Source organism: Lutra lutra, chromosome 7, assembly GCF_902655055.1.
Source record: "Lutra lutra chromosome 7, mLutLut1.2, whole genome shotgun sequence".
NCBI classification, from domain to species: domain Eukaryota; kingdom Metazoa; phylum Chordata; class Mammalia; order Carnivora; family Mustelidae; genus Lutra; species Lutra lutra.
In genome coordinates, this window is record NC_062284.1 from 44015352 (window position 1) to 44159530 (window position 144179).

The window sequence follows — 144179 nt, forward strand, 5'->3', positions numbered from 1 at the left end:
TTGTACATATTCTTTTGTAGACTTGATCCCCCCCCACTACTTCTAATGAACATTGTTCCATGTTATTACGTATTTTCCTAGATTATGACTTTTAATGAGCACATAGAATTCATTCTATGAATATATATCCTTTCATCTGTACACTAAAGTGGACATTGGGTTTGGGTTTTTTAATATTTTGTATTTTAAATATGACAAAATATTAAATATTTTGACAAAATATTAAATATTTTGAAGATAAGTATATGGAATAATACAATAGTGTGTCAGAATAATGACCCCCCCCCAAGACTTCAATGGCCTAGTCCCCAAGACCTATAGTTACATGGCAACTGGAATTAGGGTTGTTAATTAGATAATTAGGAGTATTATCTGGGTAGGCCCAGATCACAAGGGTGATCTCAAAGTGATCAGAAGGGTCCTTAAAAGTGGAAGAGGAAGACAGAAAATGAAGACTCAGAGAAAGAGATGCAGTGATGAAAGAAAGGTCTGAGAGATGCTGTGTTGCTGGATGTGAAGATGGAAGAAGTGGGGCAAGAGCCACAGAACATGGGCAGCCTGTAGAAGCTAGAAACGGACTCTGCCCTGGAGTTTCCTGAAGAAACACCGTCCTTCCAGCCCCTCAGTTGTAACCCAGTGAGACCCAGGTCAGACTTTGAACTGTAGAACTGTGAGATGAGAAATTTATGTTGTTTTAAGCTGCTAAATTTGTGGTAATTTGTTACAGTTGGAAACAAATGCAATAATGAAAACCCATGTAGCCAGTCCCCAACTCTGTCAAGTCTGACCATTCAATACTGCCTCTCTCAAGGATTTGTCATTTTTAAAATACTACTGTAGTAAACACTCTTGTCAGTAAGTCTCTAGGCACACCCTTGATTATTTCCTAAGATAAATTCCTAGAGGGGGCTCAGTCGGTAAAGGGTCTGCCTTCCGCTCAGGTCATGATCCCAGGGTTCTGGGATTGAGTCCTGCATCAGGCACCCTGCTCAGTGGAGAGAATGCTTCTTCCTCTCCCACTGCCCCTCTCCTCTGCTTGTGCTAGCTCTCTCTCTCTCTCTCTCTCTCTCTCGCTCTTTAAAAAGAGATAAGTTCTCCCTCTAAAAAAAAAAAATCTTAAAAAAAGATAAATTCCTGAGTCAAAAGTTATATATATTTTAGGTTTTATAATATAAACTGCCAAATTACACTCCAGAAAAATCAAACCAATTTACATTCTAATTGTTGTTGTTGTTGTTTTAAATTGTATTTATTTGTCAGAGATGGGGCGGGAAGAGAGCAAGCACAAGCAGGGCTAGCAGCAGGCAAAGGGAGGACAAAAGCTCCCCTCTGAGCAAGAAGCCTGATGTGGGACTCCATTCAAGGAGTCCAGAATCACGACCGGGGAGGAAGGCACAAGCCCAATCGACTGAGCCACCCAGGCACTCTTATATTTCAGTTGTAAAGGTTTGAGAATGCCCTCTTTCTTTGTACCTTTGACAATACTGATATTATGTTGTTCCTGATGTCAGTCAATCCTGAAGAACTGTATGGTATTTTATCATATTTTACTGTTATTTTAATTAATATTTTTCATGAACTTATTAGCACCCAGCATATTTCTATTGAGATGATCATCCATTACTTCCTTATGTATCCTTGTTGGTTTTTTCTTAATTAGGTAGGCTCCACGCCCAATGTGGGGCTTGAAATCAGGACCCTAAGATTAAGAGTCACATACTCTACCGAATGAGCCAGCCAGGCACCAGCCCCCAGTTATGTATTCTTTCATATTAAGGCCATTAACCCATAATCACATATGCTGCAAATATTTTTCCCAACTTGTTATTTCCTATTAACTTATCCTATTAATTTATGGGGTGATTTTAAAACTATACAGAATTTTTAAATTTCGCATACGTATATTTCAGACCTATTGGTGTTTCCTTTTTTGCATTTGTGTTTTGACAAGCCTTTGCCACCTTAGCATCCGCTAAACTTTCTTCGCATTCTTTTGTTATGATATTTATTCTTTAACTTTTTGGTACTTGATGCGTAGTCTCAGAACACTTTCCAATGATCATGCTTAATTACTGCTTCACTTCCTTACTGATGCCCGGGGTGGTGTCGAAACGCTCAACTTCTAAGTCACTGTACCAGCAGAAGGAATAAAACTGAAGGTCAGGGAGACCTGGGCTCTATAACCCTGCCTCCTCCTCCAAAGCTCAGTGTCTCCTACAACGTCCCCGGGTCCTTGCAATGCTGGCAGAAAGAAAAAGGGACCTGGAGTCACTTTGCCTTGGCAGCCGGCTCTTAGGGATCTCGCGGAAGGATCTCGCGGAAGGATCCCCCACTGGGGTCCCCACGAACCATGAAGTGCCCGCTGGAGTTCTGTATGCTGCTGAGAACTTTCTCGCCGTTCTATCTGGTCACGTCTGAGAAGATACGTTGTTATCTCCAGTTGTGCACCAGCCGCCTTCACCTGAGAAGGAAACAGCCATCTCTGCTCCCTTCCGCCTTCGTCAACTTCAGACACTGGGAAAGCTCACAGGTGTTCCAGCTAAGCCAGGAGCTTAACTGGTGCTAAATTTCAGGCTAACCCAAACCTGTTCTAAATACCTCAGAGACCTATTTGCCCCTGGGCTGGAGTGCCTGCCTCAGGCTTGCGCCCTTCTTCTCCCAGAAAGGTGGTCGGAAATTTAGCTGTAAGAAATTCAGGGTGTGAGGTGGAGCCCCAAAGATGACTTTTCACACTCCTGCCTAAGTATTTTTCTGAGAGACTCAGAGAAATCTGTGTCATCAGCGAACTCTATAACAAGGCTGCATTCTCTCTTCCCTTGTGGTCTACCTGTTTGTTGTCAGGAATCAAAGCATGTGTGGCTTATTCTCAACACGTTCCTGAAATCAACAGCAACTGCTGAAAGCCCGCCTCTTCTCTGCTCACCAGTTCTCCACAGGGTCACAACCTTTGTCCCAAAAGCTGCGTTGTCAGGTTGAAATCCATCTGTCATTCATGAGGATGTCTGACACGCTCAGGTAAACTCCCATCTATAAGGGGTAAGAGTCTCAGGTGTAAACGCTGTTGTCCTGTTTTTTTCTTTTCCATGCCAACTTAATTTCTGACTGAAGCTGAGCCCACTGGGTTGGTACTTTAGGCTGAATGTTTGTGTCCCCCTGAAATCCATATGTTGACTCTTAACCCCCCAGGGTGATGGTATTGAGCAGTGAGGCTTTTGAGAGGTGGTTAGATCCTCAGGGTAGAGCCCTCATGAGTGGAATTAGTTCCATTATGGAAAAGGCCCCAGAGTGCTCCCTCCCTCCTTCTACCCTTTAAGGATACAGTGATAAGACTTCTGTCTGTGAGCTAGGAAGTGGGCTCCAAATGGACCCACACTATTGATCTTGGATTTGCCACTCTCCAGAACTGTGAGAAATAAATGTCTGTATTTAAGTCACTTGGTCTATAACGTTTAGTTACAATAGCCTGGACACACCAAGCAGGCTGGCCTAGTGGAACATGTCACCTCATTCTTGGAGACTGTGCTGGGTTTTCTCCAGGTGTCCCTCACCTGATCTGTTCTCCATCTGTCCTTCACCCTTCTCTGTGCCCAGGAGGCTGATCTTGACAGGCTGCATCTGCTGAGTTCTCTTGTCCTCTGGTTTCTAATTGAGTTGGCCCAATGAGGTGCATCAGTAGGAAATCACAAAGTGGGTGAGGAGAAATATTAAGGTACTTACTCCCCTGGTTCTATCCTTGGTGGGCCATTTTCTTCTATATGGCCGTGTTACTCTGAAGGAAACAGTTGCTTCTGGTGTCCCTTTCCTACAGCTCCTAAGGGATTCCAGTCAATACTTCCTCCCCTTTTTGGTTCTTTTGCTTGAGGGGTGGTATTGCATGATTTTTTTGTTGATTTCTGTTAACTGTGCTTAGCCTTGTAAATATACCTACGTGAAGCTATCTTCCGTCATCTCTTTTGAGTGGGCCGTTTGTGATCTGCCAGGACCCTGACATGGGGATCCCCTGCCAGAATGTGCCCTTCTTTAGCCTGCAAAGCTTTGTAGATTTGTAGATGGGCTCTGTCTGCCCTTCAGCCATCAACCCAACCAGGTCACTACAGGGATGTCCATTATCCCTGACTACAGAATCCTTCATGTGTAACTGGTTGTGGCTTGAGATGAAAATGGGACTCTTGAGACAGCCTAGAGTCCTAGCCATGAAGATCTTTTGCCACATTACGGACAGCATTGGGACCACCTAGGAACTTGTTGGAAATGCAGACTCAGGCCCCAACCCTAGACCTCCGGAGTCAGAATCTGCGTTTTAACAAGAGCCTCTGGCAATTGCATTCACATCCCAGTGTGACAAACACTGCCCTAGGGGCACCTGGGTGGCTCAGTCTGTTAAGCGTCTTCGGCTCAGGTCATGATCCCAGGGTCCTGGGACCAAATTCCACACCCGGCTCTTTGCTCAGCCAGGGAGCCTGCTTCTCCCTCTCCCTTCCCTCCCCATGCTGTGCTCTCTTCTGCTCTCTCTCACTCACTCTCTCAAATAAATAAATCTAAAAAAAACAAATAATGTTTTTTAAAAAATAGAAAGAAAGAAACACTGCCCTAGATTTACCATCCCAGCATTTGCAGCATTCTCTCTGGAGTCTTCTTACGTTTCTGTGTGACTATAAGGAAGCCAGAACCTAGATTCCATGACTCCAGGTAACAAACCAAGGATGTTTCTCTAGATTGAAACAGGGAAAACCACCCCCCACCCTCCTCCTTCTCCAGGATGTTTTGTCCATTTCAGCAAATCTTATTCTCTCTTACTATGTTGAGGAAACATTTAAGTCAAGATACTTAAACTTGGTTACACATTAGAATACCCAGAGGAGCATTCTAGGTTAGTTTTAAAGCATTTGGGGGTGGTACCAGGCGGTAGGGTTTTTTTTGTTTATAGGGGGAGTGGGGCAGGGAGGGGCAAAAGGAGAGAGAGAGAGAGAATCTTAAGCAGGCTCCACACTTACACGAAGCCCGATGTGGGGCTCAGTCTCACAACCCTGAGATCATGACCTGACTCCAAATCTAGAGTTGGATGCTCCACCTACTGAACCATCCAGGTGCCCCAAGCTGCAGTAGTTTCTAAAACTCCCCAGGTGATTCTATGAGAAGGCAAGATTGAGAGCTACTATTCTCAGTTCCTCAGAGGGCTCAACGGTTTCAAAAGCAAAGCCCAGGGGCACCTGGGTGGCTCAGTGGGTTAAGCCGCTGCCTTCAGCTCGGGTCATGATCTCAGGGTCCTGGGATGGAGCCCCGAGTAGGGCTCTCTGCTCAGCAGGGAGCCTGCTTCCCTCTGTCTCTCTGCCTGCCTCTCTGCCTACCTGTGATCTCTGTCAAATAAATAAATAAAATCTTAAAAAAAGAAAAAAAAAAAAAAAAAGCAAAGCCCAGAAGAACTATAGGCAACTCCTCCTGAAAGGTAGGGAGAGGGAAAAATACAGAGGGGGGGAAAAATCATTGCTGATCAGCTTGTCCAGAACAGGTTGCCAGATGGGGTGTCCCAGTACTGTGTTGCCTGCCTTGAGGATCAGGTGGCAGGTCTCCTGGTCTCTCCAGCTGCTGCTTCCTACAAACCCTCTCAGAGCCTGCCTGAGTCTCCAGGGAAGACAGTGAGCTATTGAGAGGCCAGAGGCCAGGTGCTCTCTCAAACTTTCTTGTCTCTCCACAGCATCCAGTGAAGACATTTTACAAAGATGCTGAGGTCAGCAAAAATGTATGCAAATGCAATCGCTCCCTTTACTGCAGCACTTAACGCCTACATTAATCCTTTCTCAATAACAATTGCTGTCTCCGGTGGTTTTTCTTTGCATGTTCTTGTACTACAAATTCATGATCCTTATGTCCATGTTTCTTTGTGTTCTTTTCCCTAAAAGTCCGTAGGCTTCTTAAAATCAGGATGTGCTCTCATTCCCCAACTTGCCTAAGTAGGAGAGCAGGTGCAGAAATCTGTCCCCTGAGTCCCATACTCAGTGTAACTGGTGTGATGGTCTTTCTTTGAGAACTAACTAGTCTGCCTCTGATTTATCCAGAACTTTGCTTTTCCTGTGAGAACTTTCTAAGTCCTTCTTGAGGCATGCCTTTTGTTTTCCCTCTGCCTCCAGTTAATGTGGTGGAAAGACTGAAGGACCACAGAATCCTGGCTAAGCCCCAGTTTACTTGTTTCTAAAACTGGAAAAATAAGTCTAAGTCATTATAGGGTTAATGGGATATTATAGTGAGCTCTTCCCTTGGAAAACATGTTCAAGCAAAATAAATGAAAATCATTCTGTTTTCCCATTAGATAAAAGCTGATTAAAAGGCTAGTGGGTCAGCAGGCTCAGAATATTTAGAAGAACGGTGCTCTATTTATTCACATTTTACAACATATTTACGATTTGTAGAATGTCTGCTATATACAAAGTGGAAAACAATGTAAGCCCTGTTACCTGGGAGCACAGAAACTTTTTAAGTCTAATAGCCACTTAAACTTTGTAAGCTCTTTCCCTATCTGTTAAATGAAAATAATGTGCATGTCTCTTTCATAAGGTTATATGAATGCATAATGAGATACTGCTTATAAAGGGCATAGTATCCTACAGATGTTCAGTAAGTGCCAGCTGTAATTCCTAGAGCTTGTTGATGATAAAAGAAAACAGTTGGCTCTGGGACTCTTGGGCTGCTGGTGATTTCCCTCGTGGTGACTTGTAAAATGCAAGTCTTATAGAATAGTTCTGACTTAGGGAAGATCATGAATTTGTTCCATCTGCAGAAAAGACTTGCTAGAGTCTTACCTCTTTTTTTTTTTTTTTAAGATTTTTTTATTTATTTGACAGAGAGACACAGCAAGAGAGGGAGCACAAGCAGGGGAAGTGGGAGAGGGAGAAGCAGGCTTCCCGCTAAGCAGGGAGCCCCATGAGGGGCTCTATCCCAGGACCCTGGGATCATCAGATGCTTATCAGCTGAGCCACCCAGGCACCCCTGGAATCTTACCTTTGAATCAAAAACCAAGAGATTGTTCTTTCAAAGTCCAATAGGTGGCACAAGGAGCCACTTGTCATGCAGGACAAGCACTGGCCAGTAGAGAGTATTATCTTCCCTTTTCCAGATGCCTTAGTCCTGGCTCTGTCCCCCTAGTCTGTTATTCAGTCACTCCCTAAGCAGCTGTGCATAATAGACTCCAAGTATACAGACAGGGGTTATTGTGAGTTTTTCTAAAGTAAAAATACATGTAAGACTGAGTCTAATCTCTATTTTCCCCTAAAAAATCCATTCTCCTGAAACTAGTTAACTATATTAAACTATTTAAGTTCCAAACTGCCACTAGGTGAAAGTTAAATACCATTGGCTCTACATATATTTTTCATAGAGATACTTAGTCCAGAAATCTAGTAGAATTGTGCCAGCTTTGTGGTCCTTTTGTAGCATAGACTCTAAAGCAGTGGGACACAAGGAGCTAGGGGAGAGTTGGATTGCTGATCTGTAGTGTTTGCTGACTTCATAAATGTTTGCACCATGGTCAATTTCAAGTACTAAATTGAAAGGACTTCATACACAGTGGAGAAGAGAGGGGCACAATCCTCTTGATCAGGTAATGCCAGAGTCTTATCTTAGGAATATTTCCAGTAATCAAAACTGCTAATAAAACCTCCATATTGACACTTTGGGGCATCCTTTTCTCTTACATCAAAAGCAGGAATGAAAAATGGTAGGGGCACCTGGGTGGCACAGTGGGTTAAGCGACCAACTCTTGGCTTCAGCTTAGATCACGATCTCGGGGTTGTGGGATTGAGCCCCAAGTCATGCTTGAGTTTCTCTCTCCCTTGCCCTCTGCCCCTCCCCCCTGCATGCTCTCTTTCTCTGTGAAATAAGTAAATAAATCTTTTTTTTTTTAAGATTTTATTTATTTATTTGACAGAGATCACAAGTAGGCAGAGAGGCAGGCAGAGAGAGAGAGAAAGGAAGGCAAGCAGGCTCCCCGCCAAGCAGAGAGCCCGACGTGGGGCTCGATCCCAGGACCCTGGGATCACGACCTGAGCTGAAGGCAGAGGCTTTAACCCACTGAGCCACCCAGGCGCCCCTAAATAAATCTTTTTTTAAAAAATGGGAGAAAGAATGGGCTATTAGACAAACCCACAAACTGGATGGTTGGCCTTGAATAAAGAAGAGTTGACCCACTAGATCGTTTTATCCACCCGAACACAGCCCATTACCCAGAACAAGAGCTCTACAAGCCATTGCTCTCAGACTTCTTAATAATGTAGTAATATATTAAATATGGAATTTCAGGTTAGGAAGGGACAACGCATTCCTCTTTTCAACAGCTTTAATTGTTCCTTCTATCATTCGAAGTCAGCATGCTTTTAAATTCACCTATTGAATTTCTGGCCTAAGAATGGGACATAAAAAACACATGTCATTCATTTCCCAACCAACAGCCTTAAGCTAATAGAGGACAGGGTTTCACCCCTTCTTAGAATTTACTTCTCTAGGATGCATATCATAGTATTCACAGTTTCTCATCACCCTTTTTACATTTCTTTGGACATGCTCCAATTTGCCCACATCCCTCTTAAAATAGGCCTGGTGACCAAACACATTGCCAGCTCTGAATCACCGGGAACTGGTACTTGCCTTGTTCTGATCATCACATGTGTATCAGTTCAGCCCCATATCCCATATGCTTTTTTGGCAATGTGATGGCATCCCACTGTTGATTTACATAACCTTGTAGCTGACTAACACCCTAAGTCTTTTCAAGTGTTACTAAACCTCATATTTCTCACGCTCTAATTGCATTTTAAGAAATCTACATCCAGTGAATATTCTAAAAACCAGTGAATTGCACTCTTTGTCAGTGGGTTGTATGATATGTGAATATCAATAAAGCTGTTAAAAAGTATAAGTGCAGGAAAGAAAAGCAGATGTGTTTTATCAAATAACCACGAAATCTTGCCAAACACAGAATTTCACATAATCATTGCAACAATCCTTTGGCGTTCTGGAGGAATTAAGATCCTTGTATAAGTGGGGGAGCAGGGATTTGAACCTAGGTCTCCTCAAGATACCCACGCTCCTTCCACCACACTGCTTCCCAGTCACCCTGCTACGTGCTAGGCACCGTGATCGGTGCCCAGTTGAAGTTAGAAGGAGGAGGTCTTCCAGGCAAGCAGAACCGCAGGACCATAGGGACCCGCAGAGTGCTAGCAGTTGACAGGGTGATTTAGAGAGATTCAGGCACGAAAAGGAAGGTGTCCCATAAGTGAAGCAAATATGATGATTGGTGAAAGTGGGGGTGGTAGAGCTGGGGGAGGTGTTGTGTGAGTAACCCAGAGTGGCAGTGTGGGTCACAGAGGACGGCTTGCGGGTAACAGGGTCTCAGCTTGGTCTGTGTTTCCAGTGGGTTACCAAGGAAGAATAGCTGTATGCACATGGGAGTACTGATTTTGAAGGGGCCAGGGTCCCGGCGGGGTTATGGAGGCAGAGACTGAAGCCTGGGGCATCCAGGAGTCCGGTCCTACGACCCAGAATCAAACTGACTCAATCCCGGGATGAGGCTGAAGCCCAGAGTCCAGAACCAGAGCATTTGATGAAGCAGGACAAGTCCCCGAGGGACCTGACATTGTCCCCTGAACTCCTTTACCAGGGCTCCTTGAAACCTTCAGCTAGAGGTAGGATTTGCCACTGAATCTGGGGCAGAGCCAAAGCTACGGGCAAATGTCCAGTGACCCAGAATGGGGATTGACAGAATGTTAAAACGATCAGTGCCTATCTGGTGTTTGTTTTGTTTTGTTTTGTTTTTTCCCTGCAACATGCATGACCAATGACAGCTGCAGTTACACAAACCCCTGCAGACGTATTCAGGGTTAAAACATTCTGGGTGGGCTTCTCGGATGTCACTTTCTTCCCTACTACACAAGAAAGTGTTTCAGGAAGTGACAAAAATGTATTTCAGGAGTAGCTGTGAATCTGTCCCATCCATTTCTGTCATCAGCAACATGGCTGGTGTGCGTGTCTGGTTTGGGCAGCCAGTGTGATGGGCTCTCCTGGGTGGGCAGCAGCAGGCAGACCCTGCCTGTGCAGCCAGAGTTCCTGACTTAGCCTCTCTCTCTCTGCCACCCACTCTGCAGCCAAGCCTCCTTGGGTTTCACGTAACAGATACATCTTAAGCTTGCCTGCGCTCAAATGGAAAGAGTGCTGGAGGTGGGCCAGGGCAGGAAGGGCAGCAGGGCCTCGGGGTGGGGGTGGGGGGCCAGAACAAAACCCTCAGAGGCCCCGGGAGTGGAGACAATTCTTATCTTGCCACCTCCCTTTTCCTCTTAGGGGCGACCTGGTTTCTCATCTCTGTCTCCCTGCCAGTCTTTTAACCTACTCTCCCAAACCCCAGTTTTTCTGCTTCTCAGGACACATAGTGACAGTGGCCATGCTAGCCCCTTGTTGTATGCTGTCCTCATCCCAGGGCCAATAGTGACCAACCAGAAGGCCTGGGTCCCAGTTCCAGATGCGTTGGCGAGGGAAGCTGGTTGTCTCAGCTTGGGTCAGGAGTGTGGGTTCCAGTAGTCTCTGGGCACTTGGAATGATAGTGACTCCTAGGGCCTACCCCAGTGGAAGAGAGTCGGGGGGAGCTCTTAGGAAAGGAGGCATAGGTTGGACAGAGACTCCATAAGATTGCCTACTCCCTCCAAACCATTGTCACTACTGCCTCTAGCAAGGCAGCTGGTGGTCTAAGTCCTCTCCTCAGGCTGCCTTGCTATTGCTCTGTCTTCTCCTTGAAGCATCAGGTTATTTGCTAGATGGGGTCTGTTGACTAAAAACACTTTTTCCACAAACTTCAGCATTCAAGTTTGTATTCAGCAATGAATACATTCATTGGTGATGAATATATGCAGTAACATTTTTTTTCATGTAGAATAATCAAATCTAGAGACCACATTTGAGGAGAGATACCATTTTTTTAAAAGATTTTATTTCTTTATTTGAGAGAGAGAGAGAGAGAGAAAGGGAGAGCACAGAGGGAGAATAAGAGGGAGATGCAGTCTCCCCACCAAGCAGAGAGCCTGAAGTGGGGCTTGATCCCAGGACCCTGAGATCACGACCCGAGCCAAAGTCAGATGCTCAACCGACTGAGCCACCCAGGTGCTCCGAGAGACACTATTTTTAAAAAGATATTTATTTTAGAGATAGAGAACAAAAACGTGGGGCAGAGCAAAGGAAAGAGACCAGCAGATTCCAGGCTGAGCATGGAGCCTGATGCAGGGCTTGATCCCATGATCCGAGATCATGACCTGAGCCAAAATCAAGAGTCAGATGCCCAACCAACTGAGCCACCCAGGCACGCCCCCCCCCCCCTTTTTAGAGAGAGAGATGGCAGCGAAGGGGCAGAGGGAGAGAGGAAGAGAGAATCTTAAGCAGGTTCCACCCTCAGGTTAACCAAATGAGCCACCCAGGCACCCCCAATGGGATACCATTTTAAAGACATCCCAAGTACATTGGAAATGAGCCCACTTATAAGGATCCACACTGCCTGGCAATGTATTTTTACAACCAGCCAAGTGCCTTTTAAAGAGTCCTCATGTTATGTCTGAATGAGAACTATCTTACCCATACTTCAAGTCTCTAAAGAATAAAATCTGTAAGCAGGGGCTAGGAGCAGAAGATTTTGTTTCTAACCTAAGCAGGTTCCTGCTTCATATTTCTAAGCCGGCATTGAGAGGAACTCTTGGGTAAGCGGTTAAATCTGATGGCTATCCTTTAAGACTCTGCTAGCAACCAAGACTTCTGACCCTATAATCTCCAGTGGTGTTGACAGTGATATTATCTGAACACTTATTTCATGTCAGGTACTGTGCTAAGCACTTTACATGGATTTACCTCAGATAATCTTTACAACATCTGTAGGAGATAAATAGTAGTGGTATTCCCATTTCATAGATAAGGAAACTAAGGCACAGAGCTTGTTAAGTACCATTCCCAAGACCTCATGAATGCTAACTTGCAGAACTAAGATGTAAACCTAGGTTTGGCTGAAGCTCAAGAATTTTGATCTTAACCAATATAATATACTTAGAGATTCAGATAAGAAATTAAAAAAAAATTATTTGAGGGTAGGGCACCTGAGTGGCTCAGTCACTTAAGCATCCAACTCTTGGTTTTGGCTCGGGTCATGGTCTTAAGGGGTCATGGGATTGAGCCCTGATTCTCCATCTCCCTCTCCCTTTACCCCTCTTCCCCCATCTCTCTTTCTAAAAAAAGTTATTTGAGGGGTGCCTGGCTGGCTCAGTCCATTAAGCACCTGACTCAATCTCAGCTCAGGTCTTGATCTCAGGGTCATGAGTTCAAGCCTCGTACTGGGCTCCATTTTGGCATGGAGCCTACTGAAAAAAAAAAATTATTTGAAAATGAAGCACCCTAAGAAAGAAAGAGGAAGGAAGGAAGGGAAGAAGGAAGGAAGGAGCCCCCTAGTTTCCCATCATTTTCATTACTCCTTAGGTCTTTTCATTTTTCACTGTATTTGATTAGTGTATTTTTGTGTCTCCTATAAAGAAGGCACTGATGTCAGGAGGGATGTAAAGATGACCCTCTTGGGATTTTCAAGGAGCTTAAGGTCATCTAATAATAAGGAAAGGGCTGTATAAACATAATTTCAATGTATGATACACCATCCTAGAAACATGAAGTCTAGAGGAGATTAAGGGAAGGAGCAATCATGTTTATTTACTGTATAAAAGTAGTGATTTAGGGCACCTGGGTGGCTCAATTTGTTGAGCGACTGCCTTCAACTCTGGTCATGATCCCAGAGTCCCAGGATTGAGTCCTGCATCGGGCTCCCTGCTCAGCGGGGAGTCTGCTTCTCCCTCTGACCCACTCCCTCTCATGCTCACTCTCACTCTCTCTCAAATAAATAAAATCTTTTTAAACAGTTATGATTTGTTGCACATGAATATTGTTAGATGAATTGTAGAAGAGAGACAGAATCCCATGTTAACCAAAGTAACCAAATTTAACCAAAGTAACAATTAACCATTTAACCAAAGTAACAATTCTGAAGCGTGCTGCTTAACAAGACTAGGGTGACTTCCGGTAAATCATGCAGTTAAGTCTTTAAGGGAACCATGGAATGTCACCCTTATAAATAAGACCATGACTTTAAAGGAAGAAATACATCCTCTATGGCTTGATCGTTGTTGCATATTTTCAGTAAACACCTCTAATGTGAGCTGTCAGCCAGCAAACCAAGGCAGGGAGAAGAGGAGGAGGGGCAGGGAAGATCTTTGGAAAGAGCTCTTTATTCAATGTGACCCTTTAGATCTCAAGAATCTTTCTAGAATGGTCCCAGAAATAAATGGATACACCCGTTTCTGGACTTTGATTGCAGAAACTGGTCTATCATCTGCCACCAGCTGGGCCCAGTGGGTCTTGGTGCTGCCTGCCATCCAGGAATCTGAGATGTGCACTGATTCTTTGCCCTGTGCTCCACTCCCATTGCCAACCCTGCTTTCTTTTCAGGTAATGCAAGCCCGGCTGCGCCTCTCTGTCCCCCTGAAGTGTGTAGCTTCACCATGGCAGTGGAAAGCAGGATGCACTCCAGACTTTGGAAAAAATAGCTATAGTGCTCCTTTTCATTTATGTACGACTTTACATTACAAAGCCCATCACAATCATCATTAATTAAACCTGCCACTCATGGCCCTCTGAGGTAGGACTGAGTTAGTCTGCTCATTTTACTCCTGACAAAAGAGACAGAAAGGCTTAGGGATTTGCTGAAGTGAAGTGGTTCAATCAAGGAAGCTTGGCCCAATTCTTTTTTCTAGTTTATTCCTTTTTGCCTGGAAAGAGGCCTTCACGGTGCCCAGCTCTTAATTCCAAGCAGCTTAAGGAAGTCAACTGGGAAGAGCTTCTTGGCAGGGAAGTGGCAGCACTCGAGAGCAGAGCAGAAGTGTGGGGCTTGAATTATTTGAAAACAGCCAAGTCATATTCTTCTGGTTCCCAATGGATGTTAGATACGTGAGTACATGCACACACACACACACGCACATGCACAATTTCTCCCATCAGGCCAGGGAGCCGGGCCAGGACACGGAGACATAGTTGGAACATTGCTTATGAGTAATGCTACATTTGACCTAATGACAAAGCAGCCCACCCACCACCCATGTTTGAAACCTCTGTTACCGATCCTTTGTATTATGATTTTAAACAAACTCAGAATCAAACCTATTCCAAGAGCAGGCCTAGTCCCATAATTTGTGGGGGTTGAGGTGAAAAAAGTGAAAACACAATAACAAGAAATAACAAAAACAAAACAGTTAAAATGGGGTGCCTGGGTGGCTCAGTCAGTTAAGGTCTGCCTTCAATTCTGGTCATGATCTCAGGGTCCTGGGATCGAGTCCTGTATCTGTCTCTCTGCTCAGTGGGGAGTCTGCTTTTCCCTCTGTCTCTGCTGCTCCCCCTGCTTGTGTTCTCTCTCTATCTCTCTGTCAAATAAATAAATAAAATCCTAAAAAAACAAACCAACAAACTGAAAAGCCCACATATCTTGTGTCTAAATATTTAAAAATTGTAAGTGAAGATAAATTTCCTACCTTGACAGATATATGTTTATAATGGCCTAAAAATGATAAGAAATTTAGAATATTTTGGTTCCACACAACTCCCTACCAGAATGTGGTGATCCTGGGAGAGCAGTCCCAGCCTGCACTGATGCCCTGCTTTCCCACCTCCAGTCAGGACATGGATCACTAAGGGCCTCATACACAAACAGTGAGGATGCCAGACCATGTGTTCAAGCTCTGGCCATGTTAGCACCCCCTCTTGGCCATTGCTTATGCCTGTGGGGCCACACCAATGGCACAGTGAGGAAAAGAGGCCACTACCATTCCTGGAAGCAGGGTCTTTGGCAGGGAATTCTGGGGTCTAGGTACCTAGAGTAGATTCTAGAAAAGGAGCATGGCTCTGAATGAATACATTCACCTGGCCTGTGGATTCTTCGCCCAGTGGGGATTAGTGACCAGAAGATGGCAAGAGTAGGGCTTTTTAAAGAACTGGCCTCAGGGGAGGGGCCCCTCTTGCTTAGACATAAGAGCAAGTGATATCTGGCTAAATAATAAAGAAGTGTGAGTTAATATTGTGAGTTAATATTGGAGTCTGCACAAATCTGGATACCATAAGAAATTGCTACCTCAACTATAAAACACACGGGCATGAACTGCTTCAAGTGTTTTGCTTGCTCTCCTCCCACAAATAATTTATTCTGGGCAGTAGGCATGGTCTGCAGTAGGTATAAGGGCCAGAAATCAAATGAATAAACTCCATAATCAAATATTTTACCACTGGAGAGGTTGTGCTCCCATGAGAACCCAGATACCAAAGCTCTAGGTGGTAATCCTGGCTTGGGTGACCTTTTTGTTGCCTCCCCAAAATGACCAAGTAGAAAGAAGAAGAGCAGTGACTCCCTGGGGCCCTGGGTGTGTGCTGCCCTGCTCTTGGGTCAGCCAAGGTTGCAAGGAGCTATGGGACAAAACCAATCCCTCCGTCTGCCTGATTTCCCTCAGAATCAGAGTCATGATCTCAGTCTTGGCTTGACATACAGAAAAGTTAAAATTATGAGTTTCTTTGTTAACTCATATTTCGATTTCATTTAATGATCTACAACATTTAATTAAAAGAAAACTGTCTACTCATAAAAAAGTATTTTTAGTCTTCAATTCTCAAGGCAAAAGAGGTAAATAGTGAAATGTATAAGATGTATACTATGATGATAGTTTGTTGTTGTTGTTGTGTATTTCAATGGTAAGAGCATTGGATTCTGGATTCTTGGCTCAGATAAAGGCTTTAGTTCAGCCTTCTCTGACATCATCGTTCCTAACGTGTGAGAGACCTATTTCCTTAATGATGTTTGGATGTTGGTTACATAAATAAATTCCTTAAAATTTTTTTAACGGAGGTAAAAACACAACCCCAGTCAGAAATAAGGAGTTAATTCAAACCATCAGGTGGTGGTCACTTCTGGGGTGTGGACAGACAGATTGTCCTCTGGCTCTCCCAGCCTTCTCCCCCACAGATACACTTTGTTCAGACAGAGCCACTCTGTGAGCCAGGGACAATTCATGGTGCTTATGTTGACCCCATTTCTGGTTGTCACTTGACAACTTGACCCATCTATTACTAGATGATCCAACTGTTATGACATTACCACCCGAAGTACCCACCTTCCTGCAGGGATTGCAGGCATGCCCTCAGCCTCCCCACCAGTTCGGACTCCCATGGCATTGTGATTGATCCTCCTTAACCAACCCGTTCAAGTGAATTATATGTCCAAGTAAGTGACCTAATGCCAGTCAAAAGATCTTGCTGGGATGGTGCTGTCTGGCTCTCTAATAAGAAGCATGGCTCTCAGATAATGCTGATGACCATAAAGCTTGATGTCCCAGATGCTCTTTATCTAGAATAATCCAGGAATGGGGCATTCTAATACACTGGGGAATCTGCTGACCTATAGAGTACCAGTTTTGAAAGAAAAATAAGCTAATTAGGAAACAACTACAAATTAACACAACAGTACATTACTGGCATATCATAATTTTACCCAGCATTGTAATTATGTTCACATGTGCCCCACCTCTCATGCAGGCTTTTTTTTTTTTTTTTGTAAGATTTTATTTATTTATTTGACAGAGATCACAAGCAGGCAGAGAGGCAGGCAGAGAGAGAGAAGGAAGCAGGCTCCCTGCTGAGCAGAGAGCCTGATGCGGGGCTCGATCCCAGGACCCTGAGATCATGACCTGAGCCAAAGGCAGTGGCTTAACCCACTGAGCCACCCAGGCACTCCCTCATGTAGGCTTCTTAAGGGATGGTCTATACCAATTTCATCTTTATTCCCCTTATAGTACCTATGGATCGCTTTATGTATTGTAGGTGCTAAAAAAAAGATTTTTATTAAGTGAATGAAAATATAGAACACAAATTATAGTTTGCCAACACTGACTTAATCCTTCTCTGATGACTCAGGCCCTCCAGAGTTCAGGCTTATTATTACATGTGTTATCTCTGGCAATATTTAATACAGGCCAAGTGGCTGACAGGGGAATTCGACAATAGCTGGAAGACAGGACTTGGTGTCTACTGATTTATTCCATTTCTAAGTCTATGTGCATGTATTTAAAAGTAAAACAGAAGTGATCCCCCTTATTATTCCCTGAAAGAAAAGAATAGAAGATTACAAATAAAGAGTGTTAACTAGCTTCTGCTTTTAAACCTTCACCACATCAAGGAATTTATCTTTGAGATTTTTGAAAAGGTAGGATGTCATTAGTACCATTAATGTATTGTAGCTGTTATTTTATTAAAGTCTAATCATCAGATTATAATTTACTAATGAATGCAAACATATTTATCGCTATGCACCTAGTATATGCCAAACCCTGTGTTAGTCATTAGGGACACAATATGAATATAATTCATACCCTCAAGAAATTTAAATAATTTATCTTTAAGAGCATTTTATTATACAGATCATTAAACAGAACTTTAGATGTCACTGTAGAAAATTAGCCTGGCGGGGTGCCTGGGTGGCTCAGTGGTTAAAGCCTCTGCCTTCGGCTCAGGTCATGATCCCAGGGTCCTGGGATCGAGTCCCGCATTTGGGCTCTCTGCTCAGCAGGGAGCCTGCCTCCTCCTCCTCTCTCTCTCTGCCTGCCTCTCTGCCTACTTGTGATCTGTCTGTCAAATAAATTTAAAAAAAAAAATCTTTAAAAAAAAAAAAAAAGAAAGAAAGAAAATTAGCCTGGCTGTGATGTGACCCTCTAACATGTCCCATAACTCACTCAAAATATAGAATAATACAAAAGAAAAAAAGCAAATGTTAGCTGAATTACTTGACAGTAGCCTTTTTTTTTTCCCTGAAAAAATTCAGCCTCCAGAATGTTCATTTAAGAATCTAGTTTTTTGCACTTTTTGAATGCTGGGTAAATTTGCTTCTGGACATAAGGTGATTTTCATTTCCATTCAGAACCGTGTCTGTCGCCCAGGACTTGGGGGCAAGGCAGCTGCCCCAGGGCGGGAGAAAGGAGCCATCACATCAGCCCTGCCCCCTGGCCAGTCTCTCTGTGGAGCCCTGCCCTGGGATTCAGGAGAAACCAGTCCAGTTTGTCAGCTTCCTGTAAACATACTGATTTTCATCATGACAGTAGGAATTTACTTTATTCACTCTTCATATCTGGTACTAAGGGTTTAGATGCAATCAGTTTCCCAGTGTATATTTTGCTAAACACAGGTCCCAGAAGGTGCTCCATCAAAAAGTGCCTCAGAGTACAAGTGTGAGGAAGGCCGCGCTTTGCACCCAGTTTGAAGAGTCTGTCACAGAGCACATCAGCATATTAGGAACTCAGAGAAACCATATCATCAAAACACTGTGAGAGCAGCATCTCTTGAAAGCATTTGGCCATGAAACCCATCCTTCTGACTTCACCCACTGATGAACACTGGGTACTCCGAGGTACAAACTTTGGAAACAATAAATGATGTCATATATTCATTGGTTTTATAGCATCTTAAAACAGAAAATAGTTTTAGAAATAGTCCGTCAGTGGCCAAATTAGGTCCCTTTCATTTGTCAATTTCTTACATTCCATATGCCAATAACCCCAGTGAATGAAATTCTACTGCGAGGAGGGCTCCAAAGAGCATCAGTAATTGAGATCTACAGATTTTCGCTAAGCTCCAGGGTTTCCACTTCGGGTTAAATTCTTGGTTGTGGTTATTCTTGATTAAGCAAAACTAATGGCGCATATCCATAGGCTAGGGAGATGTTACTGAGCAGAGAATTATCCACAATTCAAGAAACTAATGAGAAGGGGGAAAAGCGAAACAAACAGCACAGAGTCCAAAGCCCAAGTAATTATCTCTTGGGCAACTAAGAGTAAATTCCTTTTTTTTTTTTTTTTTTTGATACTGAGTTCAAGGCAATCCTTTGATTTTTTTCCCTTTTTTTTCTTTTTGCAAGTATTGAGTCATTTATTCCTTTGGTTTCAGGATTAAGAAAAGAGAACTGATATTTGCTATACCAGCCTCAAAGTCCAGTGTCCTAGATAGTGTCTCCTTAATGCTTACTTAAAAGTCTTACAATCACTTCAGAATGGACTTTGCCTTGAGTTTAAAGGACAAAGATAGTTTTAGGCTTTGCTTTCTTTTCCTGCTGTTTGGTTGTAAAGAATTCTGTAAATTGGTAGCTAAGTAAACAACTGTAGGCTCCTAGCGGTGAATTGGGTGTCCCACAGTCCCAACTATAGTGTAGCCTAACCCCAAAGCAATTAAAGAACCGAGCAATTTGCATTCTTTTTCTACAAAACTACTCTTGAGTAGCAGATGGCAAACACAAATGTTTTGCTCTAGAGACATATGGAAACCTCTCTGTTTCATAAAAGCCTCAATGAATATTAAACGCTGAATGATGCCATTCATTGTAGAAATAAGATGTTGTGATAATCTCCCAAACAGGCCTAATTAGGCCATATAGCTACTTGAGTTTCAGAGAGTAATACGTGGGAAATTACTATGTGATTAGGATTTCATTAGCAGTTTTTCTTAATCTGAATATTCATCCTGGCCCCAAAGAATCACCTATTCAGCCTTATTTCTAAAGCATTCTGTTGTGTTGCAGCCATCACTGATAATTGTAAATCTTAAAAATGAGTAATCAAAGACTTCTGCTTGATTTCATATTAACTGCTTCAGTTCTGTCTGAACAGTGAGAGCAAGGAATTTCAGGAGAGATCGGGTGTTCTGTCATAGGTTCTGGAGTGTTCGACATGTTCCCTAATTAACTTCATTTAAGAAGACTTGCTGCTGTTAAATTAGGGGGAAAAAAGGAAGTCTATGTGTAAGCTTATTCAGGAAATGATTATCCATATTAAGTAGGAATTGGAAGCAGGAATATGACTGGATATGGCTGAAAATACAAAGCAGAGTCTCATTTTTCTCTTAAACTTTTAGATTGGCACTGTCATAAATTGTTGTTGCCATCACAGAGAGGACTGAAACATGCACTCCTTGGAAAGAGAGAAGTACCGATAACTGAGTCATAGAGTGAACTAAATGCTCTTTGGAACAAGGAACTAGGTATCTTGGGCTCCTTTCCCAGCACCACGCCCTGCCTGGCCTCCAAGAGACCTGCTAGGCCTTGAGGCTGTTGATAAATCCCCTTGATTCCCCAGGGTGTTTGGTTGGCCTGGGAGGGTCACCTGTTATGGGGTTTGGATTCAAGAGCCAAAGTATTCCACAGACAGAAAGGGATTATCTAACCCAGCCTCGCCTCACTTTACAGATGAGGAAACTGAGGCATAGAAAGGTTGTTGTCCTTGTTAAGGTCACAGAGCAGAGCTAGTTAGTGGCAGAGCTGGGAACAGAACTCAGGTTACCTGGTGCTTAGTTCAATCCTCTTTCCATTACAAAACCCCAGAACTTAGAAAGTTCGAGCCTGGGATGCCTGGGTGGCTCAGTTGATTGAGTGTCTGACTCTTGATTTCAGCTCAGGTCGTGACTTCATGGTTGTGAGAGTGAGCCACTGTCAGGCTCCTTGCTCAACAGGGAGTTTGGTTGAGATTCTCTCTCTCCCTCTGTCCCTCCCCGCCAGTCTCTCTCTCTCAAATAAATACAATAATCTTTTAAAAAAAGAAAAAAGAAAGGTCAAGGCTGGCAAAATGGTTAACCTTTGCTGCTTGCTTTGAGTTGAGATATGATAGAGAGGAGCCAGGTGTCTAAGTGCCTATGTTAATCTAGATTTGGATCACCTATCCCCTCTTTAGGGAAACATTTATTTGCTTCTTGCCTCTTTTTTCCAGCTCAAAATGGACCCACCTGTTTAAGAGAACAAGTCAGAATTTTCCTGGATTTCACCTCCATTACTTCTCTAGAAATTCTAACATAACCAATCACTTCACAGTACTCAATGCACATATCAATGTGCACTTGACACTGAAACAGTTGGTAGTATTCATTTGTTTCTTCTGTAGTCTTGTCTCCTGTTTCCTCTATTTCTTACAGAGCCCATGACCTACGTTGAGCTTGACCCTCCGCTCAGCCCCACCCCAGGTGGTCTAGGTCAGTCTCTTGGACGCTATGATTGTTCCCTGGCGGGGCAGTCAGGTCCCAGGGAACTTGATTTTAGGGGATTTTTAAAAAACTTTTGAGGAAGAGGATTTTCTACATTCTGCTTTGTTGATTGTGGAAGCAAGGAGTTTGGGGAGTTTCAAGACGACATCTTGCAACCACATTGGGCTGGCCTGTTGAAATATGTGTTACTTTGAGGAAGCATTGCTAAGAAAATGAGAGAGAAAACCCAGGTCCCAGGCATGTCATTTGAGCTGCTGGATGACTCACCTGTCATTAGTTTTATATCTGATTATTTCAGTATGTGATTCAGTAACTATTTTCATTATTTAAGCCATGCAGTGTTCTATTATTTATTGCCATAAGCATCTCGGATCTGTCATGATACTGATTGTGAGTTTTAGTGTATCTTCATTTTGCCATTGAATCAGAGTCCATTTTAAAGTTGGTCCTAAAATACTTTTTTTAATTACTCAAGCTTATAAGGAACTCTACCCAAATGCATAAGATTTGTTGCATATGTCTTATTTGACACAAAATCTTGCATAGCAATGTCTAGATTAGTGAAAGGAATGGATTTTACTAAAATATTTATCAATTTTGTAAAATATTTTATTGCCAGACACTTTATATCAGAGAAAGAAATAAGAGGTATTTGAATGGATTCTTTAAAGCCCACCCTCTAGTTGAGTAAAATATTGATCCCAATTCTCCATGCAGGCTAAGCTTGACCTCCCCTTTCTGTCGGCTGGACCCTACCCAGAAATGGAACCACTCAGAATTGTAGCAACTCGGGCGGCTTCCTCTGCATTCTAGATCATTAGGTATTCACTCCTGACACTCAAGAAAGAGTTTTGCTTTCATCTGGGCATGGCCATGGTCCTCGCCCATATTCTAAGGCCTATGCCCTTAGAATATGGCCTCCCATTCAGTCATGTTCATTAACTCATCCCCCCTATACCTCTGTTATATACCTACTGACTCTGTTTAAGAAGCTAGGTTTGTTGAAATGTGTTAATCAAGCAGATACTGTACTTTCAGGCAGCAATTTTTGGTATTATATCATTTTTATCTAACTTTTGCATCTAGTCATGATATGCAAAATATTTAATAATCTATTTGGCATGAGCATTTGATCAATCAGGTTGGAAGCCTGACCAATCAGAATGTATGCCCAAATAATAAAAATGGACACCCAACCAATCAAAATGGATGCCTGACCAGTCTGAATTAAAAGCCAACCAATCAGAATGAATACTTGACCCATCTGGATAAATGAAGTGTATACAACCAAATACCTGAACTTTTCACTTGTGGATTCTCCTCTCAATTAACTACGAAGCAAACTGAGGGCAGGAACCACATGATAGATCACTTAGTATTTTCCAAGTGGCCTTGCTGAGCTGGTTTCATAGTGAGCTTAATGGATATTTGTTTGAGTGGACATTATTCATCCTGTGATTACTAAGGAAAGATCAGTGGGTGGGAAGAGTAGAGTTTGTCCCTCTCTGATGAAGATAATTATGGAGTTATCCCACTGGAATATCACTAAACAAATAGGATGTTTTTGGATAACACACAGGTGATGAGGTATTTTTGAGGGATTATCATTCAATATGATCTTGACAAGCTAGAGAAATAAGATATAATCACACTGACCTCTTAAACACAACAATGAATAGTATACTTACAGAATGAATAACATTAATACAATATAGCATACAACCAGAAAGGTATTTGTGAGGTCAAAAATACCTAGGTCTTACAGCGAATAATAAACTAAAGGTGTCCCAGCTAGTTAAAAAATTAGAAAACTGGCATGATAGTCAGATGTTTATTCATTTATTTGACAACTTAATTGAGTACCTGCTCAATTAAGGCATCATGCTAGGCATGCTGGGGGCACAGTGAGAAATTAGCAATGTCCTTTCCCTCAAAGAGCTCAAGTTTTAAGGGAGAAGACAAAGAAGTACACAAACTATTGGATAACAGAGAACTTATTCGATGGCTGAGTCATCAGTCAGTGAAAATAATCACCATAAAGGACATCTTTGTAGCCCACCGGGGCAGCTGTGCTCAACAGATGGCAGAGGACCAGAATGCAAGAGTATTTAGACAAAAGTGTCTACGCTGACGGGTGCAGGCTGATGACCAGAAGCTGCTTTGCCCCTAATTTTTCAGGACCATGTAAGCTCCCGATTCTTATACGGTGCAGTTAAGAGGAGGAAAAGCCCCAGTAATGATAGATACCAGTTTTGCCAGCCCTTGACAAGTAGGGGTCTCAGCCAAATTTAATTTCATGTAAGCAGTTAAGAAAGGTAACTTTCCTTACATGCAAGTTTTATAGAGCAATTTAAAACAGTTGAAGAATGCTTGAATTAATTTGAAAATTTTCCTAGAGAACACACTTGGCGGGGGCTGTCTTTGATCCCCAAATGAATAAACTGTAAGAAGTGGATAATCCCTTGGCATTGTGCAACATGGGCAAAGGCAAGCCAGCTCAAGGACAGAATAAATGTGCTGAGGAGGGCAAGGAGAGAAAAAACAGGAAAATGAACTAAATCTCTGATCAAAACCAGTCTGAAACTCACACAGACCTCCTACCATTCAGACCTCCTTTCAGCATCTTTACCCCACCTCATTAGAAGATTCACAGGAAGAACTCAGATTGAGCCAGCCTGGTCTTATGTCCATCTCTTTGGCTGGAGGAGTGAAGTACCATGATTCACAGCCATCAGAGGGAAAGGAGGAGCTTTCCAAAAGCAGGAAGAAAGCGTGCTGGCCTGACAAAAACCACAGAGGGTGAGCTCCTTGGACATCCAGATTTCTGTAAGTCAAGCTGCTATACCCACGTTAACCTTTTACAGTAATCATTTACAGAATCAGATGGAATGTGTTAGTCTTCCTAGTGCTCTGCAGTGATGTAGCATTTCAAAGATGGGTTTGGGCAACTGGCAAAAAAATATTGATGTGGTTTCCTCAGAGCACAGTAGCACGGATTTTTAGAAAGGGGGTCCTCCGATGCCATTTGGAGAAAGAAAGGAAGGTGGCAACCAGCAACTTGTTCCATGTGATACCCTCAGCTCTACAGATATACTTATTGTCCAACCCTTTGAGCAAAGTACCTTGACTTAGTAGTATTGTTACTACCACCAAATCTGTATTCTAAGAACATTGTTGTATAAATATAAAAATAATGCATAAAGGGAAAAATTTGGATTCTTTTTGAAATAGTGTCCATATATCAAAATTCTTAAATGGTTCAACTGTGATGCACCTAGAAAGTCCCAAAGTTATATTACACTTGGTAGCAAAGAAAAACCAGGGAAGTGAAAATAAGACAGAGTTGGTTTTTTTTTTTTTTTAAATTCCCATCAATTAACAAAATTCCCCTAAGGAAATTTAGGGACTTTAAAATTCCTAACTAACTTCTTTCTGAACTTAAGTTCTGTACCACATCAGTGTGTTCTTACTCATTCCGAAAACGAATGCCAACAGTTGCATGCAGATAGTGGGACTGAAATTTATTTTAATCAATACACATTTTAAATTTTTTTTTTTTTTTTGACAGACAGAGATCACAAGTAGGCAGAGAGGCAGGCAGAGAGAGAGAGGGAGAAGCAGGCTCTCTTCTGAGCAGAGAGCCTGATGCAGGGCTTGATCCCAGGACGCTGAGCCGAAGGCAGAGGCTTTAACCTAACACTGAGCCACCCAGGTGCCCCAATACACATTTTATAAAAGAAGCATTTCACTGGTCTTGGAAAATTTTTTCTCCCTTCTTTTCCAGAATGAAGGTGAAGGTATAGAACTGAACTGTTCATGGTTGTTCAGCCCCAGTTGAGGCCAAATTCACAGACTTGTCCAAGAATTGGCTGGGGCAAAGAGGCAGAGGAAGGGGCCCTTCTCTTGAGGGGACAGAAAATGACATTGACTTCCTTAGGAGCTTTGTTCCCATCTGTGGGCTTTAGGAATTAGATATTAGATAAGCAGCAACTCTCTGGGTACTGTGTTATCAATAAATGTGAGTAAATCACACATTTCATCTTCTTTCCACATAAAAGGTGAAGGCCAGTACTAAGACCAACTGAATATTCTGCCACAACAAGACCAAGAATGGAATATCACTGGCACCATACGTGAAGTCACAAGGCACTCAAGATGTGTTTCAGAAAGCTTGTCTTGTTTAACTAACTGTCCCAAGTTTTTTCCTTATTCCACTAATGGTTGAGTCCACTGCCTCCCTTAATACCCTCCTCCAACCTTTCAGAAAGTTTTTACTTAGATCTAAGGTAAATGCCTAGCCAGTGGTTCTCAAATATTTTGACTTCAGGACCCCTTTATCCTCTTAAAAATTATTGAGGACCCTGAAGAGCTTTTGTTCATGTGGGTCTTATCAATCAATATTTTGCATATTAAAAATTAAAACTGAGAAGGGAGAAGAGATGAGAGACAGAGCCATGACTGGATAGAGCTTCTGGTTCTAGACCTGTATGGCCATTCCTTGCCCTTTGGCTTTACTTGAACCAGGAAACCTCCCTTCTAAGAGAACTTGATCTGGATGGGTTTCTGTCACTAGCAAATGAAAGAGGGCTGACCACTATATCCACAAAACAAAGAATAGTCTAAACCAGTAAATAAAGGAGTAAAGTGAGTATAACAGAATGCACCTCCCCCCCCCCCCCCCCCCCGTTGTCATCCATTGAGAGCCTCCAGAGGGTTTAAGAAGGTAACCATCACCACTAACATTTCTACAATGCCTATGGATTTCGAAGTGCTTTCATATTAAGCATCTCATTTCATTTTCTCTACAGCCTTAGGAAATAGCTTGCTTTATACCCATTTTACAGATGAGAAAACTGGGTCGCAGAGAGGGAGCAGTTAAGCCGCTGAACCAAAATCCAGATCTTATTCTTTAGATTCCCACAGTCATAGTTCCTGCCTCACATAATGCTTGCCACTTTATAAGACACAGACCTGTAGCGCAAGCCTTAATATTTAAAAATCCCAGATTTTTATCCACCGTCTTGTTGGGGGGAGGGGAGTGGTCTGCATAGCAGATCCTCTAAAATACCAATCATATTTGCCTCTGGTCTGTATGGCGTGAAGAGAACATGACTGGGATTCAAGTTAGAACGGCACTCATTCTTTTCGAGATCTGTAACTGAGGGGCTGAGGAAGGGGGCACAGAGGTGGTGCCGGGCAGGAACTGCAGGCGAAGCCAGATAACGCACCCTGCAGATAATCCACAGGCTACGCCACAGCCGCGTGAAGCAAAGAAAGCATCTCTGCTCCGGGTCTGGGCGGAAGAGATGCGGTAGTCCTGGGACTCGGATTCAGAGGTCTGGAATTGAAAGGCGCCCACACACAAAGAAACCGTGAAGTTGAGTTCCGGCGGCACGACACGCAGAGTTCGAAATCGAGCCTTCCTTCCCGGCCGGGGTGGAAACGTCTAATCACCCACTCCCCCAGCACCCAGCGGATCTTCTTTTATCCCCTGGGGCTGCTCGGACAGCTGGCGCCGGGCACGCCCGAGGATCCTCCAAGGAACTACAAGTCCCATCTAACCCCGGGACGCGGGCGATGATGACGAAGCCCCAGCCGATTGGCCGCGCGGGGCGGGGCGCGCAGGCCTTCTTCAAGGGAAGGGGCGGGTCGCAGGGCGGGGCGAGCGGCGGTGGCGAGGCGGACACGCCCCCTCGTCCGCGGCCCCCTCCCCGCCTCTCTCCGCCGCTTCTCTCGCTCCCGGGTCAGAGGGCCGGAGCGAGAAGATGGCGAAGACGTACGATTATCTGTTCAAGCTGCTGCTGATCGGCGACTCGGGGGTAGGCAAGACTTGCCTCCTATTCCGCTTCTCCGAGGACGCCTTCAACACCACCTTCATCTCCACCATCGGTGAGGGAGGGGCCGCGGCCGGGGACGGGGAGTGAGAGATATGGGGGGCGGGTGCAAGCGGGCCGGGGAGAGGGCTGGAGGAGAGCTTGGGAGCCCCAGGGAGGGGACCCTGGGGACGGCAGGGTGGCGAGGGCAGTAGGAGAGAGTGAAGGAGTGAGGGAGAGGGGCGGGCGGGGACGTGAGGTTGGGGGGGCGGTGAAGAGGGAACTTGGGGGCAAAGGAAGGGGAAGGGGAACCAGAGCAACAAGGACTAGGGGTATTGGGGGAAGTGAGAGGGTTGGGGGAGTGACAGGGAAGGGTCTTAGCGGGACAGAGTGGGGGGGGGCGGGAGACACGAAATCTCATAGAGAAAGAGAAGGGGATAGTGGGTGTGAAATGGATTAAAAGACAGGAAAGAGGAAGGAAATGCGAAGGGGGAAATGAAGCTTCGGGAGGAATGGGAGGGACGTGAAGTAAAAGAACAGAGGACACAAGGGACAAGAAGCGAGAACCCAACAATCGGAAGGGAATTGAGAGGAATGAGCTATCAGGAGGTGAGGGATGAGGGGCACTGGCCACAAGAGGTCTGGATCTCTTGTCATGGAGGGGTGCAGAACAAATATTGCAGGATGGGGAGAAGAGTTCGGAGGATCAGAGGTCAGAGCGAGGACAGGTGGTGGAGAAAGTAAAGGAAAACTGGGTGTGAGATAGAAAGGAAAAGGAGAAGCAGAATATACAGTCCAGAGGTTAAGCAGAGAAGACAGAGAAAATGGGAAAGGGAGAGGAAGTGGAAAACGTGGGGCACCGGACTTTCTCCAGTAACTGGGAACCCTGGTTACCATTTTCTCTCTCCCTTTCCTTTGACTCAAGTGCAGGAAAAAGATCAAAACGTGACTAATGGTGGAATAATGTCTACAGAGTGTAAAGTGTTCTGTGAGCATTAACTGGTTTTAAGAGAATTGGCGACTCTTGGGAATGGTGTGATCAGGAAAATATGGTTCACTCCTTTACTACCATCTCCTGAGAAGCAACACTTGTCAACTTTGTAAATTCTTGGGCTTGAATGTTTAATAACTTCTCAGCAGAGGAATTGATCTTACATTCTGCCAGACTCCCTATGCATTTTGCCTTGGTTTTAAATATTGCTTGCTGAATGAATCACAACATAACAGTGTACCCCCCAATTACTTTGAATTGATTAATCGTTTTACCTGATATTGGCGGGGAGCTGTCCTTTCTACTTTTGTCCTGGCTGACTTTGTGTCCAGGTAAGGAGATAAGTAACTTAACATAAACTGAAGAGCAAATCAAGGCTGGTTTTAAACTGCCGATGCAAGTGACCTTAACATCATTTCCTTTGTTAAATAGCTGCAGTTAATTAAATACCGTAAGAATTTTATCTTTCAGTTGTCTGGGTGATGTTTGTAGTTTCTAATAGTAGCTCACTTAAGCACCTTTCACATGGTTCTTATAGCATATTTCACTGTGAATTTCTGGGATTATTATGGTGCTATGGTAACAATTGTATTTGAATACTGTGTGTTTTAAGGATAATTTACCATTTAAAAAAAATATTTGGGTATGGAGCGCTCTTAAAATTGAGAACTAGGGAAGTCTATGGTTGGTTTGTTTGTTCTGGCCTCTTTCTTACAGATTGAGTGCTCTGAAACCTTCCCGGTGTTATGCTGTCTGGGCTTAGGGAAGTTTGAGTTGCAAGTTCTTGGCAGTCATTCTTGAGTGGGACTTTTTCTTTTCTGAGGAAGCAGATTTTAAATGTCATGTCTCAAGTATATTCCTAAGAGATTTGGTGGGAGCTGTCACAGCAACTAAAGGACGTTAGTTTTGGATGCTGGTACTAATTTCAAAACCCCGAATAAACCTTTTACATTGTTGAATGCATAGGGTAGTCCAGATGGCAAAGAACAATTTCTAACAAGTTGAGTGGGTAGGTAGCCTTTTGTCCATTCTCTCCGTGTATGACCCTCCCAGAAGCATTCTTCTGTGTCAAAAGTGAGTGAATCTCAATGATGCGGTTTCTCTTAAGCTCCTTGGTTGACTTTCAGTCATTTGAAATAGCTTTATTGGCCCCCCCCCTTTTTTTTGCCTTAATTTTTGTCCCATATTTCCTGTAAGGGTATCTGCTTCCTTTTGTGATAGTAGCTTTTAACAATTACTTTTCTTGGGGCGCCTGGGTGGCTCAGTGGGTTGGGCCTCTGCCTTCAGCTCAGGTCATGGTCCCAGAGTTCTGGGATGGAGTCCTGCATCGGGCTCGCTGCTCAGCAGGGGGCCTGCTTCCCTCTCTCTCTCTCTTTCTCTCTCTCTGCCTGCCTCTCTGCCTACTTGTGATCTCTCTCTGTCAAATAAATAAATAAAATCTTAAAAAAATATACTTTTCTTGCAGTTGGCTTAGAATCTTTTTTGTGTGGATTTTTTTTTTTTTAATTGAAATTGGTTCTGTAAAGGGTTGCAGCTATGAAGGCAGGAAAACCAGTGTCCTGAAACTGTTGAACAGAAGGCAGACATTAGTTGGAATGAGTCTCAAATGTGATTTTGGTCTTCATATTTTCTGTGAGGTGGATGTGGTTAAAAGAGGCTATGAGCTGCATTTTCAGTTGACATGGAGGAGGGGAAATCCATGCCTCTTATTGAGCCACAGAGCCTGACAGGAAGTGGTATCACACTGTCTTCAAACAGCAGAAAATTTTTTTTACCTGAAACCTAATGCTTTGCATTTGAAATTAAGCTGGGAAAAGAAGGTGAATATTAACACCATACTCATGAAAAAAGTTCCACACATTCTTCACTAACCACACACGTAGGCATGGAGTGTCCACATCTTTAGCAGCAATATCCACTCCCTGCCCCCCTCTCCCGCATCCACTGGTCATCTGAAGTTGTTGAAGTAAGAGTTGGTGGTCCATCTCCTCCCAGTCATAATTATTTTTGAGATACCTAGGTGTATAAGTTCTGGGCTTTTCTGACTGGGTTTTGACAGGGTCTGCCACAGCCTTGCTGACTAAACTTGATAAGGTCAACATCACAGGAAAAAGCCATTTCTTAACACCTGAGGTTTGTGTGTGTGTGATTTGGTAGATATGCATGTGTGCTTGTGTCTTCCCACGCAGATACGTGTTTAGTTTTAATATTGCTTTGTCAAAGTTCAAGTCATTTTTTAAAAAGGCATCTGCCATCTTTAGATGGTCTTTGATAGTGGTTAGGCCATCATGAAAGGAAGGAGACAGTCATTTTGGTTACAGGTAATGGCTCTCCCACAAGTACTTTTTTCTCACTTCTTTAAGGTTCTGCTACCTTCTCTGAGATCCCAGCTCTCCTCATTCTCTTTCTGCTTTTGGGGGTGGTGGAAGGTGCATTGTCTTTCATCTGACCCATTGCGAATCTTTCAGTGTATCAGTGGGATAATACTCGTTAACTACTGAGTTGGGAGGGTATATCCATTTGAAATTATAGGCCCAGTGCCTACGACCAACCAACCTTCCAGTTCAGAGGTTTGAGAACTGAAAGAAGTTTTTCTGTTTCTTCTTTCTGTTAAGACTTATTTATCTATTTGAGAGAGAGAGAGACAGCAGAGTGAGAGAGAGCACCAGTGGGGTGGGCGTGGGGGGTAGTGGTGGGAGGGGCAGAGGGAGAGGGAGAAGCTGACTCCCCACTGAGCAGGGAGACTGATGCAGAGCTGGATCCCAGGGTCCTGGGATCATGATCTGAGCCTAAGGCAGAAGCTCAACCAACTGAGCCACCCAGGTGCCCCTGAAAAAAGTTTTTCGATGAGCTCCCCCAAGCCTCCTGCATAATCATAATTAATGTTTTAAATGTCTGTAAGATGTGATGTTAAGACAACTAGGAAACAGTAATGCCTGTGCATTATATTTCCTGTGGGACGTGGGTGCAGTTTACTATTGATAGGAGGCCATACCGACACCTTGGAATGGCCTGTACTGAGCAAGGTGGTCTAAAGAGAAAACCCAGCCCTGTCCTTTAACTGGACAGTTTGAGCGTCATTCCTTTGCTGTCTCTCCCCACCCCTCCCCCCCTCTTCCTGTCAGGGTATTTCCTGAGTGGTTTCATTATTTAGTATGGTCGTAGTTTGACAGTAGAAGAGTTGGAGATTATCGACTTTCTAGCCCTGCCCCAATTTTGTAAGTAGGAAAGCTAAGGTTGAATTGACAGTGTCAAGATCACACAGCTGGTTGTAGCCCCTAATTCAAGTCTGCGTGACTTCTCACTGCTGCTATTTCTGATCAGTCTGTCAGTCTGATCGTCTCCATAAATCCAAGTTGCCACCTTTCCTGGGGAGGAATTAGGTTTTGCACTTAAACTTTTCTGTGAGGATTTCTCCTGGGATAACTCTGCATATGATAGCCCTCTTTTGCCTGTTTCTTTTGTGTCCCTAGTTACAGGTTGGGAGATCAAAGTGCATCCTGTCATTAAAATTCCTTCCACGTGCAAAATAGCTAATGAAATCATGTTAATAGCAGTATGCTGGTTAATTGTTGCCGCCTGGTCTCATCAGAGCACTTTTAGATATTTTATTCTGTAATGTTGCATTTTTTTCTTGGATTCACTTTTCCTAAAATCAGGGATTGGCAAAGAATGGCGCTGGGGCCAAATGTGGCCTGTAGTTTTTGTGCCCATTGACAAGCAAAGAATGCTTGCTAACATTTCTAAATGATTATTAAAACATAAAACAAGGACTATGCAACAGAAACCATATGTGTCCTACAGAGCTTAAAAATATGTACTAACTGTTCCTTTACAGAAAAAGTTTGTCGACCCTAACCTAAAATTAAAAAACTTTTTTGGGTTGTTAACAATTCAAGGCTGTTATCAAGAATTACTGACTGAAAAACAAACTTCGTCATATTTACATTTTTATCCAAAATGTCATTGACATTTGACTAAGCATCAGCCAAATACGTAGAGTAAGTGGATTTTAATTTTCATAGTTGTTTTCCTTGGTTTCAGCCTCTCACACAGAAATATGCAAGGAACATGCAACTTCAAATTGAACATTTTGTACATAAAGCCTTATTTTAATATCATTGTGTTCTCTCGAAGCTGTCAGGAGATTTTCCATCCAAGCCATAGCTTTCCTGACAATACTGTTTCAGAAAAAGTAGAGCTTAATGCTTGACAATAAAGGGTTAAACCTAACCTCCTCAATTCCTGTTCTAGTGAGGGAGAAAAGCCATTCAGCAAATAGAGTGGGTGTGGGGAAACTGAGTCTTGGACACAATATGGATATGTTTTAAGACTAAGCGTACTTTACAAAAAAGAGTTTTGCCAGCTGTTCTGCCTGGCAGCAAATCAGGGAGAAGCTTTGTTTTGGACCCACTGAGAAAGCTGTGGGGAAATAGGTTTGGATATTGTCTTCAAGGGAAATAAGCCTAGCCTTTGAAGACCAGAAAAAAATTAGCAGTTGATTTTTGAGTTAAATCTGATAACTGCATCTGAAAAGAACCATGGAACCAGAAGCAGAAGACCTCCAGGGAGCTGCTGGCACGGCCCAAGGCTGGGTCTTGTTGAGGCCTGCCTGCCTGCCCGCACGTGGAGCCATTCTGGGGACCAGCTCTCTTGTGTGTATTAGAAGTGGGAGGATTCTGCAGGAAAGAGATTTCATGCAGAATGAGGAGAGGCTTGGAGTGGGGATGAGGAAGTGGATTTCAGGTGGTGATTAATACTGTGGAGCCTAACATAATAGGGAGCTTCTGAAATGTAAGTAGCCGTTGAAGTGGACTGTTTCACGTCTGGTGTTAGGGAGAGAGCATGGTGAATTAAGGGGAGCAGTGGGTCTGCAGTCAGTTTACGTCCTCGCATCTGCCATTACTAGTTTTCTGGCCTTGGTGAGTCACTTGTCCTTCTAGAGCCTTAGTTCCTTCATCTCTAATAGAGTCTAATATTATACCAACTTTTCAGGGTTGCTGTGAATTCCCTAGGGCAGAAATCAAGCCTTATTTACCTTTTAAGTCTCCAAGGCCCATGTTAAATGACTCATCAGCTGGATGAATGAATGGCTTGGTGGATAAATTGTGAAAGCCCTATATGAGCTATAAAGCATTGCTTGAATTTTGGTTATTATTCTCTTTCATAGTATTATAATTAGATTTATGTTTGAGATATGATCAAAAGTGCTTAATTGGAATTCTTACCACAAGAATGGTATTTTCCCCAGTATAAAGTGTTATATATCTTTCTATTATCTGTTTTAAAGGGATGTTTTAGAATAGGTAAGATATCACTTATCTTTCAGTCTCCATAATAAGCTGTTTGACACCCGGCTTCCAATCCCCCACTGACATAAATACCAAATAGAAAATGAGTGAAATCACTGGGTTTGCTTTAGAAGAGCCATTTCAGCTTTGTCTCTGCCCATTAGCTTCAAACAATGCAACAGATGCCTGTTAACAGTTTCATGCCCAGTTTTAATTAGCAGATGGAGCTCTGTTTGTGTCTGTATTCTGCCCAGTGCTTGTTTGAGTGACAGGGTAGTGAGTGGATTGGAACTGGGCTGGGCATTTGGGTTGAATAAAGCCAAATTCTGTTTTTAAAGAGATGAATATAAACATTTATTGTATAGAACTTCTTGTGTATCTCACTAGAATGGCACAGGGTCTGGAGTAAAATGAATGTTTCCAGTTATGTTTTCTGCTCTTATTACCGTTCTAAAATTACATAAGGTAGAAAAAAATGACCACCTTATGGCTTAGATGAAGGGCTTTACTGTCATGAAGTGGCTTTCTTTGAAGACCCATTTCAGTATTTCAATATTGGGCAGAGTATGTTGAGAAATATGCAAAGCTGGGATGAAACAGACTTCAGCATGAATGCCAGCATGGGCAGGAGTGGTGGCGGCCACCCTCAGCGCTGTGTGGCGTAGAGCACTGAGCTTGGGAGACCCTGGGGGAGACCAGGGGCTGACGGGTCCCTGACCTCTGCCGTGCTGAGGGAGGGAGAGGGCGGGAGAGGGCGGGTGGCTTTGCCCTACACATTGGCCATCTCTTCTTGCAAGGGAATAGGTTTTGCTGTCCATCATGTGAGGGCTAAATTTCAGTATTAAAAATACTGTCCGGGGATGATAATTGGATGTGTTGTATCTGGAGATGTGTCCTTATCCTCTGTTCATTTTGTGTTTGGGGTTTTTTTCTTATTTTGTGTTGAATTAATAGGAACTTTAAAGAAGGTAGGTACTTGATTGTCTTTAGAGGAAGAAATGTCCGCTTTTTTTTTTCCTTTAAAGTTACTAAGTTACTTGGGACTTCCTTTGAGAAGCCACATAAAGTGGTGGGGCGATTGGAAACTATTCTCTGCAGAGAGACCTGTTACAGCAGACCTGTTACTTGGCGGTGATGAAATACCTTATTTTCTTGTGGTCGTACCTGTAGCATTCTGCATCAGTGTGATTGGGTGCTTTGGTATGTACCTGTTGCTGAACCTTTGGACATTCTCCAAGTAGCTCTCATCTTCCTCAGCCCAGAATGTTAATTCTCCATTCCCAGGAAAAAATGCTAAATCTCTATGTCCTCACGTTCATCAAATTTAGGCTTGCTATCCCTAAGAGAGAGGCTAGGACAGCTCTAGTTGCAGCCCAGTGACAGCATTGCAGGACTTTAAAGCGCTTGCTTTACAAAAGTCGGGTTAGGGATGGAATCCCACCTCATCACGATTGAGGAAAACCAACTGCAAAGCAATTAAGCAATATGTCGTGTTGCATAGCTTTCTGCTGGCAGAGCTGGGACTGGCACGACTTCCCCACATCATGTTGTGATTTTGCATATTTTGGCAAAGAACTTGGCAGTGATTATTTTAATAACTTATAGATGTTTTCCTGATATACGAAGTAGAGGGACATTCTCTAAAATACCCAGTCATGTTTTGACATGAAATATCGGGTGATCTATTTAAAAGTTGAATTGCAAGAGTCTGTTTCTTATGGCCCTATGCAAAATTTATCTGGAATAGGTATTACAAAATATTCCAATCTCATACACAAAAATACGCAAGCTCCATCACAAAAAAATAAATAAAAGGGTTTGTATTGTAAGCAGTCAGTGACTAACCCTACTGTAATTTGTTTGTTGCCTATGAATTTGGATGGGGGTAACTGTTTATGGTTTTCAACAAGGAATTTTTTACTTTTTCTTTTCTAAAGGTCTCTGAATAAAATCTTGAGATGGCATGGAAAACAATTTTTTATTGAGAGTTAACTCCTTCAGTTTTGGAATGATTGAGACTACTGTCTCAGTTCAGACTCCACTAACACTTCACCCTTACCAGTTTTTGGGGGAGAGGGGTTGGATTGGGAAGAGGAAAAGAATGAAAATAACAGGGGCGCCTGGGTGGCTCATTGGGTTGAGACTCTGCCTTCAGCGTGGGTCGTGATCTTGGGGTCCTGGGATTGAGCCTCGAGCCGGGCTCTCTGCTTAGCGGGGGGCCTGCTTCCCCATCTCTCTCTGCCTGCCTCTCTGCCTACTTGTGATCTCTCTCTCTCCCTATCAAATAAATAAATAAAATCTTAAAAAAAAAAAGTTACCTAAGAATGAAAATAACATTCTACCCTCCACCCCTGTCCATTTCTTTGGCTACTCCTTCAGTCTCTTTTGGTTTTGTTAGTAGTTGGAGAAACTATTGGGAAAGGAGTTAGAAACCTCTGCCTGTGAGAGTGTGAGGACTGGGGCACCTGGTTGGCTCAGCCGATGGAGTGTGTAACTCTTGATCTCGGGGTTGTAAGTTTGAGCCCCACACTGGGTAGAGATTACTTAAAAAATCTTTAAGAAAAGAAATAAATAAAAGGGTGTGAGGATTAGTAGTGACTTTTGACTTCATTGCTATCTACGTTGTTTAGAACTAGTTAGTAAAAATTTAGTGCTTGTTTCAGTCACAGACAGTAACAAACAGTGTCAGATGAGGTTGTTGTCCACAAAAAAATAATTTGAGTGCATTTCCCATTTTGTCTACTTACTATTGTTTTGAAAATTTCCAATCTTACAGAAGCAGGGAAAATTGGTGGGACTGGCAAAATCTCTTTTACTTCCAGAAAATTCCATCATAATCAAATTTTAAAACATGCATACATAATATCAGTTGTGTCTCTATCTTTGCCCTTCAACCTTCAGCTTTGACAAATACTATTACATTTGAAATTTGTGTTGTGATCTAGAATATGATTTACCACAATTTTTTGTTCAAATCATCTTTTATTGCCAAATATGTAATACTGTGAAAAACAATTGGTGTGTTTTTGCAATCAGCCCTGCTTAAGCGCTTCCCAAGGAGTGAGACTGGGCCTGTTTTCTCATTGTGAAAGGCAGATACAGGCTTCGATGGTTTTCATACTCCCTTCTGGCTGCAGCATTCTATGAGTCTATGAAATCAAGTAGTGTGTGTAAAGAAAAAGGGTTTGTCCTTTCTTTCTTCAGTTAACGACTATGGGCAAGGGTTCTTTCTGCAGGTGAACACTAGTGTCTTGATGTCATGAAGTCAGAAGGAAGAAATAGTAGCCCTAGTTAATTCAAGCCAAGCCTGTGTTGATCTTGTAAATCAGTTAAATTTTTTGTAGTCCTAAAGAGATTGCTTAATGAATTTGAATCCTGTGCTCAAAAAAATGCTTTGGTTCAGGGTGCCAGGGTGACTCAGTCGATTAAGTGTCTGGCTCCTGGTTTCTGCTCAGGTTGTGACCTCAGGGTCATGAGATCGAGCCCCATCTCAGACTCCACACTGAGCCGGGACCCTGCTTAAGATTCTCTCTCACCCTCTCCCTCTGCCCCTCCCTTTTCTAAAAAATGCTTTGGTTTGAATAATAAAACTGAATGTCACCAAAAATATAACAACATGAGAAGTTGGAAAAAAATACTTCTTAGAGAAGAGATGCATAAAGTATTTTCAACTTATCTCATTTTCTTTACATAAAACATGGTGAGGTAGGTGAAAAATAATCTAAAAAGATAAGAAGCTTTTTGCTGCTTAGGTTTGCTGGTACTGAACTTCATTTGACAGATAAGGGACAGAGGCGTGGAGACAGGGAGATGGCTCCAGGTCACACAGAGCCAGATCTTAAGCAGCAGGTTTTGGATTTCAAGTCTCCTTTCTCTTACATCTCATCTGCCTTTACTTCTCTTGCTATGAAAATACAAAGAGCATAAAATCTGGACATAGTCAACATTCTGTAGAAAATTCAGGCATTGAACCAGAGATATAGGGTCCAAGCACATCTCTAGAGTCCTTGATTAACGGAATGCTTTTGGTCAAACCTTTTAGCTCCTTCTCATGATCTTTACTTTCTTACCAGTTAAAAGGAGAGGCTGGGGTGGGGTGAGGTTGCTTGTGAAGTGCAGGGTGGGAACTGCAGAGATTTTGTTAGTCATTTCCTAATGTAAGACACTAAGTCTTTTTCATTTTCTCTAAATTCACTCATCCAGCAACGTTGTTTCTTCCACAAAATTTTGAGAGGGGAAAGAGTAACAAGTATCCAGGCAATTTAACACAATGATGAAGAGGGCTCCAAAGGGGTTAAAAAAAAAAAAAAAAAAAGAGGTTGTGAAAGCTTGGAGGTGAGGTAGAGGAAAGTTTCTAGGAGGAAATGGCATTTAAGCTAAAATCAAAACCTGGAGGAGGACTTCGTTGGGTAGAATGAGAGAGTGTGGGGGGACGGAGGGCTCCTGCCGCACGTGCACCAGACAGCACAGCCCTCTGGAGGAACTCAAGACATCCTGTTTAGCTGAAGCCTCAAGTGAGATGGGAGGTGAAGTTGAAGGTAATTAAAGGGCAGGTTGTAATGGGCTTTTAGACCTGCTCAAGAGTCTGGACTCTGTCCTGAGAAGGGCAGGAGTCACTGAGAATTTTATGCAGGAGACCAGTTAGATCAGCCCACGGTATCTGTTGCCTTTTACCTCACTTGGACCCTTATGTTCACCAAGTGCTTTCACTTATATTTCAATTTAAACTCCTCAGTAATGAAATCTATGGATAGACATTGCTATCTCCCTGTTCTGGAAGCTCAGGTCCTGAGAGAGTAATTGACTTGATCAACAAGTAAATCTTAGAGGGGCCCCGACCACACTTTTGTCTACATCAACCTGTTCTTCCCAGAACAGGTTCTGGAGTTTTCCGTGGGAGGGACTGTACTGGCACTGAGGCTGGAGTAACAACCGTGTAAAGTGACTTGAGAAGTGTGTTGCATGGAAAGATGAAATCACCTTCTCCCCAGAGAAGCTCTTATACAGCTCATGCCAACATGCTTCACCTTGCCTGTTGACCCTGGGAGGTCAGTGGACCTGTGGCTTGGGGTTGTCTCCTGGCCTCTAACCCCGTCCCTTAGAAGGCAGTCAGATATGTGTACAGCAGAATGGAGGCAGGAAGGGACAGAGTTTAATTATGAATCCAACTCTCTCGTGAAAAGGGAACTAATTGTAATGGCAACGCAACGCTGCCTCTTCACATGGGGCCATTGGTTGTTACACTTGTACGTTGTTGGCCTTAGACTGTAATGTGCTAGGAATAGCTGCTTTAATTGTAAGCTTCTTTCCTTTGGCAAATTAAATTTAAACTTTGTGCTAGCCTGTCCTGTTCTTTTCTGCAGGGTGAAATCATCTCTCCTCTGGGTTTTGTTTGTAAAGCCCTGTTTGGCAGTTTTCCTCAGAATCGCAGGGCATTGTAGACTGAACTAACACCTGATTGGTTTGCTAGCCCTGAGTTTCCAGAATGCTGCTGTGAGCCAAAAAGCAGAAAGGCCGGAGCAGCTAAACCTGATAAAACAAAGTCCCATCTGCTAAAGCTCATGAAGTTGCCTGCTAGGGGAGCCCCTGGGTCTCTCATTTTAGCTTTGCATTCTGGATTTTTACAGTGGGCATTTGTTTCTCTGAGCCTTTAGGAGATTAGGAGCAGAGCTGAGGTTCTCCGAGAGGCAGGCCACCAACATCTAAGAGGAAAAAGTGGCAGTATGCCACTGCAGCAGGGATACTCATTATAGGAGTGTGGGCAGCTCAGTAGTAAACTTCCTTGGGCTTCCATTTCTTCAAAGCAAAAACAGAGTGTTGTGAGCAATACACTCTAAAGACCCTTCTAGAACTGATCCTGAGTGATAACCAAAGGATTCACTGACAAAATGGAAAAATAGACTTAGGAACACAAAATAACATGGTATGGATAAAAGAACTTGGGCTGCTGAGACAAGTTCAAGTTCAAGCCCTGTTTGAGAGCCTTGGGCAAATGATTTAAGCATTTTCCTTATTGATAAAGGAAGGATAGTAACTCCGTTTCAGGATTTTGGTTTCATTTTATTTTGAGAATCAAATGTACCATCATGTGTATGTTATCTTCGGCACATGGGACGCACACACGAAAAGGCATGTGCATGAGTGAACTCATTCCCAACTCACTGAGGTAGGCCCAGACAGCTGTGAGGGAGGACCTTGACAATCCCCTGGGACTTCATTGTTAGAGCACTTGCTTTTAATAAGAGCTAACGTTTATTGAGTGCTTACTATATATACTAGGTACAGTTCTGGGCATTTTACATGGTTTACCATTTTTCATGGATTGATCCATGTCATTCACAAAACAACCTCTTAGGTACATTCTGTTATTATTCCCATTTTCCAGAAGAGGTAATGGAGTCACAAAATGGTTGAACAACTTCTCAAGGGCACATAGCTGGCAAGTAGTGAAACCAACCCAGATCTGAATCCAGGTAGTCTTATTCCAGAGTCTGTTTTTAACCACTGTGCTTTTCTACACCACCAGTGACTCAGAAATATTTAAAAAAAAAAAAAAAATTAGTTATCTTCAAGGATGCAGTGTGGTGCCAGGTGTCCTGACCAGGTGGGCAGTATCACCAAGTCTTTTGACCTCCTTGGTATCAGTTTTCCTTTTGCCCAGAGGATGGCTGTGAGGTGCTGCAGAGACAGTGCTGTAGTACAGTGCTCAGCACAGGGGCTAGTGTGCAGCCCAGCTCAGTAGTTGGTGAGGGGTTTTGTTTTCTCCAGGTAATTTAAGAGGCACTTGTTAGAGTGAGTTCCATAAAAATTATGAATGGGAACATTTTGGTTACTTTGTGGGGTGTGCTTCGGTTTTCTAGAAAATTCATTCTGAAAGTTGTGGCCCACATGAATTTTACAAAGCCAGAATTAGAAATATTTGTCTTGAGCCTCCTTCTCAAAGTGAAGGGAATTGTCCCTGGCCTTGGCTGGCTTTAAGAAGGTGTCCAGGAGCAGCCCTTGATATCAGGGGCAACATCTCAGTGTAATTAATGTAAGGAGTAAATTTTGTGCAGCCTTCTGGCTACTGCAGACTCCCAGGGCATCTTGAATTCTTCCGTGGGGCGAGAACAAAAACAAAAACAAGACACAGTGCTCAGTACCCTGTCTAGGAGGGACAAATGTTTCAATTTAAATATTCCAGCTCAATGTCCTCTGTTAGGGCCCTGAATTTTAAGTACAGCGAGTTTCTGAGTGAAGTCTCCTGAATTTTAATGAGTTTGTTTGCATACATGAATTTGAACAATACATTAAATCTTGAAACACCGTAGCTGATTTTAATGGAGTAAATTACCCAGCTTGAAAGTTAGTTGATAGGCTTTTCTTTACCAAATAATCAAGATGATGATGCTTTAATCTCAAAAAAGTCATTAATCACATTTTTACAATATCGATACATGCCATTATTTTTTTTTAATCATTGAACTATCTCATCAAGAGAATTAAGGGAATAAATGTGTCACTATGAGTGTAAAGCATGATTTTTCCCCCTTGGGATAGTTAGTACTTAACAAATGATTACATGGACATGGTAGGCATAAATCTGAAATTGGGTTTGGTTTTGTACAGTACTTGCTTTGGAGCAGGAAGGTGAGGTGAGATTCTCTTCACTAGCTTAAAAGTGGGTTTTTTGTTTGTTTTTGAAGATTTTATTTACTTATTTGACAGAGAGAGATATCACAAGTAGGCAAAGAGGCCAGCAGGGAGAGAGGGGGAAGCAGGCTCCCCGCTGAGCAGAGAGCCCCATGCAGCACTCGATCCCAGGGCCCTGAGATCATGACTGAGCCGAAGGCAGAGGCTTAACCCATGAGCCACCCAGGCACCCCTTAAAAGTGTTTTCAAACATTAAAAATATACATATAAGGCTGGTACAGGAGGTGGCGGGGTCTGCATCATGAAGGGCCTCAAGGGCTAAAGTAAGGAGCATAGATTTTTTTTTTTTTAAGATTTTATTTATTTATTTGACAGACAGAGATCACAAGTAGGCAGAGAGACAGACAGAGAGAGAGGAGGAAGCAAGCTCCCTGCTGAGCAGAGAGCCCGATGAGGGGCTCGATCCCAGGACCCTGGGATCATGACCTGAGCCGAAGGCAGAGGCTTTAACCCACTGAGCCACCCAGGTACCCCAGGAGCATAGATTTTATTCTGACTCTAGTTGAAAGAACATAGGCAGGGTGATGTGCATATGGTTTGTAATTTTAAAAGCTGTCATGGTTTTTTTTTTTTTTTTTTTAAAGATTTTATTTATTTATTTGACAGAGAGAAATCACAAGTAGGCAGAGAGGCAGGCAGAGAGAGAGGAGGAAGCAGGCTCCCTGCCGAGCAGAAAGCCCGATGCGGGGCTTGAACCCAGGACCTGGGATCATGACCTGAGCCGAAGGCAGTGGCTTAACCCACTGAGCCACCCAGGCGCCCCAGCTGCCATGGTTTTAAGAAAGTTCATTTTGGGGGCACCTGGCTGGCTCAGTCAGTGGAACTCATGTGACTCTTGATCTTGGGGTTGTAAGTTCAAGCTCCTCCTTAGGTATAGAGATTACTTAAAAAGAAAATCCTTAAAAAAAAAAAAAGTTCATTTTGAGGCTTAATGGCACTGAAAAACCATGCTATTCCAGTCCATTCCATAATGTAATGTTGCATCCAGAAGAGTATCTTGTTAACAACCTTCAGATGGCCAGAGGCTTACCTTATAATAAAGCGTAAAGATTGTGATGGTGGGTTTGGCTAATGCTCCAGGCAATGAAATGTGCAAAATGGTGGAAAAAGCAGAAGCATTCAGATCATCACTTCTGATTGTGACCTTCTGGAGCACAGCAACTGTGATATGCCCCTTCAGAGCTCATTTTTCTGATGCTCAGGCACACAGGATTTGTTTGTGGAGTAAGTCAACTGACACCATCCATTTCCTTCTGAGGAATGGATCTTGGGCTCTGGCAATAGTGATGTCTCATCCATTAGCACATCATCAGCTTCAAAGGATGTGTAATTATCACCTGTTACTGCTGATGGTCTTTTTCTAGATGCAAGAGCGAGAAAATCGACCTATTTCTCTTTTACCCAGAGAGCAAATGCCTGCTAACTTCATTTATGATCAGGCATATGTACATACTCTCTTGCACATGGAAGCCCTCAGGGAATGTTTGCTGAGTGAATGTCCAATTGATGGCCGATGCCCTCTCCCCAAGTCCCAGCTGCCCATGGCTCCCTCACATCTCTTTTGTAGTTTCCAGGAAAGATCCCACCACCCCCAAACAGGAGTTTCCTCAACCTTTTTTCTTGCCATCTCTAATTTCTGGGTAACCTTCCCTTGCTTCCTTTCCCCTTCTCTCCAAAGAGGCAGTGTTGACCTGTTGGTTGATTTCTTGTAATACCTTCCCTCTCTCTTGGGACTGGGCCCCCCGCCATTATCACTTTCTCTCTAACATCCTGTTTTTTTTCTTTCTCTTCCTCTGTTGAAATTGTCCCTATTCTAATAAGGAGACCCTGTAAATGCATGACTTTCTCAAGTCACCCATCTATCTCTCTCCCTTCCATTATTGTTTGACTCCTTTAAAGAGACGTCTTGTGCGCTGGGGTTGGAGGGGGGTAGACACTGGGGACGGTATGTGCTATGGTGAGTGCTGTGAATTGTGTAAGACTGATGATTCACACACCTGTACCCCTGAAACAAATAATACATTATATGTTAATTTAAAAAGAGAGAGAGAAGTCTTGTCCCCTGCACTTTTTTCTGTATCCTCACGCATTAACCCCTTGAAATCTGCTCCACCAGCTTCAACACTGTGTCTAGGTCATCCTGTCGTCCTCATTGAACAGGCCAGTGGGCCTTTCTCCAAGCTTGACCCCCTTGGCTTCTCAGCAGCATTTGACACTGTTTATTACTTGCTCCTTGAAGCTCATTCTTCTACCAGCTTCCAGGAATTGTCTGCTCCAGTTTGCTTCCTACTCTTCTAACTGTGCCTTCTGTTTCCATTGGTAGCCTCATTTTGCCTTTTAGTTGAAGTCATTGAATCCAAGTGTCTGTTCCCGATTTTTTTCCCTTTTTCTCTTAGAAATTAGGCACTTTAATGTAATTTATAATTGTGCTCGTCTGTGTGATTACTGCATGAAGTTCTGTCTTCCTGCCACATTGACTCTCTGTGAGTGCAGGTAGCGGCTCTGTTGTTCTTCACCTGTCCCTACTGCCTAGTACAGTGCTTGGCTTGTAGAGTTAAAAAATCCCCAAGTGATGAAGGTGGTAGGCTTGCCCCCTTCTAAGTCTTCCAGGTAGGACTCCCCAGCTTCATATCTCATTACATCCCCAGCCTCTCCCAACCTGCTGCGCTGCCTGTTCCACCCCAAAATGAAGTCATTTCCTCTTCCTATCTCGTACCCTTTCATGAATTTTCATGTATCTGTTAACACTACCATCAGCTTTGTTTTATCTTGTTTTCATTTATCTAGGCTCAAAAATCTTGCATATAAGTTGTTTCCAACCCCTTTCCATTATTTCTTCTACCACCCTCATATAGGCCCTCCATGCCTGAACTTTGCAGTGTCCCCCAGGTGGCCTGGACACTTCCAGACTCGCTTGGGCAATACCCCTGCCTCCCATTCTACCTGTGCACTGTGATCAATTTCACTGTAGAGCATAGCTCTAGATATTAATCATACTAATCCCTTACTTCTCCTCTTAAAAGTCTTATTTTTCATTTTGCCTAATTGAATGCATCTTTCTCAGACTATCCTTCCACATTCCCTGTAGTGAGATGTCCGCTTGTATTTCCTTCTGTTTCTTATGGGAGTCCTACACTCAAACCCAGGGCCTCCTAAACTGGTGTACCAGCAGGCTGTGGCCAAGCTTTCACTTGACCAGTGTAGGTTTCCTAGCTGTCCTTTTGTGAGAAGGAACGCCATTTTCAGTTCCCGAGAAGACGTACATCCTACATTTTTGGAATTCAAATGTTCTTTTACTTGTAAAATGCTGGTGATAATAGACGGTCATTATTTATCTCATTATTATTTGCAAATTAAAAAGATAAATTGCAATGAAATTCTTGCAATTTTGTTTCTCTGAGGGAGAAAATGCTATTTCTAGCTCAGTTTTCTCCCCAAGCAAATTTTATGGGATAACAGTTCCTAGCTTAGTATAGCCCTTCTTTCAACTTTTTCCATTCCCCCTACCACCTTTCCTTCTTGATGTTCCTCAGGATGTTCCTTTCATGGGATACCATGTCAGAGCCTTGTCCCCGCCCTCCCCCCACTGGAAGATGCTTTCTCTTTCTTCAGAGGTACTTTGTACCCTGTAGCACTTTGGACTTTTGCATGACATCTTCCATGTTCTTCCTGTGTTCAAGTAGAACTGGCCTCCTTCTCTGCATCCCCACCTCCCCACTCCCACGATAACTTTTTTTAGGACAGAAGCTTACTTTTTGTCTGTGTTGTTTGCATTGCTAGACATTGTATTTGGCACATAATTGGTGCTCAAAAGAATTATCATGGAACTGGAGTCCTAGGATGATAGTGATGAAGGGATTAGGTAAAGCTCACATCTTCGGGGGGAAAGGATCTTTTAAAAAAGTTTTAGTTCAGACTTTTTTTTTTTGATGACTCTGAAATTAAAATTATAGTTGCTTACTAAAACATTTTGAGAATTATTGCCCATTTATCTTTACCAACCTAGGGTTGACCCCATGACCCTGAGATCAAGACCTGAGCTGAGAGCAAGAGTTGGATGCTCAACTGACTGAGACACCCAGGCACCCCTGCCCATTTATCTTTTAAAGACAAAACCATCTTAGACTGTAGCTCTAGCTATCTCAAGCTTTGGATCAAGGTCTCCTGTGGTTGTAGTGGTTAAAGTGAGAAATTACACATTTGACATCTTCTGTGAAACCTGTGAAATCTTTGTTGTAACGTTGATTTAGATTTCATTTCGACAGAAGAGGTCCTGAATATTTTCTTTCCCCTAGGTGATAGGCCAGCTTCTTGGCCTCTAGTTTTCTCTGGAGTTAAATCAGCACTCTGTGAACTCAGGCCTGATCTAGATAACGAGGCTTTTTCTGTGTCTGTGAGTAAGCCATCTATGAGCCATATACGAGCCTGCCACTTTCAGTTTTCGTTAAGACAATTTTTAAAAAGTGAATTAGGTTTTTTCTTCCCACTTTGTCTGCTTCTACCCCCCACTCCCCTCTCAAATCTTTGGTTACGGAGTTTGAATTATGCAAAAGCATACCTAGATGAGAAATAGGTAGGACAGCGGCCAGGCCTCCTTAGTATATGTTTGAGGCAACCTTCAGTGCAAAACACCTTCCACCTTTGGGTCCTTGATCTGGTGTAGTTGGAACCGTGTCTCACCATTTCCCACAGAGGCACTGAAATCATTTTTGACTTGGAGAAAATGGCAGGATTTCTGACATAGAGATACCTTGGCAGGAGAAGGAAGAGCTTGCCGCTACCTCTTTGGTCTCCCTGTTTTTACTGAAGAAAGGCTGGAGGAGGGTGGCCAGGGGCACTGGCAGTGGTGGCAGCCACAGCTGCGGGCACTGACCACTGGGCCAGATCGTGGCTGCCTTTTTTTAAGCTCTGTTGGTTTTCTATCATGAGTAACTGGTATGTAAATAAAAGATGAGAAATTGAATTGTCTCTTGGGGAGAATGAAAGCTTAACATCATACCACAGGCATTTTCTCGCAGCATACTAACAGTACTATGTGGTATGGTTCTAATTAACTCTGAAGGGCCAGGCCTTAACTCAACCTAAGGAAAGTTCTTTTGCCAAAAGATACTGCTGCGTGGTGACCCACTGGAGCCCTTGGAATATCAGAGGATAAAAGCAGAAACAGAGGTTGGGGAGGATTCTGTGGTTTGTTGGAGATGTGTGTCTTATCTGTAAAAACCCAAGTAAAAAACAATGATCAACTCTGCTTTCATTGGCTTAAGTGTTTTACTTTAAAATCTCTTTTGGCTTCTCCAGCCCACCTTTTCTTTTTTGACTGGGGACCAGTAATTCAATATCCTTTGTACATCAGAAGTATAGAAATTGCTGAGATTGTGGGGAAATAATGACACTACAGCAAAGCTCTTGCCCCTTTATGTGTTGAGAAGTTGGAAGATTATTGTCTCACCTACTGGAATATTATAACTGTGCTCTCTTCCAGGCTGTATACACTCACTCTATCTCTCATGGACTGGCTGATTTTACCCTGTTCTATCTTAACTATGTTGGCTATTTGAACAGGAAAGAATGTATAAGACCTTAGGGAGAGTCTTAATTTGAAATTTTCTTTATAAAACTTCTTGATACTGTGTTTGGCAAATACTTCCTTAAAATATATCTTTTTCTTTTAAATTTTATTTATTTATTTGACAGAGAGAGACACATCGAGAGAGGGAACACAAGCGAGGGAGTGGGAGAGGGAAAAGCAGGCTTTCTGCAGAGTGGGGAGCCTGATGTGGGACTTGATCCCAGGACCCCAGGATCATGACCTGAGCCGAAGGCAGATGCCCAGTGACTGAGCCACCTAGGTGCCCTATCTTTTTTTTTTTTTTCTTTTTAAGATTTATTTATTTGAGAGAGAGATAAAGCGAGAGAGCATGCAAGGAGGGGCGAGGGAGAGAAAAACTCAAGCAGACTTCCCCCTGAGTGCAGAGCCTGATGAGGGGCTCAGTCCCATGACCCCGAGATCATGACCTGATCTGAAGGCAGGAGTCAGACGCTCAACCAACTGTGCCCCCAGGTGCCCCTAAATATCTTCTTAAAAGTAAAAGTGAGAGTGAGAGTGGTAGAGTTCAAAATTAACCTCCACTTAAATCCAGTTATGGTTTTGGTGATTTTTTTTGCCAAGCACTACATTTTCCTTCGTATTACTTCATATTGACTGACCATATCCCTCATATATATCCTGTCCGGAGTTGAAATTCCCCTATTAATGGCATCCCTAGGAGCCCTGTCTTCCCAGCACAATACATTGTGGTCCTGCCTGAGTTGGTATAAAAGCATCCTTGGTGTGTAACAAGCGGAGCCTGCAGAAGTAGTTCACAGCAAAAAAACCCAGACAGCAACAAAAACTTGATACCCAGGTTGCTGTTGGATAGGTCACCATGTTTGTCATTTTTAAACCTCCGGGTTGTGAGATAAGTTAAGGGAGGGATTTCACCAGCCCCTTTTCTGTTTCAGTTCATGTTCATCTGTGACTCATATTTATTCTAGTCAAACCCCATTTTGCTTGGAAATTTTTTGTATTAGAAAATGTCACTTTCAACTAGGGGAGGGGAAATTCTGATTGAGCCTCAGAAGTGATTTGGCGTTACTTTTGACTCAAGGAAAAAAAATAGGGAATCCTTACAAAGAAAAGTGTTATAAAGTACAAAGTGATTCTTACAAATAGGGCAAAGAAAAGTCATCTCTGAGCTTTACTGGGTGAAGGAGGGAGTTGGGGTTCAGGGAAATTATTATAATTTTTTTGTTATTATTAAATTATTTCAAAATTTTTCTACATGGTGGGGAGATAGCCTTCCCCATGGACTTCCTCACATTTTCCTATTCTCTAAAACAGCTCTAGTGAATTGCCTCCCAAATGGTGTATGAATAGGAAGAAAGACACTAGAACTCTTAAACTTGATCTTGAAAGGCCCGTCTTCACATATAATCATCCACAGATGTCTGTATGTGATTATATATTCCCATAGAGAAGGAATGATAAATGTAAATGAGAACCATGATATAATTTTGCCTTGCTTGCTTGCACATTTTCAGAATATAATTAAAAGCACATGCCACTGTCAGTAGTTAACTATGAGGTTTGTGTTAGGTTTTTGTAAGATTCTGGCAGAAACCTAAAGCATGTTTTAGCATCTAAGTCTTCCCTCTCTCCTCTGTCCCTCCCTCCCCACTCTTCTTGCCTCCCTTCCTTCTTTTTCTTCCCTTTCTCCCCTTTGAAATCAAAAGGAAACTTTCTAGGTTCTAACTTACATCTCTTCAAAACTAGAGATCATTTAACCTTTAAGGCACAGATTTAAAAATTTTTCATTTTCTGCTTCTAGCGGTACCTGCCATTGTAACTAAGTTGTACTAGATAATTGCTTTCTGACTTCTTTCTTCAAGTAAAATCCGATGAGGATAAATGTCTTGTAGGCACTATTTCACTACCCAAAACAAGTGGCATGTGGGAAGGGAGGCAGAGGTGAAGTTATGGGAGCAATCATGATATGACTTAGATTGCTGGATTTAGTAAATCATGGTCCTCCAAATAATGCCAAATGCCCAGAAAAGCCACTGTACTACCTAAAGAATTTCTGGTTCATTTAGTCACTCAATTTATGCTTAAAACTATGACGTGTATCTCTTTTAAATTCAGTAGGTTGTGCATTTATGACTTTAGATGATGCAGCTTCCACTTTAAAAATAATGATAAAAGCTCAAGTTGTAAATTTAAATTGTAATATGGACACTAAAAAAAAAAAAAGAAAAGAAACCTATGAAAAAATAAAACAATCTTCCTCTGATTAAGGGCAATTCTTAGATGAATTCTTCTCAACTGCTTTTGTTTGTGAGTATGAAAACTTAAATGAGTAAATTTTGTCTTCCGAGTAACTTTCTACATTTTCCACTTATTCTTATCTCTATGTCTCATCTGCTCTTAAGAACAAAATAAAAAGTGGCTTCCTTTTCTGCACCAACTTTGTCAAATGTAGAAATTTCCAGTGCTTAAAAATTCAAACTGGTCATTCTTTCCACGGTGTTACAGCCTGGGAGGTAAAGGGTCTGTCTGACGTAACTCCCCAAGAGCTTAATTTCAGTTTGAAATAGGAATTCTGCAGTGGTGTTGAATTCCTTAGAAATGGGTGTGCTCAGTTTCTGACTCTTTCCAAAGCTTGTGCATCTGACAATGGATGTGGCCCTGGGCGGGATCTCCAGCCTCCAATTTCAGTTCAGCGGTTCATTTCTCTTTTCTTGTGTAACCCTTGTGATGTGAGTTCCTGCTTTTGAGAATTCACATTTCTGGTTTTTCCCTCCTAACTTAACAACTGTGTGTAGGGGTGAGTTGTTTTTTGTTTTTATTTTTTTCCTAAAGGAAAAATATTTTTAATGAAATACATAGTATTTATATGTATTTTTCTTGTTTAATAATTAAGTTCTTTCAAATTGAACAGGATATCTAAAGCTCTTCTGTCCTTGTAACTCGTGTCTCATTATCACAGAGTCAGGTGTCTGCATTTTCTACAGTTTCCCCATCCCAAACAGGGTAGATACCTGCCATTGCTGTTTACAACCAAATACAACCAAATGCCACGTTTGCCCCAAACCAGCATCTGGGTCTCAGGGAATCTGGAAGTTGAAGACTGGTGTCTGCATAATTCAGTTCCAGGGCCCTTCCTCTTGCATACACATCCCTCCTCCACGCCTTGATTTGGACATTTGCCTTCCTCCACCCAGAACTCATTTTCCTCTTGTGTAATATGGGCACATTAGCCCCCCGGGCAGGCTTGTTATGAGAGTAGTGATAAAATACAGTAAGTTTGCCTAGCACAGTGCCTGGCACTAAGTGGACTCTTGAGAAGTGATAGCTGTTTTTATTAGTGATGACCTATCTCATTATAGTTGTCAACATCATTATCTATTGAGGGGGTGAGGGGTCTCGGGAGAAATTCTTGAGGGGTATTAGTTGATTCCATTATACAGAGTTATCTGATCTGATGCTCATTTTGCTTGACATTTTGTTCTTTGGTACAATTTGTGCTGTAGCCATTCTGGACTGATTTAAACCGGAGTCCATGATTTTGTAGTCAATCATTTCCTCATTTAAAAGGTTCAGTCCCATTCCATTCAATTGGAATGAGGTCAATTACCAATCGGGATTGAACTCTTCTACTTTTTTGTGATGGGCCTTTCTCTCTTTCGCTTCTTGGCCTGAGGCCGATGGATTTAAGTATCTCAGGTGATGGAGGAAGCAAAACCTCTGGCAATGTTAGGCTCAAAAAATTGGGCATATGGCCCAGGCAGTATTTCCATTATTAGAATTCTCCTTTTTCTCCTTTAAGGTTTGCTTGGCTCCCTGCTGCTTTGTATGTTTGTTTAATCACAAAACAGAAAGAACAACACGCATATACTCTCTTTTTAATGGCTTCTTACATTTTTAACACATTTTTTAGTCCTTAGTGGGCCCTGAAGTTGTCTTTGTTTTTTTCTCTCTCTGTCATTAAAAAGTAAAGCTAGAGTGGCCTCTCCTTATCAGCAATGGATTTTTTTTAACAAGTAAGGAAGAGGGCACCTGGGTGGCTCAGTGGGTGGGGCCTCTGCCTTTGGCTCAGGTCATGATCTCAGGGTCCCAGGATGGAGCGCTGCATCCGGCTCTCTGCTCAGCCCTGCCTCTCTGCCTACTTGTGATCTCTCTCTCTCTCTCTGTCAAATAAATAAATAAAATCTTAAAAAAAAAAAAGAAAGAAAGAAAGAGCATGTGACCTTTGGTTGACTTCCAGAATGATCTTTAGGTCACCATTTTTCAGTATGGGTTGTAACCATTATTGGGTCATGAAGTCAGTTTAGTGTGTCCAGACCAACTTTTTTTATTTTTTAATGGAGGGGAAGAGGATAGACCAGAACACAAGAGAATAGAAAATACAAGAGTCCCTTGTATGCATAAAAATAACAAGGGATGAAAGTCAGCTGCCGTTTTTGAAACTTTTGTTTCAGTTATATAACATGTATAACATGCACACGTATGCATATATGTGTAACGTGCTGTGATGTAAAAAGTATTTCTCAAAAAAAAAAAAAAGTATTTCTCAATTGTGGGTCAAAAAGGCTAGAAATCTGGGGCGCCTGGTTGGCGCAGTTGGTTAAGGCAGCCAGCTCAGGATTCTGGCTTCGGTGGTGAGCTCAGTGCTGTGAGATCTAATACCACATAGGCTCTGGGCTCAGCATGGAGTGGGCTTGAGATTCTCTCCTCCTCCTTTCCCTCCGGCCCCCTCCTCTGGCCCCCCTTCCGCCCACACTCTCTGGAAAAAAAAAAAAGCTAGGAAGTCACTGTTCTGGTTGCATTTGTCACTGAAGAGTTAAAAAAACAAGATTTTTTTTTTTTTAAACAGCAATTATCTGGAGGCTGTTTAATTGGATAAAACCCCTTTTTCCCATGAAAGAAAACTGGGCCTTTTAACTGTCAAGGCTTTTATTGATGGAGGGCTTTGGCTGATGATTTGACTTGCTCTGTTTTTGTTAGGGTCTTTCGGGTAATGAGCCTATTGTCTCTCTCCTTTTTTGGTGTCCTGCTTTCCCTTCTCTAAGTGGCCCCTGGAAGCCATTCTGGCTGGTGGAGCAATGGCAGAAGTTCTTACACAGCAGACACTTCTGTGACATACGGTTTTCTGATTGTTGCCAGAGTTTGAAGAAAATTGTGGTTGGGGGAGAAAGTAAAACTCTCTAACCAAGATAAAATAGCCAATTCTTTCTTCCCCCTGGTGGTAGCACTTGTATTATTGTTCCTCCTGATTTAATTACAGAATTGGTTTTTATTTACTTGCGTGTGGATTTTTAAAAATCACCTATGCCCCTAAACCTATCTAAATTAACATATTACTTTAAGGATTAGAATTGAGACAATGGTAACAGAACTTTTAAATTTTTAAAAAAAGATTTATTTATTTATTTATTTAGTTATTTATTTATTTATTTATTTTTGTGTGTGTGTGTGTGAGAGAGAGAGAGAGAGAGAGTGTGAGTGAGCCCAGGCAGGCAGAGTGGCAGGCAGAGGCAGGGGAAGAAGCATGTTCCCTGCCAAGCAAGGAGCCGGAAGGGGGATTTAATCCCAGGATGCTGGGATCATGACCTGAGCCAAAGTCAGCCCCTTAACCTACTGAGCCACACAGTCATTCTGGTAACAGAACTTTTAATTCAATCCTGTATCTCTAGAAGAGACTGCCTTGTTGTCTTTTTTTCCCATTCTAAAATGAAAAGACATCTATATTATGTGTGCTCAGTACTGTGTTTTGTGATTTGTTTTTTTAACAATAATGAAAATATTTTAGTGTATGTGTGTGTGTTTGTCTTTTCTTTAGCACCTAAAATTATCCAAATATGTAACTTAATTTGTTGGTCATTAAGATGGCATTCCAAGAAGATTAGTTTGGAGATGAATACCTGATTGTATTCAGAAGTAATTAATCAATGTCAAGGAGTATTTTTTGAGTACCTGCAGTGTGCTTAGCAAACAAGAGGGAGGTTTCTAAAGAATTGCTGTAAGTAGAAGTTGAGGCTTCTGCCTCATAAGGACTTACCTTTCATTCATCCCAATAAACATCTTACTCTGCTGTATCACTGGGCTCGTTTGTCTGCCTAAATCTAATTGGGAAGGCGAATCGTGTTCTATGAAATAAGAAGAATAATTAAATGCCATCTCCAACGGTACTTATTCTAAATTCTCTAGGAATTTGGGGCAGAGAGTGAGCAGAGTCAGTTACGATAGCTGGAGGACAGAGGAAGTAGAGTTACTGAGTCTTGAGCCGTTGTCAGCATTCCAATGGGAGGATGGAGAATATTCCAGACAGTGGGGGAATCCAGACAAATGCTTAGAGGCGGGGAATATCAGAGTGGAGCATGAAGGAGGCACTTCTGAGCGTGTGTTCTGAGGAACTGTGAGAAGTAAGGCTGGGTATGTTGGGTGGGGACATGTATTTTAAGGTGCATGGATAATTATAGCATTTCGTAAGCTGAAAAGGTACCCCACATCCTGAGGGTGCTTACAGTCTACTTTGGGAGAAGAGAGGGATTATAAATAGAGATGAGGCTGCCCTGTAAGTACAGTGCTGGAAGCCAGTCCTGGGATGGAATTATTATAAGTAGAAAGCTTGGAGTCACCCTGTCCGAAGCCACCCTTGAGCTATATTGGGACTGCTTGGGCTTGGGGCTTGGCAACATCTCTGACTCAGTGACAGACTTCCTTTTTGGAACAGGCCTGGCTCCTGGCTTGCCAGCGTATGACACTCAGAGTTCCCCAGGTCATCCTATCCCCAACTGCCCAGTTGACTGTCTGCAAGATCGTAATAGCCAGGGCTGCCTCCCCCTCCAGCTGGAGGTCCTGCTGCATTCCTAGACGGGTTCCCTGAGGGCTTCTCCTTGAGCACCAGGGCATGGTTGCAGATCGATACGGGTGCTTGCCCTCTGCCCCAGGCCTACAAATTAATGGTGGCAATTTTTTCCTCAAAGCACTTATTGAAAATAATTAATAACATTATCTCATGGTAACGGGAAATCATGTTTGATTATCATTCAACTTTTGCTGTTACTCGGCTCTCAAGTCTCTGGCATGTACTAGTAACACACATTTCATTCATGCAGCTAAGGGTTAACCGTATCCTTGGTTAGCTTTCCTTCAGCTCTATTCCTCCCTCTTTGCCTGCCCAGGCTCCTCGGTTAGCTGGCTTCAGACTGGGTTTAGACAGAGACACTGTCAGAAGATGTGAGAGAAGGAAACAAGGAGACACCAGGGTATTTCTCCTTTTGCCTTTGTGCCTCGGGTAGCTTCTTCAGCAAAGGAAGCTACTGTTTCTCTGGGACTCCCGTTTTCACTGGACAGGCCCACCCTCTTATTGGGCAACACCTTCTCCTCCTTTTGCCTTTCCAGCTTAGCCCTGGTACTGGCTTCCTGCTGTTGCTAAACCCTTGACCATTTCCTCTGGTTCTCAGCAACTTCATGGCTTGTTGTCATCAATTCCCTGCATTAAATTCTTTATGTAGTAAATACTTGGAAGTGGTTTCTTTTTCCTGATTGGACTATAACGTATACAATGCTCCAAAAAGTAAGTTTTTCTTCTATCTTTTACAGTTGTTTTTTTTTCTCCTGTGGTTCAGCCTCAGAAATAGGTTTAAAACAACCCATTTCATTATCCAGCTGTCTCCTGATGAAGCAGTGTGATGTAGTGAAAAGAGCACTGAGCTTGGAGCTTCAGTGATGTCACAGAACTGTGACCATTAAAATTTTTATGAACACTTGTAGTTATTTCCATCATAGTTTCTTCCTCATTATAAACTCAGAGTTGGAAGATCCAAACACAATTAGATAGAGACGAGTTATGTAAAGCATTCATCTCATGTTGGAAGACATTAATGTGCATTTAAAAGTTATCCTCCAAGTGGCCAGGAAGTACATTTGACCACTGATAATACCTCAGGCATCCCAAACTTTTTTGGTTCTTCCTAGCTTTCCTGCAGAACCACGAGCACATTCCCTAGGGCAGCATACTTGTCACAGCCCCTGTCTTAGAGACTAACATGAGATGGATTTCAGTCATAAGAGCAGACAATTGCCTCTCTTTTCTTCTGAACTCCCCTTCAGAAGGGAGGTACCTTATTTGGTGCCTTGCCTTGGGGGAAATTTCAATTTGATTCAAAATAGACTTGCAGTGATCGAGTCTTTTCCAGTTTGGAAGATGCCAGGATGATCAGATCTATTTCAGATTAATCCAGAATAAGAATTTTTAATGCAGTGGCTGCACTGTGCATACTCCAAGGACTCAAAGAATGAATATCTGATGTTCAGGTCTCCTCAGAGTGGACCTGTTTTTCTTTCCTGATACAGAGAAGACCTGGAAATAGGTTCAGCTTTCAGTGCTCTGTTGGAAACTGGCTCCTCCCCAGTCCTTTGTAATCTGAGTTAGTAGCACGTGGTGGGGAGGGCCTCTGGAAGGTGAACCCCCTGTTCTCATCACTTGAGCCACAGAATTCTCATCCTTAGCATAATGGATGCCCCAATGAAGGGAGCTGGCCGGACCTAGCTCTGCCGCTCACCAGCTTGTCATCTTAGACAAGTTACTTGACCTCTTTGAGCCTCAGCTTCCTTCTGGGTGAAATGGAGGGAATGGTAGCTATTTCCTGGAGTTATACTTGGCACATAGTAAGTTCATAGTAAATGGTGGCTCTTTAATATGATCTCATGGTGCATATCAGACAAAGGACTTTGGAGTCAGGAACTCAAGATTACAGCAGAGCTGCAGAGGTTTGCTGAGCTCCTTAGCCTTTGCCAATGTAAGTTAAAACTGGCAGAGTTTTTAATATTACCATTTCTTGTGAATATTATGTTTGCTCATTGTGATTTTCAGCTCGTCTTTAAAGTTCTTAGAGTTCAGAGAAAATTTCAAACTTGACCAAGACGATAGTATCTATACTGGAGTATTGGCAGGGAATGTGAAGGTGATGGTATAGTGAATACCTTTTTTTCCCCTTTTAAAGTTTACTTATTTATTTATTTAAGTCATCTCTCTGCCCAGCGTGGGGTTCAGACTCACCACCCCGAGGTCAAGAGTCGCCCACTCTGCTGACCGAGCCAGCCAGGTGCCCCCTCCCTTTTCTTTTAAATTGTCTTGAAACCTTAAGTCAAATTGGTTTCTAAACAGTGAAAATTTGCTCTTACCGTGTTTGCCATTTGTGATAGACAAATGCCACTTGTTTACTTTCAGCCTTTGGGGAGATAATTACACGCTTGCTTATGGAAGTGACAGAATCGAAGCAGGCAGTTCCCTATCTTAGGAAATCGTGTATTCTGTGGGCTCATCATCTGTCGTTAGTTCCTGCTCCTGAGGAGCAGACCTTAGAATGTTACCTTTTACAAAAGACAGAAGTGAAGCCTAGGATTTTCCCGGTAAGAGAGTGTAATGACCAGTCATGGCCTAGGAACTCTTTCAGGCCGGTAACTTCATCTCTGTATTGCTCAGGGCCTGCAAAGAGTCAACCTCATGTCAGGCTCAAGACTTCTTATCAAATCACATATTGAAATTTGTCCTTTCATTAATTAACTTGATTTCCATACTAAGCTAAACCTCACTGTGTGTCATATGTGGTTGAACACTCCTTCGTGGATCTTTGTGTAGCCAATCAGTTTTCTGTTTTATAATTTGAGTAATAGACTGTATTCATACATGGAATTGGTTGTACGGTTGTAAAAGGGCCAAATCTGACATTTCTCTGCCCTTTGTATCGTAATGTCCAAACGTGGACTTTAGCCTTGAGGCCCATAAAGGCTTATCTGAAGTAGATTAAATATCAGTTTTTCTGAATGTATAGGGTTTTTTTGCTTTAATCTGTTATTTTCAGAAATTCATGCAAAGAATCGCACTCCAGTGGTTATGATCTCTTCTTTTCCCAAAATGGTCAGTGACATTTTCCCTCATGCTCCTCAATCTGCTGACAGACCGTTTGGGGTTAGAAATACATAGTCATTGTGTATCATGTTTCTTATTTCTTAAGACCTTTGTCGTACGCATTTCCTGACCTAATGGCAACGCTGCCCAAACTGGGCGTACTCACATTGTGACTACCAGATGTGGAAATCCTGCCCCAGGCTTGCCTGAGGACATCCTTGAAATGACAGTGTGTCTGTAAAGTGATCATGTGAGTGGGGAGTTCTGTTTTTGCTTTTCATAGTGATAACTGAGGGTCACAGTTAGGGTACTGCCAGGGTACTTTTGGCTCTGCCAAACACTGGGTAGATGAATTTAATGTTGGCAAATACCAACCCCTTTTCAATCGCAGAGGTAAAATTTCCACCTTAGTGGTCAAGTGGATTATGTTTAGCTTTTTCTCAACTTTTTATATGTGACCACAGTCTGGCTCAGTCTATCTGCCATATACCCAAAGGCCAGAATTCTCTATCCACTGTATCCCTGTATTTACTTTAAAATAATCCGTATACACCTGCCTTTCTTCTTTCTAAACCACACTGTAATGTGGGGCCTTATGAGTAGAAAGATGAGTTAAAAATATACAAAGCAGGGGTGCCTGGGTGGCTCAGTGGGTTAAAGCCTCTGCCTTCGGCTCAGGTCATGATCCCAGAGTCCTGGGATGGAGCCCCACATTGGGCTCTCTGCTCAGCAGGGAGCCTGCTTCCCCCCCTCTCTCTGCCTGCCTCTCTGCCTACTTGTGATCTCTGTCTGTCAAATAAATAAATAAAATCTTTTTAAAAAATATACAAAGCAGATTATTCACCAAGGCCACTTTTGCCCTTGTGTGTGTATGGGAATTTGCCTTGAGCCTCAGCTGAGCAGCTTTTAAAGTCCAATGGGCTCACTTTTATTAATGCTAGCTCTGTTGCCCTCTCCTGTTTCACAGCTGATTAGATTAATTGAATATGATTAATAAATTATAGTATGGCAGACTCAAAATTATCTGTGTTAATTAGGGACAAGGATAGCATGGAAAAATGAAATCTTCAGATGTCTTTCTTCTTGGCTTTGTTTCTGCAGATGCCACAAAGACACATCACGTGAAAGCAAGCTCACATTTCCTTATCCCTTTCTTTGTCTTCCCATACGTTCTTTTGCAGGTGACAGCAAATAAACTGGAACTGAAGAAATTAGGGAAAGAAGGACAGATTTGTCCAGTCTCCTTGGTAGATAATGGTTACAGTCTTTAGTCTCCATCTTTTAGATGGAGTATGTGAATTAGTTATTTGGTGTGTTTTTTTAAATACTTTTTCCCCCAGAGAAATGGCATATACTCATTTTACTTCTTTAGTCTAGAATTTGAAGTATAGTCGTAGTGAGTACTACTTCAGCTATAGCATGTGGAATTTTTTTTTTCAAAATTACTGAATGTTATAGACCTGGTTCATTTATATCTTGTTCCTTTTGTAATGTTATAACGTAACTGCCTTCCAAGTTTATATGTTCACAATGACCAAGGGTTACTTTTAATATATTAAAATATAGTACTCTTAATATATATCTGTATATACTTTAAAAATATTCCGTCATGGTGAAAAAGACTCAGCCTTCAGTGGCTACTCTAGCCTTGGGAAGTAGAGGGGAGGGATGTGGGAGGTGTGTGTGTTATTTTCAAGAAAGTGTACACTCAGTGGTGCCTGGGTGGTTCAGTGGATTGAGCCTCCATCTGACTCTTGATCTCAGCTCAGGTTTTGATCTCACATTCGTGAGTTTGAGTCCACACTGGGCTCGGTGCTGGGTGGGGAGCCTACTTAAAAAAAAGAAGAAGAAGAAGAAGAAAAAGAAGAAATCACTCACTCTTCGGTATTCTGTAGTGGGAAATAAGGGTCATTGCCCTCCAGGACCCAAGATCAGGCTGGAGACTGCCAACGGTCTTCTGTATCTTTCTTACATGCCTGTCATTTGGGGCACCCTCCTGCTTATGACCTGTTAAAAAACACATTTTGTATTGGTAACTTTGAAAAACTTGCCTGAGAAAGACAGGTGCTAACATTCAGTGATCCTTAATGCGTTCCTCCAGGATTGGGAAAAGAGTAGTCTATTTTGGAAGAAGTGGATAAAGACAAACATAAGTGAATAATTCTTTTATTCAAGATTGAGGGCTGCAGAGTAGAAACTCTGCAGTTAGTTTTCTTGCTCTGATGCCTGGGTCCTCTTTTTAGTTATTGGAAATGGGGTGGAGAGCCTTGAATGGGGTGTTCTGCTTTGAAATCGGTTTAATAAAAACAAGCTGATAAAATACAATTTGAAATGTTATTTCAAATTTTGTCAATTTTAGGAAATTTATTTTCTAAAATTTCTAAAATTTCCCAAAATTTGTCAGTTTTAGGAAAATTATTTTATGTGGTACTGGATGATTCTCTGAGCCATTCAGGTATCAGGACAGCTTTTTAGAAATGATCTCTTGTCCATATTGTTTAGATTTTCTTTCCTCCTAACCCCAAATACTGGGATTTGGAAATAGGGAGCATAATGATCAAATGGGAAGTCTGAGGGTAGCATATTTTGATAGCCAACTCATTTTATGCTTTGATAGAGTTATCATTCTTTGTCTTTTCAAAAAACGATTATTTATTTATTTATTTATTTGAGAAAGAGAGAAAGAGTATGAGCAGGAGGTAGAGGAGGAGGGAGAAAGAATCTGAAGCAGATGTTGTGCCGAGCCCAGAGCCTCCTGCACGTTTTGATTCCACAGCTGTGAGATCGTGACCTGAGCTGAAACCAAGAGTCAGACGGATGACTGACTGAGCCACCCAGGCGCCCCCTCATTCTTTTGTATTTGAAAGTTAAAGTGGCAATAGCTGGGGGAAGAGGGAATCAAAAGAAAATATGATGTATTCTGTCCTTCATTAGTTCAGACCGCATCCTGTAGATCTGAAACGTGAGTAAGAGAAGATCTGGATTTACCAACCCAGTTGGTACTGGGTGTTGGTATCATTGTATTCTGTTAAAAGCCAACCCAAAGAAGTAATAGGTGGCAGAATGTTTACCACTCTCTAAAGTAAGTAAAATGTCTTAAGTATGTAGAGGTGGATAGCCATTTATATATCTATATATAAAAGATAGCATAGTGGGCCCATGGAAGTCTTTACTTCCTTTGCATGTAAGGTTATAGTGCTGTGAACTTTAAACTTTGGTATTGTGAGGGAGTGTGTTTACAAATCCGGGTGATATAATCATTTGTAGAAGTTTTTCATTTTTGACTGGGAAAAACTATATTCTGTTCATTCCATTTTTATTGATCTTTGTGTTGTCCTTTTACTTGCATATATTCCCATCTGTTTTAACCTTACTCATTAGCAGTAGCTTATTATAATTACCCATCTGTCATCCTGGCTACAGTGAGCTGTAAATGCCGCTTAATTTTACTATACTTCTGTGGCATTGATGCTGGTTTTGATCAAGAAAAGGCTTTTTTGCTAACTAGACTCAGCACTACGAGTTTGCAGTTATGTTTTTTTACTTTATAATCTCTGATCACTTTCCTTTTATCTTGAGAACAATCAATGGGAGAAGAAGGTGGGAAGGGGTGAGGTAGGTATTGCAGGAAAGAGATTATGACTTTTGATGATTCTTCACCCTGCTGTGATTTGGTATAAACGCTTACCCATTTGCTCCCCCATTAAAAAAGAAAAGTTGGTTTGTATTAACTTGGTGAGGAAAATTACTAATTTTGTGTTTTGGACCAATATAAGATGAAATCTTTTGTAAATAAGGGTTTGGAAATTTTCCTGAAAAATAATAAAATTATAGCTAAAGTTTATTTCAGCCCTAGTTGTTAACTGATATATTACATTGATAAAATCTTTCTTTTCTTAAGAACTCATTCAAAAGGGAAAAAAATACATCATTTGTTTTTAGTTAGTTGCACCACATAATGTTACTTAGTTATATTATTTTTATGTATTATTTTCTTTTTAGCTTTCGTTTGCCTCCAAATGAATGGAAAATATTATACAGTCAATACTTGGAAAGATCCAAAGGATCAGTTTTACTGCATTTTTGGTGCAACATCATTGGAATGTAGTTGTAATTTTTTCCAGTGATAATTCCAGTGATTTGGCGGTAGAGTTTTCCCACAGCAACAGTGTGTCAAATCAGGGATTTGCTTTTCTGTTTTCATTTTCTGAATAACCACAGTATTCCCTCACCCTTAAATGAAACAGACCTGACCCTGAGTTGTCAGAGACAAACAAGGAAATTCCAGGTTTAGGAAAGTGATAGTGACTCAGACTGGTGGGGGTTGCCTGCTACAGAGGTATACTTTCTCAGAAACAGTGGCTGGAGCAGAGGAGATGTGTTTGCTTTCATTTGGGAGCAGTTTGGTTCTTGAGATGGTCATGAATTAATAATGGGGAAAGGAATGGAAATCTCCGAGGCATTCTGAACTTTTATTTTTCAAGAAAGCTTAATTCATGTATTAGGCTCTTTTTGAAAAGAGATTTTTTGAATGTAAAACATCTGTTCATTGAAAACCTCTAGAATCCACATTTTAACAACTTCAAGCACATTGCTACTTCCAGATTGAGTAACACTTAAAACACATTTCCTTTTGAAAATGCAAGATTTGCAAAAGGGACTTGTCATGCATTCATTTGGCCATTCTCAAGTGGTGAACTGAATGCTGGATAATCTCTGCTGGCCCCTTAATCGGATTTAAAGTTCTCATCCTTCCTAGGTGTTCCCGCATACTTCATCTGAGTTGTAGCTGTCTTTTTGCACCTCATTTGCTATTTTCCGGGTTGTTGTTGTTGTTTTTCCTCTTGATATTTTTGTAGTTTTAGCATTGAAAACTTTTTGTCATTCAACACATAGCTTATTTTAGCAGTTATCATTTGGTACATAATGAGTTGGTTTTTTTACCCTTTTACTTCCCAAAGACATTTTAAGGGTTAATTAGATCTTTATAATTTAATCTATAAAGCCCTTTGAGACCTTACTTAAAACTGTTCTTATCTGCACTGTTTTTGTATCTGCCACACGTACATTTATGGCTTAAAGAAGTAAATCCTTCCTAACTTCTAAAATTAGTTTATGAGTTTATCTGTTGTTGGTATGATTAGATTGTATAGGTACAGCTGTCTTAACGCCAAGAATGCCAAGAGGTGACTTTAATTCGGCAACAAGTAGAAACTTTTTTTTAATTTTAGATTTTATTTATTTGTCAGAGAGAAAGCATAAGCAGAGGGAGCAGCAGGCTCTCCACTGAGCAAGGAGGCTGATGAAGGCTGGGTCCCAGGGCTCTGGGATCATGACCTGAGCCAAAGGCATTAACCGATGCTTAACCAGCTGAGCCACCCAGGTGTCCTGACACGTAGAAACTTTTAAAACAATGTAGAGATGTGTAGCTTTTTCCGTAGGAAGGAGTACTATGTGTCACTATTGATATACACCATAAATGAGGTTTAAGTTACTGCTTCCTAGTCACAGAATAGAGGAACCAAAGAAATCTGAAAACTTCTTTCTTCTTTTTGGTATAGTAGGTGTCTTTTTAAAAGGGCAGATTATATTCACAGACCACTATGTTCATTTAAAACTGTTGTTAAATGCCTTCAGAGCTTACTTTTAATGTTTTTTCTGCTAAACTTTAAACTTTCTGATTTTCAAAAAGGAAACCACATTATAAATTTGAATATAAACAAAACAAAAAATTAAATGATTCTGAATATAGGCAGCAAAATTGGTACTTGGTGAACATGCTTTTATGAACTTACAGAACGTGTATTTACAAAAGAACAATGCCTTGAACTCCTCTCTTTCTTTCTTTCTTTCTTTTTTTTTTGGAGGTGGGGTGGGGGTGGGGGGTGGGGGGGGGTAGGGCCTGCAGTGGAAGATGGAAGAGAGAATCTTAAGCAGGCTCCACCCCCAGCACAAAGCCTGAAGCAGGCGATCTCAGGACCCAGAGATCATGACCTGAGCTGAAGTCAAGAGTCAGACACTTAACCGACTGAGCTACCCTGGGGCCCCAATCTAAGTTACATTCTTAACTTTATTTCTACTTCAACACATTTTCTCCAAGTCCTTTATTTTGGAAAAAAAAAAAAATATTTTGAGGCTTCAATCTGTGACTCTTATTTTTTCCCATTTCGGTACTCTGTTTTTCTAATTAGAGATTTTAGCTAATTGTCCTAAAGTCAGGTACTCTAAAACCCATGTTTAAAAGTCCACATTTAAAAGTCCACATTTAGGGACGCCTGGGTGGCTCAGTTGGTTAAGCAGTTGCCTTCGGCTCAGGTCATGATCCCAGCGTCCTGGGATCGAGTCCCACATCGGGCTCCTTGCTTGGCGGGGAGCCTGCTTCTCCCTCTGCCTCTGCCTGCCATTCTGTCTGCCTGTGCTTGCTCTCCCTCTCTCTCTGATAAATAAATAAAAAATCTTAAAAAAAAAAAATAAAATAAAAGTCCACATTTAAAAGTAAATCTTGGTGTTTAAAAGTCCACAAAAAAAAAAAAAAAAAAGCCTAAGCAAAATGAAGTTGTCAAAGTTGCAAAATAGCAGTATCCATCTATACTGCATCTTCATCATTAATAATAAAAATCTCAAGTAAGGAAGTGAAGGTAGCATTTCTCTAAAGTAGATTTCAATATTTAGGACAGTTTTTTCTATTTCTGGAATACCTCTGGCATGTAAATAGACCAACCACATAACCCATATTCTCATAGCTTGGGATCACAGATGTTTCTAAATGTACTTTTGAAGCAAAGTACATTTTCCCCTTTTAATTGTGAAAGTGCAGTGTTGGACTTCTGCTTCTTAAAGTGGGTCAGAGGGGATAGATACCCTGTGTTTTTTTTGCTGTTGATGTATGGCACCATGAGTAATCCTAGCATTAGAATTTTGTATTGCTATCATTCATTGAAATGCTAAGTGTCCCAGAAATTTGACTTTTTTCCCCCATGGATATCTTGGCTGCAGCCCAAGTGGACTTTTTTTTTTTTTTTTTTTTTTTTTTTTTGACAGACAGAGATCACAAGTAGGCAGAGAGGCAGACAGAGAGAGAGGGGGAAGCAGGCTCCCCGCTGAGCAGAGAGCCCGATGCGGGGCTCGATCCCAGGACCCTGGGATCATGACCTGAGCCGAAGGCAGAGGCTTAACCCACTGAGCCACCCAGGTGCCCCCCAAGTGGACTTTTTATAAAAGCACTTAAGTGGGAACCAGGTGTGAAACATGTCAGTAAAAGGTCTCTGCTGTTTCTCTCCCTGCCCTCCCCTCTCCGATTGTCCTGGGTCAGCCTACTTCACCAAGTCACCCAAGACCGTTCTAAGGTAGAAGAGAGAGCTCTGTGTGTTCTAAGCTACAGGACCCACAGGGCAAAAATGCATCCAGATCGCTGCGAGCCTGACGGTCAGGACGACTAGCTGGCTCCAGAGTTGTTGGGGCCTGGAGCCGTTGTCCTTCTTCATACTCTTACCACACTCCCGCACAAACCCAGAGCAACCTCCCTAGGCTCTGAAAACAGAAAAGGTTGTTAGTAAATAAACATCTGTTGGCTGACTAACTGACATCAGTGTAAAATAATTTTGTCATTCTGTTCCCTCTCTGTGTTAAATTATATTTAATTTGTGGAATGAAAGGGGGCCCAGTACTGCTCATTCCAACCTCCTTTGCCCTACTAGGTCTGTTAACTATGGACGTGGGTCAAGTTCAAAGGTTCCTTCCCTCTGTTCTGCAGGCCAGGCCCTCCCTTCTTGGCTGCTTCCAACCACACTACTGGTTTCTGAGAAGTATCTGATAAGCAGTGCTTTAGGCGAGTGCTCACGCCTCATCTCCCTAGAGCCTCGCTGCCAGGTCTCTACCAGCTCTTGTTAATGTGGGTCACCCTGGACAATGCAGAGGCCTCAAGTACAACTTTACCTACTCCTCAGAGGTACAGGGCACAGCTCCCTATCCACGTTCTGAGGGTGGAGGGAGGATATCCTCTTCCTTTCTCACTGGAATGGAAAATCAGATCTCCTTTGTTCCTCTCCTAGAGGGCCACTCCCAGCAGTGACCATTATTCTTAGCCCAAACAGAACCTTCTTTTTCCTCCAGGCTGGGAAGGAAATGCCCCTGAACTCCCTGCATAAAATCGGAGTGGCCAACACTCCTTGCTACCCCAAGCCCCTAATCTGCCCCCTCACTTTCTGAACTTGATCCAGTCTTGCTATGGCCCACACCTGATCACCAAGGCTCACAGGCCCTCTGTATACTGAGCAGCACGGTATGGAGTAGTGCCTGCCACCCACTGCCTCCACCACTGCTAGCTCCCACTATGTTTTTAAAGTTGCCTTTCATGTCTAAATTTGGTTAGATTTTTCTGCTATCATTAATGAATATCTTCAGATATCACTTTTTTTCAAATAACTACTTATTGCTTCTTAAAAATTAGTAAGAATTTCAGGCATGCAGAGTATACCTACTATAAAACACTCCCACATTCAGATACCACCATGCAGTTTTAGAAATAATAAATGATTAAATTGAAGTCCCTCTGAACCTCTCTTTAATCACCTCTTCTACCATTTCTCTTCAAAGGTAACAGCTCTATGGATTTTGTTGGGTCATTCTCATATGTTTTTATACTTTAATTACACATGGATGTATATATAAATGATACGTTCTATAGTTTTGGGTATTTTTGAAATTATATAGGAATGGTTTGACTCTGGGAAATTTTGCAGTTGGCTTTTTTCACTTCATATTATGTTTTTAGATTCAATCATGTTGCTACATGTGACTCTTGTTCACTATTCCTGGATATCCCCTGTATACCAAGGTGTTCTCCCACTGGGGGCCATTTCCGTTGTTGCTAACCTTTTGCTATTGACCCTTAAAGAGCAGGCCTCCCCAGGGAGATATGGACATTCTTACACACATCTCTTTGGAAGGCCTTTGGAAGGACCTTTAAATGACAAGTTTGATTTTAGACTCTTTTGAGTTAGTCTTTGTGAATCTGGGTAAGTTGCTGTGCCTCCCTGGGCCTCAGTTTGCTTGGGCACACAGGAAGGACTAAACTAAAGAGCCTCTAAGTTTCTTTCCAAGCCTAGAATTCTGTGATTCCTTTCTGGCTTCTCTGCCTCCTTACAGAGTATAGTATGTATCAGTGATGAGCAACTGCTTAGCATGAGAATCAGTTCAGGAAAAAAAAAAAACACAAAACTCTTGTGTGTCTGTGCGCATGTATTTAAATTCAAAATGAAAATTACTTTGAGTCCCTTGGGAATGTTTTCTTACCATGTAGATTTCCTATTCTATTGACTAGATAAATATTAATGACAAAACTGGCACTGCTTTAAAGCCATCAAGAAGTTAATGGTCGGGCTTATTCTAGTAAACATGGAAGCAGTGTTGGAGTCTTATCTCTTGAGAGTAGATGTTGGGCTGTGTTGCCAGCTGGGCAGGCCAATACATTGCTCATGAGTTGGGATGACTCAGGGTCGTCATTTTGAACATGAATTATCGTATTATGTGCAGCCAAGAAATGATGCTTTCTAAAAGACTGTTGAAATATGAAGGGCTTTTTTTTTTTTTTACTCTAAGCATAATGCCCTTCAGAAGCTGTATTTTTGAGATCGTATGGTCTTTTTATTTATTTATTTATTTTATTTTTTTTAAAGATTTTTATTTATTTATTTGAGAGAGAGAGACAGAGAGAGCATGAGCAAGGAGAAGGTCAGAGAGAGAAGCCGACTCCCCGTGGAGCTGGGAGCCCGATGTGGGACTCGATCCCCGAACTCCGGGATCATGACCTGAGCCGAAGGCAGTCGTCCAACCAACTGAGCCACCTAGGCGTCCCCGTATGGTCTTTTTAAATTAATAAAGAAAAAGTTGCTCCCTTCCTGCCAGAATGAGCTGTGGTTCTTGCTGCTGTTGATTTGACAGCCCCCTCCTTCTTTGCAGTCTCTAATCACCTGAGGCTAGGACACAGGCCAGTGCTTTGGAACTATAGTCTCAGGGACTCGCAGGCTGTGAAGATCATGGATTAGTGCAGAGATGTCGTGGCAACTACCTGGGTTGCTCATTTTCCTTTTTTTCCTTCATCTTGTCTGTTAGTGGCTGAACGCTAGATGAAGTACTAGAGTTATTATCAAACCTGGTAACCTACACATCAGGGTGGTAGTGATAGCTGTTATGATTTGTCCATTTCCTATAGCTATGAACACAAAATTTTACTAACTGATAGATTGGAGTATCATTCTAACAGATACTGTGATCAATTCAACAGCTTTTCCATTCTCCTATTTTTAGCCATCCTGTGGGGCAGGGAAGTGACCCAGCTGCAGGGATGGGTCTTGATCAATCTAAATTTAGGGAGGAATTTAGCTTAATCCAATCTTGGTGACTGCCCGTGGCCCGTGGTTGGTTCTGGAACTCAGCATTAGCCCCTAGAACCTGACATTCTCATTGCTATAATTCTAGAAGTGAAACATGAAGGAAAGGTTGCTGGAGGCTTTTTGGGAAACATTTCCTCACTTTGAAGTGAGAGGCACAGGAAGATGATCTCTTTTCTTCTCGGCATTGCTGTTGTGGTCAGGAATCGTTACCAATCAGGGGATGAAACTGACACTCCCAAGAGGGCAGAGCCAAAGGAGGTACAGAGAAATGGGCCGGAACTACTGGTTTGAGCCAACCCTGAACCTCAGCTCATCACTGGGCTTATTATATGAGTCAACAAATTACCTTAAGCTAGTTTGATTTGAGGTTTCTATTATTTGCAGCAGAGAGCATCCTAATTGATATAATTACATTACTGTATTATGACTGGTTATTCTAATTCTGGAGTAGTCTCAGGAAGTTATCTTTACATTTTATTTTATTTTTTTTTAATTTTTTTTTTAAGATTTTATTTTATTTATTAGACAGAGATCACAAGTAGACAGAGAGGCAGGCAGAGAGAGAGGAAGGGAAGCAGGCTCCCTGCTTCACAGAGAGCCTGATGTGGGGCTCGATCCCAGGACCCTGGGATCATGACCTGAGCCGAAGGCAGAGGCTTTAACCCACTGAGCCACCCAGGCACCCCTATCTTTACATTTTAAAGTGAATATTAATCCACCTGTAGTCTACTGCTGTTATTGTCAAACTAATTATAAGATCTTGATTTTCATATTGTAATAGATTTTTTAACATCCTTACTATTGTTACTACAGTATGCTAAGAAAACTTTGAACTTTCAAGTTGTTCTTAGTTCTCCCCATACTTAGTAGAATGTGACCTTTACTTACTTATTACTTAGATGAGAGTATTTAACCTTTTATTATCTACTGTATATGTGTTTCTGAATGCAGTCAAACTATCAAAGAGAGGATGGACCCTTTGCTTGATTTGAGAGTAATTCAGAGTAATATGTTAACAAAACCAAATAACACAGGATTAAGCCAGGACTTGTCATGTCAGGGTTGGACGTGGCCAAGGAAAGAGCTGAGGGAGGAAGTGGGGGAGGACCCATGGGTGGAGTGGCATCCTCAGGCAAGGCTGCTGCATGAGGTAGCCAGGCATGTGCAGAGGGGAGGAGGTGGAGGGCAGTTGGAGAGAGGCTCTGAGGGTGGCAGGGTCAGGAGAGCAGTGCCTCTGAAAGGCTGTATTGCCAGGCTGAGGAAATTGACCCCACACGTTAATAGTGAGGTGCCATTACCTCAGAGATGGTTGACAGTTACCCTCGCAGTGGCATGGAGGGGAGTTAGACCAGGGAGAGAAGCTGGCACCAAGTCCTGGGAAGCTGTTACCATAATTCATGCGTCAGGTGACAAGAGCTATAGGATAATAGCATCTGAATATGTAATATCTTACATTGATACGGAATTTCAGAGTTCCCAGAGCACATTCAAACACATTATTTAATTAAGTCCCCTCACCCTTTTTTTCTGGATGAAGATACAGAGGTTCAGAGCAGTTAAGAACCTCCCAAAAGGTGTCAGTGACAGAACCCAACCTATAGTCTAGGTCTTTGGACTTTCAGATCTACTGCTTTTCAATAATAATATAAATGACATTTTCCATTATTAGTGAAACTCTAGTTGTGCTAATTTGGCTCTGCTCTGTGCATTTGTCTATCAGCTGGCTCCTGACAGCAGTGTAAACAGAAGCTAAATACCACTGGTCCCAACTCTTCTAAACACTGAACACCTCTGAATAGTGAAAAGATGGTGAAGTATCACAGATAATGGTAGAACCTCCTCAGATTACAGAAAGGTGATCCTTCTAACAAGTACAAAAAACAAAAGGCTGGGTCGAGAGAAAGTTTCCTAAATGTTTTAAAGGAATGGAGAGTGACTGAGATTTTAGGGAGCCTCCAAGTGGCAGTCTTTTTGGGTACTCTCAATATTTATATGTAGAAACATTGTAGTAACATAGCTGTTGAAGGCTTTTCTCCTCCCAGCATAACTGCATTTAATATTTAAGTCAATTTAGCAGATATGTAATTGACACGTTTTCTTGAAATGTCGTGGAAACCGCTTTTAGGGGGTTCTGAACAGAATGCAAAAGAATAGAAAAATCTAAAAGCTGAATGGCCAGATGATATTTAGCAAACTGCATCTAGGTTGTCTTCATTAACTTGTCCCTTCAAAGAGTAGCAGCTTATTCCTGATAAGTGTGGAGCATTCTGATATTTGTCAAGGATTTTGTGGTTCTTTGTAATTGAAATTTCTAATAAGTTTCGAACTACCATAGTGCAGGGTTGGGGGGGGTGGATGGGTGAGAGAGGGTTGGACTTTTAACTGCCAGGGCCCCTAAACGTCTTTTACATGGTACCTGTGTGGCCTACCTGAGTGCTACTTACAGGTTAGAATCACCTGGAGAGCTTTTAAACCAATGCACAGATCCTACCCCACCTTTTTTTTTTTTTTTTTTTTTTAAGATTTTCGTTCTTTATTTGAGATCGAGAGAGTGAGCACGTAAGCAGGGGATAGAGGGGGGAAGAAGCAGGCTCTCTGTTGAGCAGGAAGCCCGATGTGGGTCTCAATCCCAGGACCCTGAGATCATGACCTGAGCCGAAGGCAGATGTTTAACATGCTGAGCCACCCTGGTGCCCCAGATCCTACCCTTGACCGACGAAGTCAGAATCTCAGAATTTGGGGAAAAGAACAGACCTAGTCATAAATAGTTTGCAAAGTTCTCCAGGTAATCCTACAGTTCAGCTCGGGCTAAAAACCATTCTAGCTCTTTCGGCTCCAGCCTATAAGCAGCAGGAAATGTTTATTAAATTGTGCATAGGATACTTGATAGCTGTATAAAATAAATATGTAGGTTTTCCCGTCCCTCAGCTAAATAGGCAGGTTTGGGGCCGCAGGGTTTTGTTTTTCTCCTTAGCCAGTTGTAGGTCCTAAAGAACACATGGCCGGAGATGGAGGAAGACATTCTAAAGAGGTCTCATGGCATTTTTTAGGGAAGACTGGGTCAGGAAGGGTAGGAATCATTGTTCGTATGTATTTCAGGAAGCCGAGAATATGGCATGTTCTCAGTCTATCTAAATTATGTAACTTCGAGGGATGTGATCCATTTGTATCAAAATAATGAGGCATATAATACATTGCATTTAACATGTGTGGGAATTCTTCACAGAGTAATTAGCATTCCTTTCTTCAGCCTGTATTCAGAGGAAACATACCATTCACACCCTCTCTGTGTTCACATTTTCCAGTGCGTTGGAGAGCTTTTTTTTTTTTTTTTCAATAGAAATCTTTGTCCTTTTCCTAATAAGACTTGGATTATAGTTGGAGAAATTTAGCATTTCTTTTTCTTTTTCTGGCAGGAATTGATTTTAAAATCAGAACGATAGAACTAGATGGAAAGAAAATTAAGCTTCAGATATGGTAAGTAAAAAAAAAAAATTATGCACAGAGTTTCTACTTTAATTGGAATGGAAAGTGGGGATTAAAATGTGAATTGTGTTAAGTTAGTGGTAACCTATGAGAGCTAAAACATCTTTTCTTTACCAGAACCAAGGGGGAGTGGGTGAGTATTGAAAGGTATCTCCGCCAAGAATGGGAAGGTAAGGAATGATCTTAAACCTGGAAGAGATCTGAGAACTCATTCTTCCCAGACACTAATTTTGTAGGAAGGAAAGAAAACCTAAAGAGTGTACACACTTTTTCACTGTAGTTGTTGCAGCTTTGAAATCAGATAAGGCAAAAGTTGTCACATGGTAGGAACCCTGAGCAGGTTCTTCTTAAGTACAGATCTAGATTCTAGGTTCTGCCTCTCAGCTGAGGGCTTGGGCCAATTGTTTCCCTTCTTAGGTCCTGTTTTTCCTCATTGGTAAATTGGTTGGCGAGCCTGAAGACATCTGAGAGCTCCTGCAGATCTAACATTTTATTATTTGCTTTCATGTTGCTTCTCTTTAAATTAAAAAAAAAAAATGAGGACCACTGAACCCATCTAATATGTGATGATGACAGCAGTAGTCAAAGCTTAGAAATTCAGAGCAGCCTAGATTAAGAAGCAGGCAGGGCAAAATAGTAAAATAATATATATCAGCTTTTTCCTTAGGCCGTTCTTCTTTGAATCTCAGAACCAGGGTAGAACTAGAGCATCATGTTGAAAGCCACTGGTCCTTCTTTAAAGAGAAGAACCTAGGACTTAAGAGTGGTTAAGGCCATCTGAGGAATTCTGTCTGGGTTACTGATAAAGCTGAGACAACTCCCCAGATCTGGAGCATCATGTCAGCTTTACATATCAGTGTAGGATAACAGTTCCTGGTATATTCATTGGGAAACATGGTGAAGGTTACCACAGGTTGCCCTTTTCATCTATTGATATTTAGTAAGAGACCAAATATTTTAAAGATCTAAAGAAAAAGTCTAAGGGAGAAGCAAAGAGAATTTCTGACTCTATGCTGAACAGTCCTGACCATGAATAAGAATTGAATAAGAGTTGTTACTAGGAGCCTGTGGGCAGTCAGCTAATTAGAACTTAATATAATATCATAGCACTCTTAGCAGCAAAATAAGACTCCATTCAGTCTTCACGACCTGTATTTAGTATGGCAGGGGTTTCTCCTCTGTCCTCACTGCAGAGCTGATTCTAAATCCAGTAGCGTGTGAGACCAAAATATGGTTAGCTGGCTCCAAGATGCTTGGCTTCTGTTTTCCGCATGGTGTGTTTCCATATACCAAGCAAGTGCTCTGGGTATCTAATCCTGATCAGTGAGAGAATGGCAGGAGAAGATGACTGTGGTGGGAAGCCTGGCCTTGCCCTAAACCGCTGAGACCGAGGATGCTTGAGGGTCATTCAAGGGGCTGAGCCATTTAATGGTTCAGTGGTAGACCATAGCCCAGCTGAGCCTGTTGGCTCTTCTACAGAATGAGGATGACTGTCTTATTGCTACATTGGGCTATGGTGGGTATCACGTGAGCACAGACAAATGTATTTTCTAAGGTATAAATAAACATTAAGGTATTTATTAATGTTTTTAATTTGCTGTATTTCCCTTGGGCCTCCATCTCTTATTTGGGTTGGTATGCCAACGTGTATTTCCACAAATGCCTCTCTTTCCCCTGCAATTAAGTCGTACAATTTCATTTGCCTTAGTAGCACAGGGATAGAATTAGTTCTGGTGGTGCTTGGCAAATTTAGAAATACTGATTTTCCCAAATAGCAAGGAAATTTGACTCCCTTTATAGGGATCACTTCAAGCAAAGTATGAGAAATTTTGAATTTTTCAGAATGGATTTTAAGAGAATGCCACCAGCCAGAAAGCAAGAATACACGAACGTGTATATAATCTTGAGGTGTTGTTCATATCTTAAAGTCTTCAGAAACATTGTCAGCCATTCTATATGAAACTCCAGGCTCCCATTTAATCCCAGGCTCTACAGCTGACAAAGTTCTTGAGGAGATCCATTTTAGTGTGCTCTGCTGAGCAGAATTCACACAATAGTAAGTGCAACCCAATTGCTTGCTTTGTACAGAAATCAGGCTCTGTACAGAAATCAGAGAGCAAAATGCCTTAATCATCGGGCATTTACAAAAAGGATTATAACTACTTGTAGGGGTCCAAGAATTTAGAACTATTCTCTGTTCTCTCCCACGTGTGTTTGACTAATAGAACATGCCAGTTCCTAGCAGGGTCATGTATTTTCTTGTTGCTGCTTTTATCATCAAGGTCCAAGTTTCCCACCAAAGTCATTGTGAGCTCCTGACAGGCCCCTGTGGCCACCTCCGCCTCCAGCTCACAGACACACAGCATGCTCCCTATGTGGCTCGTTCGCCTTGCCCTTGAAACCACTGCCTTTGTGAGCTGCCCAGAATTCTCTCCACAGCTTAAGGTCTCTCCTCAGCAATGCTGGTGATAATTCTAAAACCACTTTCTCCTTTGTTTCAAATTTTAGGGACACAGCAGGTCAGGAAAGATTTCGAACCATCACAACGGCATACTATAGAGGAGCCATGGTGAGTGTGTTTGAGGGTTTTTATAACTCTTCAGGTGAGAGTAAAACATGCATATTCATTTCTCAGGATTTTAGGATCTAAGCTACAGTCTAGCATAATGGGGGAGATAGGTTTTGGGATGTGAAAACAAGACATTTAAAGGGTTTTCCTATGTTCTCTGTTCAGTAACTGCATGCTTTGACATTGGTCTTCGTAATATTCATCAGGTTATTAGTTTGTAGATGTTTTGGAACTCCTCCACACATTCTGAGCAATTGTATATCTTAGTGAAAGCTGGGAGACCAGTTAAAGGCAATGACGGTAATTCAGGCTAATAGACGAGAATAGGAATAAGAGCGGGCTTAGGAGTTGAGGGGTCAGAATCGGGAGGTTGTGTGGTTTTCGGGCCTATAACAGGTTTTAGTGACCCTGGCTGTGAGGAGGTAAGTCTCAGGGGTCTGCTTGGGTTGGCTGGCAGGGTTGTATCACCCTTTATCAAAACAAGGGTATAAGGAGGAAGACAGATTTGGAGGGGACAAAGACAACCTTATGTTTTACTTAGTTGAGTTTTTGGTGACCACATGGGACATTTGGGAGCTGCTATCTGGTCATTGGTCTCCAAAACACATCTGACACTGTTCTCTCTGGCTACGCCTTGTGCCGTTCTGCCATTGGATCTATGCACTCTTTAACAAGCTGCCTCTCTCACTCAGTCCAGTGGGTTCTGGGCCATTCTCGTCAACAGGGTACTTGACAACATTTCTGCTCTGTGCCAGGCACTGTGGTCTTTCTCACCGCAGCCTCAGCCCTATGGCCCAGTTCAAGTCTACTCAGACCTCAGGTCTTGGCTTTAATGTCATTTTCTCAGGGAAGCCTTCCCTGACCACCTCATCCCCTTAGCCAGATTAGCCACATTTGTACTCAAAATTCCCCATACTTCTTCATAGCAACTGTCAAAGTTGTAACTAATTGTGTAATTATTGGTTTATTATTTTCTTTGCTAGCTGGCCATGAGAGGAAGGGGCCTTGTCTATCTTGTCCACTACTGGTAACACAAAGTATAAGATCAGGCACATAGTGGGGGCTCACTAAATATTTGTTGAATGGACAGATGGGTAGATCTAGCACTTAATACAGGAGGGTGGTCTGGTGGTACAGATTTTGGAATAGTTACCATGTAAGTGTCAGTTGATACATTTAGGAGATAAACCGTTTAGAAATACCAGACATGGGGCGCCTGGGTGGCTCAGTGGGTTAAGCCTCTGCCTTTGGCTCAGGTCGTGGTCTCAGGGTCCTGGGATCGAGCCCCGCACCGGGCTCTCTGCTCACCAGGGAGCCTGCTTCCTTCCACCCCCCCCCCCCCGCCCCGCTGCCTGCTGCTGTGCCTACTTGTGATCTCTCTCTCTCTCTGTCAAATAAATAAATAAAATCTTAAAAAAAAAAAAAAAACCAGACATGAGGATCTTTAAAAATATGATGACAATGCCTTTCATTATACTTGTATAACAAATGTATTATGTTTTAAGTGTCTGCAGTTTATGTAGACAGATAGTGATATTTTGATCAACCCATATTTGAAGAAATGGTTTTATTTTTTAAGTATAAAAAGAAATAACTTTATTTTTTTTACTTTATTTTTTAAAAGATTTTATTTATTTATTTGACACAGAGAGAGATCACACAAGTAGGCAGAGAGGCAGGCTGAGAAAGAGGGGGAAGCAGGCTCCCCAATGAGCAGGGAGAGGATCCCTCGATCCCAGGACCCTAAGACCACGCCCTGAGCCAAAGGCAGAGGCTTAACCCACTGAGCCACCCAGGCACCCCTAAAAAAGAAATAATTTTTTTTTAAAGATTTTATTTACTTATTTGACAGAGAGAGATCACATAGGCAGAGAGGCAGGCAGCGAGGGGTAAGCGAGGCTCCCCGCTGAGCAGAGAGCCCGATCCCAGGACCCTGAGATCACGACCTGAGCGGAAGGCAGAGGCTTAACCCACTGAGCCACCCAGGTGCCCCAAAAGGAAATAATTTTAAAGCAGTATAGTTACTATCTTAGCATAGGAGTAAGAAGCAAGACATTTCTACTTGCAATAATAAAGTACACAACGGAAGTGATTACCTCTTTCTCTAATCACTATCTCTGTTTTAACTGAAACACTCCTTTAGCTCCATTTGGTACTGATTCTTAACAATGTGCATTCAGGTAGAAAGGGTGTTTCACCTTCACCATAATCACTAATTCATTAAATGTAAACAGTAAAAAAAATGTTTACAGACTATTCACACAGTGAGACAGTGGAAGAATTTATTTTTCCTTCTTTGTAAAATTTTTTCCTTCTTTTAAAATTTTTATTATAAATCTCTTAATTAAAAAGACAAAGGACAAATAAAAGATTTCTGGAAGGTAGGAGTACACTGACATTGTATTCTATAACTTTAAATGTTTTCTTACAGGGAATTATGCTGGTCTATGACATCACAAATGAAAAGTCCTTTGACAATATTAAAAATTGGATAAGAAACATTGAAGAGGTATGTATGGAAGGAGAATGATGATACAAGAGAGGAGTCCTTCTGGGTGATTGCAGAGGGCTCCTTCTTTCTCTGGAAGAGGCAGCTGAGCTGCTGAGAAGTACACCAGGGGCAGCTGAGGCCCCCTTGCTCTGAGGAGCACAGCCGGAGTGATCTCTGGTGCCACAGGTTGAACCGCTGTATCCAACAGGGAGCTACACACAGCAGAGCAGTCTCACCGAATTTTAAACTTGGGCTGGATCTTGAAAATAATTTAATCCAAGTCCCCATTTTACCCATGTTGAAAACTGAGGCCAGAAAGAAGAGACTTGCTTGTGCTCCTCTAGCTTTAAAGTCTGACTGCCAGCTTCTTGCTGTCTGACTGGCAAAGACATCTCCCTGTTCCATCAACTTAGCATTTTTCCCTTCTAACCTTTTCTCTATCGTTAGATATTTGAAATTTGGTTTAATTCCAGATTGACTGGTATTAAGACTTTTTTTTTTTAATGTCTTTGACATTTCAGAAAGAAATCTGACTTTAAAATCATTTTGTACACATTAATAATAACTTACAAGATTTCGTATTTTAAGTAGTTCAGAATCCAGAATACCATCCTCATTGGCTCACTCAGTACTTATTTTTTTCCTTCTTTGACCCGAACTAGTATTTGGAAGTTTTGTTGTTGGATAACCAGAAGTTCTACTTCTGTTTGTTCATGTACCAAAAAAGGCATAAGAATGACTGTAAGCCTTTGGGGGAAAAGTTCACATAGGCTCTTAGGCTATACCTTTTCCCTCCTCCCAGCTTTTAAATTTTTCCCTGCATCAGGCTTTGTGTGGAGCGAAAGATTATTTTTCTTATTATTAAATTTATGGATATGTTTCTGACAGGTTAGGATTTGTCTGTTGAATAGCTGTGTTTTGCTCTGGCTGTTTTTACAACGTACTATTTTCTCCCCATAGCATGCCTCTTCAGATGTTGAAAGAATGATCCTGGGTAACAAATGTGATATGAATGACAAAAGACAAGTGTCAAAAGAAAGAGGAGAGAAGGTAAATTTGAACCGAATGCGTAAAGATTAGAATCTATTCACACTAAGCAGTTATTTTCTTAGTATTACTTAATTATTGATTTCAGTTTGAAGAATATCTGTATTTTAATCCTTTAAAAAAAACAACAAAGAGATGTAATCCATACTTGAATGGTATGAATTAGTATTCGAGATCCAGCTCCATATATTGTGTAGTCATGACTCATTCCTGAAGAATTTGCTGTTTTCTGGGAGATACAAATTGGTCCTTTTTCAGATTCCTGCAGCTGAGAGTTCAGGCTATTTCTTCCATATCCATGTGAAAATGCCCAGTTTTAAAGGGCAAATAAATCATTCTCTTCAATTAAAAGCGATCAGATAGGTGAAGCTTAACCAGTAATCACATTCCAATTCATTATTTTTTTCCTAAGACTATTTTACACCATATTAGATTTACGTCATTATGGTGAAACTACTTTTAATTCATCAAGCTGTGGATGTCATTTATGGTGTTTTCTATTTTGTACCCTGCAAAAAAAGCAAGAATTTATTACATGTACATATTTATTTCTATAACATTTTCTAAGTTAACTTAGAGGCTTCGGTTTTTAAGTCTTGGAATTTTGCTTTGGCCTTTTTTTAGTGATGCATGCAAAATGTATTTTGTTTTTAAGTCTGACTGCAAACTTTTTTTCTGTAAGAACATTCATTTAATCTTGTTATTTTAAATAAACTGGGAACTTTTTGGGAATAGATGGAAATAGAAACCAAATAAAAACGAAAGCAGTGAGTACTTAGCATTTTAAGCTTTCATTCTTTATGTACCAATTTATTAAAAAATAATGAAAAGTCAGTATAGTAACTGTTAGAGAGTTGTACTTTGGGAGCAGGTGAAAGGGGTCAGCGAATCCCAAATTAATGGTAGGAGCAAGTATCTGTCTCACGCTTTTTCTTGTAAGCATACTAGAGAACTAAAGCATAATAGAACAAAAGAATAATTTAAGTCATGTCTTGAGTGGAAGCACTGCCATTTTACTTATGATGATTAAGTTAGATGTCTACATTTCAAACACATAGAAGAAAGCAAAGAAACTTGAGAACCACAAGAGTTTTCAACTAGATCCTCTACCTTTGGGACTTTGAACAACCTAGTAAAAGGAAATGCTTTATATGTTGAAGCAACTTGAACAAAATTTAAATGTTTCTGTTTGCCTTTCAGTTAGCTATTGACTATGGGATTAAATTCTTGGAGACAAGTGCAAAATCCAGTACAAATGTAGAAGAGGTAAGAAAGAAATGTTCGGTGACCTGTTATGGGGTAACATTAGAGCTGAGATGCTTATGTTCAAGCAACTCTCCAAAGTTGTCCTTTTCTTAGTGAATGCCTTCTGTGAGCTCCACCTCCATTTTGTGAATTTTTGTGACTTTTATGGGGACCCAGGTTGTTGAATTTCTAGCAACCAGCCCCCACATGGGCTATATGAGATTGCTTGATTAAGATTCACTGAGCAGAAGGTAGAAGTTCTGTTCAAGCTCAGCTTTGCCCTTTGTTTAGGAAGCCAGAAATCCTGCACTCGCCGAACAAGCACAGTGTTTTCTGCTCATTTATCATGGTTCGTGTCATCCTATAGTAGTAGCCTGTAGCAGGAGAATCTTACTTTCATGTCTGTACTCTCTCAAGAGAGAATTAAACTGATTATTGAACAGATTTCCTTAGATTGAGCATGATATATTGTAACACAACAGCATTTAGTAGAAATAAATGTGTTTATCAGAGAGTAGTTTTAATAAATTTTCAGTAAGTTAATTGTTAAAGACAAATCATCTAGAGTCTTCTAAGAATAAATTTTCTTTACCAAGGGCAGTTGTTGATAATATTTTCTTTTTTAAAAACATTTTTTAGGGAAGCCTGGGTGGCTCCATTGGTTAAGGATCTGCCTTCAGCTCAGGTCGTGAACCCGGGGTCCTGGGATCGAGTCTTGCACTGGGCTCCTTGCTCAGCGGGGAGACTGCTTTTCCCTCTGCCTGCTGCTCCCCCTGCTTGTGCTTTCTCTCTTTCTGACAAATAAATTAATTAATAATTTTTTAGAATTTATTTGAGATTGAGAGTGAGAGAGAGAGAGCATGAGAGGGGAGAGGGTTGGAAGAAGAAGCAGACTCCCCACTGAGCAGGGAGCCCAATGCGGGACTCGATGCCAGGACTCCAGAATTGTAACCTGAGCCAAAGGCAGTTGGTTAACCAACTGAGCCACCCAGGCGCGCCATTAATAACATTCTTAAAACTTGTTGTAAAAATGATAAGTGTGTGTTAATACGTGCAACTGAATGGACAGTAATACTGATGGTTTTATAGACATTTCATTTCTTAGACTACCACCATGCACCATAACCATTATTGCTTAAAATTGAGATTTAAATGACTTTATTAGCTAAGGGACACTGGTCAGAACTTTTTCTTCATGTTTTTAATAACTACCACTAATTGTTTCAGGTTGGCTAATGGGTGTTAGGAAACAGGAAGCTTCTGTTCATTTATTTACACAAGCATAGAGGAGCAGAAAAATGCTTCCTTCTGCTTGCCACAAAAGGATTTCCTTCCATCAGAAAGAGGGGAACCTCTTAAGTAGAAACAGGAGAAAATGTGTGCCCTGAGATGGCCCAGATAGGGTTTCTCCCACAAAGTGAACTCTGTACCCTGGCTTAATGGAGCAGGTTTAGGTCTCTGTTTGTGGCTGCACTGTGATGGCATCTGTGGCTTACAGAGAGCTGTGAGCTATGCGATTACAGAGCTGAGAGTTGCCCGAGCTGCTTATTCTGACCAGACATTTGGCAGAAATTAGCAGCTTTCCCAGAGCTTTAATTTAGTGTCGTTAGCTTTTCCTAGAAACTGGGATGAGCTTCCTTTGAAACTTAGACTCACAGGTGACCAGTGTGACAGTGCAACATTGGTAATAAGTGAGGAGAGTGGTTATCATGTTGTCTCTCTTTGACTTGATTGGACATAAACCTTCTCCTGAACATCTTTGGGGGCATCAGGGGTGGTTGGGAACAAAGAGACCGACAGTTGTGGGTTTAGCATGGAGACAACCGAAGATTCTTTAAGAGTCTTGGCTCTGTAGAGAGGCACCTGGCTGGCTCAGTCAGTGGAGCATGCGACTCATGATCTTGGAGTTGTGAGTTCAAGCCCCATATAGGGTGTAGAGATTACTTAAAAATAAAATCTTAAAAAAAAAAAGTCTTGGCTGTGTAGAAACAAAGTAGAAATGATAGGTTTAAAAAAATACTTCATTTGGGTCAAGGCACACTAGGCACAAAATGTCACTGAGATTACTCAGATTTTTCCTCTTTCTGTTTGAATTTATTTCCACGGTAGGGAATTGAGCTGAGCTAAGACATAGAAGATGATACAATTCTCAGGTACAAGAGTGAAAGCTATTTGAAAGAGAGGAGATTGGGGATAAAAGATAGAGATTTTTGTGGAAACAGATTCTAGAGCTCTAGCATAATTCATTCAATTATTAGACATATTCAGCATCTCCAAGACAAGACACTGCACCCTGCTCTGAGGACCTGCGGTGACCTAGAGCCTCTGCCCCCACAGGTGCTTTTGTTGCACTGAGGAAGGTTTCTATAACTCAGCAAGTGTCACATGAGGAACTTGTGTTAGGTATTATGTGCAGAAAATATTTGATGAGTGAATGAATGACAGGGTTTTAATTTAATTTATTTATTTTAGCAAGAGAAAGAGCACACATACACGAGCAGGGGGAGGAGCAGAAGGAGAGGGAAAAGGAGAGGGAGGTAATCTCCAGCAGACTCCATGCTGAGCACAGAGCTCAGTCCCACGACCCCAAGATCACAACCTGATCTGAAACCAAGAGTTGGATGCTCAACCTACTGAGCCACCCAGGTGCCCCATGATTGACAGTGTTCATGATATCATTGAAAAATAAGATACAATATTCAGGTGTACACTACAATTACAGTTTTGTTCTTTTCTCAATTAAAAAGTGTCAAATAATATTTTATAATGAAATAATGATAACATTCTACATTTCTACTTCATAAAATATAAACATACATTAATAAAATTTTTGGTTTACCTTTAGGCATTTTTTACACTTGCACGAGATATAATGACAAAACTCAACAGAAAAATGGTTTGTATCACTTTTTTTACTTTCATTCTGCTATTTGTTAAATTTGTTTTTCTTATTTTTGCTGTTTATTTATTTGATTAAAAGGATAGGGCTGTTTGTAACATAGTCACAGTGACTCATTTTTTCCTGAATCACATATTCACCTGATTGAATTTTGATTTTTATTTCTGTTTCTTCTGAACTGTGGCTGCTTCCATCCTTTCATCTAATTCTGTGGGCGGTCTTTAATGGAATTTTGACCAGAATAATTAAAATAATAATGACACAAAATTTTGCCATGAAATTTTCTAGTTTAGTTTTAATGTGACAGGTATTTATATGTATATGTAATTATGATCTTAAAGTTGCTAAAGTTCACTTAAATTAGAAATGATGTCAGTGACGAATCGTTAAGAACACCTTGAAAGTTTGTTTTCGCCAGAATCCCGAATATAACTGCATACCTTACATTAGCAACTGTTCTTACCTCTAGCAAGAAGATTGCCTATACCGATATCCTAACATTGTTTCCATCATTACCCTTGAAACTTTACACTCCATTGGCTATTTTTCTGAACTGGAAATGGGAGCTTCCCATTGAATACATTATTAATTTAAAGGTGCTATCCTAAAAATATGTTTCTCATTTTAATCCACCATTTCCAAAGATATGGACAACATCAGAGCCTGACAAGTCCCCTTTCTAATAAAATACTCTACCAAAGACACATTTGTGGCATAGTTTGACATTTGTACATTTTAGATAATTGGGATCAAACCATGAAACTTTTATTTCCTTGGTAACTTCATCTTCCCTTTTTTAGAATGACAGCAATTCATCAGGGTCAGGTGGACCAGTGAAAATAACAGAGAACCGATCAAAGAAGACCAGTTTCTTCCGTTGTTCGCTACTTTGATAAACTCAGTTTCTGAGAGACTGCAGCACACCTAAAGGACCCTTTCCTGCTTCTCTGAAAGCACAGGTCAGCCAGCCTCAGAATCACACCACCTGGCTGCTGCTGAGAGCACCACTGAACCTAGACTTCTCGACACAGGATGCCATGTGGATTTCAGCCTCATGGCCTATCAAGTTAACAGGCTCCTTTTTTCAAACATGGAAGCAATGAAGTGGAGACATATGCAGGACTTAACTTGTTTTTCCTTTGGTTTGTCCCAGAAGCTGCTATCTTTTCTTTTTCACTTTGCACATCAGTGTTAGCCTGTCCCTGCTACAGCACAGTTTCAGACTCATATTTGCACACTTTTGCCTCATTATTAGTTCTAGACAAATTTGTGCACCTGGGGATGTTTGAAAAAAGTAAAACATTTAAAGCAGAGGTTAACGTACTAAAATTAAAAGATGTTTAGTTTGGGTCATGTGGCCAGATGTTGTTGCATTGATAGAATTTTTTTAAGGGCTCTAATTTGTGATTTCCTTAAATAAGAATCATTAAATTCTGATACAAGTGATCTTAAAAAAAATTCATTGAAAATGTCCATCTATTCATCAGAGGCCATAATTCCTTTATTTCTTCAGGTTATTTAGAATTTTGTTTCATTCCCGACCTTTTTGTTGGAGAGTTTGGGTAGCTGAATAAGTCACTTTTTCAATTGATTACCTCTCTCTGATCACTAGAAGCTACATTTGGAAATCACCTTAATATTGCGTTTCCTGGGGTTTATATTTACTATTCTCTCTTATGTTTGACCTCTTGTAACCACTCAGTGATCAAAAACATAACGTATTTGAACATTGTTGTCTGTTTCTAATTGTGAACTTCTTGAGCTGAAATTTTACATAGGTAGAGAGATGTACCATTTAGATCTTATTTTAGCATCTTATTGTGGTTCTGTCATATCAGCATCATAATACATGCAATGCATTTTTTCTTAAGTTCACTCTTTAACTTGCTGGTTTCGTTTGTAATACCCAGTCTCTACTGTGATCCCTGTCTGCAAAAGTTAACAAGTATTGGATTTAGATTTTTGTTTGTAGAAAGCTTACCTATAGGGAGATAGATTAACTTGTTGATATAAGTGTAACAGAGATAGCTCTTGGTAACAGAGATAGCTAATGGTAAACAGAATGATTTTTTGTTCTGTTGTTATTTGAGCTCCCTTCTTCTTCTTCTCCCCCTTCTTCTTCTTCTTCTTCTTCTTCTTCTTTAAACAAAGGTAATTAGACCTAGTGCAGCCTCTAGGAAAAGTCTTGCCTTTTTGTTAGAGAAAATAGGAGCAAGGTTTCCATTTTAAAGCATCTGTTATTGAATGGGTTGAACCCGGTTCCATCTGTTTGGGTTTGTTGTTATAGAACTCGGTCCAGTCATTTGGGCCAAAACCAGCCAAAAGCTCATCTGCCTTTCTCACCAGACAGTGGTACTGGTATACCTTTTGTAGATGAAACCTTCACATAAGAAAAAAATAAAAAGCTATTTAGCGTTAATTTATGTGCCAAATTCAGATCATGTTGTTGTTATTCTAGCCTTCAATGTCATAATAGAGCAGGGAGTAATGAATAGGTGATTAGGGAAATGAATTCTGCCAATAATTATCCTTCCTGTTAGGCTTTTTTTGTTTCATGAAGGTTACCATCATGCTTGAGAGTTGAGAGTGGAGATGAAAATGGAAATGGATTGCTTGTTCAAGCAATGGATTCAAGCAAATGGATTGCTTCAGATCAAGACATTAACATTGGAATGCTTGGACCTGTCAGATCTTTACTATTATTTGAAAACTTATGTACAGTTTAGCAGCTGCAAATATACCAGAGCTATTTTTGATGGATACACTAAACTTAATGTTGGCAGATCTCAGCCTTCTTGATTTCGTTTGTTTGTTTGTATTTACCTATAGGCCTACAGGCACCTGGTTGTGTCCCAGTCTAATCAGTAGTTGCTTGATTGAAAGTTGATTGTACATCTACCATTTTAAAATTAGCTCCATTTTTGGAAAGAAAAAATAATTTCTTAGAAACATCTCTGATTTACTAGTTTTCTGAAAAAGATCCAAGCAGTTAAGCTTTCTGAATGGTAACGAAATACTTTCTAAAAGGCAAGTGCTATGACACCATGTATGAATGTAATTCTCCTAGTAATTTACCTCTGACTATTTGGTGTCTTAACACTTTGGTTTATATCTCAGGGGTTGTCTGCAAACCAAAACTGACACATTCTGTGGTTAGCTTTTGTTTTTTTGTTTTTTGTTTTAAAACACAATGCTTTGCTTTTGTTTCATTCCTTCTCTCTTCTTTTGTCTGATGTGGGTTAATAGTTAGTCTCCACGATCTTCCCTTTGAAAGAGCCTGTAAAATTTAGATGAGTCTAAAAGTGCTCTTTGAAGTAGCAGCAATTTGGAGGTAGATGCTCTGTTATATAGAAATAAATCGTCTTTGCTATTTTCTTACGTTTAGCTTTGCTAAATTGTATATAATTTGAGCTAAGACCATAGGAAGTTCACTTTCTGCATGGTAAAATGACCCAATAAATATTCCATTTTGCTTAATAATGTACATATAGTGCATTATTTTTTCTATATGTAGATGAATTTAGTGACAGATAATTGTCTGTTCCCTGCTGAAACTGAAGAAAGCTAGTTTGTGTGAACATGTTTGTGGTCTTACGGACAAGGTACAGAAAGGTGTTTGCAGCAGTATTTGTGGTTCCGGGCTGCACGTGACTATCAGTGTGCTGATTCTTGACAATGATTGGACTAGACCTTTTCAAGTAGAGTCTGAGGATTTCAGACACTGAAAATGTGCTGTAACTCAGTAGCATGTAAACCAGTTGATTGTAAAACGTTTCACTGGGAATTTATTTTAGCTATGTTTTACTTCGTACAGATTATGAGAAAATAATCCACCTGTGCATCGGTTAGAAGGTGCCGCAGGGTTTCTTACTCTTTACATGAACATTTTGTGCAGTCTTTGTTATAAATGTTCGGAAGACTATACTCTTTACTTTGAAGGACTATTTTTTAATTATACCTCATTTAGCTAACTAGTATTCTAATACCTGGTAGAAAACCAGTGAGCCAGCCTTGAAGCCTCCAGCACCATTTAGATTTTATGTTTTGTTTTGGACTAAAGACATCATTGGAAAAGGTAGGAGATAGCTTACTCTAGAATAGAACATACATGTCATAGCCACTAGTGCAAACAAGGTATGATCTCCCTGTCTCCCTTAAGAAATTTAGCTGTGCAATATAGATGAACGTTTGCAGAAATTTCTAAGTAAGAGATTATAATTCCATTTTACAGATTCTGAATGCTGAGAATCTGTAGTAAGACTTATAAATTTTTTCCTGTGAACAGTAAGTGATGCATTTAAGCAGATTTTTTTTCTAGTTCATGACTTAGCTTTCTTTATAAATTTAGTACTTAATCTTTAAAGATGAGCTTTTAAGCTTCAAATTTTAATACAGCATTTCATTATGTTGGTTTACTTATCTCAGATTTTAAGCACTCATTTCTGCCGTCAGGTTTTTTAGAATTTTTCTTCTAACAGAAAAGACATTCCTTTTCCCTTCTTGTTATATGCAAAGAAGGGAGGGAAATGGAATGTCCAAAAAAAAAAAAAGAGAGAGAGAAGAAAAATTTCTTGTCCTAGAGGGACCTAGAGGGAATATGCTAATAAAATTTTAAACCCCAGCACAATTTTACAGAGAATCAGACTTTTTTTTTAGACTAATAAAATTAACGGGAGTCCTGTTCAGTCTGAAAAAATTCTAAATGACTGAAATTTACAGAAGTGAATATCAGCAAATAATTATTTTAGGGATATTTTCAAATTTTACTTCATTTTTTGAAATGCTTGTGCCATATGCGATTGCATTTCTTATTGCCAAGAACTAATAGAACTTCTGGTTTCATTTTCTTACCTTTTTTAAAATGTGAACTTAATTATAATTCATTCCTATGGCCTTACAGATGGGTTATATTTTGTTTTTTGCAGCTGACACTGCAGTTCCTTTAGTGCAAAATGCCATAAACTATTTGACTAAAATCATGCCCCCAATGGGAAATACCTAGTTTTTCCATAGATTTATCCTTCTGTATATGTTTCAGCATATTTTATTTTTGCTTTAACAGCTTAATGTGAAAAGCTCCTTCAGATAAAGTGAACCTGTCATGTGGTTAATCTTGTTTAAGCCAATTCATTAACTGTATACTGATACTGATGCTGTGGTTTTGTTTTGTTTTGTTTTTAAATGGATTTTATTCCAGGTGAACTTTTTTTTACAGTAATGTTCGTCTAAAATAAAAACTACATAATGAAAATAACTCATGACTCTGAAATGAATTGCACATTTAAAAAATGTTTCTTCAGATTCTTCAGAATCTACGTGTATGATTCAAACCATGGTAGGCTTGAGATATTTTAGCAAACTTATCTGACTTAAAATTGCTTCAAGACTCAGAAAAATTGAGGTACCTGGCTGGCTCAGTCGTTAAGCGTCTGCCTTCGGCCCAGTCATGATCCCAGGGTCCTAGGATCGAGCCCGCATCTGGCTCCCTGCTCGGCAGGAGTCTGCTTCACCCTCTCCGGGTCCCCCTGCTTGCGCTCTCTCTCTCTTGCTCTCTCTCTGTCAAATAAATAAAATCTTTAAAAAAAAGAGAGAGAGAGAGACTCAGAAAAATGGGCAGATCTCCTGCTCTTACCTAGATCAGAATACATTGAGGTGATTCTGTTATAGAATTGTTATAGAATGGCAGTCTTAATTTGATCATCCTTCCCTTCTTAGTCCTCCCAAGTTTAGTTTCTGTTGTTTGGTTTTCACTTCCAAATGCCACAGATTGAGACCCCAGCCCTGTCACTATTCTCCCACAATGCTTGTGCACGTTCCTGGTCGTAGCCTTTTGTGTTCATCCCAAGCACCATTTTGAACCTTCACTGTTCTCAAGTTTCCCACTTCTCTCCCTTTACTCTTGATAAGTCTTTCAGTTCTTGCTTCTCAGAGAAAAACATCAGTTAGCCATCTCTCCCTCTCTATCCTATGGCCTACCAGGGTCCAGCGCCCAACGCCACCCTCATCCTCACTCCTTCCTCTTGGAGCAGAAGCATCCCTTCTCTTCTGTCCCTTTCTCACCACTGCCTCTTTTCTGCACTCATCCTCCCACCTCTGCCCTTCAGAGAACTTGAAGCTCTTTCTCTTCCACCTTCACACTTTTATCCCGTGTTACACCTGGCCCCTCATCATCTAAGCACCCTAACGCCACAGATGTTGGCCTCATGTCTCTCTCCCCTATTGCCCTTTTTTCTCTTCTTCCTCTTGTAGCTAAGCTTCTTCAAAGAGTTGCCTACAGTTACCATCTTCACTTTTTTGTTTTTCCTTTATTCCTCAGCCTACTCCAGTCTGGCTTCCTCGCCAGTCACTTCACTGACATTGGTCTTACAGTGGCCTAGTTGCTGAAGTCACAGACAATTTTTCATCCTTATTTTGGTTAACCTCTTGGCGGCATTTGACCAGTATATCTCTTCCTCCCAGAAATGTTCTCATAGCTTCTGTGACAGTATTCTCCTGATTCTCCACTTTTCCAAAAATAATTTCATCCTTTTTCATGGCTCTTAAATGCTCATAACTTCTGTGATCGGGGGAATAATGGCCCCCAAGGATGTTCATGCCCTGATCCCTGGAACCTGTGAATGTCACTCTGCATAGCAAAAAGGACTTCACAGATGTGGTCAAGATATGGCTTTTGAAAGGGGGGGATTGTCCTGGATTATTGGGGTGGAGTATATGTAATCCCAAGGGTCTTTATGGGAGGGACACAGGAGGAGTTGGAATCAGAAGGAAACTATGAGATGACAGAAAGGGAGTGAAGGTGTGAGCATGCAGGCCTGTGAGCCAAAGGAGGTAAGCAGCCTCTGGGATCTGGAAAAGGGAAGGGGAAGAGATTCTCTCCTAAAGCGTCCAGAAGGAACCAGCCTGGCCCTGACACTGGCTTTAGACTGGAAAAGTCATTTCATAATTCTGGCCTCCAGAACTCTAAGAGAATCACTTTGTGTTTTTTTAAGCTGCTACACTTGTGATTATTTGTTACAGCAACAGTAGGAAACTAATATGGCTTTCAGGTTTGTATCTCTAGCCTCGCCCTCTTTGCAGACAGGAAGATTTCCAAATTGATCTGCCTATTGGCCATCTCCCCTGGGATCTGCTATAGGTACATCAAACAACATGTCTGAGTCTTAACTCTGCTCTCCATCTTTCCTGCTCCCCAGCAGTTCCCACCAACAATCCTTAAACCCAGGAGGAGAAAGCGGTTCTCTTTCTTCTTTTCTCCCTCATGGTAGATGTTAGCACAATCATCTACTTAGGTCCACAAGTAGCCTCCGAGTCTTATAGATCAAACACCTTTATCTCTTCCTCATCCATCCACTTGTCCATTGTTTCTGCCCCTGTCTGTGTTCAGGCCTCCCCATCTTTTGCCTAGATCTCTGCAACCTCTCCTAACCAGTTGCCCAGTCTCTACTCTTAGTTTCCTTCAAGCCAGTTTTCACAGCACCAACAGGAATCTTCTGTCACTGCCAAATTTAATCCTTCAGTGGTACCTCACAACCTTGGGGTAGAAGCTAAACTCTTTAGCCTGGCAAACAAAGAGCTTTACCACCCCCACATCTTTTCTCTCTGGCCTGGGATCTTGTCATACCCTAACTCATACCCATTTTGAACATCACCAGTAACTGCAGTTTCCCGAACACACCACCATGCTTTCTCATTCCTTCACTTATGCTGCACCTTTTACTGACTTCCTACCCTTTTCCCAGCTAACTCTTCCATGTCTTTCAGGACTTAGTAAGGGTTTCTCTGGGAAGACTTTGGGCACAACCCATCCAGGTTAGGAGCCCCCTCCCATGTGTGCCCAGAGTTTCAACGCACTGGATTCTAACTGTCTGCTTATTCTCTTCCCACTAGACTCTAAGTTCCTGTGAGCATGGGGACCAGTCTTTAGCTTTGTATCCATAGTATCCAGGAAGGAGCCTGGCACATAGTAGGTGTTTAATAAGTGTTGGAAGAGAATCAGTGAGCTTTAGCGATCATCAAAATTAACATGTTGAAGAAAGCTATGTCATTTTGGAAATTTTGTTTTCCATTTACTTCTTTTTTTTTTTTTTTAAAGATTTTTTTTTTTTTAATTTATTTGACAGACAGATCAAAGTAGGCAGAGAGGCAGGCAGAGAGAGACAGGAGGAGGAGGCAGGCTCCCTGCTGAGCAGAGAGCCCGATGCGGGACTCGATCCCAGGACCCTGAGATCATGACCTGAGCCGAAGGCAGAGGCTCTAACCACTGAGCCACCCAGGCGCCCTGTTTTCCATTTACTTCTTAATTGAAAACTTGAGGAGTAGGGATGCCTTGGTGGCTCAGTTGGTTAAGTGTCTGCCTTTGGCTCAGGTCATGATCCCAGGGTCCTGGGATCGAGCCCCAAGTTGGGCTCCCTGCTCAGCAGGGAGCCTGCTTCTCCCTCTGCCTGCCGCTCCCCTTGCTTGTGCTCGCTCTCTGAAATAAATAAAATCTTTAAAAAAAACCAACCAAGGGGCACCTGGGTGGCTCAGTCAGTTAAGGGTCTGCCTTTGGCTCAGGTCATGATCCCAGAGTCCTGGGATCAAGCCCCGTGTCCTCGGCGGGAAGCCTGCTTCTCCCTCTGCCACTCCTCCTGCTTGTGTTCCCTCTCTCACCGTGTCTCTCTGTCAAATAAATAAAATCTTTAAAAAAATAAAAAAAATAAAAAACCAACCAAGCAAACAAACAAAAGCAACTTGAGGAGTCAATGGCACTACTACTTAGCCTCAAACTCCTCTCTTATAAACAGCATTGTTGAAGTCCATGTAAAAGGGCTTTTTAAACAGCAATGCCCTATATAAGTGTAAGGTACTATTATTCGGAGAAAACTTGAAATTAGTTTTTCTAGTAAATAACCATGAATGCTGAAGATGACTATTTTACTGGTGACTTTGTCAGTTTGGTCTAGTTGCTTTCTTCTTTTCTATTCGAGAGGACATCATTTTTTTTTAAATTTTATTTTTTATAAACATATATTTTTATCCCCAGGGGTACAGGTCTGTGAATCGCCAGGTCCACACACTTCACAGCACTCACCATAGCACATACCCTCCCCAATGTCCATAATCCCACCCCCCCGCAACCTCCCTCCCCCCATCAACCCTCAGTTTGTTTTGTGAGGTTAAGAGTCACTTATGGTTTGTCTCCCTCCCAATCCCATCTTGTTTCATTTATTCTTCTCCTACCCTCTCAACCCCCCATGTTGCATCTCCTCTCCCTCATATCAGGGAGATCATATGATAGTTGTCTTTCTCAGATCGACTTATTTCGCTAAGCATGATACCCTCTAGTTCCATCCACGTCGTCGCAAATGGCAAGATTTCATTTCTTTTGATGACTGCATAGTATTCCATTGTGTATATATACCACATCTTCTTTATCCATTCGTCTGTTGATGGACATCAAGGTTCTTTCCATAGTTTGGCTATTGTAGACATTGCTGCTATAAACATTCGGGTGCACGTGCCCCTTCGGATCACTACGTTTGTATCTTTAGGGTAAATACCCAGCAGTGCAATTGCTGGGTCATAGGGTAGTTCTATTTTCAACATTTTGAGGAACCTCCATGCTGTTTTCCAGAGTGGTTGCACCAGCTTGCATTCCCACCAACAGTGTAGGAGGGTTCCCCTTTCTCTGTATCCTCGCCAGCATCTGTCATTTCCTGACTTGTTAATTTTAGCCATTCTGACTGGTGTGAGGTGATATCTCATTGTGGTTTTGATTTGTATTTCCCTGATGCCAAGTGATGTGGAGCACTTTTTCATGTGTCTGTTGGCCATCTGGATGTCTTCTTTGCAGAAATGTCTGTTCATGTTCGAGAGGACATCATTAAAGATGTCTTTACTGACGGGGGGGGCCAAACTCATTACATTTTGCATTACCTTCCTTTTTTTTTTTTTTTTTTTTTTTTTTTACAGATTTTATTTATTTATTTGACAGAGATCACAAGTAGGCAGAGAGGCAGGCAGAGAGAGAGGAGGAGGCAGGCAGAGAGAGAGGAGGAAGCAGGCCTCCCACTGAGCAGAGAGCCCAATGCGGGGCTCTATCCCAGGACTCTGGGATCATGACCTGAGCCGAAGGCAGAGGCTTTAAACCACTGAACCACCCAGGCGCCCCTACCTTCCCATTTTTTAAAACTAGGTTTGAGGACTAAGATTGAATTGATATATGGTCAAGATACTATGAATACAAATTCCCTCAACTTATAGTTCTGCGTGTTGAGTTGCCTACTTCCAAATATTTGAAGCAGCTTTAAGATACATGGATCTAGCTACAGTTGGGGTAATCAAGTCATTAAAATAAGGATAAAAGAGTAACTCATTTTCTGAAGTCATTGCAGTAATTATAATAACAGAAACCCAGAAGATATATTTAGCTCTTAGCTTCTTGGAGTCAAGATAAGGCCTGAATATGATGAGTTAGCACTCAGAGCTGAGTGTATGCATTTGTCAGGAGAAACAATTTTTTTTCTAGCTTCAAACTCAAATAATAAAGCATGGATCTATTAAAATATTCAATAATAATAAATGTTTTTTTTAAAGATTTTATTTATTAGAGAGTGAGCATAAGCACATGTGCATCAGCAGAGAAGGGCAGAGGGAGAGAAAGAAGCAGATTCCCTGCTGAGTGGGGAGCCCCATGTGGAACTTGATCCTAGGACCCTGGGATCATGACCTGAGCTGAAAGCAGACGCTTAACCTACTGAGCCACCCAGGCACCCGATAATTAAAGTTTTATAAAATGTGCAGGAAAAATGTAGATGGCTGTTGGATAAAAATCTTAATTTATGCTAAGGACCTGAGTATATTATGCTTCTGTGAAGGTATTTCTGCATGGAGCTGAAGTGATGAAACTGCATTTGATAACTTTGATTCAGGATAGAACCAAAAGAATCTACATAATGGTGAGTCTATCATTTTGCACTGTTGTCTCAGCCTGAGTTTCAGTAGGTGCTCCATTTCAAAATGAAGGATTTTTTGGAGTGAATGAGGTCAGGTTGCAAAATGGGGCTCCTCAGTGGGCCTGGAGACTGCTTACAATTCTCTCTTCCTCTCCCCTGCTCCCCCTCTCTAAAAAAAGCACAACTTTTCCAAAGACTTGGGGGTGTGCGGACAACACACACACAAAAACAACCCTGAGGACAGCTTCCCTTATTGCTATTTCATACTTATACTATTATGAGTTATCGCCTGGGTTACCACTATATGGATATTATATATGACAGAGCAGGAAGTCCCCCTAACTGTGCCAGTAGCAAAAAGTGCCTTAAAAAAGACAAGTTTATTTAGGAAAAAAACTTAAAAAGTAGAAAAGACAACTCTATTTAGAAAAGGAATCCTGCTTCTGTCTGCAGCTGCTTTTCTTCATTGGATCTGGAATCTTCCCCGTTCTGGCTCCAAAGCGGGCTGAGGAACCTCCTCTCTTCCTAATGACCTCCCAGCCCGCACCGATGGTCTGATCAATGTGCACCAGTGAGTGGTGCTGGTAATGGTGGGGATCGTGGCCCTCAGCTAACGTCGCCAGTGAACAGAGCCTCTGCATCAGGGCGGCCGCAGATGCCAAGTGGGGCGGAAAGCTTGGCGCTGAGGCCCGCCCACGCCCCCGCCCCGCCTTCCAGCCTCAGTCGTTACACCCCCCACTCCGCCCGGCCCCAGCCCCCGGCGCCCTCCGCCCCGCTCCGCCCAGCTTCCAACCCCTTCCGCTGAGTCCCAACCCCTACCTCCGCTCCGCCTAACCCGCCCCGCGGCTCCCGCCCCACTCCAACCTCCTCCACCGCGTCCCGCCCCCCTACAGTTCCCTCCGCCCCTTCTCCACTTCCCTCCGCCCCTTCTCCACTTCCCTCCGCTCCTCCTCCCACTCCCTCCGAGGCTCTGCGCTCCGCTCCGCCCCGCCGGTTCCAGCTCTCCACACCCGGCCTCCAGCCTCCTTTGCCTTGCTCCCTTCGCCCCGCCTCCAGCCCCCTCGGCAGCGCTCCGCCCCTCCCACTCCAGGCCCCTCCGCCGCGCTCCGCCCCGCCTCCAACCCCCTCTGCCCCGCCCCAACCCCCTTCTGCGGCGCTGCGTTCCGCCCCGCCCGCTCTAGCCTCCTCTGCCCCGCCTCCAAACTCCTCCGCCTTGTCCCGCCTCCTCCGCCTTGTCCCGCCTCCTCCGCCTTGCCCCGCCTCCTCCGCGTCTCCTCCAGCCCCTCCGTCGCTCCCTGCTCGCACCCTCGCGCCGCGCTCAGCTCTGTCAGCGCCCGGCGCACCTTGCGTCCCTGTTAGGCCTCCCGGCCGGCTTCCGCGGTCGCCATGACGGCGGCCGTGTTCTTTGGCTGCGCCTTCATTGCCTTCGGGCCTGCGCTGGCCCTCTACATCTTCACCATCGCCACCGAGCCGTTGCGCGTCATCTTCCTCATCATCGGGTGAGGCGGTTGCTCCGGGAAACCCGGACTTGGGGCTCTCCTCCCCTGCCGGAGGTAGCGGCGATCCCCGGCGTCCCCGCCAAGGGGCTCGACCTTGTTGGGCTTTGGAGGGGAGAAGGGTTGGGATGGGGAGAGCCAAGATCCCGCTCCTCTGGTACTCTTCGTCCTCCGAGGGTCGGCGGAAAAAGAAAAAGAGCCCCAGGACCCCACAGGCCGGGCTTTGGGGAAGGAGCTCAGAAAACCCTGATGTATGGCTCCTGAGTTTTTGCCGAGTGTCTGTGGGTGGGTTCTGTTGAGTTGTGCAGCCATTAAAATTGTATGAAAAAATTGTGGGTAAGTTCAAATTTTTCATCTTTTATTTTACTGGAGGGGGTCCCTAGTTGCCCTCAGATTCTGACATCTGTAATCAATCCCAAATGGGTTAAGAGCACATTAGCCCCCGGAGCTTAGGTACTTTAAAGCATACCGGTGCCCGACCCCTACCCCAGATCAGCCAAATCGTGATGTCTAGGGGGGTGGGATTCGGGCTACGGATTTTTTTTTTTAAGCTCCCCAGGTGATTCAGGTGTAGAGCTAAAGGGTGGCAACCCGTGGAAACCCGTGAAAACACCGAAGCACCTGTCAGTGCATCTCTTTGCAGGAGCTTAGTAAATACTGAACTCTTGCGGCGAATGTGGTCATAATCCTGGTTTTCACCTGTCTGGCAGCTCTTCCGGGGGCCCCGCACCTCCCCCTCCACCTTTGAGATTCACTTAGTACCTGGAGAAACAGCCATGGTAGGCCAGTGATAACCACCTTTTCTGAGCTGCTTCACCTCTCACAACTGTATTGAAAGTGCCGCATCAGATGGGTCATTTTAAAAATAAAGGAGATTTGAGCAAAAGATTTGTAAAGCTTGTTATAATCATTAAAATCCTCTGGTGTGTTGTTGAAGCCAAGCCTGACTTAGATTTCAACAGGTTTTCAACCTCTGAATTTTATACCAATCACTCCGTTAATAGAGATGTAGACTTTTTGGGGGGCGGGGTGGTGGGGGAGAGAAAGATACATATTTGCATATGAATGGGCAAAGCACTAGTTAGGAAGAGTAGCAAATAACCAGGTTTTTAGCTAGATAGTCCTTGACAGATAGTTTGCAGATGTACTTTAGAAGGAGCAGAGCCACTGGAAAAAAAAAATGATTGCTAGGAAAAAATCTCACATTCCTCTTGGACTGCATGTTCATCTCACCAGGGAAAATGAACCATTGATTAAGAAGTGATCCAGGGGGCGCCTGGGTGGCTCAGTGGGTTAAAGCCTCTGCCTTCCGCTCAGGTCATGGTCTCAGCCTGGGATCGAGCCCCACAGAGCCCCACATCTGGCTCTCTGCTCAGCAGGGAGCCTGCTTCCTCCTCTCTCTGCCTTCCTCTCTGCCTACTTGTGATCTGTCAAATAAATTTAAAAAAAAAAAAAACTAAATGTTTTTTTTAAAAAAAGAACAAATGATCCAGGGCATCAATTTATGAAGACCTTCTTCCCCCTCTTATAAAAGAGTCAGGAAATCTGTTCCTTCTCAAGTAGGGTTTTCTCACTTTTAAATCATTATGAATCCTGTTCACTTACACCTTTCTCTATTTTTCAGAGCTTTTTTCTGGTTGGTGTCTCTGCTGTTTTCCTCCCTTTTTTGGTTCATGGCAAGAACCATCACTGACAACAAAGATGGACCAATACAGAAATATCTGCTGATCTTGGGAGTGTTGGTCTCAGTCCTTATCCAAGAAATGTTTCGGTTTGTGTATTATAAACTCTTAAAGTAAGTTAAATATTTGCTTTACTTTTTTTTCCATTTATATTTGAATTATGATTTAATAGTTTGAAACCTTAATATAGTGTGGTATTGAGGGTCTGTGCCTTCCTACAGAGTTGTAAGTCAAGGGGTTGTACATTTCCAGCCTGAAAATATTGAGTATTTTTTTAAAGATTTATTTATTTTAGAGCGTGCATTTGCGTGGTGGGGAGGGGCAGAAGGAGGTGGGGGGAGAGAGGGAGAATCTCAAGTAGACTCCCAAGATGAGTGGAGCCCACTCATCTTGGGGCTTGATCCCACAACCGTGACTGGAGCTGAAATCAAGGGTTGGACGCTCAACCGACTGAACCACCCAGGTGCCCTGCAAATACTGAGTATTTTAACCTGTGGACATTTCTTCCTTCACTCATTCAAAATATTTCTTGAGAATTTACTCAGTGCCAGGCACTGTCCTAGGCACTGGGGATACAGGATGATTAAAAGACCATCTCTGTCTTCATGGAGGTTATGGTGGAAAGAGACAATACTGAATGAACAAGAAAATACACTGTATGCTAGAAGATAATAAGTGCCCTGCAGGAAAATAAGCTAGAGAAATAGTCACTGAAATACTGTTCCAGCTTAGAATTAATGTGTGCTTCTCTTTGCCACCACTGAAAATAAATAATTTTTATGGAAATTATGCCTACTATTATTTTGGCTGTATTAGGGGAAAACAGGGGTTAATTTTGTGATGTTTCATGTGATTTCATGTCTATAATAGAAAAATATATTTAAAAAACCAGGGTTATGAGTTCTTTTTTAAGGCCAGGAAGTAGGTCATCTGTAGGATCCATGAGGACCTCACATGAAACCGTGGATTTGAAACACAGCTTGAACTTAGAACCATATTTTCTTTCAGGCAGTCATGAGGTTGGCTTTGATTACATAGTAAGCCTTAATAAAGTGATGAGTGTGCTCTTTTTATTTCTGCAAATGAGATAATTAAGGCATTCCACAAATTTCATGTATGCAATCAAGACAGAGTCTCAAAAACATCTCTTGTAATAGGCTTCTGATAATTTGTTCTTGCCAACATGCCAGGCCTTCTGTATTTTTTACTTGTTGCTTTGAAATATGTTATATATATATTTATTTATTTAAAGTATGGGGGTGAGGAGGGGCAGAGGGAGAGAGAATCTTAAGCAGGTTCCATCTCACAGCCCTGATATCATGACCTGAGCTGAAATCAACAGTCAGAGGCTTAAACGACTGAGCTACCAGCTGCCCCTACTTGTTGCCTTTTTCTTTTTTTAAAGATTCATTTCTTTATTTTAGAGAAGAGGGTGGTGGAGGGAGAGGGGGAATCTCAAAAGGAATCCACACTGAGCAGAGATCTCATGAGATTCGATCTCATGACCCTGAGATCATGACCTGAGCTAAAATCAAGAGTTGGATTCTCAACCAACTGACCCACTCAGGCGCCCCTTACTGGTTGCTTATAGTAATAGTGAAATTTAATAATGAAGCACTTTTAATTACAAATAGCAAGCCAGGAAGCCATTGCTTAGAAGTAAAAATCTTAGAAAAGGTTTAAAAATGAAATTTCCATTAGTTTCTGAAACTATCAAAGAGCAACAACCAAGTAGGAACAATTTAAGCTTCCACAAGAATATAATCCTTAATAGATGGAACATCTATTCAGCTGTGATTGAATGTTTTGTGATATGTAGCAATTACTTTAATTCCAAAATTATTTTTAACTGTACAGTATATTCAGGTAATCAAAATCTCCCTCTTTCTGACCTCTGCCCCACATAGCCAAATGAAATCTCTGTTCCATGGTTGTCATCTTGTCTCTTTCAAGGCTACACATACCTCATTCCTTTACCTGGCCCTCAGAAGACATAGATATGGCTTCTAAATCTTTCCATCTCTTTTTTGTCAATAGACACCTGTTTTTGTTAGTGCCTGGAGTTTACCTGTGCTTAGGACCCAACACAGTACCCTTCTGTGGTCGAAGTCGTACAGAGAGCAGTGGTCTTTCCCACCCTTGCTTGGGCACTGTACTCTGAACTCAGTCTCAGGTTGCACTGTTCTTTTCCTGTCAGCAGTATTACTGGCTCATGTTGGTTTTTCATTTTCACATATGTTCATCCTACTTTTGGAGCAGACCTAATTTTGAATAGATTTTCACAGTTTAGGGACATGGGTTTAACAACCCCCTAGGATGTTAGGTTCTAAAATCCGACTTAGGGGCGCCTGGGTGGCTCAGCGGGTTAAGCCGCTGCCTTCAGCTCGGGTCATGGTCTCAGGGTCCTGGGATCGAGCCCCGCATCGGGCTCTCTGCTCGGCGGAGAACCTGCTTCCTCCTCTCTCTCTGCCTGCCTCTCTGCCTGCTTGTGATCTCTCTCTGTCAAATAAATAAATTAAAAAAAAAAAATCTCTAAAATCCGACTTACCTGTAATGACTAAATCTGCTGGTCTTTACCACCTTGTTTCTTTATGGATTATACCTGGCATGCAACCTTTTATTGCCACTGTCCTATGGTTCTAAAGGACTACAAGCTGAACATAGCTTGCTATTTTTAATGAGGACAGTGAGGGAGTGGGGACATACTGGAAAGGAATTATAGGTCCGTCAAGGCTCCCATGCCACCAAGTTCAAAGAAGCCTCTTTGGCCTTCTTTGGAAACCATGATTATTCCTCTGAAAGGACCTTTGGAAATTAACAAACAGAAAATAGGACAAACCTGTACTAATAGGTGACTTGACTTCCCATTGCAAAATGCATCTTCACCAAGCCTTTGCATTATTGTACAATATTTTTCTAGCAAATTTTAGAAATGGTGGCTGTCATGTAGTTATATGTTAAAACAAGTTTGAGAATTATTATGATACTTTATTCATGACTAACATATAAATATGTTTAACTTGCTCTTGTGCTGTACTAGATTCAAACATAGGAACTTTCGTTTAATTAATATATTAGCTATCTCCACTTCCAAAGTAGGTTTTCAACTTTAAAGTACTGCTCCAAGACAAACCATAAGAGACTCTTAATGTCACAAAACAAACTGAGGGGGGCGGAGGGGTGAGGAGGGAGAGGGTGGTGGGGTTATGGACATTGGGGAGGGTATGTGCTATGGTGAGTGCTGTGAAGTGTGGAAACCTGGCGATTCACAGACCTGTACCCCTGGGGCTAATAATACATTATATGTTTATTAAAAAAAAAAAAAAAGTACTGCTCCAATCACAGTTTTGCTATCTGAATTTGGTGCCAAGATTATAATATGAAAGTTTTTTATATATATGAAATTGAATTAAAATATTTATCACTGCAGTCTCATATAGATTTATTTCATGGGTCAGGCCTTGGGAACAAGTACTTCATCTTGAGGAATAAATAAATGAATTGTAAATTTCAGCATAGCTAAGAGCGGTACTGTGAGAAACTGGCATGTGGCCACAAGTGATAGTCCTTCCTATAGTAGTTTCTTTAAAAAATCCAAATTATGGTTGCATATTTTGCCTAAAACATACATTAAACATTTTTTGACTTGAAGCTTTTTTAATTTAATCCAGTTTTGTCTTATAAAGCTGATACCATAAATATTTCCTAATTTTAGAACATCTTCCATTTATAGAAAAAATGTTACGATAATCATTACTACAATTTCTTTTTTTTTTTTTTTTAAGATTTTGTTTATTAGAGCATGAGTCAGAGGTAGAGAAGAGCCAAGGGGGAGGAAGAAGCAGAAGCAGACTCCCTGCTGAGCAGGGAGCCTAGGGTGGGGCTCTATCCCAGGACCCGGATAGCACAACCTAAGCAAAGGCAGACTGTTAACCAACTGAACCACCCAGGTGCCCCCACAAAGTTTATATTTCAAAAATTGAACTTTGTCTTTTTTGTTCTTGGAAATAGTAATAAATGTAAACAGAATTTTCCACTTCAGTAAAATGGTCAAATTAAAAACACTGTCCCAATAACCCAACTTTGGAAAGAGTGTAGATGTCCATCAACAGATGAATGAATAAAGATGTGGTGTATATATATAATGGAATATTATGCAGCCATCAAAAAAAGAAATCTTGCCATTTGCAATCACATGGATGGAACTAGAGGGTATTATGCTAAGTGAAATAAGTCAATCAGAGAAAGGCAATTATCATATGATCTCACTGATATGAGGAATTTGAGAAACAAGACAGAGGATCATTGGGGAAGGGAGGGAAAAATCAAGACAAAACCAGAGAGGGAGACAAATCTTAAGAGACTTTTTTTTTTTTTTAAAGACTTTTATTTATTTGTTTGACAGAGATCACAAGTAGGCAGAGAGGCAGGCTCCCCACTGAGCGGAGAGCCCGATGTGGGGCTCGATCTCAGGACCCAGGATCATGACCTGGGCAGAGGCTTTAACCCACTGAGCCACCCAGACACCCCTTAAGAGACTCAATCTCAGGAAACAAACAGTTGCTGGAGTGGAGGTGGGTGGGAGAGGTGAGGTGGCTGGGTGATGGACATTGGGGAGGGTATGTGCTATGGTGATGCAGTGAATTGAGTAAGACTGATGAATCACAGACCTGTACCCCTGAAACAAATAATACACTATATGTTTTTTTTTTTAAATAAGAAAAAAAACACTGTCCCTTACATCATGTGTTCTATCCATCAGGACCATGGAAACTAATGGTGTTTTCTACTTTTCCATTTCCTAATGTTAGCTTTGAGAACTGTTTCCATAGACCTTTCCTCTCATAAACTTGCAACATAGAATGAGGAAGTTTATTAGACTTTTGAATTTATATATTTAATATATTTGTGATGCCTTGCTATACCAGATAGCAAAAATGTTTTATTCATTATTGAGCAATTTATATAAAACAAATCCTCTAAAATTTGATTCTGTTGTGCCATTATGTCTACTTGTTGATAGAGATTACTATCATATATGTCTCTCAGCTTTAGCCTTTTTTTTTTTTTAAGATTTTATTTATTTATTTGACAGACAGAGATCACAAGTAGGCAGAGAAGCAGGCTCCCCACTGAGCAGATAGCCCAATGCGATGCAGGGCTGGGTTCCAGGACCCTGGGATCACAGACCTGAGCCGAAGGCAGAGGCTTTAACCCACTGAGCCACCCAGGTGCCCTTTAATTAGCCTTTAACAACATTCCTGTGACAGGTTATTTTATTTAGGAAAATTGAACATTTTGGTTGGTTACTGCTCCAGAGAAAGATGATACAGCCACTTAAGTTTTGATTAATGTCCTTGCTACCAAATAATGCTTCTAAATGGAGAGCCCTGAAATGGCAAATTGTTTCTTTTGAGTCTAGAAAAGAAAAAGGTCCTTTTCATTATTCTTATTACTACTATGGTTGAATTCTACATTGCCTTAAAGTAACCAATGGTATTTATATTTATGTAATGAATAGGCCTGCTATATTGAATATGAATACCTTGAAATTTAAATTAACACAATGCCCAGAGTATATGTATCTTCTAGTTAATTAAATTTTCTACTTTTAGAGTTAACCTAACTCATTTTGTTTCAGCCCTTGGTGAAAAATCAATCTAAAATGTTTGGTTTCTTTATTGCTTTAACAAATATACCTTCTTGTAAATGCAGTGTAAATATCCTTTGAGTCAGGATCATTTTTGCAGAGATTCTAGCCAACAAATGTTAGTAATCGTGACAGTAATAGAACTGACAGCTACACCTTGCATTCCTATCTAATACATCTACATGGGAGTAGGGACTCAAGATAAGTTTGAGAATTGTTCCCAACAGAAGCACAGATATCACTGTGAAGATTATTTCTTAGTGACCAGTATTCTAATATTTCATTTTAGGTATTCATTTATTGTCTTTCTAGCATCTTCTCTGATTAATTCCCCCCGAAGCCTGATTGGGATATGAAACAAATATGTAGAATATTTTATCATCTGAAGATCATATGATTAAGTAACCCTCTGAGAGCTCAGATCATGGGCATTCTAGGATTGAAGAGTAAGGAGAGATTAGTGATTATCAGTCACTGGTAGAGATCACTTCTTTGAGAAACTGCTTACTAAAAGAGATTTTGGAAGATGAGTATAATTTAGGTTCTACGAAATGGAAGGTAAAAGGGAGGGTAGCAAAATAGCTATAACCCTGGTGGAATTGAAGGTCTAAGTACTTCGTAAGAGGGGAAAAATTCAGAGTGATAGATAGGACATTGAATTAAATATTTACTGAGCTCAGAAAATAGTCAAAACCATTGCTTTTTTTTCCTTACTAGTTCAATCCCTGATGGTTTGTTTACTTATATTTTTCTTATTTTTTTTCCCTTCTTTGTGAAAAGTCAGATAAGAGGCAAATTGGTTGGAAATTCTGGTTGATATTAATTGAAAATTTGCTGGGTTTAGTTTAAATGGATTTTGTTTTATTTTGTTTACTATTTTTAGGTTTTACTTTTATTCCAGTTACCATAAAGGGTAATATTAGTTTCATTTCTACAACGCAGTGATTCAGCACTTCATACATCACCAGTTCTCATCACGACAAGTGCACTACTTAATCCCCATCACCTATTTAGCCCGTCCCCCAGCTACTTCCCCTGGGGTAACCATCTGTTCTCTATAGTTAAGACTCTTTAAATGAATTTTAGATTTAAGGTATAACCTGAGCAGGAGCCTCAATAAATAGATTTTGAAATACCTTGTGTATTTTCCTGATATACTGCTTTTCCTTTTAAAAAATGGTGTGGTTTTATTTTAGAAAAGCCAGCGAGGGTTTGAAGACTATAAATCCAGATGAGACAGCACCTTCTATGCGATTGCTGGCCTATGGTAAGTTGGAACTGCACGGTGTCATTAAGAGTAAAAGCCAGATTTGACATAAAAGCCATTTTTATTTTTTATATCTTTGTAGTTATGTGTTTTGCGGGGTTTTTTTTGTTTGTTTGTTTTTTTAGGGGAAGATTTACCCATTTGAGAAAGAGAGTGCTTGCACAAGGGCAGACATGGGAAAGGAGCAGAGGGAGAGGAAGAGGGAGAGAGAAAATCTCCAGCAGACTCCCCACTGAGCATGGAGCACAATGTGGGGCTTGATCCAATCCCATGACCCTGAGATCATGACCTGAGCCAAAATCAAGAGTTGGAGACTTAACAGACTGAGCCCCCTAGGCACACCATCTTTGTAGATTTTAAATAGTATTTTATTATTGCCTTGACCTTTTGGTGTACATTGTTTATTTTTCTAGCTTTCCAGAACCGTTATGTAAAGGGAAGTAATTATAGGTGACCTGTATGTTCATTAAATAGTTGACCAGGTTTGAAAGTTGGGCTTTTAATATGCATAACTCTAGTTAAGTTTTTAATATGCTTTTAATATGCATATACTCTTGTTAAGTTTTTAAGTAATGTTACTTTTATCTCCGTTGGGTTGTTACCCTAACTTTGGCTCTGATAGGAGGACTTTCCATGTTAATATAGTTAATACCTCTGCAGGATTTTCTTTTAGAATTATGTTTTAAAGATTGGTTCTAGATCCCTAAGTTGAATCAACCTAGTTTGACCCAGAAATTACTTTCTACTATAGGCAGTCATCCCTCAAGCTTGGTTCCAGTTTCAAGCCCTCATACTTAATTCTACAGACTGTTATCATAAACCAAAGCCAGAACTGCAGCATTGTGTCCTCTCTCACCTATTGTTTCTGTGCCTTTTTAGATCTTTTTCTTTTTTCATTTCTCTGTTATATTCCACTGTTCATTTCCCTTCACTTCCCTATTTACACCCTTTTCTGTTTATCATTTAGCCAAGCACAGTCTTTCCTGAGCCAGCCTTCCACTGTTTCTCCAGCAGCACATATACCGTTTGTCTGTCAAAATAGCATTCTCTAGTCCTTGGAAACTTGATTTGAAGAGAAATCTTGGCATGAAAAGGGTCTAACGTGTTTCTTCCTCTTTAGTTTCTGGCTTAGGCTTTGGAATCATGAGTGGAGTATTTGCCTTTGTAAATACCCTTTCTGACTCCTTGGGACCAGGCACAGTGGGCATTCATGGAGACTCTCCCCAGTTCTTCCTAAATTCAGGTATGTGCCAATTAGATGTGAATATTCAATCTTCTGGTCTAAATAATCATCCTTATTTGAGTTCTCTGCCTTAGGAATTCACAATTTAAATTTATGTGATAACTTGTAAAGGGAAAATACTGTTAGATAGCAGAAGTAAAGGATGTAGGAAAATAAAAATTTTGGTTAGAGTATTTTAGAATTTTAGGGTGGAATTTAGCATATATAAAATTTATTTTGCTATACTAATAATGTTGGATGTGTAGTTGATGTATTATAAGTGAATTTTTATAGGTTATATGCCTTTTTGTTTTTATTGGTTTGCTTTTATCTTCAGTAAAAGCCTTAGTCTTTAATTAGTCATCTTGGCCCATTTTTGGGATAGGCAGTATAACTGAATTTTGAAATTGAGAAGGGGAAAAATGTTTCTTATTTAATGTAAAGTAATGTTATGCATCTAAAATGTACATTTAAACATATCTGTGTCATTTAACAACTGATCTTCCCTTTTTCTTAAAAACTAGAACATTAAGAGAGAACTTAAGAGTCCCTTGTTTCTCATTGTTTTTCCCCCACAGGTAATGATTGCCCTGATTTTGTGTTATTAATTCCTTAGGTTAACTAGGTTTGAAAGCTAGGATTTTAACATATATACATGTTTTGTTTTGAAGGTAAAACATGAAACTTTTACCTTCATGTATATATCTGAAAAAAATTAATAGTTTTCCTGCTTTTGAACATTTAAGAATAAATCATGCTGTATTCTTTGAAAAAATAAGTTGAGAGGAAAAAATGATAATACATGAAATTACCTTTTATCCAAAAATGTAGGAAAGGACCAACTTGTTTCAAACTGCTTTTCATCCACCAAGTAAAAATTATCATCATGAGGCAGTGATCATGCATTTGACAGTTGTAATGTACATAATTGACATAAAATTTCTCTTAAATTTCTGAGAGGATTCTTTTAAAAATAGTTTTAAGAAAATTCTGTGTTTTTTGTTATCTCCACAATTTATTTTATTAAATTAAGTGACCCCTCATACACATATCCTATTAATTAAATATTATTTATTTAACATCTATACTAAAGGAATTTCTATCCTCAAGGAGCTTACCCTCTAATAGAGAAAATAAGACTAAACACAAGTAAGTAACTGTTTTAGTATAGTTTAAGATAATAATAGAATCAGGTAAAGAAATTGTGCCCAGATTTTTAAAACTGCTGCATTAGTTTACAGTCATCCTGCTGTTACGGTGATCCTTAACCCCCTTGGACTCATGTTCCTCATTTTAGTCTAGGCCTTGGTATCTCTTGTCTGCATTACTTCCGTCAACCCCCAGCCGGTTAGTCTTTCCTCAACATACTTTCATGTGACTCTGGCTTGTACACAGCCACCAAAATGATCTTCCTTGTACAAAAATGTATAATGACTTTCCAAGGACTATTCTTTGTAAGGACTAAGTCACAGCCCATTACATCTGGCTACAAGTTCATGGGTTGGACTTATTTAATGGTGCCTCCAACAAAGCAAATTTTCTTCATTTTAAGCATTCCATAATTAGAACATTTCTGACAGTTTTTTTGATGAATTATAATAATAAGTGTTAGGTTTTTAGAACAAATGTACTGTTAATAGCTAACATCTGTTAGAATCCAATATAAATAAATAGGACATAATCAGGAGGGGGTATTACTGCTACAGTTTTCTATAATTTCTGAAATTGGTCTCTTATACTGCTACATATACAATTTTCTTTTGGTTCAAGTAGCATTCTCCTAATGGAATTTATTTTTCTGCTAGCTTCTTTCACTAGATGGTGCTAATCCCCTTCATAAGACTAGCTTAAAGTGATTCCTTTGGAAGAAAGTAAAAGAAAGATGTGCTAGCAGTTTGGGGGTTGTATTTACAATTTCTATAAATTCAAGGGAAAATGCAATATTCGGAAGAAAATAAAATGTTTTAATGTCTTTAGCTGTTAGGATAGCTGATCATGCTATGAATATATGCTTATAGAGTGAAAGAACAATTGTTTTATTAAATGCAAGAGTTTTTAGGGATGCCTGGGTGGCTCAGTTGGTTGGACGACTGCCTGCGGCTCAGGTCATGATCCTGGAGTCCTGGGATCGAGTCCCACATCGGGCTCCCAGCTCCATGGGGAGTCTGCTTCTCCCTCTGACCTTCTCCTTGCTCATGCTCTCTCTCACTATCTCTCTCTCAAATAAATAAATAAAAATCTTTAAAAAAAATAAATAAATAAATAAATAAATAAATAAATAAATGCAAGAGTTTTTATAGCATTATTCTTTGGAGCATGAACTTTGAATCATACATTTAAGAAGTTACTTTTCATTGCATTTTAAAATAATAATCCCAAATTTGTATATATTTGTGTTTATTATATATATTATAGCTAATGTTGTTACAACTTATTTAGGCATGAGCTCATTTGTAACTTGTCAGTTAAATCTGCAAGTTTATATGTTTATCATATTCATTACAAATGCCTAACTAGTTATCATAATAAATAAGGTCTGTGGGGTTACTTATAGTATATTTATGTTAGTATCAGAGAGATACTGTATGATACTTGTGTGTACATAGATTTTCATGTTACAGGTAGGCATAGTTTATCAATAATATGTATGTATAAGTTAATTATTTTTTATTTGTAGTTGTGTAGCTGGGTAATACTAACTTTTCTTAGAATCATTACCATTTCTTACTAATGCTATTTAAAGGCAAATTATGGAAATTGGAGTCCTAAGTTCAAATCTTATTCTGGTTCATTAATTTAGTATTTTGGTCAAGTTCACTTGATCGTTTAATCACTCATTCCACACATTAATATTAAGTATTTGTGTTAAACAAAAGTTATACCAAGCTATGACAATACAGTTTAGTTAATGCCTGTACTTTCCACTCATAGTGGGGAATAAAATGTGGGTTAAAGACAAACAGCTAATTATAATTAAGTGTGCTAAATGCTGTGAGGAGGAAGAGCTGTGAGCACACAGAAGTCAAGCTCTAACTCACACTCAGATGGTAATGTGCTTCTGTTCTGTAGTGCTTCCTGCGCTTGTAATTAATTGGTCGACTGTGTAGCAATTTAAGTTATTCCAGCCAGATGCTAAGCCTTTTAAGTGCAAGGACTGTGTGTGTTTTGTTCACCCCAGCACCTTGTAGAGTCCTTTACTGCTAGATGGACTCAAATATTGATTGAAAAAATGAAAGCTAGGCACAGCTTACGGAGGAAGTGCTATTTGACTAGAAACTGAAAGGATGAATAATAGCTAGGCCGGCAAAAGAAGGAGGTTGTCAGGGAGGAATGTTCCTGGTGGAGGGAAGAGGTGTCTTTCCTACTGGCCTAGAGTTAAGAAAGACATTGTTCACTGGACTTCTGTCTAACTCTCAATTTCCTCATCTTTCAGGAAGAACAAAAATAATACCTAGCTCAGAATTGTAATGAATTAACTGAAATTAATTTAGAGAGTATATATTTAAGTCATTTAATAAACTTTAAAATGGCCTAAATATAGAGAATGTGGTTCTTATCAGGGTAGAGAATTTGGTTCTTGAAATTAAAAAACAGAATTTAGAGGATAATTTCTTTATGTGGAATCTGAGTTTATCACTCTGAATTGCCTCTCTTATGCTTTTTTTTTTTTTTTAAGATTTTTTATTTATTTATCAGAGAGAGAGAGAGCACAAGTAGGGGAACAGCAGAGGCAGAGGGAGATACAGGCTCCCCACTGAGTAAGGAGCCCGATGTGGTACTCAATCCCAGGCCCCTGGGATCATGACCTGAGCCGAAGGCAAATACCTTACCAACTGAGCCACCCAGGCATCCCCTCTTTCTCTTATGCTTTAGAAGAAAAATGTCTTTAACTACTACTCAGTAGGGAAGGGAAGCTAGTATTTTATTTTTAAAACTTTCCCAAATCAGGGCACTGGGATGGCTCAGTCAGTTGACTGTCTGACTCTTGATTTCAGCGCAGGTCATGATCTCAGGGTCAGGAGATCAAGCCCCATGTTGTTGGGCTTCTTGCTCAGCAGGGAGTCTGCTTGAGATTCTCTCCCGCTCCTTCTGCCCCTCACCCTGCTCATGTCTGTGATGTGCTTGAACACGGGTGCACATCTCTTTCTCTCAAACAAATCTTTAAGAAAAACCAAAACTTTCCCAAATCATTTCATTTATATTTTCTTGGCAGTGCTCCTGTCTAGGTAAGGTTTTAAATTCTTTAGCCATTCACTAGGAGAAATCAATACAGGTCAGACACCATGTGGAGTATCATATTCAGTTCTGAGCATTGTGATTTAACAGGAGTACTGAAGGACTAAAATTGGTACAGAAGAGCAGTGTGAGTATGGTGAAAGACCTAGAAGTGGTATCTTATGATGACTGATCGAAGTAAGAGGAATGTTGAACTTGAGGGAAAATAAAAGTAAGAGGAATATAGGAGATTCCATTTTTGTCCCAATTTGTCATTCCCTTTTATAGAATTATACATCCACACCCTCTTATGGCCTCATGGTGGCCAGGATGTACTTCCCTGCCCCTGAGGTTGAACTCAGTTATGTGGCTTGAACTCAGTTAATTAGGGAACGTAAGGAACTCAGAAGCTCAATTACTACTTGGATGGTTGTGCCTGCGCTTTTGGACTTATGAGAACGTGTCCTACATCATTAATGCCCACTTGACCTTGACCCCAGAGTGAACATATATAGGGCAGACCTGTGTGCAGCAGCAGTGAGGAGTCAAACAAGCTGTACCAGCAGCCTACAGCAGTGCAGCCTGGCTGAGCCCAGCCATATTGAGCCAAAGTGCAGTCAACCTTCTGACCAATGAGCATGAGAATAAATTCTTGGTGTTGTAACCCAGTGAGTTACTTTTTTCATTCATTCATCTTTTTGCTGCAATATTTTAAGTATAATCTTTGTAGTATGTCAAGTTTGTTACACGTTTAGACTTTTAAATGAAGGCTCTTTGTAAGTTTCTTTGATAACTACATCAACAATTCCAAAGTGATAGGAAAAAATATAACATCTGTTAATGATACAAAGAAAAATTTTAACAATAGAGCTTAATCTGCAATTCTTACTCTTTTTGGAATGTATTAGAATCTTAATTTCTTATAATAAATTATCATAACTAACTGCCACTGCTTATGACACAGGGATATTCCATATGCTGTACTATGTCATCTGTGTTGTCATAAAATATATTTTTTCATTATGTGTTTTCATTCTATCAGTAACTGAGAATGGAAAATTATGCTTTTGGTTTGTCCTTTCTCTAAATCTTGGCTTATGAGAGACCAGCAGCCTGGGATATGTTCCTATGTGTGCATAGCGCAGGTAGCTGCCTTCATGCAGTGTGCAAACAGGCAGCTCAGTGGATGGCTTCACAGGCTTTGGCTAAAGGAATGACGCAGGCTGTGGCTCCTTGAGATACGTTCCTGTCCACTCTCTGAAACACTGCTGTCTCTCTCATCACACGGCTGAGTGGCCAGCCCCTGTGCAGCTCAGGCAGTCTGATGGCTTCTGCTTCTCATTTCTTCTTCATGTGTGAGTCAGTCCTTACTTTCTTCATCTACTGCTGCCTTTAATTTTTTTGTTTTTTGGGTTTAGTTTTTTTTTTTCTTCCTAGAGAAACTCCCAGAGATATTTTTCATAGTAGTGAGGGGCAGGATACTGTGTATGGATGATTTGCACTGGAAAGAAGTAACATTTTTGGAATATCATCTAGCATAGTTTCTTCTTTCATTCAGTTCCATAGGAATATATATTTTATCCATTATATCTAATATTTACAGTTTGAAAGGGAGAGAAAAACTACCTTGTTTTCAACTTTATTGATTAGTCTGGCCTTCCTCAACCACCCCAGCTTGATGCTATGAAGCTCCGTGGCTCTTTTGGGGAGCATTTGCATCTGTTCTGTGCCTGCTTCTCATCAGCAAGGATGTTCTTCACTGCTGAGATCACTTGTACCAGTTGACTCCTCTACCTCCCGTCAGTTCTTCCAAAGAGAACTAGAATGTTCACATCGGGGCTGCTGCATTGCACAATTCCTGGGGGAATCATTCACATTGTAATGTGTTTCATTGAGGTACTCTGAGGTTTTCCATTGCTATTCCTGGAGGATGTTTTAGCCAAGTTCCTGAGACCAGACTTTTTGTATTGTATACATAAATGTTTGGAAATCTTTATGGTTCTTTTTTAAGGAATCAATCAACCTTAAAGTTTATTTTAAAGGATAGATTTATTTGGTTTTATCAGCTTTTCATTATGCTAAAGCTCTTCACCACAAATCAATTTGAATATTTTGATTTACAAAGAATTACTTAGATATTAACTTTGAATATTGAATATTTCAATCTTGAGATTAAAGTCCTGGTTTCAGGTGGTAGGCTGTTTTTCCATATCTAGGGGGATTTTTTTCTCCTTATATTCAGTGAAATAATGATTTGAAATACTGTTGACTTCTCTTCAGAAATTCTGGCAGACAGAAGGCAGTGGAAGAACATCTTTAAGTGATGTATCTCTGAAATCTTCCTCCTTTCAGTTGATGCTCTTCCTGTTGCATAGGCCAAAAACTTTGGAGCAGTTCCTGATTCTTCCCTTTTTCTTATAACTCACATCCAATCCAACTGCAGATCTTACCTCCAATTTTCATTTAATCTCCATCCAGGTTCTTTTGTGCTTGGTTTTTATTTTATATTGGCATCGTGGTTTGAGATCTTGTTTGGATCGAACACTAAAAGGAAAGATAAATCTGATGGAGATGAAACTATTCCAGGCCAGAAACAAACATGGAAAGGTCCTAGTTAATTTCACAAAGCCAACACAGCATTAATACAAAGCAATAGGATCCTGAGAGCCCACATTCCCTGCACACTGCTAGAAGATGGGTTCCCCATTAGAGATTTATACCCTACGTTCTGGTGGGTACTGCGTTAGACCACCAATGCTCCCAATGGCAGAAATAGCCAATAACTTTTTTTCTTTTTAAAGATTTGATTTTTAGGGGCGCCTGGGTGGCTCAGTGGGTTAAAGCCTCTGCTTTCAGCTCAAGTCATGATCCCAGGGTCCTGGGATCGAGCCCCGCATCAGGCTCTCTGCTCGGCAGGGAGCCTGCATCCTCCTCTCTCTCTCTGCCTGCCTCTCTGCCTACTTGTAATCTCTGTCTGTCAAATAAAATAAATAAAATCTTTAAAAGACTGTATACTTTAAAAAAAAAAAAAAGATTTGATTTTTAAGTAAACTCTACACCCAATGTGGGGCTCAGACTCACAACCCCAAGATCAAGAGTCACATGCTCCACTGAGTGAGCCAGCCAGGTACCCCATGCTATAGTGAATGTAACTGTTGGCATGGTTTGTTACACACCATTTTGGTGACAATAGCTGAGTAATACAGAGAGTTTCATTTTTTAATTTTTTTTATTAACATATAATGTATTATTAGCCCCAGGGGTACAGGTCTGTGAATCACCAGGTTTACACACTTCACAGCACTCACTGTAACACATACCCTCCCCAGTGTCCATAACCCCATCACCCTCTCCCTACTGCCCGCCCTCCCCCGGCAACCCTCAGTTTGTTTTGTGAGATTAAGAGCCTCTTATGGTTTGTCTCCCTCCCGATCCCATCTTGTTTCATTTATTCTTTTCCTACCCCAAACCCCCCACATTGCATCTCCCCTTCCTCATATCAGGGAGATCATATGGTAGTTGTCTTTCTCTGATTATTTCGCTCAGCATAATACCCTCTAGTTCCATCCACATCATTGCAAATGGCAAGATTTCATTTCTTTTGATGGCTGCATAGTATTCCATTGTATGTATGTATGTATGTATATATATATATATATATATATATATATATATATATATACCACATCTTCTGTATCCATTCGTCTGTTGATGGACATCTAGGCTCTTTCCATAGTTTGGCTATTGCGGACATTGCTGCTCTAAACATCTGGGTGCACGTGCCCCTTCGGATCACTACATTTGTATCTTTAGGGTAAATACCCAGTAGTGCAATTGCTGGGTTGTAGGGTAGCTCTCATTTTTTTTTGAGAGCTGAACATGAATGTGCCAAAAATGTGATTTTGTTTAAAGTCTCTTTTTTAAATGTGCCACATGTGGGGAAAAAAGAGTTGACTTGTGTTTCTTCAGAAAGCCTTCCTAGGATCAACAAGCAGCAGTTGGAGCAGGGCTTGTCTTTGGCACTATTGACATTTGGGGTCAGGTAATTCTTTGTTGGCAGGAGATGGAGGGGTGTTTTGTGTAGTGTAGGGTATTTGACAGCATCCCTGGTCTCTATCTTTTAGGTGCCATAAGTACCCCACCCCCAGTTGTGGCAACCAAAAATGTCTACAGATATTGACAAATGCTCTCTGGGGGCAAAATTGCCTCACTTATGAATCATTGAGTTAGAAGGCAGATTTGGGTTCACTTTGAGAAGGAACTTTCCCACAGTGACTGTTGTAATCAAGTAAACTTCTAAACTGGATTTGAAGTGGATGCTGTGGGATTTACTTTTTCATTGCATAGGGATTAGATCAGAAACCATCTAATAGGCCTCCCAGTGCTGACTCTCCACACTGATGAACTAATCTGAAGAGAGAATTTCATCATTCCTTAACATATGCTGGGGAGACTTTAAACAAAATCACATTTTTGGCACATTCATGTTCAGCTCATGAACATACTTTAGAAGCGGTTTCATAAATATGAGATGATAAATGCTATTTACACACCAGTAATTATTCAGATTGCTTTCAGAACACCTTCTTTATGATCTGACTGGTATTAGAAGACAGTATTACACCTTTCTTATTGCTATGTAGTATGAGATGGTTTTCAAGATGTCTTTTTTAAATCTTGGAGAATGTTATTTGACTAGTAATATATATACTTCTATATTATAACAAAGTCACAAAATTGTCATGCTTTTTAAAGCAAAAATTTTAAGTTAAATCCCTGTTATGGGAAAGGCATTGTAAAAAATATTTAGTTCTGTGGTTTGGCTTCTGCTTGAACTAGGTCATTGGAGATCCCTTAAGAATCCAGAGTTTCTATAACCAAGAGGTATGGAGGAGAGTCCTTCACTGCCTTGATACCCCAGACTCTTCTCAGAAAAAGAAGCCAGAAGCTCATTAGTAATCATATCCTGTCTCTAGGCTGTTGAGGCTAACCGTTGGCTTTGCAAAGTCTTCCTCTGCCTGTTGCAACTACCACCTGGCAGCCACCCTTGACTCTCTCTGGCATAGTTAGATTCTATGAAGTTGTCAGAGGAAGCCAGGTGATAGTTTCTGTACTGGTAGGATCCGGTGTTAGAATCAGTAGCTGTCTTAGGCCATTATTTTGCAAGGACAGAAAAGTAAATATTAGGAATAAGGGAGAGAGGGACAAGCATGAAAATGACAATGTTTGTCGGTCTCTGTGTTAAAACATTTGGAGTATATTCAAGGGGAAAAGAACCAATTCATAAATGTAGGCTCTTTTTTTTTTAAAGACTTATTTATTTGAGATTTGAGAGAGAGAAAGCAGGAGTAAGAGGGGCAGAAGGGGAGGGAGATTGAATCCTAACTGCAAACTCCCTGCTGAGTGCAGAGGCCAATATGGGGCTGTATCCCAGGACTCTGATTCCAGGAATCTGAATTCAAAATCAAGAGTGAGATACTCAACTGACTGAGCTACACAGGCGCTCCTAACTATAGCTTCTTAAAGATAACTCTGAAACATTTTGCTTAGAAATAGGTTAAAATAAAACATTCTTTACCAAGAGGATTTGACTTAAAGATTGTTAGAAGTTCATTATCAAACTGGCAGCTACAATTTCACAAACAGATGTACAATACTTGTTAGAATCGTTCAGATTTCTTTTTTTTTCTGTTCAGATTTCTTTCTTAACTCCCTTCTGCCCTCCTTCCTTCTCTTCCCTTCCTTCCTCCCTCATTCCCTCCCTTCCCTTCTTCCCTCATTCCCTCCCTTCTCTTCCTCCTTCCCTCCCTCCCCTCCTTTCTTTCTTGTCTTTCTTTCTCCCTTTCTCTCTTTCATTCTTTCTTCTCTTTTAAAGAGAGCACATGGGGTGAGGGAGAGAGAATCTTTTTTTTTTTAAGTTTTTTTAAAAAATTTATTTATTTGAAAGAGATCACAAGCAGGCAGAGAGGCAGGCAGAGAGAGAGGGAGAGGGAAGCAGGCTCCCTGCTGAGCTGAGAGCCTGATGTGGGACTTGATCCCAGGACCCTGAGATCATGACCTGAGCTGAAGACAGCGGCTTAACCCACTGAGCCATCCAGGCACCCCAGGGAGAGAGAATCTTAAGCAGGCCCCACATGCACAGAGCCTGTCACAGAGCTCAATCCCACAACCCTGAGATCATGACCTGAGCTGAAATCAAGTCAAACGTTTAACTGACTGAGCCACCTAGGCAACCCAGATTTGTTCAGATTTCTGATTAATGTTCCAAAACACTAGAAATTAGGGAAGCTCCTTTTATTAATCTGGATTATAAATGAATTGTGATTTTTTATAATTAATTTGGAGAGGGTTTTTTTCTACTTTTACAAATATTAGAACAAAGCAAATTTTATAGAGTTAGATTTACTGAAGGACTTTTAGAATTTTATACTTAGGAACATGAAATGAGAAAGTTTTAGTAATTAAAAGATAGTTTCCTAGAGATACTATTCACAAATCTTCATTTCTAATTGGAATTAATTCCATTTACTAGAGAAAAGTAACAAAATTATATGTACCTCTAGCTCCTATATGTGGCGGAATAGATCTTCAGGTCTCTGTTTCTGTTGGACCTCTGACCAGTTGCAGAGGGAATAAAGAATGAATCCTAATATTCTAAATGGCATGTTGTAGTAGTAAAGTCTTATGACAGTATGGCAGCCAGCCAGAAATTAATGCCAGCAGAATAAATAATCAGTTAAGTAAGAACTTACAGTGTTTCAACAAATGTCTGGGAGATCCCCTTTGGATACTGTGTTAATAAAACAGTAAACTGAAAGGATGAGGTAGAGTTCCATGAGATTGTGTTTTGTGCACGGTGATAGCCCCAGTACCCCAAAGAGTGTCTATCATAGTGGATACCGAATAAGTACTTGTTGTATGCAATAAGGAAAGAGAGGAGGAAGAAAATAAATATAAAAGTAACACAAGGTCGGAGAAAGAAATAATCTGTAATAGTGAAGAAGAGTGCATTTTCAAACAATGCACACTACCCACACTACTACTGCGGCTCTGCCTCATTTTCCCACCTGACAGTACAGCTCACTAAAGGCCCTGCCATACTCATCTTTGAATCCAGAGACTGTGGCATATAGTATTTATTGAAAAGCTGAGGTTTACAAAACACTGTTCTTCCCTGCAACCACCCTTTGAGGTATTATTGTCCCTGTTTTAGAAATAAAGGAAACAGGGGCACCTGGGTGGCTCAGTGGTTAAGCCTCTGCCTTCGGCTCAGGTCATGATCTCAGGGTCCTGGGATCGAGTCCCACATTGGGCTCTCTGCTCTGCAGGGAGCCTGCTTCCTCCTCTCTCTCTCTCTCTGCTTGCCTCTCTGCCCACTTGTGATCTCTCTCTGTCAAATAAATAAAATCTTAAAAAAAAAAAGAAATAAAGGAAACAGAAGGTGAAGGAGGTTACATAGTTTGCCCAAAGCCACACTGTGGAGCCTGCATTCCATCTCGAGATTGTGTAACTCCCGAGCCCTAGTACAAAATCCTCAGGCCAGACTATCCAGGTGCTCAGCAAATGTGTGCTGAGGGTTCTTAAAAAAGTGAAGAGTGGGTGTCGGAAAGAACTCACTAAGGAGATGGCATTAAGCTAGATCTTAAAGTAAGATTTGGATGTCATGAGATGGCAGGGGGATGATGAGTATTCAGGCAAAAAGGACAGTCAATTAAAAAAATAAGTAAAAGCGAGGGAGGAGTCAAGATGGCGGAGAAGTAGCAGGCTGAGACTACTTCGGGTAGCGGGAGATCAGCTAAATAGTTTATCTAAAGATTGCAAACACCTAGAAATCCAACGGGAGATTGAAGAGAAGAAGAACAGCAATTCTAAAAACAGAAAATCAACCACTATCTGAAAGGTAGGACTGGCGGAGAAGTGAATCCAAAGCGACGGGAAGATAGACTGCGGGGAGAGGGGCCGGCTCCCGGGGAGCGGCGGAGCAACAGAGCACAAAATCAGGACTTTTAAAAGCCTGTTCCGCTGAGGGACATCGCTCCAGAGGCTTAACTGGGGTGAAGCCTGGGCGGGGTCAGCGCGGCCTCAGGTCCCGCAGGGTCGCAATAGGATCGGGGGTGTCTGAGTGTCGCAGAGCTTACCAGTATTAGAACGGAGAAGCCGGCTACAGAGACAGAGCCGAGGAGTGACTCTCAGCTCGGGGTTGCCTTGAACCGGTCGCAGGCTCGGTCAGCTCGGAGCGCGGCCGGAGGCCAGGGTGACGGGAGTAATTGGGCACTGTTCTCTGAGGGCGCACTGAGGAGTGGGGCCCCAGGCTCTCGGCTCCTCCGGGCCGGAGACTGGGAGGCCGCCATCTTCATTCCCGTCTTCCGGAACTCTACGGAAAGCGCTCAGGGAACAAAAGCTCCGAAAGCAAACCCAGCAAACCCAAGCGGATTACTCAGCCCAGCCCCGGGTAAGGGCGGTGCAACTCCGCCTGGGGCAAAGACGCTTGAGAATCACTACAACAGGCCCCTCCCCCAGAAGATCAACGGGAAACCCAGCCAGGACCAAGTTCACCTACCAAGGAGTGCAGTTTCAATACCAAGGAGAGCAGCGGAATTCCAGAGGAGAAGAAAGCAAAGCACGGAACTCATGGCTTTCTCCTCATGATTTTTTAGCCTTGCAGTTAATTTAATTTTTTTTTCTTTTTCTCTTCTTCTGCTAAATTTTTTTTAACTTTTACCGTTTTCTTTTTAACGTTTTTTAAATAGTTTATCTAATATATATATTTTTTTTTCCTCTTTTTATATTTTTTCTTTATCGGCTTTCTTTTTTTAATAGTTTCTTTTTTTTTTTCTTTTTTCTTTCTGAACCCCTTTTTATCCCCTTTCTCCCCCCTCACGATTTGGGATCTCTTCTGATTTGGCTAAAGCATATTTTCCTGGGGTTGTTGCCACCCTTTTAGTATTTTACTTGCTCCTTCATATACTCTTATCTGGACAAAATGACAAGGCGGAAAAATTCACAACAAAAAAAAGAACAAGAAGTAGTACCAAAGGCTAGGGACCTAATCAATACAGACATTGGTAATATGTCAGATCTAGAGTTCAGAATGATGATTCTCAAGGTTCTAGCCGGGCTTGAAAAAGGCATGGAAGATATTAAAGCAACCCTCTCGGGAGATATAAAACCCCTTTCTGGAGAAATAAAAGAACTAAAATCTAACCAAGTTGAAATCAAAAAAGCTATTAATGAGGTGCAATCAAAAATGGAGGCTCTCACTGCTAGGATAAATGAGGCAGAAGAAAGAATTAGCGATATAGAAGACCAAATGACAGAGAATAAAGAAGCTGAGCAAAAGAGGGACAAACAGCTACTGGACCACGAGGGGAGAATTCGAGAGATAAGTGACACCATAAGACGAAACAACATTAGAATAATTGGGATTCCAGAAGAAGAGGAAACAGAGAGGGGAGCAGAAGGTATGTTGGAGAGAATTATTGGAGAGAATTTCCCCAATATGGCAAAGGGAACAAGCATCAAAATCCAGGAGGTTCAGAGAACCCCCCTCAAAATCAATAAGAATAGGTCCACACCCCGTCACCTAATAGTAAAATTTACAAGTCTTAGTGACAAAGAAAAGATCCTGAAAGCAGCCCGGGAAAAGAAGTCTGTAACGTACAATGGTAAAAATATTAGATTGGCAGCAGACTTATCCACAGAGACCTGGCAGGCCAGAAAGAGCTGGCATGATATATTCAGAGTACTAAATGAGAAAAACATGCAGCCAAGAATACTATATCCAGCTAGGCTATCATTGAAAATAGACGGAGAGATTAAAAGCTTCCAGGACAAACTAAAACTGAAAGAATTTGCAAATACCAAACCAGCTCTACAGGAAATATTGAAAGGGGTCCTCTAAGCAAAGAGAGACCCTAAAAGTAGTAGATCAGAAAGAAACAGAGACAATATACAGTAACAGTCACCTTACAGGCAATACAATGGCACTAAATTCATATCTCTCAATACTTACCCTGAATGTTAATGGGCTAAATGCCCCAATCAAAAGACACAAGGTATCAGAATGGATAAAAAAACAAAACCCATCTATATGTTGCCTACAAGAAACTCATCTTAAACCCGAAGACACCTCCAGGTTTAAAGTGAGGGGGTGGAAAAGAATTTACCATGCTAATGGACATCAGAAGAAAGCAGGAGTGGCAATCCTTATATCAGATCAATTAGATTTTAAGCCAAAGACTATAATAAGAGATGAGGAAGGACACTATATCATACTCAAAGGAACTGTCCAACAAGAAGATCTAACAATTTTAAATATCTATGCCCCTAACGTGGGAGCAGCCAATTATATAAACCAATTAATAACAAAATCAAAGAAACACATCGACAAGAATACAATAATAGTAGGGGATTTTAACACTCCCCTCACTGAAATGGACAGATCATCCAAGCAAAAGATCAACAAGGAAATCAAGGCCTTAAATGACACACTGGACCAGATGGACATCACAGATATATTCAGAACATTTCATCCCAAAGCAACAGAATACACATTCTTCTCTAGTGCACATGGAACATTCTCCAGAATAGATCACATTCTCGGTCCTAAATCAAGTCTCAACCGGTATCAAAAGATTGGGATCATTCCCTGCATATTCTCAGACCACAATGCTCTGAAGCTAGAACTCAATAACAAGAGGAAATTTGGAAAGAACCCAAATACATGGAGACTAAACAGCATCCTTCTAAAGAATGAATGGGTCAACTAGGAAATTAAAGAAGAATTGAAAAAATTCATGGAAACAAATGATAATGAAAACACAACGGTTCAGAATCTGTGGGACACAACAAAGGCGGTCCTGAGAGGAAAATATATAGCGGTACAAGCCTTTCTCAAGAAACAAGAAAGGTCTCAGGTACACAACCTAACCCTACACCTAAAGGAGCTGGAGAAAGAACAAGAAAGAAAGCCTAAACCCAGCAGGAGAAGAGAAATCATAAAGATCAGAGCAGAAATCAATGAAATAGAAACCAAAAAAACAATAGAACAAATCAATGAAACTAGGAGCTGGTTCTTTGAAAGAATTAATAAGATTGATAAACCCCTGGCCAGACTTCTCAAAAAGAAAAGAGAAAGGACCCAAATAAATAAAATCATGAATGAAAGAGGAGAGATCACAACGAACACCAAAGAAATACAGACAATTATAAGAACATACTATGAGCAACTCTATGCCAACAAATTTGACAATCTGGAAGAAATGGATGCATTCTTAGAGACATATAAACTACCACAACTGAACCAGGAAGAAATAGAAAGCCTGAACAGACCCATAACCAGTAAGGAGAAACAGTCATCAAAAATCTCCAAACAAACAAAAGCCCAGGGCCAGACGGCTTCCCGGGGAATTCTACCAAACATTTAAAGAAGAACTAATTCCTATTCTCCTGAAACTGTTCCAAAAAATAGAAATAGAAGGAAAACTTCCAAACTCATTTTATGAGGCCAGCATCACCTTGATCCCAAAACCAGACAAGGATCCCATCAAAAAAGAGAACTACAGACCAATGTCCTTGATGAACACAGATGCAAAAATTCTCGCCAAAATACTAGCCAATAGGATTCAACAGTACATTAAAAGGATTATTCACCACGACCAAGTGGGATTTATTCCAGGGCTGCAAGGTTGGTTCAACATCCGCAAATCAATCAATGTGATACAACACATTAATAAAAGAAAGAACAAGAACCATATGATACTCTCCATAGATGCTGAAAAAGCATTTGACAAAGTACAGCATCCCTTCCTGATCAAAACTCTTCAAAGTGTAGGGATAGAGGGCACATACCTCAATATTATCAAAGCCATCTATGAAAAACCCACGGCAAATATCATTCTCAATGGAGAAAAACTGAAAGCTTTTCCGCTAAGGTCAGGAACACGACAGGGATGTCCGTTATCACCACTGCTATTCAACATAGTACTAGAAGTCCTAGCCTCAGCAATCAGACAACAAAAGGAAATTAAAGGCATCCAAATCGGCAAAGAAGAAGTCAAACTATCACTCTTTGCAGATGATATGATACTATATGTGGAAAACCCAAAAGACTCCACTCCAAAACTGCTTGAACTTGTACAGGAATTCAGTAAAGTGTCAGGATATAAAATCAATGCACAGAAATCAGTTGCATTTCTCTACACCAACAACAAGACAGAAGAAAGAGAAATTAAGGAGTCCATCCCATTTACAATTGCACCCAAAACTATAAGATACCTAGGAATAAACCTAACCAAAGAGACTAAGAATCTATACACCGAAAACTATAAAGTACTCATGAAAGAAATTGAGGAAGACACAAAGAAATGGAAAAATGTTCCATGCCCCTGGATTGGAAGAATAAATATTGTGAAAATGTCTATGCTACCTAAAGCAATCTACACATTTAATGCAATTCCTATCAAAGTACCATCCATTTTTTTCAAAGAAATGGAACAAATAATCCTAAAATTTATATGGAACCAGAAAAGACCTCGAATAGCCAAAGCGATATTGAAAAAGAAAGCCGAAGTTGGGGGCATCACAATTCTGGACTTCAAGCTCTATTACAAAGCTGTCATCATCAAGACAGCAAGGTACTGGCACAAAAACAGACACATAGATCAATGGAACAGAATAGAGAGCCCAGAAATGGACCCTCCACTCTATGGTCAACTCATCTTCGACAAAGCAGGAAAGAATGTCCAATGGAGAAAAGACAGCCTCTTCAATAAATGGTGTTGGGAAAATTGGACAGCCACATGCAGAAAAATGAAATTGGATCATTTCCTTACACCACACACGAAAATAGACTCAAAATGGATGAAGGATCTCAATGTGAGAAAGGAATCCATCAAAATCCTTGAGGAGAACACAGGCAGCAACCTCTTCGACCTCAGCCGCAGCAACATCTTCCTAGGAACATCGCCAAAGGCAAGGGAAGCAAGGGCAAAGATGAACTATTGGGATTTTATCAAGATCAAAAGCTTTTGCACAGCAAAGGAAACAGTGAACAAAACCAAAAGACAACTGACAGAATGGGAGAAGATATTTGCAAATGACATATCAGATAAAGGGCTAGTGTCCAAAATCTATAAAGAACTTAGCAAACTCAACACCCAAAGAACAAATAATCCAATCAAGAAATGGGCAGAGGACATGAACAGACATTTCTGCAAAGAAGACATCCAGATGGCCAGCAGACACATGAAAAAGTGCTCCACATCACTTGGCATCAGGGAAATACAAATCAAAACCACAATGAGATATCACCTCACACCAGTCAGAATGGCTAAAATTAACAAGTCAGGAAATGACAGATGCTGGCGAGGATGCGGAGAAAGGGGAACCCTCCTACACTGTTGGTGGGAATGCAAGCTGGTGCAACCATTCTGGAAAACAGCATGGAGGTTCCTCAAAATGTTGAAAATAGAACTACCCTATGACCCAGCAATTGCACTGCTGGGTATTTACCCTAAAGATACAAACGTAGTGATCCGAAGGGGCACGTGCACCCGAATGTTTATAGCAGCAATGTCTACAATAGCCAAACTATGGAAAGAACCTGATGTCCATCAACAGATGAATGGATAAAGAAGATGTGGTATATATACACAATGGAATACTATGCAGCCATCAAAAGAAATGAAATCTTGCCGTTTGCGACGACATGGATGGAACTAGAGGGTATCATGCTTAGCGAAATAAGTCAATCGGAGAAAGACAACTATCATATGATCTCCCTGATATGAGGGAGAGGAGATGCAACATGGGGGGTTGAGAGGGTAGGAGAAGAATAAATGAAACAAGATGGGATTGGGAGGGAGACAAACCATAAGTGACTCTTAATCTCACAAAACAAACTGAGGGTTGATGAGGGGAGGGGGGTTGGGAGAGGGGGGGTGGGGTTATGGATATTGGGGAGGGTATGTGCTATGGTGAGTTCTGTGAAGTGTGTAAACCTGGCGATTCGCAGACCTGTACCCCTGGGGTTAAAAATATATGTTTATAAAATAAAAAAAAATAATAATAAATGAATAAATTTAAAAAAGAAAAAAAAAAGTAAAAGCACAGAGACATAGAGTATAAGATTTCTGGCTTTCTGCCATGTAGGCTGTATTTGAAGATTAGTTAAGAATAATAATTTGGTTCTAGGTTATAGAGGGCCTTGGATGGTAATCTGAAACATTTGGACTTTACTTTGGATACAGTATCAAGTCATCCAAAATGTTTTTTAGCAGGAAGGTGCCTTAGGTCATTTGAATTTTAGTCTACCCTCATCCCAAAGTTATATATTTTAAAATCCCTCCTCTACTTGAAGTATTTACCACCACTGACTGAAATGATGGCACTCTGTCACTAGATAGAACAGCTCACTTTCCTCCAATCAGAGTAGTTATGTCCTTTTAATATTGTTTTTGGATGTTTTTGACATTGTATAAATAATGGGCATCTTCCCACAATATGGTTTTTTCCCCCCTCAGCATTATATTCTTGAGATCATTTGTATTATAGATCATATAGTATACCATTGTGTGAATACACCACAAGTCATCCATTCTTGGTAATGATGAAAATTTTTCGTTATTACAAACAATGCTGATATAAATATTCTTGTATATATCTAATTGTGCAAATATCCTAGTTTTTTCAGAGCAGTAGTTCTCAAATTTGACTACTTTGGAATCACTCGCAGGGCTGTTTAAACACTAGTTATTAAGCTCATTGTTTGATTCAGGAGGTCTGGGGTGGGTCCCAAGAATTTGCATTCCTAACAAGTTCTCAGGTACTAGTGATCTTTTGATCTAAGAACCAATTTCTTCGGAGTATAGATCTAGCTGTGGAATTGCTGGAATGAAATAGAGAATACATATTCTCAACTTTACTGGGTAATGCTAGATTGTTTTCCTATCTGCAGTGTGAAAGAGAATTTTCAGACTTGAATTTTTGCCAGATTGGTGGGTGTTAATTGTATCTTAATATGTGACTGAAAAGGAAAATTGATATGCCCTTTTTTTCATATTAAAGCTTTCAGAATATGCGGAACTTGCCCATTTTAAATGTTTCCAGGGTAGAAGAGACATATGCGTGTGCGCGCGTGCACACACACACACACACACCCCCACTCTGTTCCACAGAAAAACCTGGTTGTGCTGATCAGATTCAGTTTGGGTTGCCTAAGAAGGATCTAAGATAATTATTGTAATTTTTAAATATTTTTATACTTCCATTGGCATTTTTTTTTAAAGGAAAGAACACAGGAGAAATTTCAATTTGGTGAGAAGATTTGTTTAAATTGAAGATAATCCATTTAATTCAGGAAAGTGCAGAAGGCTAATTTGGAAAGATTTGACTAGATACTATGCTAGTTTTATTCTCTTCATCAGCGAAACTTCTTGGAAGTCAGTCCAAGCTGCCTTTGGTTTAACAGGTTCACATTCTTGATGACAAGCTGCTGCAGAGCTGACCCTGAGTTCAGAAGTGTTGCTTTCCAAGTTACTATTTGAGCAAATGTGTGTCAGTGTCCTGGTTCTGGCAGGTGGTGTTTGAACTCTCCCAGTGGTGTGGTGTACCCCAAGAGCTTGTGTATCATGAGCAGGTGGTCAGTGGGCTTTGGTATCTGTTGTCTGTATGACTGGACATTAATGGATGACTATCTTTCAGCTTTCATGACGCTGGTTATCATATTGCTGCACGTGTTCTGGGGTATCATATTTTTTGATGGCTGTGAGAAGAAAAAGTGGTCTGCCCTTCTTGTAGTTCTGCTGACACATCTGCTGGTGTCTGCCCTGGTGAGTATTGCCACTGTCCTCACATTGTTTTTTGGAACTCAAGTCCCCATATCTAAAATGATAGGTTCTACACTAAATGAAATACAAACTCAATGTCAAATGAAGAAATTCCAAAAAGTTCGTGACTGAGTGAATGAGTGAAAGGTAGGTAAATAAATCATCTGTCTTCCTACAGAAAGAAACAACTATTAATTTGTTGGTTGATTTCATTAAAATTTCTTTCTTTGTATCTTTCTTTTATGGGTATAGTCAAACCTGAAGTAGTCTTGTATTATGCTTATGTTAGGTAACACATCTTAAACAATTTCCATGATATTATAAACCCTTTTAATATGTAAATGTTAATAGCCTTATATTATTATATAAAAATTATATTACAGTTTGCTTAACTGATTGATCATATATTTTTCTACTTTTGCTTCTTATAATGCTATCTTGAACATCTTTGTACATGGAAGTTTTTCAATATGATATTTAGCTTCCAAGGAATGAAAATATTAAATGGTATGAGTATTTTTGAAGTCCTTGATGTCCATTGCTAAAATACTCTCCACAAAGGTTATACAATTTTTTGCTCATTCTGATCAATAACAGGAGTGCCCAGTTACTCCCTCCACAGTGAAATTATGCCAGTTTTCTAAATTAAATTTAAAAAGAAAGCTTGACTAGATATGCTTTTTAAGAACTATTTAATGCTTTGGGTCTGACTTTTATTGTAATTTGTCATATATTTATATCAGAATTATCCCCACCAATGCCTTGTCCAGACCCTTATGATTTCTCACTTCAAAGTATTGAAAAGGTTCTTTCTGGTGGTGTCCTGCCTCATGTTTCTCTCTTCTCCATCCATTTAGAATTTATATGAGGTTTTCTCATACTGGGCTCCTTGACCTCTGATCCATCTAAAGTGCCATCTTACAGGGGTGCCTGGCTGGCTCAGTCAGCAGAGCATGTGACTCTTGATCTCAGGGTCATGAGTTGGAGTCTCACGCTGGGCACAGAGATTACTTAAAAGATTAGATAGATAAATAGATAGAAAGAAAGAAGGAAAGAAAGGAATGAAGAAATGCAGTCTCACTGCTTCCCCTACCTAAAACTTTTCAGTGGTACAGGATATTAAAGTTACCTTTGATATGATGGCAACTATGTGAAGCCAAGACTTCATTGGAAAAAAGACTAGAAAGAGACTGCATTAAAATATTAATAGTGTTCCTCCCTGAGTGGATTCTTTTTTTCTCGTTTTTGGCATGTTCCAAATTTTCTGTGATATATACTTTTATAATCAGGAAATTACATGAAAAAGCAGATGTCCTTTTTATAGATCCAATTGGCTATTGATTCATTTAACAATTATTTACTGAGTGCCTTCTGTGTTCCAGGCACTGGTCAAGGTAAACAAAACAGTTTAGTGAACAAAGCAAAGATCTGTTTTTACAGTTTAGTGGGGAGAGAGAGGCTTTAAGCAGTAGGCATAATAAATTTTATAGTGATAGGTGCTGTGGCCAGTAGCACAGGCCAAAAGGAATCCAGCGTGTAGGGAGGCAGGAGATGTCAAATTTTTGAATTAGATGGTCAGAGTAGGCTTCATTGTGAAGGTGACATTTAAGAAAGAAGGGAAGAAGATGGTCATGTAGCTCTCTGGAGAAAGAACATCTTGGACTGCACAGCCAGTAGCAAAGTCCTAAGATCAAAGAACTTGCTTGGCATATTTTTTGGAAGTGAGGGTGGCCAGAGCAGAGTGAGCCAGGGGAAAGTTAGTAGGAGATACTGTCACAGAGTTGAAGGTGGGAGAGAAGTAGAGGTTGGAAGTGAGAACCACATCTAGGTAATGTAGGACTTCGACATTTACTCTCAGTGAAATGGAAGTCAGCGTAGGGTGTTTAAGGAGAGGGACATGATTTTAAAAGGATCACTTTGCTGTGTTAAGAGTAAACTGTAGCAGGGGAAAAGATTACAGTCATCAAGAGGAGGATGGTGATAATTTGGGTGAAATAGCAATGGATATAATGAGAAATGATCAGATTGAGGACATATATTTGAAAGTAGAGCCAACAGTATTTCCTGACAGACTGGATGAGGCACAGGAGAGAAAGCAGAGGAGCGAGCCAAGGGTGCCTCCAGGGTTTTGGCCTGGGCTCTAAGAAGGATGGAGTTACCATCAGTTGGGATGAGGAAGCTTGTGAGGGGAGATCAGGAGTTTATTTGGGCACATTATAAATGTAATAGAGATGCCTATTGGACATCCAAATGGAAATGTTTGTTAGGTAGTTGGATGAAAATGTCTGGAGTTTGGGAGGACAACCCAGGGAAGAAAAAGTGATTACAAGGAGTAGGTTCAAGCAGACAAGAAAAGAGGCCCAAGGACTGAGCCCTGGGACACTCCCACCTGGGGAGTGCTGGGGAAAGAGGAGCCAGCAAAGGAAACTGAGAAGGAGCCACTAGTGAGGCTGGAGGAAAACCAGGAGCCAGGTGTCCTGGGAGCCAGACGTATTGAGGTAAAAATGATCAGCTATAGCACATGCCTGTGGAATAAAACCCAGACTTCTTTGTTTGACCTAAGCCTCTTTTCATCCATACTGGTGCAAAACTTACCTGTTGCTGCTCCCCACAGTTCACATCATGTACTCCATCGAAACTGATCTGTTGTGGCTACCCAACAGCATGCCTTGTGCATGCTGTTTTATCTGCAGTGACTTATCTCCCCTTAACCCAAGTCAGTTTGGAAAAGTGCTAGTTCAGTGTGAAGCCTCCCTGGCAAAGGTGCATGTTCCAGACTCAGCACAGTCACTAGACCTTAATACATAGCTGTGTTATAAACATCCTCAGAGAGTGTTGTTATCTTTAATATAGTTCTTATATCTCTCCAACTAGAGTTCAATCATCAAGGATGGGACCTTATCTTATCAATCTTTGTTTCTTTATCCAATAAATGTTGAATGTTGAATAGTTGATACTCTCTCTAATGATTAAAAGAACCCAGGAAAATAAGCTAAAATAAGAAGAACCTAGGAAATTTGAAAGATGATATACCAAAATGTTAACAGTGTTATCTCTGAATAGCAGGTTTCAGAGAATGTTTAAGTAATTGTTTTATTTAAATACACCTACAGAAAAGTATATAGATCAGAAGCATCCATCTTGATGATGTAACCCATGTAACTTGAACCCAATGAAACAAAAACATTATCAGCTCTCACGAACCTCCCACTACGGTCCTGACTTCTAACGTGCAGCTTGTCTTGCTTTTGGTATTTTATATAAACAGAACCATTTAGTCTTTGCTCTTGTGTCTGACTCCTTTCATCAACATTGTGTTTGTGAGATTCATCTGTATGTATAGCTAGCTATTAATTGTTCATTTTTTGCAGTATAGTATTCTACTTTGTAACTGTACCTTGCTTTATCCATTCTACAGCAGAAATGGTGTCTCCAGGTTCTAACTGTTGTGAATAGTAATGCTTTGAGCATTGTACTATATGTCTCTTTTGAATGTATGTACACATTTCTTTTGGATATATGTGATATATGCCTAGGAGTGGAATTGCTGGTCATGCAGTGTATATATGTCAACTGTTCATACCACCCAGTTTTTCAGAGTAATTGTATCAATTTACATCCGCACCATTAATTTGTGAGTGGCAGTTCCTCACCCTCATCACCAACAGTTAGTATGTCAATCTATCTATTGTTACACATCCTGCTGGGTATATCGTAGTATCACATTGTGGTTTTATTTTATTTTTTATTTTTTTTAAAGATTTTATTTATTTGAGACAGAGAGAGAGAGCACACATGATGGATGGGCAGGGGGAGAGGGAGAAGCAGACTCCCTGCTGAGCAGGGAGCCCAATGTCGGACTCGATTCCCCATCTCCGGGATCACGACCTGAGCCAAAGGCAGTCGCTTAACCAACTGAGCCACCCACGCGCCTGCACATTGTCGTTTTACTTTGCATTTCCCTAATGATTATTGAGATTATCCATGTCTTCATATATTTATTGGCCATTTGGATAATTCTTTTGTGAAGTGCCTGTTCAAATCTTTTGCCTATAATCCTATTGGATTGTCTTTTTGATTTCTAGGAGTTCTTTCTGTATTCTCTAAAAAAGGTCTTTGTCAGATGTACCTATTGTAAATAGCTTCTCCTGTTGTGTGGGTTTAACTTTACATCCTCTTTATGTTGTCTTTTTTATGAGCAAAAATTCTTTATTTTGATGTAGTTTAATCAATTTTGCTTTATCATTTATAGTTTTTGTTTTCTGTTCAATGAATATTAACCTATCTGAATTTCAATTTTAAAATTTATTTTACTCATTTGTGTATTTTAATTTTCTACAACAGTCACATATTGCTTCGGTAATTGTTTAAAGAAGAAAAAATTTTAAAGAAACTAAAGAGAAATACAAAAGAACTTAGCACCCTATAAAGTAAGTTAAAATTCAGTGGATTTCCAAAGAATCCAGAAAGTGCTCAACGCCTGCCTCAATGTGCTCAATGTCCACAGATGCCTCTTGAGAAAAGCACTTTTTCTGCATAAGGTGCCATCTCTGCAAAATCAGCCCATTTTCCTAGTCAGAGCTGATAGGCAGGCTCAGTATCTTAACCAGGAGCATGTGCAGGTAGGGTGAGGGTAAGAACAGTGATGAGCCATGGAAGCATTCCCCTTGAAGGCTTTTATAGGCAGAGGTCTATGGTGACAGATTGACCTAGTTAGTTCTTCTCCTTTGTTAAGTGTAAGTTCTGGGCTAGTTGGGAACCCATCTCCCCACCTTACTCTGGCCCAGGAAAGGAAGTATTTCTCCTTCTCTCTAAGGCCAGTCCCTCTACCTGGGCTCTACATCCAGTTCTTTCCCACAAGGACCTCACTCTGATTGTGTCCTTGATCCCACATCACCAGTTTTCCTTCTCGTCATTAGCACATAGATGTATTTTAAAACTCTCCACTATTGCCTTTCCTCCATCTAGCCATCATTCCCTTTTTTTCTGTTCCCCATCACAGCAAAATTTCTCAGAGTTACCTCCACTAATTTTGTCTCCACTTCTTCACCTCTCATACTTCTAGTCCAGTCTTGGTTCTGCTCAACCACCCTTCTAAAACTGCACTTGTCAAGATCAAAGGAAATCTCCATTTCTCGAAAACACATTGGGGTTTTTGTTTTCATCTCAGCAGCCTTTAAAAGAGTTGACCTCTCTCTCTGTGAAACATGTTCCTCTTTTGACTTCTGTAACACATGTCCTGCTTTTCCTCTTTCCTCACTGTTTGCTCCTCTCAGACCCCTTTGCTGACTCTTTTTCAGCTAAGAGTCAAGAGAATAGAATGTTGTCGATACTTTTAATTTGCTTCTGCGATACTGAACAGCACAAAAAATTTATAAATGTTTTCATGGCTTTGTCCTGACTTCTCCTTTCCTGTCTCTCTGTAATAGCTCCCTGGGTAACTGCATTCAGACTCATGGCTTTACATACTGTCTATGGTCTGTGCTTCTAGCACGAGTCTCTTTCTTTCCCAGCACAAGTCTCTCCTCGCAGCCCCATATTCATATGCCTAATGCTTTCCTGACATCTGTCCTTTGAAATCTCATAGGCAAGTTACTCTTAGCTTATCCTCATTGGACTTGATTCTCACCCATCACTCTGAGCGTCGTCTTTCCCCAAGTCTTTGTCATCCCATTAAGTAGCACTACCGTTTACCAAAAGCCACAAACATGGAAGCCACTTTGGCCTCTCTCTTTCCCTCACATTCCTTCCATCATCAAGTCCTGTCTGTTCACATCACCCACTCTCTCCATCTCTACTACCACCACCCTGATCTAAGTCACCATCCTATACTCTCCTCAACCAGTGTAAAATCTTCTTCTTTTTTATTATTATTAATATATAACGTATTATTTGTTTCAGGGGTATAGGTCTGTGATTCATCAGTCTTACACAATACCCAGCTCTCACCACAACACATACCCTCCCCACTGTCCATCACCCAGCCGCTCTATCCCTCGGACCGCCTTCCACTCCATCAGCCCTCAGTTAGTTTCCTGAGATTAAGAGTCTCTTACGGTTGTCAGTGCACAGCCTTCTTAATGAATCTCCCTGCTTTCCCAGTTGCCTCCTTTAATCCATTTTGTGCAGTTTTAAACATCTAAATCAAGTCACTCAGCTCCCCTACCTTGACCCCTTCTGTGACACCCCCACCCATTGCACTGGGGATGAAGTCCACACCCCCTTACCACATGCTGCATAACTGGTTCCTGCCTTCCTCTCTTGACCTCATCTCATGTGCTGCTCCTTCTCTCTACACATGACTAATATCACTCTTCTAGGTTCTCAGCTGCACCAAGCTCTTTGCCCTCCTGTGGTTCCCACCTTCACTCTACACAGGGCTGGCTTTCCTCCAACTATATGTCAGTTTAAATGCCACTTACTCAGGACTACCCTGAGCAACCTGAGTAGACCACCTTGTTCTTACTTATCTAGCACCATCATGATTATAATTATTCTGTCTAGCATTCATCATAATGTGTAATTATTTGATTCATTTATTTGCTGCTGCGTTCCTTACTTGTTTCTTTTACTAGCATATAGCTCCATTAGGATAGATACTCTGGTCTTCAGTGTTACATAGCATAATACCTCTTGGCACTCCTTCAGAGTTTTTATTTTTATTTTATTTTTATTTTTTATTTTTTTATTTTAAGATTTTATTTATTTATTTGACAGATAGAGATCACAAGTAGGCAGAGAGGCAGGCAGAGAGAGAGGGGGGAAAGCAGGCTCCCTGCCAAGCAGAGAGCCAATGTGGGGCTCAATCCCAGGACCCTGAGATCATGACGTGAGCTGAAGGCAGAGGCTTAACCCACTGAGCCACTGCAGGCGCCCTCCTTCAGAGTTTTTAAAGTGAACTTTTGGAACCTCTTCAGCTGTGCAGGTGAAAAAGAGATGCTGTTCCCTTGAATACTAAGGATTCATCCTGAAGTAACTTGGACTTGTCTTACTTTTTGAAAATTAGAGCTGGTTAACACAGAAATTGTTATGAACTGGGCCCAGGTTGTATAACATATATCTTCTATTGGTTCTTCCATTTGATTCTGACTTCTAGTTACCCTCTAGCCTTGACATTTGAATATAGTGAAGCACACATCTATGGGCTAGTGTCTGTTGACAAGGTTAGTTCTGTGTGTCTTTGTGGTACTCAGTGTGTCACATACATCATATGTTTGGTGAAACACAGCCCAGCTATTGAAAGTATCCTATATTTTCCTTACTCTTTAGTTACTCTACATGTTTAATGAGCTTACTGTTATTATATAAGCTGATTTTTTTTTTTTTTTACAGACCTTCATAAGTCCTCATTATGGAATAAACTGGTATCCACATATTTAATCATGGTACTCATGGGCATCTGGGCAGTCTTTGTTGCATGGAGGCAGCTGCCGAAGCCTGAAGCTCTGCTACTCTGCCAAGGACAAGGACTTCCTCCGTTTTCAACCAGCGCTCCAGATAACCTCTGAGAACCAGCACGTGTCAAACAGTAAGCTGCATCTTTAGAGGAAGCACAACTGTGCCTTTTTCTAAAAATTCCTTTTCCTGGTGGTATTTAGAAAAAACAAAACCATCTAGATAAAATATGACATTCATGCCACAGCTCTCTGAAAGGGATACATTAGTGAGTGTGCATGTTCCGGCCACACATTAGACTGTCACCTGGGGAGGCAACGAATACTAGTACCCTGGGCTCCACCTTCCACATTAATTGGTCTGGGCATTTGGTAATTTTTAAGATTTTTATTTATTTGAGGAGAGGGAGGAGCAGAGTGAGAGGGACAGGCAGACTCTGCGCTGAGCGTGGAGCCTGATGTGGGCTCAGTCTCAGGACCCTGAGATCCTGACCTGAGCTGAAACTAAAAGTCCAACGCCAAACCGACTGAGCCACCCAGGTGCCTCTGGGCTTTGGTAATTTTTAAAAGCTTCCCAGATGACTATGAAATGCAGCCAATTTAAGAACCATCGGTGTCCAAATAGGAACTTCCTGAGAACACCGTAATGAATAAAGTCAGGTGTTCAGCTGTCTCTCAACTCAGCTTGTGCTGAGCAGGTAAATCTTTGAATGTCAAATCCTGCTTGGTGTTTGTCTTTTTAAGTCATGAAGTCACAAAAGCTAAAGGGCTTTCATCCCTATTAACTGTTTTCGTGTTCTTTACTAGCACCCAATTTTATGAGAACATGGCAGGTTGTGCTTCTACATGCAATAGTAAATCGCACTGACTTTCTATGATGATTTAGTTAGAGTAAACTATTGATAAACAAGCTGCATTTTTTCTGTAGTTTTTACTCTGGATTTTGCTTTTTGAGACATTACATTGTTTTTGAGCATTGATTCAGTTTGTTTAACCAAAAACCAATTATTTTCTGATTCCTGGGTAGGTATTATAAACCAGGAATTTTTGTGCAACTTATGTAAGTCTTTCCTGGGTTTAAGGCTTTTCATGAGCTCTGTCCCAATACAGTGTTCACCAGCCGAGTGTGGGTAGCAGGGCAGGTTGAGGTGAAGCCTGTTCTATCTCTGAGCAGTTCTGCCGGTTGCTGAGTGATGTGCCCTGAGACAGACTTCACTAGAACGGTGAAAGAATCAGAAGCATGAGGAAAACAAGCCAGTAGAGTGATGTTGACACTTTTAATTTGCTCTTGTGATACTAGCCAGCACTCCCCAGCCCCCGCCAACAAGTGATATAGTGTAGAATTGGAAATGTCTGAAACTGCCAATTCGTGCTTTTACAAAATCCATATAATCTTTAGATTTAGCAAATGTCTCTGGGCTTTAGTAGCAGATATAACCTTCCCTTTATAGGAATACCCAACGCGTTTGTTCAGCTTCTAGGCAACCCTTTTGATTTCCTTTATAAAGAGGAAATGCCAATGAATTGTGCCTTTACTAACTAGAAATTGTTCCCCATTGATGGCTCTTAGAGAACAGATGGTGCGATATGAAAATTCCCTACACATTTAGGTGATAAGCTCAGTGGATCCCACATGTACAGTAGAACATCCAGAAGAAATAGGAGCAGCAATGAGAGGGCTCACCAGTACCATGACAGATGGAAGAACTTCACACTACAGTGGTGGAGAGGAATAATGAACATGTTTAAAATGGAAAGGTGGCCAGTATTTTCGGCTAGCTGCACATCATTTCAGGGGCCAGAACCTCTCACGTGAACTAGACCTTTATCTGTGAAATCCCTTCCCATGGTTAAATAACTAGAATTGCTTAATCTAGTGATTCAAGAGAAATAGGATTTCCAGCAAGGCTGTAAATAGTCCTTAGCAATTACAGTTACTCTCCTAAAGTTTACTTCACAACACTGATACCAATGCTTCCACCAGAGTTTGTGGTTTTCTACCATTATACAAAATTTTCCTTAGACTAGAAGAGTCATAGAAAGAGTCAAGGACAGAGAGACTGACGAGTGAAATTTACCGTGCAGGGGAACGAGATACCTGTGGAACTGGGCTGTATTCCTGTCGGAACATGGTGTTCTTTGGTGGACAAAACAAGAAAAATATATAGTTGGTTATCACTGTTGACATACAAATCTCTTAAATGGATAGTCTGATAAAATATTTGATCTGTAAAGTACTAAAAAGTATGAGAATATTAATATTACTCATTACTACGATCTGAGGATGTCCTCTGTACTTAATATTAAGTCAAGAAGCTGGGATACTGTAAAAATCTCATTTATAAAAACTTATCAGCAAGAGGAAATTTTTCTTTTGGTGAGACTCTTGTCTGAGGAAATTATTTAATAATCTTTGACTCCCTATACATAAAGGAACTTTGTACTGCTGATTTCTGTTAAATGTGAGCATTGCCATAGTCAGTTTAGGCACTATTTTTACAAATAGCCCTGCTTTGCTGATGCCAGTGGTGCCCAGAGGGAGAGTATAGGTTTCTTCTGTTGCTGTGTATAAACTGAGATGCCTTTTTTTTTCCCCTCTGCATTTTTATCTATGAGGATCCTTCTGAGCCCTGATAGTATTTGGACAGCAGGCGGTGTTGATAGTTTATGCCTCCTCCACACAGTGCTTTCTCAGTTTGGAAGGAAATGTGGGTAAAGTTAGAGTTGACCGTGGAATGTGAATGTTGCTGCAGTGCTTGAATATTTTGCCATGTGACTATAGAGATTGATTTTGTTGCTCTCTAATAAATTTGTAATTATTTTTTAATCATTAAGTTAGTTGTTATAACTGGAGAAGTTTAGTTACCTCAATCCTCGCCTGCCTGTCTCATAATATAATAGTAGCTGCCTGTTTTAGAGCATCTATTGAAAACGTGGCCAAAAGGAAGAGATGATGGTAACCACAGATTGCATAGAGAATGGCTTTTGTTCTCGTTGTTCAATTTTTTTTTTCTTAAAGCACATTTCAGTGTTTGCTGAGATTGGCAAATTCACATAAAAAATATTAGGTGTTCTTGTCCTTAGAGTTGGGTGCAGGATAAGTAGTTGTGACAGGAGCTTCCTCCTACGTGTACTCCTCCCACTTTGCATCACCTCAGACTAGCCCGGAGGTAGGGGTTAGCAGTCACTGTGGGTCTGAGGGCTCCAGGGGGGCCCAGGTGGTGGCGGCCTGTCTTAGGCAGCAGCCCCCAGCAATCTGGGAAGAGCTCTTTGTAAGTGCTAACTTTCATTAGTTAACTTTTTCTTGGGTCCTACAGGGTCCTAACTCCAGGTGGAAAAAGTAGATATCACAACAAAACAATTTTAAAGTGCTTTGCTTAGAGCATTTTGTTTAAGATTGCAGTGTTTATAGTTCTTCTATAATAAAAGGCGTTACTTCTATTAAATTCTAGTGTTTAGAGAAATGGCGACTATATATGTATCATTTTATATAAGTATACAATATGTATCATTTTATATAAGTTATGCTGTTGTGTCTATATACTTGTAATATCAGGCCTTGCATTCAGTGCGCAATGCAATAGACTCTTTTCAGACCTGTGTTTTTCAGTGAACAATAAAAGTGTTGTCTGGCACTACTTGTCTCCCATGTGTCCTCTTCTTTGGAGCAATGTACTCTTCAGTATCTGTTGTTAAACTCTTTGTCTCCTACAAAACTTGACTGCATATTCTGTTGTTTATGACTGGTCAGCCCTGAGACTTTTTTTTTTTTAAGATTTTATTTATTTATTGGACAGACAGAGATCACAAGTAGGCAGAGAGGCAGGCAGAGAGAGACGGAGAAGCAGGCTCCCTGCTCGAGCAGAGAGCCCGATGCGGGACTCGATCCCAGGACCCTGGGATCATGACCTGAGCCGAAGGCAGAGGCTTTAACCCACTGAGCCACCCAGGCGCCCAGCCCTGAGACTTTTTAAAGAGAAATCTTTGTTACCTCAAAATTCATAAGGCCTGTTTCATTTCTGTGTGTTCAGAAACAGTGCAGAGAAGTTCTTTGAGGCTCAAACCAAGTGGAAGATTATTCTCAAAGATCCTGGAAACTCACCTTGAAAAATCTGTTCTAAGTAATTGTAAAACAGGGAATTTATAAAATATCATGTAATAGTCACTAGAGATGGCAGTTGGTTGACAAGGAGAGTATAGTTTTTACCCACTGATCCTGAGCAACCTATAGAATCCTTTTGTTTTTTCTCCCCTTGGTGTGGAGACAGTGCAGTGAAGGGTTTGAGCTTGTCTTTCAACATCAGACAAGTTGTATAGAAAATTATTATGGCCTGAAATTCAAACCATGTGATGCCTGTTCACTCTGGTTTGAAATGAGGCTGCTCTAGTTTTATCTTGACTGTGTTATTAGATGAAATATCCTCAGGGACCAAGAGCTTTTTAGTCCTCACTTGTAAGCCAGTGGAAGAGGTGTGCATTTCTTAGGTAACAGGCCAGATTTGTATACAACTTCTTTGGCTCTTCCCCACTGAAACTGTGGCTCTAGTTTAATTGTTGTTTGTTTGGTATTTAGTTGGAGCAAGGACTTCCTCCATGTCCAGCCTCAACACATGAGAAACCTCCAGTGGAAAGAAGTATGTATTTTTTCCTCACCTCATTGAAAATGCTGAATAGATGAACCACTCAAACACTCAACTGGCTTGTGGATTCAGTCTCAGCAAAAGAATTTTTAAGGATTTGACACCTTCTAAGGTGACCATAATAGTTGATGAGCCCTGAGCAGGTCCTGGCTTTAAGACTCAGTAATAGGAGGTACTTGTTGTGTAAGTGTAATCGCTGTAAATCCTTCTCTACCTGATGGTGAAACCATTCATTTTTCAGTGCTTGAGCAAAATCGGAGATGGGGTTTGTAGTGTTTGTAGTGTTTAATCAGTATTAAAGTATCTAATGCAGACCACTGCATTAGATACTTTAAAAGGATGGAAAAGAATGAGATGGTAGAGGTCTTTATCCTCTGGGAACATATAATCTGACTGCCTGGATTAAAATACATAAATATTACCGAGTATGTTACCAATTATGAAATAATATAGACTAGCTGGAGTGCATGATACTTGAAATTTTAGCAGTAGATGAAACGCCCCTGGGTAATGGATGTAGATCCAGAGGAAAAGGTGGGACTGAGGACTGAACACTGGGGCTCTCCAATTGAGAGGTTGGAATGGGGAAGTGGAGTTGTCCACTGAGGAAGGAAGGAATATCAGGAGAGTGTGGTGACCTGAGAGGGGAAAGGATGTCAAATGCTGTTGAATAATGAGTATGATGAGGAGTAAGAATTGATCATTACATATGGAGAGGTAGAATTTCAGTGTAGGGGTGAACACCTAAATGGAGTGGATTATAAGGACATAGACATAGCATATCAAGTACAGAGAACCATTATAAATACAGTAGGGGAATGGGATGATAGCCTGAGGAGGATGAAGGGGAAACGAGAAGTGTTTTTCTCCCCAGCTCCCAAGTAATACATCATTATAACAGCATGTTTGTATAAAGATGACAATCACTCAGTGGAAAGGGAAAAATTGATGATGCAGGAGATGGGGGGATAGTTGCCAAAGCAAAGTACCTGAAGAAGGAATAGAGTGAAATTTTTAGCATTAAATGTTTATATTAGATATGTCAAAATATTTAAAATCAATGTTGTAAGCTTTCTCATTAAGAAACTAGAAAAAAAAACTAAAGCTAAAAATAAGTAAAAGGAAGTAACGAAGAGAAGAGCAAAAATCAAAAAGCAGAAGAACAATGGAGAATTTCAATAAAACAAAAATCTGGTTCTTTGAGTAAATTAATAAAATTGATAAAGCTCTGGCCAGATTGGTAAGGGAAAAAAGAACACATAAATTATGACTAGCATTACAGATTCTACATTTATTAAATAAAAGTGGAATATTATAAACAACTTAATGCCAATAAATTTAAAACTTAGATGAAATGGACATATCACTTAAAAAAAAAAAAGCTCACTCAAGAAGAAATTGAAGGGGCACCTGGGTGGCTCAGTGAATTAAGCCTCTGCCTTCGGCTCAGGTCATGATCTCAAAGTCCTGGGATGGAGCCCTATATCGGGCTCTCTGCTCGGCAGGGAGCCTGCTTCCCACTCTCTCTCTGCCTACTTGTGATCTCTCTCTCTCTGTGTCAAATAAATAAAATCTTTAAAAAAAGAAGAAGAAGAAATTGAAAACCTAAGTATCCCTTCAGATATTCAGTAAGGCATGTTTTTTCTTGTTAACATGCCTTGTAATTATTTATTAGAAGCTGAGCATCATATACTAACAGGAACTGAAATAGGTTTTTAGTATAAGTTTTATGTTAATCTAGGCAAGAGTTGGACTGTATTTAATGTTTGTTGCAGCTCTCAGTACCAGAGGCTTCAGATTCCTCTAGTGGCCTTGTTTTGTCTGCCACCTGGACTTTGGGCTTCCCTATATGCTCTTCATCAAAGAAAGTCTGTGTCTTACAGCTCTTTCAGCTATAATCCCTGGTTATTATATTGGAAATCTTTTGGTTTGGCAGTAAGATGTAAGAGAAAGTATGTGTCCTATAATCTTAAGATTAATTTCAGTTTCTTAGGAGCACCTGAGTGGCTTAGTCCTTTGGATGTCCGATTCTTTGATTTCAGCTCAGGTCATGGTCGTGGTGTTTTGAGATTAAACCCCACAATGGGCTCCTCGCTGAGCACGGGGCCTGCTTGGGGTTTTCTCTCTGTCTTCTCACCCTCCCCCCGCCACCCTCGGCATCCCTCCCACGCCCTGGTCCCTGCATTCAGATGCTTTCTCTTATCTCTTAAAAAAAAAATTATCAGTTTTTTTAGTGGGCTTGCATCCTTAGACTAAATGTCTCTTAGCTTTTTACCCCCATAGGAAAGACAGGAAAGAGTAGGAGAAATGCCCTTTCCCCTAGATATGCTAAGGCTCTTAGAAGGTCTTTTTATCTGGACAGTAGGTCTTTGTTATGGAGAACACTGGACATATTTTACAATGATTGCTTTACCCTGCCAGAGCTATGGAGGATTGACTATGAGATTCTGGTAGTGTTGGAGGTAAAACCTACAAAAATGTGAGCCTCCTAAGATTGTGTGCTAGTCTTGGGAATTTCTGACTGTTACGCTATTCCACAATCAGACTCCAGCAGCTTGTCAAAATTAACATTTAAGGGTTCCTTACCAATTTATGGCTCTAGTGGCTTCTGCTCTAGGCAACCAAATTTCAGTTATGACTCTAGATTCACCTGTGTCTCCAGATTTCAGGGTTATGGCTTGTCCTGAGGACTCAGTTCTCTAGCAGCTACAAGACATTATTGATTTTTATTTTGTTTAGTGTTTTCTTGTAAGGATGGGAGTGACAGCTTCCAAGCTCTTTACATGTGGGAGCTAAACTAGAAATCTCCTGTATCTACTAAAGAAATTGAATTTGTAGTTTCATGAGAGAACATTCCTAGAAGCCTTCATCAGAGAATTCTACCAAGAAGAAGAAACAATACCAATTCTACACAAACTATTCTAGAAAATAGAAGAGATGGTACACTTTTCAATTCATTCTATGAGTATTACCAAACATTACTTGGTAACAAAGCCAGGAAAGGTCTTTTATTATAAATGAAAATGAAAATAAAAACAAAACTACAGACCAGTATCTCTCATTATATATGTGTAAAATCTTCAACAATATTTTAGGAAATTGAGTTCAGTAATACATGTGACCAATGGAGTTTATCCCAATAATATAAGATTAGTTTAACATATACATATCATGGTTCACCATGATAACAGACTAAAACCTATGATTATATCAAATAGATACAAAAAAAGCTTCTGACAAAATCTAACCTCTAATTTTTTTATTAAATGACAACAACTCTTGGCAAGCTAGGTCTAGAAAAGAAATTTCCCTAATGAAATGAAAACCTATATCTAAGTCAATACCTAGTGATAAAGACTGAATGCTTTCTCCACTAAGATCGGAAACAAGCCAAGGATGTCCACTCTCCCCACTTTGATTCAACATGTACTGGGAGGTCCTAGCCTGTACAAAAAGACAAGAAAAGGAAATAAGCATCAGATTGGAAAGGAAGAAATAAAATTCCTCTATTTTCAGATAATATAAATTATTGCTGGAGAAAGTCCCTAAGGAAGCTATAAAAAGGTGACTGAAACTACTCAGTGATTTTAGCAGGGTTATGAGATAGAAGGCTCAGTTTTTGATACAAAAATTAATCATGTTTCTCTGTTGCAGCAAACAATCGGAAATTGAAATTGGTTGGTTCTCTAGAACGAGTTTGCTGCTCAAACTCTGTAGTGAATGGCCATTTAAAAAAAAAAACAACTTTCTAATCCATTACAGGTCAATACTTTTGAAAATACAAAAATGAATTATTATGAAATGTGATTAAACAGACATTCAAATTATAAACCTAAAATTGCTCTTACTAGAGTCAACAGATATAAAATACATTCAAATAAAACCAAGGCAAACATAGGGGGAAAAAGAATTGCAATTTGACCATGTTTATTGACAATGAGCTTATAGGCAATTAATATAGAATCAGTATTCTACACAAAACATTTTGTTCTGTAATAACTGAACAAAATGTCATGAAAGAAAAGCCAGTTCTCTTTATTAAATGTCTATTTAACACACTCTGAAAGGAGACTCAGTATATCATATTTAAACTTTTTAACATGACAATAAGCTTATGTCTTGTTTGTAATTTACCTAGTACCTAACAATGCTACTTTCATAGAATAAAGCATATTTAAAATCTTAATCTGTTTATCCTAATAGATACCAAAATATACCATAAATCTACAATAATGGAAGTGGATAGAAGATTCCAGAGCAGGCTCGTGTATATATGAAAATCCAGTATATAACATAATTGGCATTTCAAATTAATAGAAGAAGAATCAGTTTTTCAATAAATGGGCTATTTGATGTTTTATTTGATTATATTTGAGGGGGAGGAGAAAGTAAAGCCAGGTCCTTATGTTGCTTTTACTATAAAACAAAATGAAAAATTCAAATGCAGTGAAACTATAAAATAACTAAAAAAAAAAAAAAAGAATATAGTTGATCTTTTTTTTTTTAATATTTTTATTTATTTATTTGACAGAGATCACAAGTAGGCAGAGAGGCAGACAGAGAGAGAGAGAGGAGAAAGCAGGCTCCCTGCCAAGCAGAGAGCCCGACACGGGACTCGATCCCAGGACCCTGAGATCATGACCTGAGCCGAAGGCAGAGGCTTATTAACCCACTGAGCCACCCAGGCGCCCCGAATATAGTTGATCTTAAACAATGCAGGAATTAGAGCTGTTGACCCTCCTATCCACTCCGCATATAGTTGAAAATCTATGCATAACTTTTGATTCTCTAAAAACTCAACTACCACTCGCCTCCTGTTGACTGGAAGCCTTACTGATATAAATAGATGATTATCACATATTTTATATGTTATATGTATTACATACTGTTTTGTTAAAGTAAGCTAGGGAAAATGTTATTTAAGAAATCATAAGAGAGGGACGCCTAGGTGGCTCAGTTGGTTGTACAACTGCCTTTGGCTCAGGTCATGATCTCGGAGTTCCCGGATCGAGTGCTGCATCAGGCTCCCAGCTCCACAGGGAGTCTGCTTCTCCCTCTGACCTTCTCCTCACTCATGCTCTCTCTCATTGTCTCTTTCTCAAATAAATAAAATCATTAAAAAAAAAATCATAAGAGAGATGCCTTGGGTGGTTAACCATCTGTCTTTCACCTCAGATCAATGATCTTGGGGGCCTGGGATTGAGCCTCTTGTCAGGCTCCCTGCTCAGTGGGGAGTACTGCTTCTCCTTCTTCCTCTTGCCCCCTCCTCCTGACTTGAGCTCTCTCTCTCAAATTAAAAAAAAGAGAAAATACATTTATAGCACTTACTATATTTATTAACACTAAGTTTATATTGTGTGTTTATAAGATGAATAGTCTTGTCAGTACCTACATCAATATTCTCTTATATGATACAAAACACTGTAGATGTTATATGTATTACTGACACTAGACATCAAAACTGAAAAGATAATGTGAAAAGAAATGTGTATTTATTTAAGGTATAACAACTCATGGATAATGAATAGCAATTCCTTGATAATGAAGAAGCAGCAATAAGATTGCTTCATGGCAGCCTAGCCTACACACTAATGAATGAACTGTTGTAAAATTTTTATGACATACAGTATTATAGTCCTATTCATAATACAGTATTGGAAACATTGTTACATTTTTTTTAAAAAAAAGCCATTGGTGATGATAGGCTGATATGCAGTTGCTGCAATTATGAGAGGCATACTTTAATTCTTGAAAGCCAAGTTCTAAAAAAGGGAACTAAACTTGTTAATTTTATATTTTTTTGTTGTTAAAGATTTTATTTATTTGACAGAGAGAAATCACAAGTAAGCAGAGAGGCAGGCAGAGAGAGAGGAGGAAGCAGGCTCCCTGCTGAGCAGAAGCCCGATGCGGGGCTCGAACCCAGGACCTGGGATCATGACCTGAGCCGAAGGCAGCGGCTCAACCCACTGAGCCACCCAGGCGCCCCTGTTAATTTTATATTAACTATCACTCACCTATACCTTTGTGAGGATGGGCTGTCCACTCCCTCCCAGTTTCATAGACGATGTTCTATGTGATGAACCCCTGGGTGATGCTGGCAATGGTGACACAGAAGTGTCTCACACAGTTCTTGTCCTGCGTTCATTAGGTTTTCATATGAAGACACATACACAACAGAAAAGTTTATTGACTGTATGGCATGATGATTAGTACTATTAATTAAGTGGAAGTGAATCATCATAAAGGTCTTCATCCTCATCATCTTCACATTGAGTGGGCTGAGGAGGAGAAGGAAGAGGAAGGGTTGGTCTTGCTGTATCTGGCAGAGGGGGAAGACATGAAGGAGTCAGGAGAGAGGCAGGCACACTCGGTGGGACTTTATGCAAATACATCATAAGTTCTGTCTGAATTTTTTTTTTTCATTTCTCTAAAAATGTTTCTATATGGTACCAATTCTTCTTTCACCATTTGCTTTAGTTTCAGTGCCTGAATCATAGAAGGGTCCATGTTGTAGAAATCAAAGCAGTGTTGAATAATCAGAACCATTCTGCCAGATTGTCTAACATCAACTTGTTTTCTGGCACTACTTCTTCCATGTCTCCTTCCTCATTGTCTGGCACTGGTTCCGAAGCGCTCATCTCCGTCAAATCATCTTCTGTTCATTCCTCTGACGTGATGTGTATGAGCTCTTGAGTTTCTCCAAGATCTATATCTTGAAACTCTCACCTTTATTGCCATATCCACAACCTCCTTCATGATTTCCTTGATTGGTTCTGTCATAAATCCTGTGAAGTCATGCACAACATCTGGTCAGTTTTCTCTAGGAGGAATTTATTGTTTCTGGCTTGATGCTTGCATGGCTTTTCCTAGAACAATGATGGCATCTTTGACGGTCTGATCCTTTCAGACTTTCATGATGTTTTCCCTGTCAGGGCTTTTTTCCACAGTGATAATGGTACTTTCCATAAGATACCATGTGTCACGAGCTTTAAACGTCTTATGACCCCCTGATCTAGAGACTGAATTAGAGATGTTGTTTGTGTTTGGGGGCAAGTAATCCACTTTGACACCTTCTGTGTTGAACTCATGGGGTTCTGGGTGGCCAGAAAAATTGTTCACTATCAAAAGAACTTTAGGGGGCTAAGGAAATGTTGAAAAAGAAAAACAAAACTGGGGGCATCACGTTACCTGATTTCAAGCTTTACTACAAAGCTGTGATCACCAAGACAGCATGGTACTGGCATAAAAACAGACACATAGACCAGTGGAACAGAGTAGAGAGCCCAGATATGGACTCTCAACTCTATGGTCAAATAATCTTCGACGAAGCAGGAAAAAAATATACAGTGGAAAAAAGACAGTCTCTTCAATAAATCGTGCTGGGAAAATTGGACAGCTATATGTAGAAGAATGAAACTCAACCATTCTCTTACACCATACACAAAAATAAACTCGAAATGGATAAAAGACCTCAACGTGAGATAGGAATCCATCAGAATCCTAGAGGAGAACATAGGTAGTAACCTCTTCGATATCTACCACAGCAACTTCTTTCAAGATATGTCTCCAAAGGCAAAGGAAACAAAAGCAAAAATGAACTTTTGGGACTTTATCAAGATCAAAAACTTCTGCACAGCAAAGGAAACAGTAAACAAAACAAAGAGGCAACCCACAGAATGGGAGAAGATATTCACAAATGACAGTACAGACAAAAGGTTGATATCCAAGATCTACGAAGAACTTCTTAAACTCAACACACACAAAACAGATAATCATGTCAAAAAATGGGCAGAAGACATGAACAGACACTTCTCCAATGAAGACATATAAATGGCTATCAGAGACATGAAAAAATGTTCATCATCACTAGCCATCAGGGAGATTCAAATTAAAACCACATTGAGATACCATCTTACACCAGTTAGAATGGCCAAATTAGCAAGACAGGAAACAACGTGTGTTGGGGAGGATGTGGAGAAAGGGGAACCCTCTTACACTGTTGGTGGGAATGCAAGTTGGTGCAGCCACTTTGGAAAACAGTGTGGAGATTCCTTAAGAAATTAAAAATAGAGCTTCCCTATGACTCTGCAATTGCACTACTGGGTATTTACCCCAAAGATACAGATGTAGTGAAAAGAAGGGCCATCTGTACCCCAATGTTTATAGCAGCAATGGCCACGGTTGCCAAACTGTGGAAAGAACCAAGATGCCCTTCAGCGGACGAATGGATAAGGAAGATGTGGTCTATATACACTATGGAGTATTATGCCTCCATCAGAAAGGATGAATACCCAATTTTTGTATCAACATGGATGGGACTGGAAGAGATTATGCTGAGTGAAATAAGTCAAGCAGAGAGAGTCAATTGTCATATGGTTTTACTTATTTGTGGAGCATAACAAATAGCATGGAGGACATGGGGAGATGGAGAGGAGAAGGGAGTTGAGGGAAATTGGAAGGGGAGATGAACTCCATGAGAGACTATGGACTCTGAAAAACAATCTGAGGGTTTTGAAGGGGCGGGGGGGGGTGGGAGGTTGGGGGAGCCAGGTGGTGGGTATTACGGAGGGCACGTATTGCATGGAGCACTGGGTGTGGTGCATAAACAATGAATTCTGTTACCCTGAAAATAAATAAACAAAAAAATACATTAATTAAAAAAAAAAAAGAACTTTAGGGGCACCTGGATGGCTTGGTCAGTTAAGTGTCTGACTCTTGATTTTGGCTCAGGTCATGATCTCAGGGTCTTGAGATTGAGCCCCTCATCAGACTCTGTGCTGGGCATGGAGCCTGCTTAAAATTCTCTCTCTCCCTCTGCCCCTCCCATTCCCCCCCACCCCAAAAAAAGAACTTTAAAAGGCAGTCACTTACTGGGGCACCTGGCTGGCTCAGTCGGAAGAACATGCAAATCTCTATCTTGGGGTCATAAATTCAAGCTCCGTATTGGGTCTAGAGATTACCGAAAATAAATAAGTAAACAAACAAACTTAAAAAAAAAAAAAAAAAGGCAATCACTTACTGGCAAGGTACTTTCTGACTTCAGGGGTGTTGATGGAACCAATCCAGAAAAAGATTTCTCATCGTCCAAGCCTCCTCATACAACCAAGAGACTGGCGGCCCGGTATTTATCTTTTCCTTTCAAAGCTTGGGGCTTAGTAGCATTCTAGATAAGGACTGTCCTGATCCATAAACCTCATTGCATTTGGACAAAACAGTAGTTAACCTATTACTTTTTGCCTTAAATCTTGGTGCTCAATTCTTTATTAAGGAATGTCTTTTGGGGCATGCCTGGGTGGCTCAGTCAGTCAAGCAGCTCCCTTCCGCTCAGGTCATGATCTCTGGGTCCTGCAATCCGGTCCCATGTTGGG

General features: G+C 40.9%; 2 protein-coding genes across 2 annotated transcripts; both read left to right on the forward strand.

The window, feature by feature from the left end:
• The first annotated feature begins 26778 nt into the window (after nucleotides 1-26778).
• On the forward strand, nucleotides 26779-85738 carry RAB8B (RAB8B, member RAS oncogene family). The gene is made up of 8 exons (XM_047737907.1): nucleotides 26779-27000; nucleotides 70164-70224; nucleotides 72742-72802; nucleotides 75234-75311; nucleotides 76254-76343; nucleotides 77541-77606; nucleotides 80431-80481; nucleotides 81285-85738. The coding sequence occupies exons 1-8, from the start codon at nucleotides 26877-26879 to the stop codon at nucleotides 81375-81377; spliced, it is 624 nt and encodes a 207-aa protein (XP_047593863.1). The 5' UTR covers nucleotides 26779-26876; the 3' UTR covers nucleotides 81378-85738.
• A 6912-nt stretch (nucleotides 85739-92650) lies between these two features.
• On the forward strand, nucleotides 92651-133806 carry APH1B (aph-1 homolog B, gamma-secretase subunit). The gene is given in 9 exon segments (XM_047737906.1): nucleotides 92651-92917; nucleotides 94539-94709; nucleotides 101443-101513; nucleotides 102634-102756; nucleotides 122653-122780; nucleotides 130110-130137; nucleotides 130140-130195; nucleotides 130197-130253; nucleotides 130255-133806. Coding segments are annotated over 9 exon segments (771 nt in total). The 5' UTR covers nucleotides 92651-92804; the 3' UTR covers nucleotides 130279-133806.
• Nucleotides 133807-144179: the final 10373 nt, after the last annotated feature.

Coding starts and splice junctions, on each gene's coding strand:
- RAB8B (XM_047737907.1), top strand. CDS start 26,877: ATGGCGAAGACGTACGATTATCTGTTCAAGCTGCTGCTGATCGGCGAC. Junction 72,803..75,233: donor CATACTATAGAGGAGCCATG/GTGAGTGTGTTT, acceptor GTTTTCTTACAG/GGAATTATGCTGGTCTATGA. Junction 80,482..81,284: donor CAAAACTCAACAGAAAAATG/GTTTGTATCACT, acceptor TCCCTTTTTTAG/AATGACAGCAATTCATCAGG.